This window comes from Neoarius graeffei, chromosome 7, assembly GCF_027579695.1.
Source record: "Neoarius graeffei isolate fNeoGra1 chromosome 7, fNeoGra1.pri, whole genome shotgun sequence".
Taxonomy (NCBI): Eukaryota; Metazoa; Chordata; class Actinopteri; order Siluriformes; family Ariidae; genus Neoarius; species Neoarius graeffei.
In genome coordinates, this window is record NC_083575.1 from 70850391 (window position 1) to 70994569 (window position 144179).

At 42.2% G+C, this 144179-nt stretch overlaps 2 protein-coding genes across 2 annotated transcripts; both read left to right on the forward strand.

The window, feature by feature from the left end:
• The first annotated feature begins 34426 nt into the window (after positions 1–34426).
• Positions 34427–90679, forward strand: oprm1 (opioid receptor, mu 1). Its single transcript, XM_060924832.1, has 3 exons — positions 34427–34680; positions 88012–88376; positions 90147–90679. Exons 1-3 carry the CDS (start codon positions 34427–34429, stop codon positions 90677–90679), a joined length of 1152 nt encoding a protein of 383 aa, XP_060780815.1.
• Positions 74666–87408, forward strand: LOC132888514 (myosin light polypeptide 6-like). Its single transcript, XM_060924537.1, has 4 exons — positions 74666–74779; positions 82100–82433; positions 82522–82690; positions 87336–87408. The coding sequence occupies exons 1-4, from the start codon at positions 74666–74668 to the stop codon at positions 87406–87408; spliced, it is 690 nt and encodes a 229-aa protein (XP_060780520.1).
• Positions 90680–144179: the final 53500 nt, after the last annotated feature.

Here is a 144179-nt window from a genome sequence, read left to right on the forward strand (position 1 = left end):
TAACAAATGTATTAAATGAGATTTACGACATTTACTATACTTCATTTTATCATCAGTAATTTGCTTTATGTTTGTAGCTCTCTGAGTACTAGTATATAATCCAACCCTCATGTTCAAGCTATACAATAGCTGCCTTTGTTCTTTCTACAACTATGCTGCAAAAGTTCCTGATCCATTTTTTAACACATATAGTATAATCACATCATATTCTACCTTGCTTGCACTTTGCGACCCTGTAGAAGGATAAAGCGGCTAGAGATAATGAGATGAGATGAGATATTTAAAATGTCTTTAGGCATCTTTTGAAAACTTTACCTTGAAAATGGCACAAATGCAGTAAAAGAATTTGTGTCATGTTAATTTTAGACTGAAAGTGACCTGTAGTTGTAAATATACAGTCTCATCAAGGCTGAGTTATTTCAAAAAAAGAGCTGCGATGAAGAGAGAAGAATGAAGATCGGCTTCCATGGCAACAAATCTCTAGTCATTAAATAGGATATTTTGCTCTCTGGAATTTGGTCATCTTGCTCTAAAAGATATTACTGAAGAAAAAAACATTCTTTCATTATATTGAAAAACTGACTGCAATTAGGAGTAGAGCAGGAAGATTCACATTTTATTCTCAACCACGCAATCCATTAGTACAATGTGTTCTGACCGGTTGTGCCATTCTGTTGACAATCTGGAAAACATGTAACTTTAAAGTAAATACTTTCCATTCATTCCGTGATGAAGGTTGGGAGTCTTATTATGTCTTATTTTAAGATTTTTTTTCATAAGTAATCTTACAGCATATTACTGATGCACAGCTGCAACATGAAAAAAAAAACAGTGCACATCTTGAAATTACTAGGAACAAGTGGAGGTAAAATGTCTCAAACATTCCTTGTTTTAACTGTCTTGTTTAAGATTAGTTTCTAAAGTTGGATTTTGGTCACAAAATCCAAGAGCATGAAATCAGTCACATTCTTAGTTGGCCATCATTAGAATCTCACAGGAAATATCAGATTTGCTTACAAATTTTCAAGTGCCTAAATAGCCTTGCGCTTGCTTATCTTTTATATGACTTTTGCTACTTGTGTGATTTTCACACATATAATACTCAAAATAAAGATCTTCTCTGCTTGCCCCATGCTAAAACTGCTAAGTATCATAGTTCTTTTCGCTTAAATGGGGCTAAAGTGTGGAACACACTTCTGAGTAGTTTGAGAAAGGAAGCATCATTCCCTAAATTCAAGAAGAGTCTCAGACTGTATTTGTGTAGTTAGTTTGCATATACATGTATTCATAGACTACAGTTTTTTGTTCATATCTTCTTCTTCTTCTTTTGGCTGCTCCCGATTAGAGGTCGCCACAGCGGATCCTCTGTCTCCATTGCTTCTTGTCTTCAATATCCTTCTCTACCACACCTGCCACTTTCATGTCCTCTCTCACTACATCCATGTATCTCCTCTTTAGCCTTCCTCATTTTCGTGAGCCTGGCAGCTCCATCCTCAACATTCTCCTTCCAACATGCTCTGCATCTCTTCTCAGGATGTGCCCATACCATCTCAGTCTCATCCCTCTTAGCTTAATTCCCAAGTTCTTCACATGTGGTGTCCCTCTGATGTGCTCGTTCCTTATCCTGTCCAACCTCGTCACTCCCATCGCAAACCTTAATATCCTCAACTCCGCCACCTCCAACTTTGCCTCCTGTCTCTTCGTTAAGGGTACGGTCTCCAATCCATACATCATAGCTGGTCTCACTACTGTCTTATACATCTTACCTTTCACTTTTGCTGGGACTTTCCTATCACAAATGACTCCCGAAATCCTTCTCCAACTGCTCCACCCTGCCTGCACTCTCTTTCTCACCTCACTATCACAGCCCCCATTTTCCTGCACAGTTGACCCCAGATACTTGAATTCATTAACTTTCTTTACGACTACTCCTTGCATCTTCACTACACTCTCATCCCCATTCTCATTGATGCACATGTATTCTGTTTTGCTACTGCTCACCTTCATTCCTCTTCGTTCCAATGCATACCTCCATTATTCCAAACCAAGCTCAACCTCCTTTCTACTTTCACCACATATCACAATATCATCCGCAAACATCATGTTCCATGGTGACTCTTGCCTCACTTTGTCCGTCAAGCTATCCATCACTATGGCAAACAAGAAAGGACTCAAAGCAGATCCTTGATGGAGTCCCATCAAGGAACCATTCAGTCATTCCAACTGCATACATCACTGCTGTTTCACTGTTCTCATACATGTCTTGCACCACTCTGATATACTTCTCATTCATGCCACACTTTCTCATACAATACTATAACTCATCTCTCGGCACTCTATCGTATGCCTTCTCCAGGTCTACAAACACACAATGTAGTTTTCTCTGGCCTTCCCTGTACTTCTCCGTTAACATTCTTAAAGCAAAAATTGCATCCGACGTGCTCTTCCTTGGCATAAACCCGTACTGCTGCTCACAGATTGCTACCTCTCTTCTCAATCTCGCCTCCAATACCCTTTCCCATAACTTCATGGTGTGGCTCATCAATTTTATCCCCCTGTAATTACTGCAGCTCTGTACATCTCCCTTATTCTTGTATATTGGGACTAGCACACTCTCCATTCATTCGGCATTTTCTCATTCTCTAAGATCTTATTAAACAATCTCGCTATGAACTCAACAGCCGTCTCACCCAAACATCTCCAAGCCTCAATCAGGATACCATCTGATCCGACTGCTTTCCCAGTCTTCATTCTTTTCATGGCTGCCCTCACCTCATCCTTACTAACCAACTCTGCTTCCTGATTTGCTGTCTCCAATGAATCTGACCTTTTCTCTCTTGGATTCTCTTCATTTAATAAATCCTCAAAGTACTCTTTCCACCTTCTTAATACACTTTTACTTATACTTAAACTCTCTTTGTTTGTCAGCACATTTCCATTTACATCTTTCATCACGCTTACCTGCTGTACAGTACATCCCTCACATCCCTGTTTCTTTGCCTAGCTAGTCTGTACAGGTCTTTCTCTCCTTCTTTGGTCTCCAGTCTTTCGTACAACTCCTGGTATGCATCTGCTTTCACCTTCACTACTGCTCTATTTGCCTTCTGTCTCGTCTCTCTGTATAACCACCTGCTTTCCTCATCTCTCTGATCGTCCCAATTCTTCTTTGCTAGCCTCTTCTCTTTTATAATTTCCTGCACTTCTTTGTTCCACCACTATGTCTCCTTGTCTTCCTTCCTCCTTCCTGATGACCACCCTAGCACCTTCCTTGCTGCCTCTCTTAGGTGGGGTTTACATTAGACCGTATCAGCGGATCATCAGATTAACGTTTTTAAAACGATTAGCGTGCACACAGCAACACCAATACACGATTCGCGTGCACACAGCAACGCCAATACACGGATACGCTCGGCTCCGCAGGCATCCTGCGCTCCAAATCACTCCGCCCTGAACAGCGAGTGCCCTCTGGAGGATGCGCACTCCGGCCCTGCGCAGCTCACAGGGCGCGCGAGTATAGCGCACGAGCAGTGATTCGGGACTGAGCCGCTGTGTGTGTGATCTCAGTGCATATCACTTACCACTTGCAAGTGGAAGGATGGCAAGCCTAAAGACAATCATAACTACACAATGGGCAGTATTTGCATCAGTATTTGCAGTATTTTCATACTTTTATACTCTTTAATGAAAGGTGATACAAGGCGGAAGTCCGCGCCGTTTTTCAGCAGTCGCGTCACATGACCAACGCCAGCGAATCAGGAAGGTGGATGTCACAGTGACGTTGTCCAATGACGACGCCAGCTAGAGCTCAGCACAGCGTATCCGCGTATTCTCAATGTTTACACAGCACCGGACCAGACACGATCTGGATTGAATACGTGGACGCTGGCGGATTCCCGTTTCCCGGTGTTTCTAGGCGTTTTAATGTAAACGGACAGTGCATCTGCGAAGAAAACGAGACAGATACGGTCTAATGTAAACTTGGCCTTACTAGTATAGCAGTAGTATCCTAATCTTCTGGCAGACTTCCATTACCACTTAATTCTCGTCTCATTTCTTCCCTAAACTCCTTCTGATGTTCAACCTCTTTTAGTTTCCACCACTTAATCTTCGGCTCCACTATTTCATGCTTCCTCTTTTTCACTTTCAAGCTCATCCTGCACACGACCACTCGATGTTCTCTACAGTAGCTACACTCTCCCCTGCCATCACTTTACAGTCTCCAATCTCCTTCAGGTTATCCCGTCTGCAGAGTCCACCTGTGTAGATCTTCCTCCACTCTTAAATGTCATCCTGTGCTGCTCTTTCTTCTCGAAGTATGTATTGACTATTGCCAAATTCATCTTCTTTGAAAAATCAACCACCATTTGCCCTTTCACATTTCTCTCACGGGCGCAGATAGAGGGTGGGACGGGTGGGATTCGTCCCACCCAGATTTAAATTCACCTCGTTCGGTCCCCCCCACTTATAGGGAGGAAAAAACGTCTATGCTGTCTTTCTTTGCATAAGGCAAACCTCACGGAAAATCAAAAGACTAATTACCATTCGGTTTATTGAGGTGCACAGCAGTACATACATAGTTGCAACAACTCACATAAAACAAAACAAAGACTGATATTCGGTTGGTTGAGCTGCGCAGACTGCACAGGTTGCGAGCTTGAGCTTGGTTGCTATGGTTACCCACAACAAGTTTGACAGGCATATCAGGGACAGCTCCTAGTTCAGGACCCCAAGACAGCATGATGAAGGGTGCCAAATTGAAAAGGCAGAAAACGATTGCATCGTTTTTTCAAAAAACAAAGACTGTAAGTAAACTGTGCCTTACTTTATCATATCACCTTGCAATATTTTGATAGTCTGTTCAAAGGAATGTGGTGAAAGTAAAATCGTACGGAGTAGAGATGCCTTTCTGGTAGCCTCCTTCTTTCGGTGGTAAGCTAACGGTTGCAGGGATGAAGGAGTGATGGTTTTTTTGTCTTAGCTGAGTAATGTCGCCGCCCTGAGGGCATCAGAGTATATTCCTCGCACAACACATGGTGGGGGTGGGGTTGGTTTGCTGGCAGCTTTGTCCCCCCCAGTTCAAAAAACGTATCTGCGCCCCTGATTTCTCTCTCTTACACCATATCTGGGGGCGGCACGGTGGTGTAGTGGTTAGCGCTGTCGCCTCACAGCAAGAAGGTCTGGGTTCGAGCCCCGTGGCCAGCGAGGGCCTTTCTGTGCGGAGTTTGCATGTTCTCCCCGTGTCCGTGTGGGTTTCCTCCGGGTGCTCCGGTTTCCCCCACAGTCCAAAGACATGCAGGTTAGGTTAACTGGTGACTCTAAATTGACTGTAGGTGTGAATGTGAGTGTGAATGGTTGTCTGTGTCTATGTGTGAGCCCTGTGATGACCTGGTGACTTGTCCAGGGTGTACCCTGCCTTTTGCCCGTAGTCAGCTGGGATAGGCTCCAGCTTGCCTGCGACCCTGTAGTACAGGATAAAGCGGCTAGAGATAATGAGATGAGAGATGAGACACCATATCTGCCCATCACATCCTCATCTCCTCTGTTTCCCTTGCCAACATATCCGTTGAAATCTGCTCCTATCAGCACGTGCTCCTCCCTCGGTATACTTTCTACCACTTCATCCATCTTTTCCCAGAAAAACTCTTTGAAAACCACTCCTTGAATCTCCAACTTCATGCCTATCATGCTATCTGATACCTTCTTCACATCAATCACACTGTTGACCAACTCTCCCCTCAAAACAATACCAACATCATTTCTCTTTCCATCGACTCCATAATAAAACAGCTTGCATCCACCTCCAATGTTTTTGGCCTTGCTTCCCTTCCACCTCATCTCCTGCACACACAAAATGTCCAACTTCCTTCTTTCCATCATACCTGCTAACTCTCTCGCTCTGCCAGTTAATGTTCCCACATTCAGTGTGCCTACCCTCAATTCTAAGCTCCTTCCCTTCCATCTTTCATGCTCTCTCCTTACACTCCTCCCCCCCTCTCTTTCTCCTTCTCCATTTTGGCACAACAGTAGCATACTTTCCACTGGCACTCTGTTTACCAACAGTACTGGAGGCGGCCATTATTGTTAACCCGGGCCCCAACCGATCCAGTATGGTATTTCTCTTTTCAATCCGCATGTTAGATTTGGCACAGTTTTTTGTTCATATATACATATTTATATACCTTTTTTAGGTGTTTGTACATGTTATTTAGTTATATTATAGGCCTCCATTTAAACCAGCCTTAGCTGAATTTGACTGCCTGTTTAAATATTGTTGATAGAAAGAAAGAAAGTTTTAAACTTTCATTAGCATTACTGTTTATTATTCAGAATTAATTATTGATTAGTAACTAATTATTATTTAGAAGTAATTAACTGATATGGAAACTCATGACTTTTTTTTTTTACTAAATTAGTAAGTACTTAAGTATTAATTAAGGAGTCTGAAACAATCCATTCTCACAATAATTTAATCAGTAATTAAAGCTTCTGTAATGACATTTACATTTATGGCATTTGGCAGACACACTTTTCCAGAGTGACTTACAGAAGTCCTTTGAAGTCTCTGTCAATTAGTACATCTTCATACTGGCTCATTATGTCAGAGATTAAAACTGCTTTTACACAGGCAGCGGGAACAAGTTGTGCCCACTTTCCTTTGTGTTTACAGTGGTGCTTGAAAGTTTGTGAACCCTTTAAAATTTTCTATATTTCTGCATAAATATGACCTAAAACATCATCAGATTTTCACACAAGTCCTAAAAGTAGATAAAGAGAACCCAGTTAAACAAATGAGACAAAAATATTATACTTGGTAATTTATTTATTGAGAAAAATGATCCAATATTACATATCTATGAGTGGCAAAAGTATGTGAACCTTTGCTTTCAGTATCTGGTGTGACCCCCTTGTGCAGCAATAACTGCAACTAAACATTTCCGGTAACTGTTGATCAGTCCTGCACACCGGCTTGGAGGAATCTTAGCCCATTGCTCCATACAGAACAGCTTCAACTCTGGGATGTTGGTGGGTTTCCTCACATGAACTGCTCACTTCAGGTCCTTCTGCAAGATTCCGATTGGATAAGGTCAGGACTTTGACTTGGCCATTCCAAAACATTAACATGTGCATCAATGAGAATGGGGATGAGAGTGTAGTGAAGATGCAAGGAGTAGATGTAAAGAACGTTGGTGAATTCAAGTACCTGGGGTCAACTGTGCAGGAAAATGGGGGCTGCGATAGTGAGGTGAGAAAGAGAGTGCAGGCAGGGTGGAGCAGTTGGAGAAGGATTTCGGGAGTCATTTGTGATAGGAAAGTCCCAGCAAAAGTGGAAGGTAAGATGTATAAGACAGTAGTGAGACCAGCTATGATGTATGGATTGGAGACAGTACCCTTAACGAAGAGACAGGAAGCAAAGTTGGAGGTGGCGGAGTTGAGGATGTTAAGGTTTGCGATGGGAGTGACAAGGTTGGACAGGATAAGGAATGAGCACATCAGAGGGACAGCACATGTGGAGAGTTTGGGAATTAAGCTAAGAGAGATGAGACTGAGATGGTATGGGCACATCCTGAGAAGAGATGCAGAGCATGTTGGAAGGAGACTGTTGAGGATGGAGCTGCCAGGCACACGAAAACGAGGAAGGCCAAAGAGGAGATACATGTATGTGGTGAGAGAGGACATGAAAGTGGCAGGTGTGGTAGAGAAGGATGCAGAAGACAGGGAGCAATGGAGACGAAAGATCCGCTGTGGCGACCCTTAATCAGGAGCAGCCAAAAGAAGAAGAAGATTCCAAAGCATTAACTTTATAATTCTTTAACCATTCTTTGGTAGAATGACTTGTGTGCTTAGAGTCATTGTCTTGCTGCATGACCCACCTTCTCTTGAGATTCAGTTCATGGACAGATGTCCTGACATTTTCCTTTAGAATTCGCTGGTATAATTCAGAATTCATTGTTCCAACAATGATAGCTAGCAAGCCGTTCTGGCCCAGATGCAGCAAAACAGGCCCAAACCATGATACTACCACCACCATGTTTCATAGATGGGATAAGGTTCTTATGCTGGAATGCAGTGTTTTCCTTTCTCCAAACATGCCGCTTCTCATTTAAACCAAAAAGTTCTATTTTGGTCTCATCTGTCCACAAAACATTTTTCCAATCGCCTTCTGGCTTGTCCACAGGATCTTTAGCAAATTGCAAATGAGCAGCAATGATTTTTGGGGAGAGCAGTGGCTTTCTCCTTGCAACTCTGCCATGCACACCATTGTTGTTCAGTGTTCTCCTGATGGTGGACTCATGAACATTAACCAATGTGAGAGATGCCTTCAGTTGTTTAGAAGTTACCCTGGGGTCCTTTGTGACCTCGCCGACTATTACACGCCTTGCTCTTGGAGTGATCTTTGTTGGTCGACCACTCCTGGGGAGGGTAACAATGGTCTTGAATTTCCTCCATTTGTACACAATCTGTCTGACTGTGGATTGGTGGAGTCCAAACTCTTTAGAGATGGTTTTGTAACCTTTTCCAGCCTGATGACCATCAACAACGCTTTTTCTGAAGTCCTCAGAAATCTCCTTTGTTCGTGCCATGATACGCTTCCACAAATGTGTTGTGAAAATCAGACTTTGATAGATCCCTGTTCTTTAAATAAAACAGGGTACCCACTCACACCTGACTGTCATTTCATTGATTGAAAACACCTCACTCTAATTTCACCTTCAAATTAACTGCTAATCCTAGAGGTTCACATACTTTTGGCACTCACAGATATGTAATATTGGATCATTTTCCTCAATAAATAAATGACCAAGTGTAATATTTTTGTCTCATTTGTTTAACTTGGTTCTCTTTATCTACTTTTAGGACTTGTGTGAAAATCTGATGATGTTTTAGGTCATTTATGCAGAAATATAGAAAATTTTAAAGGATTCACAAACTTTCAAGCACATGCTAACTGTCTATCAGTGGCAAACCGGAGGTTAGACAGGTAAACACAAAAGTGTGCATTTGCAAATCAGTGATCAGAAGCTTGTTTTCAACTGGATTTATTGTCCTCTCACTGCTGATTTCTGTTTAAACACTCGGTGATTTGATGGTAAAATGGCTCATTGCGGCCCGATTTCTCCATACCCAACTGGGTATCTGCATCTCCCTACAACTGGATTAGGGTAAGAACTTCTTAGTCCAGTTATCACTGCGATTGGCTTGTGAATCATTCAACTCCACTGTTTAAAGGCAGAGAACTTCGTCAAGGAAAAGTACTCGAGAAGAACTGACCATTGAATTTGCCGTGAAGTGGACTTGTCCGGACGATAAATGACCTGGATGAATGCTACTTGCACATGCATAAGCCCTCCTACTTGCCACTGATTATGTTTAGGTACTAAGTGGGAACAAGTTGCTCCTGGAACAAGATGTTCTGGAACAAGTTGCACTACCTCATAAAGTGGAGCAAGTTGCATCCATTGGTGTCAAATTTTTCTAGAACAAATTGTGTTTAGATGGGCAGTTGTGCCAGGGCAACTTGTTCTGGGAACAACTTGTTCCAGCGCAAGTGCCCATGCAGCTTGAAAACCCTGCTGGGGAGGTTAGTATAGTATGAAAAGTCAGACAAGGCATGAATGTTTTTTTAAGTACAAATTTACTACACGTACTTCATAAAAAGGTACCGTAGGTCTTTAGTCATTATTTGTAGACGGACAGTAACTCAGCTGTTTGGGCATCTAATGATAAAGTAATGTTGGCAAGGTACAACACTGATACATGCAGATAGCACAGTGGTTCAATACTGGATAACACGCCATCATCAGAATACATATTTTTTTCTTCAGAGGTTTTGACATCCATTAATGTTTACCAACATCATAGGATTTATTGTGCAGCCTTTGAAAGTATAAAATTCCTCAAAAATAAATATTTAAGACAAATTTGGGCTTGTTCAACATTTTAGCAAAACATTTCTAATTGATGAGGTTGTAATGTATGAGCTCTGCTGGAGCAGGCTCTACAGGAAAGGCTTGTTACCATGGAAACAGGCCAACTCTTGTGTCGTGGAAAGAACATAGAGGATCGTTAGTGTTTCCATTCATGTCCCTATAACCCAGTACTACACAACTCTTCTACACACAATGGAGATGTGAAAATGGTTCCCTTACAGTACTATCAATGTAATTCTTAGAAGTGGTGATGTACTCATTCAGCAAATTCAAATTAGACTAGTTACAATGATAACTTGACTCAAAATGAATTCTGGGATGAAAACAATATTAACCAGGTCGGTTGGTTTATTTACAGTAACTGAACTATTTTGCTGGATTATTACAACAACTCATCTGTGGGGTTCTATTTATGTTCAGTGTACTGTATATATGTCTAATATAGTTGTACACAGGCTCCATTTATCAAAAATACCCCAAAAGGGCCAACTTCCAACATTGTGATTTATCACATGAAGAAGTTTAGCAAATGCACAAATTAAATGAGATCAAAGTTTTTTTGACCATCATAAATCAGGGGATGCCTGTAGAAAGAGTTACATACCTAATTATGCCAATATCCACTGTTATGGCAATAACTGAGAGGTTTAAAACAACCATAGTAATGAACCTGCCGAGAAAAGGACCCAAGTGGATTTTAGACGGCCAAACCTACACAAGTAAGTTTTGATGACCACAGAATCAAACTTTTGACATGGCCATCCCAGGTGTATGTGTCAGTTCCAGAATTACTGGCACCCTGGAAAAAAAAAAAAAAAAAATATATATATATATATATATATATATATATATATATATATATATATATATATATATATATATATATATATATATTTCAGCAAATATATTTCCATGTATTTTAAGTAGTCTATAAATTAGCATATACATTTAATATTTAGTATTAAGATAAAATTAAGATGTTTAGAAAAGTCTCCCATGTTTGTTCCCATGTCTGTAGTTAGTCATTTTAAAAGTCAAATTGACTCTTTCCATGAAAGAACATAATTCTTGGCCATATTTAGTGACGGGGGGGCAGATTTACTGAAAGCTAGAAGAAAAAGTGGTACACACATAATGACCTAAAAGGACTGAATAGCACTTTCCTGCAATATCCCTTTATCCATGGCTATTATTGGTGAACATAATAAATTTCAATACATTTTCATTGCTGTACATTCCAACATAAATTTATGTGATAACCAAGTAAAGAAACCTAAGTGTGGCATAAAAAAACAACAACCTAGCACTTGCTTCACATTGCCAGCCCAGATGCTGACCAATGTCAATTTGGAAAGATGGAAATACACCCAGCAGGTATTTGAGTAGAAACTATTACTAAGCATTTTTTTTTTTAGAGTGGGATATTTTAAGGAAAAGGTAAGATTAAGCTAAAATCCTGATTTTTACTGAATCATAAATGCATGTATAACACTTTTTGAGGCTTATGGGAAATGAGGAAATGGGAGACAGACATGACAACTCAAGGTGTGCTTTGTTTTTCTTTAATTTCACTTTACAGTGACCACTTTGCTCTACACACACACACACACACACACACACACACACACACACACACACACACACACACACACACACACACACAGCACTGAATTGCTCAGATATCTCTCTCTCTCTCTTTGGTTACTGGCTTCTTTGGGAGTACACGAAATACACACAGAAGTAAAATGCCAGTAATTACACAGCTGAAACTCATCACGTTTCCTGCTGATTCTACCTGACTCCTTGCCACCCACAGCTCAAAAATGCCCCCACTACCACATAAGCCCACCACCTGACTCAGGCCAGGGAGCCATCTGGCCATCTCAACTTAAAGAGCTGAAGAGCCAGATACCAATGATTGATCTGTGCTTTGGCATCCTTCATGCAGTGGAGCCACTGGAGTAAGGCATGAACGGAACTGAGAGAAAAAGGATGTCCCACCAGGTAGTACCAGAGAGTGAGGACCACCCATTTGATGGCCAGACACTACTTCTCTATTGTGCTGTACCTACTCTCTCTCACCAAGAGCTTGTGGCTGATATACAGCATGCCTCCCCCATGACCTGGGACAAAATGGCTCCCAGCCCTCTCTCTGACATGTCAGTCTGCAAGACAAAAGAGAGAGAAAAGTCAGTAGAATATATCAGCAGGCTTCCACCCCAAAAAAATGCTTTAACCTGGGCAAAAGCCCATTCACATGTCTCCATCCACTGGACCTGACCTGGTGCCCCATTTTTAGTGAGGTCAGTCAGTGGGCTAGTGACATCTGAAAAATTAGATACAAACTTTGTGTAATAGCCAGCCAGTCCCAGGAACTGCCTCAGCCCCTTATTTTTTCTTGGGTCTTGGGCAGGTCACAGTCACTGCAGTCTTATCAATTTGGGGACATACCTGTCCACGACCCAAGTAGAAGCCCAGATATCATACTTCCACCTGCCCACTTGCACACTTCTTTGGGTTTGCTGCGAGTCCCTCACATCTCAAGGATCTCAGGACAGACTTCAGATGTTGTAAATGCCGTTGCCAATCATTAATGGAAATGTTATCTACAACCCCGATTCCAAAAAAGTTGGGACAAAGTACAAATTGTAAATAAAAATGGAATGCAATAATTTACAAATCTCAAAAACTGATATTGTATTCACAATAGAACATAGACAACATATTAAATGTCGAAAGTGAGACATTTTGAAATTTCATGCCAAATATTGGCTCATTTGAAATTTCATGACAGCAACACATCTCAATAAAGTTGGGACAGGGGCAATAAGAGGCTGGAAAAGTTAAAGGTACAAAAAAGGAACAGCTGGAGGACCAAATTGCAACTTATTAGGTCAATTGGCAATAGGTCATTAACATGACTGGGTATAAAAAGAGCATCTTGGAGTGGCAGCGACTCTCAGAAGTAAAGATGGGAAGAGGATCACCAATCCCCCTAATTCTGCACCGACAAATAGTGGAGCAATATCAGAAAGGAGTTCGACAGTGTAAAATTGCAAAGAGTTTGAGCATATCATCATCTACAGTGCATAATATCATCAAAAGATTCAGAGAAGGCGGCACGGTGGTGTAGTGGTTAGCGCTGTCGCCTCACAGCAAGAAGGTCCGGGTTCGAGCCCCGTGGCCGGCGAGGGCCTTTCTGTGCAGAGTTTGCATGTTCTCCCCGTGTCCGCGTGGGTTTCCTCCGGGTGCTCCGGTTTCCCCCACAGTCCAAAGACATGCAGGTTAGGTTAACTGGTGACTCTAAATTGACCGTAGGTGTGAATGTGAGTGTGAATGGTTGTCTGTGTCTATGTGTCAGCCCTGTGATGACCTGGCGACTTGTCCAGGGTGTACCCCGCCTTTCGCCCGTAGTCAGCTGGGATAGGCTCCAGCTTGCCTGCAACCCTGTAGAAGGATAAAGCGGCTAGAGATAATGAGATGAGAATGAGATGAGATTCAGAGAATCTGGAAGAATCTCTGTGCGTAAGGGTCAAGGCCGGAAAACCATACTGGGTGCCCGTGATCTTCAGGCCCTTAGACGGCACTGCATCACATACAGGCATGCTTCTGTATTGGAAATCACAAAATGGGCTCAGGAATATTTCCAGAGAACATTATCTGTGAACACAATTCACCGTGCCATCCGCCGTTGCCAGCTAAAACTCTATAGTTCAAAGAAGAAGCTGTATTTAAACATGATCCAGAAGCACAGACGTCTTCTCTGGGCCAAGGCTCATTTAAAATAGACTGTGGCAAAGTGGAAAACTGTTCTGTGGTCAGATGAATCAAAATTTGAAGTTCTTTATGGAAATCAGGGACGCCGTGTCATTCGGACTAAAGAGGAGAAGGACGACCCAAATTGTTATCAGCGCTCAGTTCAGAAGCCTGCATCCCTGATGGTATGGGGTTGCATTAGCGCATGTGGCATGAGCAGCTTACACATCTGGAAAGACACCATCAATGCTGAAAGGTATATCCAGGTTCTAGAGCAACATATGCTCCCATCCAGATGATGTCTCTTTCAGGGAAGACCTTGCATTTTCCAACATGACAATGCCAAACCACATACTGCATCAATTACAGCATCATGGCTGCGTAGAAGAAGGGTCCGGGTACTGAACTGGCCAGCCTGCAGTCCAAATCTTTCACCCATAGAAAACATTTGGCGCATCATAAAACAGAAGATACGACAAAAAAGACCTAAGACAGTTGAGCAACTAGAATCCTACATTAGACAAGAATGGGTTAACATTCCTAACCCTAAACTTGAGCAACTTGTCTCCTCAGTCCCCAGACGCTTACAGACTATTGTAAAGAGAAAAGGGGATGTCTCACAGTGGTAAACATGGCCTTGTCCCAACTTTTTTGAGATGTGTTGTTGTCATGAAATTTAAAATCACCTAATTTTTCTCTTTAAATGATACATTTTCTCAGTTTAAACATTTGATATGTCATCTACGTTCTATTCTGAATAAAATATGGAATTTTGAAACTTCCACATCATTGCATTCCGTTTTTATTTACAATTTGTACTTTGTCCCAACTTTTTTGGAATCGGGGTTGTAAATAGGCAGAGGCATACACACTGTGTGGGCAGAGGATTCTGTCCGTGAGATGCTGAAATATTGGTGGGGCCCCAAGCAATACAAACGGAAGGGAGACAAATTGGTGTAAACAAAATGGAGTGGAAACGATAGTTTTTTCATGGGATAATGGGGCCAAGGCAATCTGCCAATATCCCTTCGTCAAATCCAGTGTCAAATAAAAGCAAGCCACACCTAACCGATTGAGCGGTTCATCAATGCAAGGCATTGGATATGTTTCAAATTTTGACGCTGTTGATTTTTCTAAAGTCTATACATAACCAGACTGACCCATCATTTTGGGGACCAAAACCACTGGGCTGCTCCAATCACTATGTGATTCCTCAATTACCCCCATGTTGAGTATAGCCTTGAATTCATCCCGAACCACAATTTTTTGTGTCTGCAGAGCTGATACTGGTGGCTGCATACCATTACCCCTGGGGGAGTCTCAGTGTGGTTCTCTATCAGGTTAGTACCAATCAGCAGAGATGAAAGCACATTGGAGAATTCCTCCTGAAACCTGCCAACCTGTGCTCTCTGGGACAGTGAGAGGTGGTCTCCACAGGGGACTGGGGTGAATTGGGTCACACTTTTTTGACTTACTTCTGGTCCCAGCTCCTCCCTCTCAGAAACCACCATCGCCAGAGCCACAGAAACCTCCTCTCTGCATGGTTTCAGGAGATTGAGGTAGTAAATTTGAAGTGCATCGCTTCTATCCATTCACCTGACCTCATAGTCAACTCCTCTAACTTGTTGTGTGACCTCAAAGGGCCCTTGCCACTTTTCGAGTAATTTAGAGCTCAATGTGCATCACAAATTGAGAACTTTATCACCCAGTACAAATTCACATAGCTGAGCCCCCCTATTATATGGCCAGAACTGCCGTTCTTGTGCATGGAGCAAATTCTCTAAAGTTAGATGACTCAGCATATGGAATTTTGCTCTCAGGCCAAGAATATACTGAATTTCATTTTTACTTGTTGAAGATCCTGCCTCCCAATTTTCCCTAATGATGTCCAATATGCCAGGACGCTTGCGACCATACAATAATTCAAATGGGCAGACCCCCATGGAGGCTTATGGGACCTCTTGCACTGCAAATAACAGGGGTTCAAACCACCTGTCCCAATTTCTGGCATCATTGTGAACAAACTTACGAAGCATGTTTTTAAGTGTTTAATTAAATTGTTCGACCAGCCCGTCCGCAAATGGTAAACACTGGTACTAGTTGATTTAATCCCCAGTAATTCATCCATTTCGCAAACTGTGTGTCACATTAATGTTGTGCCTTGATCAGTCAGGATCTCTTTGGAATCCCAGCTCAGGAGATCATGCGAAAGAGTGCTTCTGCAACACTACATGCAGAAATGTTCCATATAGGAACTGCTTCTGGGTATCGCATTGCATAAGCCACTAAAACTAACAAAAAGCAATACCTTCATGCAGATTGATCTAATGGCCCAATGAGATCCATGCCAATTCTTTCAAAGGGGATCTCGATCAATAGTAGAGGGCGCAATTGTTCTTTTGGGGTGGCTGGCGGATTCACCAGGTGAAATTGTGAGGTTGGCCATGAGCACGTTTCAGCGACATGCTCAAACAGCTCCATGAAGGCCATGGAATCATCCTACAGACCCATTCGGTGCAACAGAACTTGTGTTTGTCCATAGCATCCAGGGGAGTAGCTGCTGGTGTACCCACTAGTTGGACCAGCCTCCGGATCACCTGCCGGTCCTCTGCCTGGGCCTGGAGCAGAGTCTGGAAGCACTGCTCCAGCTCTGGGCACAGCAGGACAAGGGCCTGATGTTGTGTCTGGTGCCTGCTGATGAAGGTGTGGAGATTCTCAGCGACTGGCATGGACTCCATGATAGCGTTTCTTCCTCAATACTGTGGTTTCGGCACCGGTGTAACACTTTTTGAGGCTCGTGGGAAATGAGGAAATGGGAGACAGGCTTGACAATTCAAGGTTCATTTTAATTTTTCTTTAATTTCACTTTTCAGTGATTTCACTCTGCTGTACACACGGTGCTAGATTGCCCAGCTCTCTCAGGCTCTCTCTCTCTCTCTCTCTCTCTCTCTCTGGTTACTGGCTTCTCAGGAAGAACACAAAAGACACACATAAGTAAAATGCTAGTAACCATACATAGGTGAAACTCATCATGTGTTACTTGCCGGTTCTATCTAACTCCTTGCTACCCACATCTCAATCCATGCTCGATCACCCCCCTGCTACCACAGTATGATAAAACACTTGTGTAGTATACTTACACTGTAATTTATTCATGCTCAGTAATCACTTTATCCTGGTTAGGATCAAGTGAGCCTATCTCAGAACACAGAGAACCTGAAAGAACAGGATAAACTCTGAAAAGTAATTAACCCGAACCTTAGACTCTAGGGCTGTGAAATGGCAACGCTACCTGCTGTGCCATCCTGCCACCTTACACTGTAATTATTTTTTGCAGTATAACTTGAATGTAATTATATTCCCAAATTACTGCAAAACATCCTATTATGCACAAATATTCTGAATAATAGAGTATTTTTTTATTTTAAAAATTCTGGTGTGTACTGAGACACTAAAATGAAGTGAAAAGGTCAGACAGGTGGTATTATTTCTGACTAGGCACTGCCCTTTGCAAAAACACCTGAATTAGACAAACCTCAAGTTCTCACTGTATTGCACTCTGTAATGCTTGAGAAGTCACTTCTAACCTTTACGGAAGGTTGCCTTTTAAATCATGAAATGGTCAGGATTTATATGTATCAGTGTGTGAATTTTAACAAAACTCTATATTATGTAAATTTTTTCATGCCAAAAATGGTACAACTAACTGCAGCATTTCAAGGTACTGCATGAAAATACTCCAGAGCAGGACATCCAATCCTACTCCTAATACCACCTTGCAGAATTTAATACTGGCCCACTCTTCAGTTTATACTTTATTTATTCATTTGTCAGGCACTCTATCAAGAGATCCCTCCAAAATATTAAAGGCACAGCAATAAAAGGTTCCTAAATAATCTACAAGGATTCATAGGTTCAAGTCAAGGTCAAGAAGACAAATAGATTCAGAAAACAAAGACGTAATGAAAGAGACAATCAATGCAAAGTATGTGTGTGGAAAATTATCAAAGCATCATCCTTGACAATAGCTATGTTTACATGGGCCCTAATTAAGAATCAGATTCAAGCTTGGTTGGAATGATACTTCTTCATGTAAACAGCTCGATCAGAATGAAATACCTCTTTCTTCACAACAAATTGAGAATTTAAGCAGATTGAATGAGGCGCTTTAGACCTCTGACAATCCACCTGATTGGAAAATATTAGCCATGTAAACACTCGATCAGATTGCCTTCTGCACCGGAAACCTTCTGTGCATGTTCAGTACACCTTTGCATAATGATGACATTGTGATGTTTTATGGATGGAAGAAACATGGCAGCATGTGGTAATAAAACTCCTTATCTTTACCGATTGTATGCTTGGGATATAAATGCACACATCTGATTGCTTTCATGTAAGCAGTATGTTTGCAGTCACAGATCAGAAAGAATTAATTCCGAATATAAAAAATGTGTGCATGTAAATGTAGTGTCTGAGGAGAAAAGTCCTTAGGTCTTTGTCAAAAGAATAGAGGTGTGCAGACTTATTTGCTTCTTGTTTCCCTCAGCTTTGCTACTGCCTAACCACACACCTGATCTTTGGTTACATCTATTCTTGTAATTATTTCATGTTTGAGCTCATTAACTTGTGTATGTATGCACCATGTTTCCTCTCACATACCTGTGAAGTACTTTGAACATTGCATTTCAAAGCCAAAATACAAATTTCATGCTTTATTAAGGGCCCTATTTTCATACTCTCCAGTCTCCTACCTGCCTGTTTTCTAGTTCTCCAGCTCTTAACCCTTGCCTAATCCTTTGTCTTTTTGGTATTTTCCATATTTTCTGGTCTTTACCATATCGTATCTGTGAATTGATCTCTGTGATATGATCTTTGATCTCATTGATTGAAAATGGCAGTATAAAGAGACCATACACCTACTGATCCAGGCTCTAACATTCAGTTATCTAAATTGGGTGTGAGAATAGAACTGAACATTGTTTGAGGTCGATTTAAAGTGGCAGAGTTGTTTTAGGTTCTGTCTGTCTGCTATCATCCTCATAGTTGAGGGTCAGCAATCCAGGAAGCCATCAACTAGTTTCCATGAATTCTCTTGGATGTTCATAGCACACCAGAGGGACCCAAACCCTGAAGCCACATACACACCTGAAGCCAACTGACCTAATCTGCATGTCTTTGGACCTTGGAGGAAGCCAGAGCGCATGGAGGAGTCCCACACAGGCATGAGGAGAACATGCAAACTCCACACAGAAAGGCCTCCATCAACCACTGGGCTCAAACCCAGAAACTACTTGCTGTGAAGCAACAATGCTAACCACTACACCACCCTGTTTATTTATTTATTTATTTATTTATTTATTAAAATACTCTGCTGGATATCTTACAAGCAAGACAATGTCCATGACATTAAACTGTTTTTGGAAAATTTAGTGACTGTGACTCATAGTGTAAGGCTTTAAGCTGAAATGCCTCATTGGGAGGGTTAGTAAAGGGGACATGCCATACACTGTTCAATTATTTTATATTATTCCCTGAGATGCTGTTGTCAAGTTTGTGAGTTTTTTTTTTTTAATAAAAAAAGCCGGGGCGGCATGGTGGTGCAGTGGTTAGCGCTGTCGCCTCACAGCAAGAAGGTCCGGGTTTGAGCCCCGTGGCCGGCGAGGGCCTTTCTGTGTGGAGTTTGCATGTTCTCCCCGTGTCCGCGTGGGTTTCCTCCGGGTGCTCCAGTTTCCCCCACAGTCCAAAGACATGCAGGTTAGGTTAACTGGTGACTCTAAATTGACCGTAGGTGTGAGTGTGAATGGTTGTCTGTGTCTATGTGTCAGCCCTGTGATGACCTGGCGACTTGTCCAGGGTGTACCCCGCCTTTCGCCTGTAGTCAGCTGGGATAGGCTCCAGCTTGCCTGCGACCCTGTAGAACAGGATAAAGCGGCTACAGATAATGAGATGAGATAAAAAAGCCTTACTACTTTTTTCTCATGCCATTTTAGCATGGTATGAAAATCCTATAGAGGACTTTCACTGATGTCACAGATTTTTGTTTGTCAAGTAGCATCCGCCATATTGCCGGGCAAACAAAGAAACAGCCGCGGTAGTTAATAATGAAAATTGAGATGACTGCAGTCAGTACATCTCATCTCATTATCTCTAGCCGCTTTATCCTTCTACAGGGTCGCAGGCAAGCTGGAGCCTATCCCAGCTGACTACGGGCGAAAGGCGGGGTACACCCTGGACAAGTCGCCAGGTCATCACAGGGCCGACACATAGACACAGACAACCATTCACACTCACATTCACACCTACGGTCAATTTAGAGTCACCAGTTAACCTAACCTGCATGTCTTTGGACTGTGGGGGAAACTGGAGCACCCGGAGGAAACCCACGCGGACACGGGGAGAACATGCAAACTCCACACAGAAAGGCCCTTGCCGGCCCCGGGGCTCGAACCCAGGACCTTCTTGCTGTGAGGCGACAGCGCTAACCACTACACCACCGTGCCGCCCTGCAGTCAGTACAATCTCTCTGAAATTATTAAAAATTTATATTCTACCAGCAGATTGCACTACATCAAAAAGCTGAAATATGCAGGCATCACAGATCCATATAATTTACTCATAAATGTATTTAATTATTATTTATTCTGCACACTGCTCTCTCTCTCTCACTCACTCTCTCTCTCTCTCTCGCTCTCTGTGTGTGCGTGTGTGTGTGTGTGTTCACCGCTTGAGATGATTTCAATGCAGAGGAGGAATTTTGCTGTGCTTGAGTGTACATTTGACAAAAATAAAGGCTGCTGCTTCTTCTTAATTTCCCCACAAATGTATTGATTTGACTTGAAAAGTGTTCGGCAAACCAGCTACCGGATTTGGGACACCACGACATCCTGAACTATTTAGTATTTGGGACTTCTAAATATACCGGAGATGCTAAAGGCCCACAAAAGTACAGATGCCTACTGATATTTTGAGGCAGGCTTTGTGCCGGAATGTTATGGGAAATTCACGATAAAGAAAAATACCTTTTTATGACAAAGGTAAACTCAAACGTGGATTTCAAATAGTAAAAAACAAACCAGGGCTGAGATCTAGCATATTTTATGGTGTTGAGCCTAGTCTATATTATCAGTACATAACAAACATGCTGCTTGTCTCACCAAGCATCAGGTCTAATAAAATATATCGCATCCAAAGCCCACATTCAGATCTACATTTTGACATTGCACAGAGCTTTCACACTAACCTGAAATAAAATGTTCTCCACACACACAGGAATGTTTTTGTTAACTGCAGCTCGCCATTTTTCTTGACTTTCTGGGTTCACTGGGGAAGCGGTGAAAAGTTAAACCAGTCTTATCTCCACATCTGTTATTACATCCAAAAGCACACTCCAGGTCTCTGGCATTGTTCTTTTAGATACAACTTCTACAAGTTTTTCTGTAGATGTCCTGAATTGGGCTTACAATCACTCGTATACACGTGTGCCGGTCGTTGTCAAAGACAAAGCTTGCCAGGCAACATGGCTGCATAAACAAATCCACAGTTGCAATGTTGTCACGTAAAAATCCTCCATAGGATACAACAGGCTGATTTTGTGACTGTGCTTTTAAATATTAAATATGTAAATACTGTAGCTCTGATTGGCTAATATCTTAAAATGAGAACTCTGTCATCCACAGCCACAGAATGGTTTTACTTACCATCTTCACATTTGCTATTTTTATGATGACGTACATATGAAACAAATATTCCTGAAACTATATAGATATAATATTTACAGAGCTTGTGTGCCCCATCACATCCCTAACACTGGGTAAGCCACCTTGCCAAACTAACCTGAAATAGCAACAATAACTGCCTGAGGTGGTGAAAAAGAACCCTCAGTAATGTTAGTGCTTCCAAGAGATCACCTCAGTGCATGGTGGCTGTGGCAGCGGGGGCATGGCTGAGCATCAGTCTGTGAATGGAGGGCGGAGTCGGGGAAGGTGAGTGGTCGTATCGCTACACCTGTTGTCAATTGACATGTGTTTGTGTGTCTCTTACAGTGATGGCACCCTATATTCCATATTCCAGGCCACTCACTTTAATCCCATGGCCGGACACTTAGGGCAGGATAAAACACTAGCCCGAATAATGGCCCAGTTCTATTGGCCAGGGATTTGCGGGGGTGTCCGTCGGTGGTGTGCAGTGTGCTGCGAATGCCAATTAGTAAATCCCGTGGCCACTCCAAAAGTGCCTTTGCACCCTCTTCGTCTAATCGAGACCCCTTTTGAAAGAATTGGAATGGATCTCGTCGGGCCATTAGATCAGTCAGCACGGGGATATCACTTTATTTTAGTTCTGGTGGACTATGCAATGCAATATCCGGAAGCAGTGCCTCTCTGCAATATCTCAGCACGCAGTATTGCGGAAGCACTCTTCCGCTTTATCTCCCGGGTCAGGATTCCAAAAGAAATCCTGACAGACCAAGGCACTACCTTTATGTCACGCACACTGCACGAACTGTATGGGTTACTGGGGATTAAGCCTATCCGCACCAGTGTCTATCACTCACAAACTGATGGCTTAGTGGAACGTTTTAATCGAACTTTCAAAAACATAATTCAGAAGTTTGTAAGTGAAGATGCATGTAATTGGGATAAGTGGCTCGAGCCCCTGTTATTTGCAGTATGAGAGGTCCCGCAAGCTTCCACAGGTTTTTCACCATTTGAACTATTATATGGGCATAAGCCGTGTGGCATTTTGGACGTGCTACGTGAAAATTGGGAGGAGGGACCTTCATCTAGTAAGAACGAAATTCAATACTTTCTCGACCTGCGCGCCAAACTCCACACACTCACGCACTTAACCCAGGAGAATTTGCAGCAGGCGCAAGAACGTCAAATCCGACAGTATGACAGGGGCACGTGCCTTAGAGAGTTCACGCCGGGAGACAAAGTACTCATATTATTGCCCACGTCGAGCTCCAAATTGATCACCAAGTGTCAAGGGCCCTTTGAGGTCACACGGCGAGTTGGGGATGTTGACTATGAGGTGAGGCGAATGGACAGGGGTGGGGCATTGCAAATTTACCACCTCAATCTGTTAAAATGTTGGAATGAGGAGGTCCCCGTGGCGTTGGTGTCAGTAATTCTGGAGAAGGCGGAGCTGGGGCCAGAGGTTCAAAAAAGAAAATTGACATCACCAACCACTCTGGTCCCTTGTGGAAACCACCTCTCCCCAGCCCAACTCATGTAACCCAGTTGCAGAAGGAATTTTCCGATGTGTTTTCGCCCCTGCCCGACCGCACCCACCTCATAGAACACCACATTGAAACGCCCCCAGGGGTGGTAGTGCGCAGCTGCCCTTACTGCCTGCCCAAACACAAAAAAAGGTGGTCCAGGATGAATTCGAGGCCATGCTTGAAATGGGCATAATCGAGGAATCCCACAGTGACTGGAGCAGCCCAGTGGTCCTAGTCCCCAAGACCGATGGGTCGGTCCAGTTCTGTGTGGACTATAGAAGAATCAACGCGGTGTCTAAATTTGACACTTACCCAATGCCTCGCATTGACGAGCTGCTCGATCAATTAGGCACTGCTCATTTTTATTCGACACTGGATTTAACGAAGGGATATTGGCAGATCCCCTTGACTCCTCTATCCCGAGAGAAAACAGCCTTTTCCACACCGTTTGGCTTACACCAATTCATCACACTTCCTTTTGGGTTATTTAGGGCTCCCGCGACATTCCAGCAGCTCATGGACAGGGTTCTCCGCCCCCACACCACCTACACAGCTGCGTATCTCGATGATATTATCATCTATAGCAATGACTGGCCGCGGCACCTCAAATACCTTAGGGTCATCCTAAAGTCGCTGAGGTGTGCGGGTCTCACAGCTAACTAAAAGAAGTGTGCAATTGGGCAGTTGGAAGTATGGTACCTGGGTTTCCACTTGGGCCATGGGCAGGTGCGTCCCCAAATTAATAAGACTGCAGCAATTGCGGCCTGCCCAAGGCCCAAGACCAAAAAGGGGTGAGTCAGTTCCTGGGGCTGGCTGGCTACTATCGTAGGTTCATACCTAATTATTTGGACGTGACCAGCCCACTGACTGATCTCACTAAAAAGGGAGCACCAGATCCGGTCCAGTGGACGGAGCAATGCCAACAGGCTTTCTCTAGGGTAAAGGCTGCACTGTGTGGGGGGCCACTGTTACACTCCCCTGTCTTTGCTCTCCCCTTTATTTTACAGACGGACGCATCGGACAGAGGACTGGGGGCCGTTCTGTCCCAGAAGGTGGAGGGGGAGGAACATCCTGCGCTGTACATTAGCCGGAGGCTGTCAATGTGGGAAGGCAGGTACAGCACAATAGAGAAAGAGTGCTTAGCCATCGAGTGGGCGGTCCTCGCCCTCCAGTACTACCTACTGGGACGCCCTTTCACCCTCTGTTCAGACCACGTGCCCCTCCAGTGGCTCCACCGCATGAAGGATGCTAACGTGCGGATCACCCTTTGGTATCTTGCCCTCCAGCTATTCAAATTTGAGGTGGTCCACAGGCCGGGGGCGCAGATGGTGGTGGTGGACTTCTTGTCCCGTCAAAGGGGGGGGGGGGGAGTCCGCTGCAGGCCGGACGGCTCCCCGGCCTGAGTTGGGCGGTGGGGGTATGTGGCAGCGAAGGTGTGGCCGAGTGGCAGTCTGTGAATGGAGGGCGGAGTTGGGGAAGGTGAGTGGTCATATCGCTACACCTGTTGTCAATTAACATGCGTTTGTGTCTCTTACAGTGACGGCACCCTATAAAAGGAGTGAGAGGACTAGAGGAAGAGAGATCGGGGACCAGAACACGATAATTGTGTGTATATGAGTGTGTGTATGAGTGTGTCCCCAAGGGACAGAGTTGTGCTGAAAAGCAGAAATAAAGAAAACTCAGACACAAATAACAGCCTGCCATACTTCTGTGCTCCACCCACATCCAGAACATTTCTACAGTGGCTAACAAATTTATCAAAATCACACAACAAATGAGTTGCTTATTACTCCAACACTATGGTCAATTCAGATAATGTAGCTTAGCAAACTATGTAAGTCAAAGTACATGTTTTATCTAAATTTGGTGTCATGGAAAGAATGGTAATGTTACCTGAGGGCTTTGATGACTGGGCATGCAAGTAAACTAAGGTTCAGTCCAAAAGGGGAAATCTGTTACAATATCCAATACAAAATGATTTAAAAAAAAAATTTGCTTGTGGATTGTGGGCAACTTTTAATTACAGTTTTTACACAAAATATTCTTCCAAGTATGACCCTTAACTATTCAAAGAACTCAAGTAGTTTCAGTATACAGAGAATTATGCTGGTTTTTTTTTCTTTTTTAAAAGTATGTATGGCTGGTAAGTATACTACAACCCTGATTCCAAAAAAGTTGGGACAAAGTACAAATTGTAAATAAAAACGGAATGCAATGATGTGGAAGTTTCAAAATTCCATATTTTATTCAGAATAGAACATAGGTGACATATCAAATGTTTAAACTGAGAAAATGTATCATTTAAAGAGAAAAATTAGGTGATTTTAAATTTCATGACAACAACACATCTCAAAAAAGTTGGGACAAGGCCATGTTTACCACTGTGAGACATCCCCTTTTCTCTTTACAACAGTCTGTAAACGTCTGGGGACTGAGGAGACAAGTTGCTCAAGTTTAGGGTTAGGAATGTTAACCCATTCTTGTCTAATGTAGGATTCTAGTTGCTCAACTGTCTTAGGTCGTTTTGTCGTATGTTCCGTTTTATGATGCGCCAAATGTTTTCTATGGGTGAAAGATCTGGACTGCAGGCTGGCCAGTTCAGTACCCGGACCCTTCTTCTACGCAGCCATGATGCTGTAATTGATGCAGTATGTGGTTTGGCATTGTCATGTTGGAAAATGCAAGGTCTTCCCTGAAAGAGATGTCGTCTGGATGGGAGCATATGTTGCTCTAGAACCTGGATATACCTTTCAGCATTGATGGTGTCTTTCCAGATGTGTAAGCTGCCCATGCCACACGCACTAATGCAACCCCATATCATCAGAGATGCAGGCTTCTGAACTGAGCGCTGATAACAACTTGGGTCGTCCTTCTCCTCTTTAGTCCGAATGACACGGCATCCCTGATTTCCATAAAGAACTTCAAATTTTGATTCGTCTGACCACAGAACAGTTTTCCACTTTGCCACAGCCCATTTTAAATGAGCCTTGGCCCAGAGAAGACGTCTGTGCTTCTGGATCATGTTTAGATACGGCTTCTTCTTTGAACTATAGAGTTTTAGCTGGCAACGGCGGATGGCACGGTGAACTGTGTTCACAGATAATGTTCTCTGGAAATATTCCTGAGCCCATTTTGTGACTTCCAATACAGAAGCATGCCTGTATGTGATGCAGTGCCGTCTAAGGGCCCGAAGATCATGGGCACCCAGTATGGTTTTCCGGCCTTGACCCTTACGGACAGAGATTCTTCCAGATTCTCTGAATCTTTTGATGATATTATGCACTGTAGATGATGATATGTTCAAACTCTTTGCAATTTTACACTGTCGAACTCCTTTCTGATATTGCTCCACTATTTGTCGGCGCAGAATTAGGGGGATTGGTGATCCTCTTCCCATCTTTACTTCTGAGAGCCGCTGCCACTCCAAGATGCTCTTTTTATACCCAGTCATGTTAATGACCTATTGCCAATTGACCTACTGAGTTGCAATTTGGTCCTCCAGCTGTTCCTTTTCTGTACCTTTAACTTTTCCAGCCTCTTATTGCCCCTGTCCCAACTTTATTGAGATGTGTTGCTGTCATGAAATTTCAAATGAGCCAATATTTGGCATGAAATTTCAAAATGTCTCACTTTCGACATTTGATATGTTGTCTATGTTCTATTGTGAATACAATATCAGTTTTTGAGATTTGTAAATTTTTGCATTCCATTTTTATTTACAATTTGTACTTTGTCCCAACTTTTTTGGAATCGGGGTTGTATTACCCCTATGGAGAAAAATCCGAGGACCGTGACGTCGCCCGGGATGACGCAGCCGGGGCCCCACCCTGGAGCCAGGCCCGGGGTTGGGGCTCGTATGCGAGCGCTTGGTGGCCGGGCCTTTGCCCATGGGGCCCGGCCAGGCTCAGCCCGAAGAGCTGACGTGGGCCCGACCTCCTGTGGGTTCACCACCCACAGAGGTAGCAGTAGGGGACTGGTGCAATGTGGATTGGGTGGCAGTCGAAGGCAGGGGCCTCGACGACCTGATCCCCGGACACAGCGGCTGGCTGTTGGGACATGGAATGTCACTTCGCTGGGGGGGAAAGAGCCTGAGCTTGTGCGGGAGGTTGAGAGGTACCGGCTAGAGATAGTCGGGCTCACCTCCACGCACAGCTTGGGCTCTGGAACCCAGTTCCTCGAGAGGGGCTGGACTCTCCACTTCTCTGGAGTCGCCCGTGGTGAGCGGCGGCGGGCTGGTGTGGGCTTGCTTATAGCTCCCCAGCTCAGCCGCCATGTGTTGGAGTTTACCCCAGTGAACGAGAGGGTCGCCTCGCTGCGCCTTCGGATTGGGGAGACGGCTCTTGCTGTTGTTTGTGCCTATGGCCCAAATAGCAGTATAGAGTATCCGGCCTTCTTGGAGTCCCTGGGAGAGGTACTGAGGAGTGCTCAGACTGGGGACTCCATTGTGTTACTGGGGGACTTCAATGCTCACGTGGGAGATGACAGTGACACCTGGAGGGGCGTGGTTGGGAGGAACGGCCTCCCCGATCTGAACCCGAGTGGTGTTTTGTTATTGGACTTCTGTGCTAGTCACGGTTTGTCCATAACGAACACCATGTTCGAGCATAGGGGTGTCCATAAGTGCACGTGGCACCAGGACACCTTAGGTCGGAGGTCAATGATAGACTTTGTAGTCGTTTCATCTGATCTCCGGCCCTATGTCTTGGACACTCGGGTGAAGAGAGGGGCTGAGCTGTCAACTGATCACCACCTGGTGGTGAGTTGGATCCGCTGGCGGAGGAGGAAGCTGGACAGACCTGGCAGGCCCAAACGTATGGTGAGGGTCTGCTGGGAACGTCTGGCCGAGCACTCTGTCGGGGAGGTCTTTAACTCCCACCTCCGGGAGAGCTTTTCCCAGCTTCCGAGGGAGGCGGGGGACATTGAGTCTGAGTGGACCATGTTCTCTACCTCCATTGTGGACGCAGCTGTTCAGAGCTGTGGCCGCAAGGTCTCCGGTGCCTGTCGTGGCGGCAATCCCCGAACCCGGTGGTGGACACCGGAAGTAAGGGATGCCGTCAAGCTGAAGAAGGAGTCCTATCGGGCCATGTTAACCTCCAGGACTCCCGAGGCAGCTGACGGGTATCGGCAGGCCAGGCGTGCTGCAGCTCGGGCAGTTGCGGAGGCAAAAACTCGGAACTGGGAGGAGTTCGGGGAGGCCATGGAGAAGGACTATCGGTCGGCCTCGAAGAAATTCTGGCAAACCGTCCGGCGCCTCAGGAGGGGGAAGCAGTACTCTGCCAACACTGTTTACAGTGCGGGTGGGGAGCTGTTGACCTCGACTGGGGACATTGTCGGGCGGTGGAAGGAATACTTTGAGGATCTCCTCAATCCCACCATCATGTCTTCCACTGAGGAGACTGAGGCTGATGACTCAGAGGTGGACTCGTCCATTACCCAAGCCGAAGTCACTGAGGTGGTTTGCAAGCTCCTCGGTGGCAAGGCACCGGGGGTGGATGAGATCCGCCCTGAGTATTTCAAGTCTCTGGATGTTGTGGGGCTGTCTTGGTTGACACGCCTCTGCAACATCGCGTGGCGGTCAGGGACAGTGCCTCTGGAGTGGCAGACTGGGGTGGTGGTCCCTCTTTTTAAGAAAGGGGACCGGAGAGTGTGCCCCAATTATAGGGGAATCACACTTCTCAGCCTCCCAGGGAAGGTTTACTCCAGGGTACTGGAGAGGAGAATTCGACCAATAGTCGAACCTCGGATCCAGGAGGAACAATGCGGTTTTCGTCCTGGTCGCGGAACACTGGACCAGCTCTATACCCTTCATAGGGTGCTCGAGGGTTCATGGGAGTTTGCCCAACCAGTCCACATGTGCTTTGTGGATCTGGAGAAGGCATTCGACCGTGTCCCCCGTAGTATTCTGTGGGGGGTGCTTCGGGAGTATGGGGTTCGGGGCTCTTTGCTAAGGGCTGTCCGGTCCCTGTACGAACGGAGCAGGAGTCTGGTTCGCATTGCCGGCAGTAAGTCAGACCTGTTCCCAGTGCATGTTGGACTCCGGCAGGGCTGCCCTTTGTCACCGGTTCTGTTCATAATTTTTATGGACAGAATTTCTAGGCGCAGCCAGGGGCCAGAAGGAATCCTGTTTGGGAACCACAGGATTTCATCTCTGCTTTTTGCGGATGATGTTGTCCTGTTGGCTTCTTCAAACCAGGACCTTCAGCATGCACTGGGGCGGTTTGCAGTCGAGTGTGAAGCGGCTGGGATGAGAATCAGCACCTCCAAGTCCGAGGCCATGGTTCTCGACCGGAAAAGGGTGGCTTGCCCTCTCCAGGTTGGTGGAGAAGTTCTGCCTCAAGTGGAGGAGTTTAAGTATCTCGGGATCTTGTTCACGAGTGAGGGAAGGATGGAGCGTGAGATCGACAGGCGGATCGGTGCAGCCTCCGCAGTGATGCGGTCGCTTTACCGGTCCGTTGTGGTGAAGAAGGAGCTGAGCCAAAAGGCGAAGCTCTCAATTTACCGGTCGATCTACGTTCCGACTCTCACCTATGGTCATGAGCTTTGGGTAATGACCGAAAGGACAAGATCGCGGATACAAGCGGCCGAAATGAGTTTCCTTCGCAGGGTGGCTGGGCGCTCCCTTAGAGATAGGGTGAGAAGCACAGTCACTCGGGAGGAGCTCGGAGTAGAGCCGCTGCTGCTCCACATCGAGAGGAATCAGCTGAGGTGGCTCGGGCATCTTTTTCGGATGCCTCCTGGACGCCTCCCTGGGGAGGTGTTCCAGGCATGTCCCCCCGGGAGGAGGCCCCGGGGAAGACCCAGGACACGCTGGAGGGACTATGTCTCTCGGCTGGCCTGGGAACGCCTCGGTGTTCTTCCCGAGGAGCTGGCCGAGGTGTCTGGGGAAAGGGAAGTTTGGGCTTCCCTGCTTAGACTGCTGCCTCCGCGACCCGGTCCCGGATAAAGCGGAAGAAGACGAGACGAGAGACGAGGGGTTGTATTAAAATGATTTAAGCTACATAATTGGACTGTAATTATGCTTTGGGTCAAGCTTTAAACGTACTCATGCACATTCCTGGAAAAAAAAAACATACTACAGGTGCTCATGAGGATACCACCCACCACAGCAACAAAGAAAGGTGCAGTTTAATACTCTTTTTCTGAGAGGGAAGTGGTTCTGAGAGTGAAGTAATGAAGCAGCTTTGGGACCAAAAGATTGCTGGTATGATTCCCTGGACCAGCAGTAATGTGCCCTTCCTGCTGGTCCATGGCCCTTCCTGCTGGCCCTTGAGAAAGGCACCTAACCTTAGGCTGCTCTGGGTATGTTGCATGTTGCTCTGGATAAGAGTGTCTGCTAAATACCATTAATGTAATGTAATGTTAACATTTATTGTCTGATTTAGGTCTCGTTGGATTTAAATAAACATTGCAGATTTTCATTTGCCTCTAGGAATTTGTTGTGTAAAAAAATGCAACAATTCACGTGACTTAATCTATGATAAATATATTTACATATTCACAGTAATGTTCTTTCTATTTAGTTACCCAGCTGAATCGTACTCCAGTTATTTCAGTACTAGGGCACTGTCACACCATTTGCAGAATGACAGACTTCACAACCTGCAAATGGCTTTACCCTAAGGACTGGAAGGCTGGGAAATTACTTAACATACAGTATTTTCAGACCATAATACAATACTCAACTTAATCTTTCCAAGGAAAATGTCGTGGAGCCTTGCATTAGGCTACCATTATCAAAATAAATTACTGGCAGAGTAGCATGTCATAGGACACTGTTAATTATATTATGAAATTACATTAAAATTGAAGCAAGCTATATCCTAATAGCAGAAACTATATTGGTGTATGTTTACCTATTATAAAGGAATGAGTCTCATTTGCTTTATGTGTACAGATTTGAGCTATTTTATAGGAGCTGTGGACCCTGCTGTGTAGGTCTTCTAAAAGAATGTAGCCAGATTAATTAGTAATAAGCACCAGCACAAGACAAGCAATTTCATGCATTAGAAATCTGATGGCATTTGGTCTGTTTTGTGGAGTCATATAAACACTTAGATATCACCATGAGCACTAATTCGCCATCCTTGAAATGAGCACTGGTGCCACAGTTTTGACCTCAAATGAAGTCTCTGGAAAGTACTATTAACCCTGTGAATGATTGGTGGTTCATAGCATTTATAGCTGGTGTTTATCTGGGTGTCTTTTGATTATAGTGTAAAAAATTACATAATGTATAAAATATGTAAAAAATGGAAAGAAACAATGTAATTTAAAAAATAATGTTATGTAAAAAATGTGATGTAAACAATAATGTAATGTTAAAGATATAATGTAAAAAATAATGCAATGTAAAAATAATATGATGACAAAAATAATGCAATGTAAAAAATAATGTAATGTTAAAATATTGTAATGTAAAAATTATGTAATGTAAAATACCTAATGTGATGTTAAAATAATGTGATGTAAAAATTATGTAATGTAAAAAAACTAATGTAATGTTAAACTGATATAAAAAATGTGATGTAAAAACAATCTAATGTTAAAAAAACAATGTAATGTAAAAAGAAACTAGAGTAATGTTAAAATAATGTGATATAAAATTAATTTCATGTAAAAAATGTAAAAATTATGTATTGTAAAAAGTAATGCCAAAACAATGTTATGTAAAAATAATGCAATGTAAAAATAATGTAATGTTAAAAATAATGCAATGTAACAAATATGTAAAAATTATGTAATGTCAAAAACTAATGTAATGTTAAACTGATGTAAAAAATACGTGATGTAAAAACAATGTAAGATAAAAATAATGTATTGTAAAAAAAGTATGCTATGTTAAAATAATGTAATAATAAACTGTCGTAAAAATGCTATGTTAAATAATGTAATGTATAAAATATGATGTAAAAATGATGTAATGTAAAAAACTAATGTAATGTTAAACTGATGTAAAAAGTGATGTAAACAATGTAATGTAAAAATGTAATGCAAAAAATATGCTATGTTAAATTATGTGATGTAAAAAACTAATGTCATGTTAAACTGATGTAAAAACAATGTCATGTAAAAATAATGTTATGAAAAAAACTAACGTAATGTTAAAATAATGTGATGTCAAAATTATGTAATGTAAAAAACTAATGTAATGTTAAATTGATGTAAAAAACAATGTCATGTAAAAAATAATGTAATGTAAAAATAAAGTAATGTTAAACATTGTGCTATGTTAAAATAGTCATCAAAGCTAATGTCATGTAAAAAATAATGTTATTAAAAAAACTAACGTAATGTTAAAATAATGTGATGTAAAAATGATGTAATGTAACAAACTAATGTAATGTTAAACTGATGTAAAACAATGTAATGTAAAAAATAATGCAATGTAAAAATAATGTAATGTAAAAATGATGTAATGTAAAAAACTAATGAAATGTTAAACTGATGTAAAAAAGTGATGTAAAAACAATGCAATGTAAAAAATGTAATGTAGAAATATGCTATGTTAAAATAATGTAATGTAAAAATGATGTTATGTAAAAAACTAACATAATGTTAAAATAATGTGATGTAAAAAACTAATGTAATGTTAAACTGATGTAAAAAAAACAATGTAATGTAAAAAATAATGCAATGTAAAAATAATGTAATGTTAAAATAATGTAATGTAAAAATTATGCTATGTTAAAATAGTCATCAAAACTAATGTCATGTAAAAAATAATGTTATGTAAAAAAACAAACATAATATTAAAATATTGTGATGTAAAAATGATATAAATTCATAAACTAATGTAATGTTAAAATGATGTAAAAACAATGTAATGTAAAAAATAATGCAATGTAAAACTAATGTAATGTAAAAAATTATGATGTAAAAATGATGTAATGTAAAAATTATGATGTAAAAATGATGTAATGTAAAAGACTTATGTTAAACTGATGTAAAAAAGTGATGTAAAACAATGTCATGTAAAAAATGTAATGTAAAAATTATGCTATGTTAAAATAATGTAATAGAAAAACTGTCATAAAAAATAATGTGATGTAGAAATTGTTATGTAAAAAAACTAACAATGTTAAAATAATGGCATTTAAAAATGATGTAATGTAAAAACCTAATGTAATGTTACACTGATGTAAAAAACAATGTAATGTAAAAAAAATAATGCAATGTAAAAATAATGTAACGTAAAATTATTATGTAAAAATGATGTAATGTAAAAAACTAATGTTAAACTGATGTAAAAAAAGTGCTGTAAAACAATGTAATGTAAAAAATGTAATGTAAAAATATGCTATAAAAAATGTAATAGAAAAACTAATGTCGTAAAAAATAATGTGATGTAGAAATGATGTTATGTAAAAAAACTAACAATCTTAAAATAATGTGATGTAAAAATGATGTAATGTAAAAACCTAATGTAATGTTAAACTGATGTAAAAACAATGTAATGTGAAAAAAAATGCAACGTAAAAATAATGTATAATGTAAAAAATTATGCTATGTTAAAATAGTCATCAAAACTAATGTAATGTAAGAAATAATGTTATGTAAAAAAACAAACGTAATGTTAAAATAATGTGATGTAAAAATGATGCAACAAACTAATATAATGTTAAACTGATGTAAAAACAATGTAATGTAAAAAATAACGCAATGTAAAAATAATGTCATGTAAAAAAAATTATGCTGTTAAAATAATGTAATAAAAGCTAATGTCATGTAAAAATAATGTAATAAAAAACTAATGTTAAAATAGTGTGATGTGAAAATGATGTAAAAAACTAATGTAATGTTAAACTTATGTAAAAAAAATGTGATGTATTAAAAATGTAATGTAAAAATTATGCTATGTTAAAATAATGTAATAAAAAACTGTCATGTGAAAAATAATTCAATGTAAAAATAATGTTGTGTACAAAAACTAACGTAATGTTAATATAATGTGATGCAAAAATGATGTAATGTAAAAAAAACTAATGTAATGTTAAACTGATGTAAAAACCCAATGCAATGTAAAGCAAAGCATTTCCACTGTGTGATTATTCCTGTTCCAACCTCAACACGCCACGGACCGGAGGGCTTTGAGTCGGTCCGCGCTCGCGCTCCGGTCTCAGGCGCACTTCTCAGTTCTCACACGCGCTTCAAAAGCCGAAGCCTTGGGTCACGTGCCTTCGCGCGTGACGTCATTTTGTCGAATAAAAATGAGAAGCCCTCCTATCCGTTTGCATGTAGTGTTACGCCGACAGGACAGGACAGGACAGGACAGGACAGGACAGGACAGGACAGGACAGGGCGGATTGGCGAAGTGATCAGATAAAGTGGATGCGCCACGGTGTGCGCACGGGGCTCTCGCGCGGTCGGTTCGTCGAAGCAGCTCGGAAGTCGGCGCGCGCTCTGAACAGAACGCTAAACAGGTGTCAACTGGAGAGAGAGAGAGAGAGAGAGAGAGAGACACACACACACACACACACACAGATACACAACGCAACTCGAACCCAATCCACCGAGAGCCATGGTGAGCATGGTGAACATCTCAGCGCCTCTCTATCACCTCTCCCAGCTGCCCAACATCAGCACCTTGTGCCCCAACCTGAGCTCCGTCGGTGATGGGAACACGACTCCTATGGCGAAGAGCACTTGCGAGCAGCCCACCGACGCCGAGAAAGACTCGACCCCCGTCATCATCGCCATCATCACCGCGCTTTACTCCATCGTGTGTGTGGTGGGGCTGGTGGGGAACGTGCTCGTCATGTATGTGATCATCAGGTAAGACCTGCCGGGATGGAGCCTCTGGCACTTTCCTCATCATGACACCCTACCCTCCAACAAACAAATTTCTACTTATTTATTACCAGTGATATTTAATGATCTACATTACCAAAACACTAGGCTGTACACACTAAGGTACCAAACTGTACTTTTTATTGCTGCCATCAAGAATGCATGCCTTCTGTGCATCTTTTATCTGCATGTGGGGCTTTTATTGTAAAGGTACTTAAGTGGTCCTTAAGGTAGCTATAATTGTCTACATGCATTTTTTTTTTTTTGCAAATACAAAGATGCATACTAAAGGAGCAAATGATGCATCCATGATGGTACCGGTACCACAGCAGCAACAAGGACAAATACAGTTTGTTGCTATTATTTCTGTCTGTGTACTTTTCAGTATAAACAGCACTTGGAAAATAGAATAAATATTTAAATCTTACATAACATTCCTTATTTGGGTGTGTTAATTGGACACACTAGTCATTTTATTGATTGTTCTTTTGGGAATGAAAAGGTGCAGTTTAATCAGTGATTCAGTACTGTGCATAATGTCACAGTAAGTGCTTCATGGTGCTCTGACTTTTTTTAGTGGTTATTGCCTGTGCCTGTTTATATATACATGTGTACATACACACGCATACATTTTATATGTGTGTGTGTGTGTGTGTGTGTGTGTGTAAAAACTATTGAGTGACTTTTGAGGGCTAAATGGTCAGTAATGTTTAATGCTGTTCATTGATCGTTAATAATTCAACATGGCAGTTTGTTATCTGTGAGTAAATATATATGTTAAAATTGCAGGCATTTTCCTTATGGAGTGACAAAGCACATGCAAGATTTACACAAACAGTTTGAGATGTTTAGTGATATTCAGTGATGTAGAGTGCACTCAGGAAAAAAGGCACCAACACTAGTCTGACGGTTCGCTGTTTAAAAAAAAAAGGCCAGTCTTTGAAGTTGTATCTTCAAAGGTATGTCTTTGGTACATAGCATGCCTCCAGAAAGTATTCACTTCCACCCCACCAATGATTATTTCTTTGGATTGCAGCATCAGATTTATTTATATTAGAATGGATTTTTCCCCTGCTTATTTTGAAGTGATTCTCTCCAGAAATCTCATCTCATCTCATTATCTCTAGCCGCTTTATCCTGTTCTACAGGGTCGCAGGCAAGCTGGAGCCTATCCCAGCTGACTACGGGCGAAAGGCGGGATACACCCTGGACAAGTCGCCAGGTCATCACAGGGCTGACACATAGACACAGACAACCATTCACACTCACATTCACACCTACGGTCAATTTAGAGTCACTAGTTAACCTAACCTGTATGTCTTTGGACTGTGGGGGAAACCAGAGCACCCGGAGGAAACCCATGCGGACACGGGGAGAACATGCAAACTCCGCACAGAAAGGCCCTTGCTGGCCACGGGGCTTGAACCTGGACCTTCTTGCTGTGAGGCGACAGCGCTAACCACTACACCACCCTGCCGCTCCCGTGTTCAATTGTATTCACTCATAATAAATATCTTTGACTTTGGAAGGTGTCACAGGTAAAATGGAAGATATGATCAGTCCTGCTTTCATGAAAACAGAGTAACTGCCTGTAAAGCTAAGAGATGAGGTTGTTAGAAGGAAATAAGATGGAGAAGGTTATTACAGAATTGGCAATTTGAGCCTTCTAAGTAGTAATGCAGAATCCATTAGCAAAGTGGAAAAAAAAAACATGGCAGAAAGCAAACATTACCAAGATCAGGCCAAACTGAGCAGTCAGGCTGGATTGGCAATTGTCTGAGAATTGTTCACAAGTGTAGCTACAACACTGGTGTTACAGAGCTCACTGACTGAAGGAGAACATGTGCAGACCTTGACAATATGATCAGCTTTTCACAAATCTAGCTTCGATGGAAGAGTAGCCAGAAAGAATTCACTTTCATGTTAGAAAATCTGAGACCTTTTGGAAAAAGATTTTGTGGTTTGATGAGACCAGATTCTTGGAAGAATTTACCCTGCACCAAAACTTCAAGAATCCGGAGATATCTTTGTAAATTCTTGCAAGAATCTGGATCATATCATATCCAGATATGGAGCATATCTGGATTTTTTTTGACAATGCCTTGAGTAGAGACAACCAAAAATGGATTACATCATAGATGGGTCATAGTTTGAAACATCCAGGCAAATCATCTCCAGACTCTAAGGTATTTTGTGCAGTGTGAAGTTGAGCCATTTTGTCTAAAGCCAAACCATAATGTTTGGCGCAAACCAAATAGTAGCATCATGTGTCATATATAATGGTAACCAAATAGTAGCATCCTCTTCAGCAGGAGCAACTGGAAAACTTGTAAAATGTGGATGTTGAGGAGAACCTATTCCAGTCAGACAGACATCTGCATTTAGACTGAAAATATATGTTTCAGGCGGCACAGTGGTGTAGTGGTTAGCACTATCGCCTTACAGCAAAAAGGTTCTGGGTTCGAGCCCAGAGGCTGATGGGGGTCTTTCTGTGTGGAGTTTTCATGTTCTCACCATGTCTGTGTGGGTTTCCTCTGGTTTCCCCCATAGTCCAAAGACATGCAGTTTAGGCTAATTAGTGGCTCTAAATTGACTGTAGATGTGAGCGTAAATGGTTGTTTGTCTCTATGTGCCAGCCCTGTGATGACCTGGCGACTTGTCCAGGGTGTACCCTGCCTCTTGCCCATAGTCAGCTAGGATAGGCTCCAGCTTGTCCGCGACCCTGCACAGGATAAGCGGTTATGGATAATGAATGGATGGATGGAATATATGTTCCAACAGGACAATGAGCCAAATTAGAAGGCAAAAACTACAAAAGAATAGTCTGGCTAACGCGACTTCAAAGCTCTGCGAGCATTTGGTCTGGCAAAGATATTAAGCCCAACCGTTTCCCAAAGGCGTGGTTGACCCACCTCCCTGAAATGCTTCAGTTTGCTACTGGTCGAAGCCAGAAAAGGCTGTGACGAAGCTTAAACCAATCACATCACTCTTTCCTCTGACGTATGTGACGCGACGGAAACTGCTTGAGTAACAGGAAGAAGATAAATACCTCCAGGGCTGCTCTTTGCTCCGTTTTCAATGAGAACTTCCCGTTGAATGCTTTCAATACAGCATCTACCGCTGTGTCAAAGGCTTGCCGCTGCTCCATGTTTGTAATGTTTCTAGTGAATGAAGCGCTTCCGGCATAGATTCTGTAAACAATCTATGGCTTCCGGTCGCAGTTCTGCTACGTCACTGCCTTGAACACGCCTCTACCCAGGGCCATTGGAGATGCTCAAAGTTGATTGGCTGCCGATTTTTCGGGAGCTTGGAAGAGCTGGAGATAGCTTGACTTGCCAGACTAAGCTTGCAACAGGCCCTCGTGTTGTGTCACACTTAGGATGGGTGGGCCCAGGCTAACAAAAGAATGGCTTGAAAAACAGAAGGCTTGTGTTTTGGAATGGCTGAGTCAAAGCCCAGACTTAAATCCAATTGAAAATCTGTTGCATTACCTGAAAATCATTGGCCACGAACATTTTACACCTAATTTGGCAAAATTTGCTTTGTGAAATGAGATAAAATGGCAAAATCAAAATGTGCAAAGATCATAGAGACTCATCTCAGTCAACTCTGTAACTGATGCAAAAGGACAATTCATATTGAAGGGGTCAATACTTATGAATTACCAGTTATTCATTTTTGGACAGCTGCTACAAGCAAAAGTACATCAGCGAGAGAGTAGACATACATGTGTTGTTAGAAAAACAAGCTAGGAACAGCTCCAATAAACTGAAAGTGATGAAAACTCTGTTTCCACAAATTAAGAAGGCTACATACAATTTAAGAAACAACCAGCCAAACACCCTAAAGTTAATACAGATGGATTTAAGAACTCATTTTTGAATAGAATCATATTTAAATATGAATTAGCTGTTTAATTACCAGCATAATAGAATTTGCTAAGCATGTTTTTTTTTTTTTTTTAATTCTTGGTGTCTATGAATTTTTAGTGTGTTTATTATTTTTTTTTGTTTTCTGCTTTATGTAAAATAAGATATGTATATTTGTCTTATTTAATTAAAGACCATTGATTGATTTTGGGATTGGGATTGGGCTGATGACTCTGTATCACAATCCACATTCACAGGCACCAGTAATCCTTTGGGTCCACAAGCAGGCATGTAATTCTAATAATTTTGGAAATGTATCCAGGCATACAAAGTTGTTGTGGTTACAGATTTGCATTTCAGAGAAGAGTCAGCTGTTGTCCTTGGCTCCAGGTGCTCTTTTTCATTTTATTCTGTAGAGTCATTTCAAAAGGAGCAGAAAAAAATCCCTTTCTGATATGCTTACATTTGATGGTGCAATACAGCAAAAAGAGAGATAATTGGGAGGGGTTTGAAGATTTTCTGGAGGCACTGTTGATCTTTTACCTGGAAAGCCTTATTTGCTTTATGTAACTGGACCTCTGGTATATTTGAGGGTAAATTTACGTTTGAATCTAATGGAATAAAAAAAAGTTGATTTTCAGTACTTCTTAGAAAAAAACCTAAATCTTAACAGCATAAAGGGATCACTGATTTGTCCTTCTGCACTGTAAAACATTTCAAATTGGTTTAACTTAGAAATGCCAGTTCACCTGCTGCCTTGAAAATGCAAGTTAACTCATCTCATCTCATTATCTCTAGCCGCTTTATCCTGTTCTACAGGGTCGCAGGCAAGCTGGAGCCTGTCACAGCTGACTACGGGCGAAAGGCGGGGTACACCCTGGACAAGTCGCCAGGTCATCACAGGGCTGACACATAGACACAGACAACCATTCACACTCACATTCACACCTACGGTCAATTTAGAGTCACCAGTTAACCTAACCTGCATGTCTTTGGACTGTGGGGGAAACCGGAGCACCCGGAGGAAACCCACGCGGACACGGGGAGAACATGCAAACTCCGCACAGAAAGGCCCTCGCCGGCAACGGGGCTCGAACCCAGACCTTCTTGCTGTGAGGCGACAGCGCTAACCACTACACCACCGTGCCGCCCGCAAGTTAACTCAATTTGACGATTATTTTTGTTTCAACTCAGAAAAAGTCGCAGTTAGTCAATACAACTAAGTAATTCAAGTCTAACCTTTGAAAACTTGCACAGATTAGTTCAAATTACAACTTTTCAGAGCTCATTGAGTTAAAGAGAAAAAGTAAGTGGACATAACTAAACAAGGCTGAAATGTTTTACAATGTGGGAGAACCAAAGGTTCTTTGTAGAACCTTTGCTTTTGCTTTGCTTTTTCAAAAACCATTTCAGTTCGATCCCCGTTAAAAAGAGTGCACCTTGCATGAGGTTTAGTAACTGTAATGCTGTTATTTTCAGTGCTGTTCTGGATTGATATTCACACAACTGTTCAGAGGTATTAGGTGATGGCCTTTTATACTCTGAACCTTTCAGTACAGATCAATGAATTTTAATGCTGTTTACTGACTTTCACTAATGTTCTGCGCTAATTACCAGTGAGCAGTGACGTGTGTAAATACATCACGGCTGATTGCTTTTGGTAAGGCATTTGTGTAGTGAGTCTTAAACAAAAGAGACACAGAGCAACTTGTTTTTGCAGTATTGCAAATATGACTTTATGATGAATGTGTGAGAGCATGTGGTGTAAGAAAGAGGCTTTACCAGCCAGTATCTAATCACAGAATTAAATGATGCATGGTAGAGAAGCAGGTATTGTTTCCACCTCACAGCTACAGGGTCCCCAGTTCGATCCTGAACTTGGGTTACTGCATGGAGTTTTGTGTGTTTTCTGGATTCCCAGGTTTCCTCCCACCTCTCAAAAACAGGCCCATTGACTGGCCACGCTAAATTGCCCCAAGGTATGAATGAGTACATAAATGGGTATGTGCATGACTTGTGATGGACTGACTTCGAATTCAGAGCATATTCCCACCTCCTACCAAGTATTCCTAGGATACTCTCCAGTCCCTAGATTCATAATGAATAAAAAAGAATGAATGATTATGTTGTGTTATCTCTAATTTATCATGGGATCACCACATTGATTTAAAGTTGATGAAAGTGCTTCACTTGACGCACCCTGTGAGGATGTTGTACTCAGTAGCACAGAAAACTAATTAGTTTCAGATTTTTACAGATGTTTAGGATTTCATCGTCTTGTTTTTGCTGCTGATACAGATTCACATACATAATTACAGTGACATATTACAACATCCATACCACAATCAGGGTTTCCCAAAACCATACTTGTTAAGGTACAGATCAAAGTCTGCACCTATACAGTGGACATCTTAAACACTGATTTTAGGAGCAACTGCATTTGTTTTCCCTAAGGATGTGTTTCTATTAATTCCTTGCTCTTTACAACTATTCCTGTTTGGGGCACCACAACTGGTTTTGGCCAAGAAAACTACCCATGCTGTGTAAATATCAAAAATTATTATGCATACAGCTGGCATGGATTTAATGGGGGGGGGCACCCGGCGCCTACTTACACATTCATAAAAGACCGTTCCCATGGCATGATAATCACTTTCACTCTTTCGGTTTCGAATGGTTTCTCTTTTTCTTGGTGTTTTCTTCTATTTTCTAAGTTGTAGTCCAGCAGATTTTCATCTGAACGCCAAATGATATTACCATGTCTAGTTTTGAGTCATTTTAAAAATAATTTTGTAACACAGGTACTTGGCATCTCATACTCAAAATTTTAACTCAATTATTTAAGAATAGTTGTGTTAATTACTAAATTTCTTATAGACTTATTATAAACATGTCATCATTGACATAATATTTCATGAATGTTATTATAGTACCTATATATGAATACCAGTAAGTTGTAATCAACTGGAACATCCTTGCCCCCCATACTTTTTTCTAGACATGGAACTGAGCTGTGTGTGCTACTGGGTATAACTTTAAGCATGTTTTTCTTGAATCTTCTGACATGTTCTTGTAAATTATATTCAATTTGTAGTGTAATTAGCAACTCATGTTTAGTGTAATTTGGCCTTTGAAGATGACAAAAATGTGCCTGGAAATAGTTGAGAAGCCATCTCCAGGCATCTAAAGCTCTTCAGCTTCCCCCGACCACATTGTTCCGGGCCTTTGGCTCGTCATTCAGACAGGCTAAAATTTGAATGGACAGACAACATTTCAGACTTGTCTGTCCTGTGACAGTTTGCTTAAAATTCCCCAGTGAGCTCAGATTGCAGTTGCTAAAATAATAATTTATTGATTTAAGGTGTTTTGTGGTCAGTGTACTACACTGTAGTGTCATGTGGTAATGCATTATATGACAATGCAACTTTCATAAATATTACCATATATCAGTTGTAATTATGTTGTACGCATATGCCTGCAACTCTGACAATATCATTTTCAGTGACCTAATAAAATGGTTTTGAAAGTTCCTAGTTTTAAAACATTTTTGATATGGTTATTTTCTTTCAGAAATTTCATTTACAACGTCTCTGACAGCTCAAAATGCATCTCCAGGCATTTCAAAACTGCAGAGTTTCCGGGGAATTCTGGCGACCCCCCCAGACCCCTGGCCTTACTGGGTTGAGGGCCCCCCATTTTCCTGGATCTGCCCCTGTACAGGACACTTTTTCCACAAATGTGTTCTTTTCCCTTCTACCGGGTTCCATTCATTTAGTTCGATAGCATGCAATACTGTTAGCATATCGCTTATTCTATGTGTATTAGGTCACTCTACCCAATGGAGAAGGAATGCTGAATATGGGTTACGATATTGCATGGTTGTCAAGACAACATGTCACATGTCGACACTGATGCGAATATTCAGTGAGCGAGTTTTCTGCTGCGCATGCACAGAAACATTTCTTTGTTCGCTGGCCACGCCCACATTAAACTGTTGCAGTGAATTGAAAATGCTATAAGATACGTATTACACATAAAACTTCCGTGCTAGCGAGCAACTGTGACAATTTGTAAACAAGCATGGCCATCAGGTTTGTTCCATCGAATGTGTTTGTATAATAATAATAATAATAATATTAGCTGGCATTTTTCATGCTATATCAGATATATTCCATTCAGCTAGCATGATACTGAACTCGTCTTCGACTCGTTCAATATCATACTAGCTGAATGGACTATATCTGATATGCCACTCAATGTCAGCCAATATATATATATATAATCTCTAATGAGATGAGAGATTATATATATATATATATATATATATATATAGGCTGACATTGAGTGGCATATCAGATATAGTCCATTCAGCTAGTATGATATCTCATCTCATTATCTCTAGCCGCTTTATCCTTCTACAGGGTCGCAGGCAAGCTGGAGCCTATCCCAGCTGACTACGGGCGAAAGGCGGGGTACACCCTGGACAAGTCGCCAGGTCATCACAGGGCTGACACATAGACAAAGACAACCATTCACACTCACATTCACACCTACGGTCAATTTAGAGTCACCAGTTAACCTAACCTGCATGTCTTTGGACTGTGGGGGAAACCGGAGCACCCGGAGGAAACCCACGCGGACACGGGGAGAACATGCAAACTCCACACAGAAAGGCCCTCGCCGGCCCCAGGGCTCGAACCCAGGACCTTCTTGCTGTGAGGCGACAGCGCTAACCACTACACCACCGTGCCGCTGCTAGTATGATATATAATATGTTATTTACCAGCTGGGAGGTCCGTATCGTGAAATACCGTGACCGAGGTCTTGAAAGTACTGACCGAGGCCCTCTGGGCCGAGGTCAGTATTCAAGGCCAAGGTCACGGTATTTCATCATACGGATCGACCTTAAGCTGGTAAATAATCTCATCTCATCTCATTATCTCTAGCCGCTTTATCCTTCTACAGGGTCGCAGGCAAGCTGGAGCCTATCCCAGCTGACTACGGGCGAAAGGCGGGGTACACCCTGGACAAGTCGCCAGGTCATCACAGGGCTGACACATAGACACAGACAACCATTCACACTCACATTCACACCTACGGTCAATTTAGAGTCACCAGTTAACCTAACCTGTATGTCTTTGGACTGTGGGGGAAACCGGAGCACCCAGAGGAAACCCACACGGACACGGGGAGAACATGCAAACTCCACACAGAAAGGCCCTCGCCGGCCCCGGGGCTTGAACCCAGGACCTTCTTGCTGTGAGGCGACAGCGCTATCCACTACACCACCGTGCCGCCCTGGTAAATAATATATTTATTTTTTTCTTTACCAAATTCTAACAGAAAACGAGAGCACTCGAAAGGGAAAACCGAGCCGAGCCGCCATTTTGAATCCTCCTTCACGGCTGTAATGCAAATTGCTTCCTCCTCAGTCTACAAGTGCACTTCCATGGCAGGAAAAAAACTACATTTTGCCACCTATGTAGTCCCCTATTTATACAAAATTGAGTCATTCAAGATTCAGCCATGCTTTTGCTCGGCATTAGCAAGTTACAGGTTTTTAGCTTTCTCCTGAAATATTTTCTTTTATTTTGTCTTCCTCAGGGTAGTAAAACTCGCTTTCGCTGTCGTTATCACTATCCATGCTGTAAAATTAATGCTATTTTGAATCCTCATTCACGGCTGTCATGCAAATGGCTTCCTCCTCGGTATACAAGTGCACTTCCATGGCAAGAAAAAAACTACATTTTGCCGCCTATGTAGTCCCCTATTTATACAAAATTGAGTCATTCAGGATTCAGCCATGTTTTTGCTCGGTGTTAGCAACAGTTACAGGTTTTTAGCTTTCTCCTGAAATGTTTAATTTATTTCTTCCTCAGGGTAGTAAAACTTGCTTTCGCTGTGAACACTCGTTATCGCTATCCATGATGCAAAATTAATGCTATTCTCCTGGGAAATGTGAAAATAAATGTTGACAAAAAATTGCTACTATGTTTGTTGTTGTGAACGAGCGAGTCGCCAGAGGTTTTTATTTATTTATTTAGCTTTTGCCATGGGAAGATCTATATTATATATGTGTGTGTACATACATCATGGCATGGGAAACCACAACAGCTTGCGCCAATTACAGTGGCCCCATTGTACCAAATCTGCATGTCTTTAAACTGTGGGGGAAACCGGAGCACCCAGAGGAAACCCACACATACACGGGGAGAACATGCAAACTCCACACAGAAAGGCCCCCGCCGGCCGTGAGGTTCGAACCCGGAACATTCTTGCTGCGAGGCGACAGTGCTAACCACTACACCACCATGCCACCCAAAAGGTCTGTATTCGGGGTCCATAACTGGGGTCTGTACCATAGGATACGGACCCACTCGCCAGCCAATCGGAGCACAGGATTTGATGGAAACTGGACCGCGAAAAAAATAATATTCAATTATCAAGGCTTTATTTATGTAGTCATCTTTTCCGTAGGTCGATCTTGATATTTACTATGACACACTAATATGATAAATGACAGTAGCCTACACTGAGGCAGTCAGTAAGATTTTTTTTTCTTTTTTAAATCATATGTCAGAATTTTATGGGCTGCTATGATGGGATACTTTCACAGTTCCCAAGAGCTGCTGATTCAGTTGTCTGAATCATTCACTGTGATTTACTAGTTTACTGAATGCTGAGGGCAAGTTTTATCTTGCAGTATTTTTTCCATGTTATAAACATGGTTATTTGATGTGAACTATTATTCTACAGTAAACTGATTCTTGCTCTGTGAAGCCACTTCAAGCAAATTCACAATTTTAAGAGGAAACGCATCTCATTCTGTGCAGCAGCAACTTGGCTTGCAGGTACAACCTGCCTGTAATTATTAATGATTTCATTGCAGGTCAATACAAGTTTACTGGCCTGTTTTATATATAATTAAAATAGACCTTAGGGGCTAAATAAAACAGGACCATTTTAAGGCAATGTTTTTGCTCACTGGTGCAGGAGTTGTGGTGGAATGCTGCTGTCTTAAATCGTGACCTTTACCTTCTCAACAAGCTATTTTTCTCAGTGGTAACCTGTCCTGTTGTAATAATCCAAACATTCAGCAAGGAGATTAAAAAAACAAATAGTACAATGTTTCCAAAAAAAAAAAAAAAGGTTTGTAGTCAAAGCATATTCAGTAGTATCAACCCAAATCTCAACATCTGAGACAACTCGCTTCTGAAAATGAAGCTGAAGCATTATCAACAGGATTATTATTACTTCGTATAAATATGGAGGTGATTATAGGAAATCGCATGCTGATTATCGAGAAGTAGTCCGAATCTCTCGACCAGTCACCTCAAGCAACTCAACAAAATGGCGGCCAATCGCTTCGTTACCATAAGTGAGGAAGAATTCCAAATTATGAAAGAAAATGCTGTTCCTAAAATCACTAAAGATGCTACAATTTTGGGTGTAAATCTATTCAAAGGTAAAGTGGAATTGTGACTTATTTTATCTATTTCAGAACAAAGTATTTTATGTGACTCGGCATAGATAAGTGACACAACAGCCTGAGCCTCAGGCTCAGTGAATATCGGTGAATAATAACTTCGACTTTGTCTCAGTTATTATTCACTTGACCTTTGGCGAATAATTGTTAAATAAGAAGATGGGAAATGTGAACTTTGGAAACAAGGAGCAAGAATTGTTTGATTACTGATGGGTTACATCTTGAAGAAAGAAATTGATTTTGTTTGACTAGAGAGCAATTTGTGTCCCACTGATATTACATTTACATATACAGTACTGTGCAAAAGTCTTAGGCACATGTAAACAAAAGTTGTAGACCAAAAATGGCTTAAAAATAATGAAATAAAAAGTTTCAACATTAAAAAATACTGTAAACAGTAAGCCATAATAAATTAAACAAAGTCAGTATTTGGTGTGAGATGACCCTTTGCTTAAAAAAAAAAAAAAAAAAAAATAGTAGTCTCCGGTACAGTGAGTGCAGTTTTATAAGGAAATGAGCTGTAGGTTTTACTGAGCATCTTACAGAACCAGCCACAGTTCTTCTGGACACTTTGACTGTCACACTCTCTTCTTAATTTTGCACTAAAACCCAGCAGCCTTCATTATGTTTTCTTTTTGAATCTGAAAAGTGCTCTCTTATGTAATATGCTGCTCAGATACAAACATTTTTTTTTCTGTAACATTTAATTTTGTGCTGTAAAATGAACGTTTGGAACTCTAAAATGTTTTTCTACTGACTTGATAATGTAGAAGTCTCATCTCATCTCATCTCATCTCATTATCTCTAGCCGCTTTATCCTTCTACAGGGTCGCAGGCAAGCTGGAACCTATCCCAGCTGACTACGGGCGAAAGGCGGGGTACACCCTGGACAAGTCGCCAGGTCATCACAGGGCTAATGTAGAAGTCATAATATAGAAATCTAACAGTTTGTATGAAAAAAAAAAACCAGGGTGCCTAAGACTTTTGCAGAGTATTGTATCTTTTGTAATGTGAAAGGTAAGACATTTTAAATATGAGTAAAATATGCTACACAGCACAGATAATGTGCAGATAATTAGTATGATATTAATAAAAACCTGTACAGCATTTAGAAAATGCCCAGTTCACTATAACTACACTTTAAGTTCATGTGTAATCATTAAAAAACTTCAGAAATCCATGAGCCATCGATTATAGGTTATGAAAACAACATTTTAGTGTCCCACAACAATGACTTTACATTCCCTGTGTCCGAAATCACTCACTATTCACTGTGTAGTGGACTATATAGTGAGTTCACCATTTTGTAGTGCTGTCCGAATGTATAGTGAGAATTATTACACCCTATAGTGGACTCAAAGTATCCCACAATGCACCGTGAAAAGTAGTGTACAATCGATGGTCACTAACCAAGCAATATATACCATCATGCATTGTGGTCGTGCTGGAAAAAATAGTGTGTTGGGGGTGAATAGACAGAGGAAGAAACACATTATAAACGGACATTCAAGTACAATTAAAAATAGTAAGAGAATAGAAAATAATCTAAAATAGAATAAGACAGAGAAAATACAAAAATGAAAGTTACAGCGCAGAACGAGGAATTAATGAAAAGCCTCAAATTTGATTTAATAAAAGGCAAGGGCAAAGAAGAAAGTATTCAGCCTTGATTTAAAAGAGCTGAAAGATGCAGCAGACACAAAGTACTTTGCATGTATTAATGTGGGAAATACGCTCAGTATAATATGTATGTATTTATCACAAAAATACATGCATGTATTTATTTTGAAAACCCACCAGCCAACTGATCTGGCAACAGAAATTACATAAATAACGGCGCGGCGGACTAGTGTCCGGAAGTGTTTTTTCATTTTACCAATGAGCTCACTATATAGTCCTCTATATAGAATTCCCTGGATAGTGAGTAGAGAGTAGTGAATGAGTGAGTGATTTCAAACACAGGGATTGTTACATGGACACATTCACCCCTATGAAATACTGTATATGGAACATTCCACAAGTCCAATGTTCAAAAGGAAGTTTCATCATCTGAATTTCCTGAAGCTGAAAAAAGAAAGTAAACTTCTCTCATTCTTTTTTCTTTATTATCAGTGCTATATTGACTGACGCTGTCACTTTGAAAGTGCAACCCTGTGACCTAAATTATAGATCAAACGTAAATAACTGGTTAAACATGATTATTTTTAAGTAAATCATGCAATTGTCTTGATGACAATAGCATGGATGCTAGCTAGCCTACAAAAAATGTGTTTCCATTTCAATTTTGCAAAATATTGCTTTATCAAATTGTCTGAAAAACTACCTCATGTGAGCGTAAAAACAATTTTGTGATATGAGGGTTTTTTCTGAAATGTACGCATTTCCATTACTTGTTTTTTATTTCACAATTTCAAATTTCACATTGTAGTAAACCCCGGTGTGGGTGGAGCACAGAAGCACGGCAGGCGAGAGTTTGTGTTTACACACACGCACTTTATTCAGCTTTTCAGCTTTTTCTTTCTTTCTTACTCACTCACTCACTCACTCACTCACTCACTCACACATACACAAATGTTGTGGTCGGGGAGAGCCTTTTCTCTCCTCTCCCCCTCCCTTTATACTCCATCCCTGCAACAAAACACACACACACACAAATTGACATCAGGTGTAATGACCTAGCCACTTACCTTCCCTGACCCCGCCCTCCATTCACAGACTGCTGCTTGGCCACGCCCCCGCTGCCACATACCCCCACTGCCCGACTCAGGCTGGGGAGCCGTCCGGCCTGAAGCTGACTCCCCCCCCGATGGGACAGGAAGTCCGCCACCACCATCTGCGCCCCCGGCCTGTGGATCACCTCGAACTTAAATGGCTGGAGCGCGAGATACCAACGGGTGATCTGCGCATTGGCATCCTTCATGCGGTGGAGCCACTGGAGGGGCGCGTGGTCTGAACAGAGAGTGAAAGGGCGCTCCAGCAGGTAGTATCGGAGGGCAAGGACCGCCCACTTGATGGCGAGACACTCCTTTTCAATTGTGCTGTACTTGCTCTTGCGCATCGGCAGCTTCCGGCTGATGTACAGCACCGGGCGCTCCTCACCCTCCACCTCCTGGGACAAAACAGCCCCCAGCCCCATGTCCAATGCATCAGTCTGCAAAATAAAGGGGAGGGAGAAGTCAGGGGAGTGTAAAAGTGGCCCCCCACACAGTGCAGTTTTTACCTCCGAGAAGGCCTGTTGGCATTGCTCCATCCACTGGACCGGATCTGGAGCCCCCTTTTTAGTGAGGTTGGTTAACGGGCTGGTGACATCCGAATAGTTAGGTATAAACCTACGATAATAGCCAGCCCCACGAACCGCCTCACCTCCTTTTTGGTCTTGGGCCTCGGGCAGGCCACAATCGCTGCAGTCTTGTTAATTTGGGGACGCACCTGCCCATGACCCAAGTGGAACCCCAGATACCGTACTTCCACCTGCCCAATCGCACACTTTTTCAGGTTAGCTGTGAGGCCCACTTGCCTCAGCGACTTTAGAACAGCCCTCAGGTGTTCCAAGTGCCGCGGCCAATCATGACTGTAGATTATTATGTTGTCTAGATAGGCGGCCACGTAAGCAGCATGAGGGCGGAGGACCCTGTCCATAAGCCGCTGGAACGTAGCGGGCGCCCCAAATAACCCAAAGGGGAGCGTGACGAATTGGTGTAAACCAAACGGTGTGGAAAAGGCCGTTTTCTCTCGGGATAGAAAGGGGATCTGCCAATATCCCTTGGTTAGATCCAGTGTCGAATAAAAGCGAGCAGCGCCTAACCGATCAAGCAACTCATCAATGCGAGGCATTGGGTACGCGTCAAATTTAGACACCGCGTTGACCTTTCTATAGTCCACACAGAACCGGACCGACCCATCAGTCTTGGGAACCAGGACCACTGGGCTGCTCCAGTCACTGTGGGACTCCTCGATTATGCCCATTTCGAGCATGGCCTTGAGTTCATCCCGAACCACCTTTTTCTTGTGTTCGGGCAAGTGGTAAGGGCAGCTACGCACTACCACCCCTGGGGGCGTTTCAATGTGGTGTTCTATGAGGTGGGTATGACCCGGAAGGGGCGAGAACACGTCGGAAAATTCCTTCTGCCACCTGGCTACCTCCGTGAGTTGGGTCGGTGAGAGGTGGTATCCACAAGGGACCGGAGTGGTCTGCGATGTTATCTTTTTTACCTCCGGCCCCAGCTCCGCCTTCTCTGGGACGACCGACGCCAACGCCACGGGGACCCCCTCATTCCAGCGTTTTAAAAGGTTGAGGTGGTATACTTGCAGTGCCCCACCCCTATCCGTTCACTTTACCTCATAGTCGACGTCCCCGACTCGCCGTGTGACCTCAAAGGGCCCTTGCCACTTGGCGACTAATTTAGAACTCGACGTGGGCAATAATACGAGTACTTTTTCTCCCGGCGTGAATTCTCTAAGGCGCGTGCTCCTGTCGTACAGCCGGCTTTGACGTTCTTGCGCCTGCCGTAAATTCTCCTGTGTTAATTGCGTGAGGGTGTGGAGTTTTGCGTGCAGGTCAAGAACGTACTGGATTTCATTTTTACTCGGTGAAGGTCCCTCCTCCCAATTTTCCCACAGCACTTCCAGAATGCCACGCGGCTTACGCCCATATAATAATCCGAAGGGAGAAAACCCTGTGGAGGCTTGCGGGACCTCTTGCACTGCAAACAACAGGGGTTCGAGCCACTTATCCCAATTACGCGCATCTTCACTAACGAATTTCCAGATTATGTTTTTAAGTGTCTGGTTGAATCGCTCTACTAATCCATCCATTTGTGGGTGATATACACTGGTGCGGATGGACTTAATCCCCAGTAACCCATACAGCTCGCGCAGTGTGCGTGACATAAACGAGGTGCCTTGGTCTGTCAGGATTTCTTTCGGAATCCCGGCCCGGGAGATAACACGGAAGAGCGCTTCCGCAATACTGCGTGCTGAGATATTGCGGAGAGACACTGCCTCCGGATATCGCGTTGCATAGTCCACCAGAACTAAAATAAAGCGATATCCCCGTGCTGACCAATCTAATGGCCCGACGAGATCCATCCCAATTCGCTCAAACAGGGTCTCGATTAGAGGAAGAGGGCGCAACGGCGCTTTTGGAGTGGCCGCGGGATTTACTAATTGGCATTCACGGCATGCCGCACACCACCGACGGACATCCCCGCGAATCCCAGGCCAATAGAACCGGGCCATTATTCAGGCTAGTGTTTTGTCTTGCCCCAAGTGTCCAGCCATGGGATTAAAGTGAGCCGCATGGAATACGAGTTCCCTACGGCTCTTTGGGATTAACAACTGGGTTACTCGTTCCTTGGTTTGAGTGTCCTGCGTCACTCAGTACAATCTATCTTTAATAATGGCAAAATAGGGGAAGGTTGGCACCGCGCTTGGCTGAAGAGTTTGACCATCGATTACTCTCACTTGGTCAAACGCATGCCGCAGAGTCTCATCTCGCGACTGCTCTAACGGGAAATCCCCAAGAGAATCCCCGAGAGAGGGAGGAGGAGTGGAGTGCTCCTCACTCTGACGCGGTGGTGACGCAGACGGCTCTGTGACAGCTTCTCCAGCCAATGCCACACCAGGATCTTCCCGTGACCTACTAGGGCAGGACCCACTGCGTGTTAAATACTCCATTAATTCTTTAAATCCCAGCCAATCAGTACCCAAGATCAACGAGTGGGTAAGGCGAGGATTAACCGCCGCCTTCATTTTATGCGTTTGGCCCCGGAATAGAATATGGACAGACACTAGAGGGTAATGGTGAACATCCCCGTGCACACACAACACTTTCACCGCTTGTGCTTCCCCCAGTGCCTCACCTTGCACCAGGCGTTGGTGAATTGAGGTCTGATTGCAACCGGAATCCACCAAAACGTGATATGTATCCCCTTGAATACTCACCGGTATGCAATACATTCCGGCCCAATTGGGGGCGGTTTCCGGCGCGTCGGGGATCCGGATGACAGCCCCCACCTCCCTTGCGGGACTCTGATTCAGGAGACGCTCCGATTCCCCGCCGCGCCAGCACACCGGCCCAGGCTTTCCCTCTGCACTGGTGTTATGGGTATCACTCACCTGAGGGGGAGACAACACAGACACAGAAGAGGGAGACAGGAGGGCACCACAGGTGCGACAGGCTGGCTGGGGAGGAGCCAGCCGCCGCCTTCATAGCAGGGGAACGGGGTGGGGAGGGGGACAAGAGACAGGAGAGAGGGAGAGAGAGAGGGGGAAGAGAAGCGAGGGGAGGCGCCTCATCTGCCTGCCGTCAGAGCTGCCTCCAGATGGTCCTCCGCCAGCTCGATGGCTCGTTCCAGCGACGCCGGGCGGTGACACTGGACCCATTCCACCGTTCCTTCCGGAAGTTGAGAGATAAACTGCTCCAGTGCCACCAGATCGATGATCTCCTTGGCGTCGCGGTCTTCCGCCCTCAGCCACCGCCGGCAGGCGTCCCGGAGTTGCTGCCCGAATGCAAACGGCCGGCCGACCTCCTCCAGTGTCAGCGTCCGGAAGCGCCGACGGTGTTGCTCCGGGGAGCGGCCGAGCCGCTGCAGGATGGCTTTCCTCAGGTCTGCAAAGACCAGCCGGCTGTCAGCAGGGAGCTGCTGTGCTGCGAGCTGCGCCTCGCCAGTTAAGAGCGGGAGGAGGCGTGCCGCGCGCTGCTCCAGCGGCCACCCCCACGCCTCAGCTGTTTGCTCAAAGAGAGCGAGGAACGCTTCCGGATCGTCCTGCGGTCCCATCTTCGTGAGGGTGGTGGCAGCGGTGGCCGGCGGCCCTGCTGACGTGAGCCGGTGCCGGAACACCTGGCGAGCTTCCTGCTGGGCCAGCATCAAGGCTGCGAAGCGCTGCTGCTGCTCCTTCTGGAGGGTGATCAGCTCTTGATGCTGGTTCTGTTGGGTGGTAGCGAGGGCAAGGATGAGCTCGTTTAATGGGGAGGACTCCATGGGGCGGTTCCCTTCTATGCGTCCCGGGTTTCGGCACCACTGTAGTAAACCCCGGTGTGGGTGGAGCACAGAAGCACGGCAGGCGAGAGTTTGTGTTTACACACGCACTTTATTCGGCTTTTCAGCTTTTTCTTTCTTTCTCTCTCACTCACTCACTCACTCACTCACACATACACAAGTGTTGTGGTCGAGGAGAGCCTCTTCTCTCCTCTCCCCCTCCCTTTATACTCCATCCCTGCAACAAAACACACACACACACACACAAATTGACATCAGGTGTAATGACCTAGCCACTTACCTTCCCTGACCCCGCCCTCCATTCACAGACTGCTGCTTGGCCACGCCCCCGCTGCCACACACATAAAGCAGGTTAATGGAAGCATGGCTACTGTGACTTATTTAAAATGCAGCCATTTTCAGCAGAGAAACCTTGTAAAAAAAAGAGAGAGAGAGAGAGATAGAGAGAGAGAGAGATTGTTGCCTGACCTGACATGTGTTAATACATTTTGGAATGCATATTTTTTAGATTTAATGTTGAAAAATAAATGAAGAAAAAATAAAGTTTAAATGGAAGAACAATCATGGAATCGTCATTAAGATTACTGTTAATTTCTCAAAACGGTGTACACTGACGTACAGTATTGTATAAAAGTACTTAGGCACTCTATTTTTTAGCACCAGTTTTTTTTCCACAGATTTTTATTTTATGACTTCTACATTATCAAGTCAGTAAAAAATATTTCCAAACATTAGTTTCTTAGCACAAATTTAACTGTTACAGAAAAACGTTTGTCAGTAAAGTAAGCAGCATATTGCTTAAGAGACCACATAATGGGGGGGGGGGGGGGGGGGGGGGGAGCATAATGAAGGCTGCAGGGTTTTGATGTAAAACATAAGAAGCAAGTGTGAGAGTCCCAGTCCCAGAAGAACTATGGCTGATTCTGCAGAAAGCTTAAAACTTAAAACTCATTTCCTTATCAAACTGCACACACTGTACCTAAGACTGCTATTATTTTAAAGCAAAGGGTCTCACACCAAATATTCAATTTGTTTCATTTATTATGGCTTACTGCTGTTTATAGTATTTTTTTAAATGTATGAACATTTAATTTCATTATTTCTGAAGGCATCTTTCCTCTCCAGCATTTCTTTGTATGTGCCTAAGATTTCTTCATGGTATTATACATCAGTCAAATGAATCACAGGAAGCTATGTTTTATGCCTATTACACATCATTAATTATTCATACAGTAATTATACCTCTCAGCTCACTACTCTGAAAATCAAAAGTTACCACAGGAACTTTCAGAAATTCATCTCAGATGTCATTACCACCCTTTGAAATGGATAAATGTATTTAGCTCATACTTGCCAACCCTCCCGATTTTGGCGGGAGGCTCCCGATTTCGGCCTCCGTCTCCCACCTCCCAATCGGGCTGGTGACGTCCGAATAATTAGGTATAAACCTACGATAATAGCCAGCCAGCCCCAGGAACTGTCTCACCCCCTTTTTGGTCTTGGGCCTCGGGCAGGCCGCAATTGCTGCGGTCTTGTTAATTTGGGGACGCACCTGCCCGTTGCCCAAGTGGAAGCCCAGGTACTTCCACCTGCCCAATCGCACACTTCTTCGGGTTGGCTGTGAGACCCACTCGCCTCAGCGACCTAAGGACGGCCCTCAGATGTTCGAGGTGCCTCGGCCAGTCATTACTATAGACGATGATGTCATCGAGGTAGGCGGCCGCATAGGTGGCGTGGGGGCGGAGGACCCTGTCCATCAGCCGCTGAAACGTAGCGGGCGCCCCAAACAGCCCAAAAGGAAGTGTGACGAATTGGTGTAAACTAAACGGTGTGGAAAAGGCCGTTTTTTCTCGGGATAGTGGAGTCAAGGGGATCTGCCAATATCCCTTCGTCAAATCCAGTGTCGAAAAAAAGCGAGCAGTGCCTAGTTGATCGAGCAACTCATCAATATGAGGCATTGGGTACGCGTCGAATTTAGACACCGCGTTGACTTTTCTATAGTCCACACAGAACCGGACCGACCCGTCAGCCTTGGGTACCAAGACCACCGGGCTGCTCCAGTCACTGTGGGACTCCTCGACGATGCCCATTTCGAGCATGGCCTCGAGTTCTTCCCGAACCACTTTTTTTTTGTGTTCGGGTAGCCTGTAAGGGCGGCTACGCATTACCACCCCAGGGGCGTCTCAATGTGGTGCTCTATGAGGTTGGTGCGGCCAGGCAGGGGCAAGAACATGTCCAAAAACTCGGTCTGCAACTGGGCAACCTCTGCGTGTTGGGTCGGGGAGAGGTGGTCTCCACAGGGGACCGGAGAGGTATGCGATGTCAATGCGCCTCTTTGAACCTCCGGCCCCAGCTTCGCCTTCTCCGGAACCACCGACACCAATGCTACGGGGACCTCGTTCCAGAGTTTGAGTAGATTGAGGTGGTAAATCTGTAGCACCTCACCCCTGTCCGTTCGCCTCACCTCATAGTCGATGTCCCCGACTCGCCGTGTGACCTCAAAGGGTCCTTGCCACTTGGCGACTAATTTAGAGCTCGATGTGGGCAACAGTACGAGTACTTTATCTCCCGGTGCGAACTCTCTAAGGCGCGTACCCTTGTCGTACAGGTGGGTTTGCCGTTCTTGGGCCTGCCGCAAATTGTCCTGGGTTAGGTGCGAGAGGGTGTGGAGTTTTGCGCACAGGTCAATAACGTATTGAATTTTTACTTGATGAAGGTCCCTCCTCCCAATTTTCTCGCAGCACATCTAGAATGCCACGCGGCTTACGCCCATATAATAATTCAAACGGCGAGAACCCCATGGAGGCTTGGGGGACCTCTCGCACTACAAATAACAAGGGTTCGAGCCATTTATCCCAATTACGTGCGTCCTCACTTACGATTTTTTTAATTATGTTCTTGAGGGTGCGATTAAACCGTTCAACTAAACCGTCCGTTTGTGGGTGATACACGCTGGTGCGGATCGGCTTAATACCTAATAACCCATACAGTTCTTTCAGTGTTCGTGACATAAACGAGGTGCCTTGATCAGTCAGAATCTCTTTCGGGATTCCAACTCGGGAAATGACGCGGAAGAGTGCCTCCGCAATACTGCGTGCTGAGATATTGCGAAGAGGCACGGCTTCCGGGTATCGCGTTGCATAGTCCACCAGAACTAATATAAAGCGGTATCCTCGTGTTGACCGATCTAATGGCCCGACGAGATCCATCCCAATTCTTTTGAATGGGGTCTCAATTAATGGTAGAGGGCGCAAAGGCGCTTTTGGAATGGCCGCTGGATTTACTAACTGGCATTCGCGGCACACCGTACACCACCTACGGACATCGCCGCGAATCCCCGGCCAATAGAATCGGGCCATTATTCGGGCTAGTGTCTTATCCTGCCCTAGGTGTCCAGCCATGGGATTAAAGTGAGCCGCCTGGAATACCAATTCCCGGCGGCTCTTCGGAATTAAAAGCTGTGTGACTCACTCTTTAGTTTGAGTGTCCTGCATCACTCGGTATAATCTATCCTTCATAATCGCGAAGTAGGGGAAGGACGGGGTGGCGTTCGGCTGGAGCGTTTGACCATCGATTACTCTCACTTGGTCAAACTCATGCCGCAGAGTTTCGTCTCGCGACTGCTCTAATGGGAAATCCGCGAGGGATTCCCCAACAGAGAGAGGAGGGGCCGGCGGCTCCTCATTCTGACGCCGAGATGACGTAGACGGCTCTGCGACAGCTGCTCCCACCAAAGCGACACCAGGACCTCCCCCTATTAAATGGCAGGACCCACTCTTCACTAAATGTGTCATTAACTCCCAAAATCCCAGCTAATCAGTCCCCAAAATCATAGCGTGGGTAAGGCGAGGATTAACCGCCGCCTTCAGTATAAATTTTTCCCCTTGGAAAAAAATGTGGACCGACACCAAAGGGTAGCTGTGAACGTCCCTGTGCACACACAACACTTTCACCCCCTGTGCTCCCCCTAATGCCTCGTTTTGCACCAGGCTTTGGTGAATTGAGGTCTGATTACAACCAGAATCCACCAAGCCTGATATGTATCCCCTTGTATACTCACCGGTATGCGATACGCTCCGGCCCGATCGAGGGCAGCTCCTGGTGCGTCGGGGATCCGAACCACCGCGCCCACCTCCATTACCGTGCACTGTTGTTAGAGGTGGCCCGGCTCCCCGCAGCGCCAGCAAACCGGCCCGGGCTTCCTCTCCGCACCGGTGCTCTGGGGCTCACTCACCTGAGGGGGGGGGAGAGACAGACACAGAAGGGAGAAACGGGAGGGTACTGCGGGTGCGGCGTGCCGGCACAGGTGGCGCCGGCCCCCGCCTCCGCGGTGGGGGAATGGGGCGAGGTCGAGACACAAGAGGAGAGAGAGAGAGAGAGAGAGAAGAGGCTGTCTGCTGTCCTGCCGCCGGGACAGCCGCCATATGGTCCTCCGCCAGCTCGATTGCCTGATCCAGCGATGCCGGGCAGTGGCACTGGACCCACTCCACGGTTCCTGCTGGCAAGCAAGCGACGAATTGCTCCAGTACCACCTGGTCGATGATCCCCTCAGCGTCGCGGTTGTCGGCCCTCAACCACCGCCAGCAGGCGTCCCGGAGTTGCTGGCCAAACACGAATGGCCGGCCGACTTCCTCCAAGCGCAAAGCGTGGAAGCACTGACGCTGCTGCTCAGGGGTGCACCCCACATGCTGGAGGACAGCCCGGCGGAGGTCCGCGTAGGCCAGCTGGTGGTCGGCGGGGAGCTGTAGCGCGGCCAGCTGCACCTCTCCCGTTAGCAGGGGGAGGAGGCGCACCGCGCGCTGCTCCATCGGCCACCCCGAGGTCTCCGCGACTTGCTCGAAGAGTGTGATAAATGCCTCAGGGTCGTCCTGCGGGCCCATCTTGGTTAGGGTGAGGGGGGACGGGCCCGCGGTGGGAGCGCTGGTGGACCCCACCAACGCGAGGAGGTGCCAGAACGCCTCACGATCTTCTTGCTGGGCCAGCACCAGGGCCTCGAACCGCTGTTCCTGTTCCTTTCGGAAGGTGACTAGCGCCTGGTGCTGGCTTTGCTGAGCCGTGGCGAGGGTGTGGACCAGTTCGGCGAACGGGGAGGACTTCATGGGGCTGATCGGCTGCTGCGCTCCAGATCTGGGTCATGGCACCACTGTAACGGTTTGTATGGGTGGGTGGAGCACAGAGGACGGCAGGACAGAGATCAGGTTCGGAAATAGGGCTTTTATTGCCACACTTTTCAGTGAACAACTTTTAAACCAAACAGACACACACACACGACCGGCATCTGGTTCGGGGATGAGCTCCTCTGCTCTCGCTCTCCCTCCTTAAGTAGGGCGCGGTCACTGGGAAGACACACACAAACACAGGTTAATTGACATCAAGTGTAGTGATTCTGCCACTTACCTTCCCTGACTCCGCCCTCCTGTCACAGACCGGCGCTTGACCACGCCCCCGCTGCCACAACTGGATAATCTCCCTGTTTGGGGAAATCCCTACCGCCAAGTTAAAAATACTTCCGATTATGTCCAATCAGAATCGTATGAGAAACACTGCTGACGTCAACTGATTTTTAACCAATCATTGAACAGAACGACAGTCACTTCCGTAATGTAGGATTCACCCAGGCTGTCCGACATTTTTTACAAGCAGTCATTCATCATGGCCACTAAACCACCAAATGGCAAAAATATGAATGCAAATACCAGGTTGCATGGGAGAATAAATTTCCATGGATAAGCAAATGTTCGACCAGCCAGACCAACGCATTTTGCAAGGTAAAACTACAAAGCGATTCATTTATCCCAATTATTAAATTGCAATTCAATTATCCCAATCTTATGGTGGGGTAAAAGCAGGTAAATTACATATTCTTCCAAACTTCAGTAGGTCATTCACACCCTTTTATGTAAATTCTTAATGTTATTTTTTAATTAAAAATAGTTGATCATTTGTACGTGTATGTAACAAGTACTTATGAGACATTGAAATTAACTTAAGATTTATATTATGTTTTGTATTTTTTTGTAATAAGAAGTATAATTAAATTGCATATACAGTAGGATCTGCACCTCTGTATAAACGAAATATATTTATCATATCGAAATGTTTTTAACTCTTGAGAATTTCTTTTTGCAGTTGTGTCGCAGAAATTTTATTCTTAGTGCTATTTTGAATTTATATTTGAAAGTTTTAAGCGAAAGTTTACAAGTGAAATTATAAACATTCTTCTATCTAAAGCATCACTTGTGTTATTTTCTGTGTATGTATACAATATTCAGGCATGAGAATTTTCAGCTAAAAATCTGATTTAAGACTTCCCTTTCATTGTTGTTATATTAAAATTCAAGATAAGTATTATTTCAGATTTTTCACTCTGAGCTCTCTCATGCCTGATACATGAATCCCATAACCTATAGTAATTGATAGAACAATATCAACAATTCAAAAACTCTAACTGTATAAATTTCAAATGGTTTGCAATTAATTGGGATCCACTGTTTTTATCGTTTCAACCACGCATCATACCCTCGTCCAATTGAAAATATTGTTCATGCACTTTTCTCCCCCATGAGAATTTTGAAAAGTTGGCAAGTATGTTAGCTTTTAGCCCCCACAAATCAACATCTGGTGTTTAGGGGGACTCTTCCACATCACAGATTGGAGTGGCTCTGCACAATCATTTGGAAAATCAATTATTAGTGTGCAGAAAGGGAAACCGAAGAGTATTCTAATAGTGCCTGAGCTCTTTGTTGTCATGGAGAAGCTGGAAGAGCCGAGTTTTTGCACCCGATGTCCCCTCCTACATTAGACCATGCTTCCTACAGTAATGAAGGGATGAAGAGAAATCATGCTGCAATGAATAGAGCACTAGTGTTCATGTTCGATCACTTTTCTACTGTGTTTTCAGTAGAACAATACAGTATGATGGTTAATGTGAGTTTTATGAGATTTCTTTTTAAATGGGGCTTTGAAAGAGAGGTCAATAACAGATGAGAGTAGAAGGGTTCTAGGACTATCTCCGTGTTTCTTTTTGGTTTTCTCACAGATTTATATGCTGACTAACTGTTTCATCCTTGAAGGATATTTGTGTTCGGACAGTGGATTTAATATTCCTGTCCTTTAGTTTATATCAATTTATGTTTGTCCTGTCAACTGGAGTGTCTACATTCTAGCTATAAATATTAGTCTCTTAACAGTTTGCATGGTGCTTTTTTTTTAATGCCAGAAAGCCAGTGACTAACATGAGCCGCAGCTCACTTGTATACACAGAGAAACTCCTGGTGTTTTTCCAAATCCAGGCTTTGGAATCCTGATTGCCAAGCGACCTTATGAATCAGAAAAAAGCACATAAGGCAGAGAGTTGTTGTCACTGCCAAACCATGTTTGGTTGATTTGGCCAGTTCCTTTCTGCCTTTTTCTATGATGCAATTGTGATTTCTTGAACAATTGTTTGAAACACTATTTCGGTTCGGTAGGGTCCTTCTTCTTTGCCTGAATCAATTTCCCAAATATCAACTATGTAACCAATTTCTCCATCCTTCCACTGAGTATATTTGCTGCTGTAGCTGCTTTCCATTGCTGTTTTGCTGCACTGCTGGCACAGGATAATAATGACGATGATATTCTTGTGTTTTCTAATATGACCAATCTCTTTCATTTTGCAAGGCCACTTATCAGCCCAGTCTGGGACCACATAGGAAATTGGCTCAGGTCTGATTAAAAAAGATTTGAAAAGAGTCCTGAAAAAAAAAAATCAGATCTCTCATATTAGGGCAGAAAATCAGATTTGTGCCATTTCAACCTGGTAATATGAATGTAGCCTTGGATTCCATTTCCATTTCTTTATTTGGTAGGCATTTTTATCCGAAGCAACTTCCAAGCCCGGCTGGTAGTGTAGTTGGCAGAGACTCTGGCAGTTAAGCATTTAAGTCATCCAATCACCAGCTCAATACCTTAATAATAATCACTGAGCTTAATAAAATGTAGATTCCATTAACACCTGGAAGAGTTCACATTTAGGATGGGTGTTTTGTTAACATATGATTGAAAATAAAAGAGCTAGGTGGGGTTATAATAATGGGTGGCACAGATGAAGTGAAGACACCACATATTTTGAGGAAGGACTATGCATAATTTTTGGTAATTATAGGGTAACGCAGTAGCCTATACATGAACAGACTTGCAACATTAATTTTTCAATAGTACCTGTAATGTTCATATAATTTGGGTAGTTTATAATTATTTTAACATGCATACAACAACAGTACAACTTGAGAAAGTACTGGAGAGGATTTTTGGACAGGACCCAGTCAGTATTAACAGCAAGTGCCTTTAATACCTATTAATTCTCTCTAATAATCTTTCAAAAACTGCAGCAGTATATTAGCTTTCCAATGCCCCAGTTCTGCATCAGCGCTTTTGAATGTGATCAGAGTGGTTTGTCATCTGCCGCTACAAACACTGGAGCATAAGGTTTTAGATTTGCTGCCAAAGTACTCTATATAGCTTGAACAAAGTTGAAGAAAAAATCAGATAGATGGAAAATTTGGAATGGTGACAGCATGTAAAATCTATTTTGAGGACACTGACTTGTAAATGTTTTATGGCTGCTGTGAAAATACCAGTGACCTGACACTGTAATGCATACAGTACTAGTACATCTCAAACAATTAGAACATTGTGAAAAAGTTCTTTTTTTCATAATTTAATTAAAAAAGGTAAACTTTCATATATTCTATATTCATTACACGTAAAGTGAAATATGTTGAGCCTTTTTAGTTTTAATTTTGAAGATTATGGCTTATAGCTGATGAAAATCAGAAATCCAGTATCTCAAATTATTAGTATATTTCCTAAGATCGATCAAAAAAGGATTTACAATGCAGAAATGTCCAACTTCTGAGAAATATGTTCATTTATACACTCAATACTTGGTTGGGGTTCCTTTACCATGAATTACTGCATCAGCCTGTGACACTACACTGAGGTGTTATTGAAGCCCAGGTTGCTTTGATAGTGGCCTTCAGCTAATCTGTATTTTTGGGTCAGGTATTTCTCATCTTCTTGACAACAAACTATAGATTCTCTATGGGCTTTAGGTCAGGTGAATTGGCTGTCCAGTCAAGCAAAGTGATATCATGGTCAGCAAACCATTTGGTGGTAGTTTTAGCATTATGGGCAAGTGCTAAGTCCTGCTGGAAAAGGAAATCAGCATCTCCATAAAGCTTGTCAGTGGATGGAAGCATGAAGTGCTCTAAAATCTCCTGGTTGGCTATGGCTGTTTTGACTTTGGACTTGATAAAACACAGTGGACCAACACCAGCAGATGACATGGCACCCCCAAATCATCACAGACTGTGGAAACTTCAAACACTTTGGATTCCATGCCTCTCCACTTCCTCCAGACTCTAGGACCTTGATTTCCAAATGGAATGAAAAATTTACCTTCATCTGAAAAGCAGACTTTGGACCACTGAGCAACAGTCCAGTTCTTTCTCCCCTTAGCCCAGGCGAGACACTTCTGATGTTGTCTCTGGTTCAAGAGTGGCTTGATATTAGGAATGTGACAGTTGTAGCCCCTTTCCTGAAGATGTCTGTGTGTGGTGGCTCTTGATGCACTGACACCAGCCTCAGTCCACTCCTTGTGAAGCTCTCCCAAGTTCTTGAATAAACTTTTCTTGACAAACCTTTCAAGGCTGTGATCATCCCTGTTGCTTGTGCACCTTTTCCAACCAGCTTTTTCAGCAATGACCATCTGTGGCTTACCCTTCTTGTGGAGGGTGTCAGTGATCGTCTTCTGGAAAACTGTCAAGTCAGCAGTCTTCCCTATGATTGTGGTTGTGTGTACTGAACTAGACTGAGAGATACACGGTATTTATACTCTTTTTACTCAAACTCAAAATTAAACATTCTCAGAGTTTGCGATTATTTTTTTGTGATGTAGGCCATAATCAGCAATATTAAAATAGAAAAATGCTTGAAACATTTTAGTTTGTGTAATGAGTCTAGAATATATTACATTTTCATTTTCTTAAATAGCTAATGGAAAATATTGAACTTTTTCATGCTATTCTAATTGTTTGAGATGCACTAGTATACTGTATGTACTTACTGTATATGAAAGTAATATTACGTGTTGTTGTTTTTTTGAAGATTAATGATTTCTGTTAATAATAAGTCAGAGTATAAGAATAAGATTGAGATGCAATGGTGCTTTGGTCCAGAACACATCAAAGGCAGGAAGGTGAAAAGAGAACTTTTTTTTGACAAATTAAACTATTTCCTTTGAGGATTTGTTTATGATTATAAAAATGTTGCCTGACTATATTTTTGCTGATGACCTATAGTGTTTAGCAAGAGTCAGTTTGCAGCCTGCTCAGCAAGAGTGAAGTTATAAAGCTCCAAGCCCTGGGGGTCTAATGAATTGTTCAAGGGCAGTGTTTCTTAGCTTAAGCCTGTTTTTCATCATTTTTCCATAATTCCTTGATGAACATGGAGTTCCATTGTCATGGAAATTATACAAAGTTATTTAATGACACTATCAGACCTTTCTGAAATACGGGTGTACCTCATACCCCATCACCTTACCTTGTGTGTGTGTGTGTGTGTGTGTGTGTGTGTGTGTGTGTGTGTGTGTGTGTGTGTATTGTATATATATCTTGAGCCTCTGGATCTACAGTGAGACTCTACAGTATTTCTATTTGGCTTGGCATTTTTTGGAGTATAGAACATAAAACAGGGGAAAACTATAGGAAAAGTACAGATGAAAATATCTGTGGTACATGAATTATTAACCAGGTAGACAGCTCAGACAGTTCTTAACTGAAATTTCTAATATGGCCAATTTTAAATTTAAACTAGATACTGTACTTTGAATGTGTTATAAAGGAAATGCTGTGCTTGCAAGAAGTGACAATCTATAATGTGGATGCATTGGTTTATACTGTACATCTAATTCATAGCATATCCACCATGCTAATGTCCCATTCCCCAAACTTCTGTTTTGCTTTTTCCACTTCCTTATATGGTCATTTCTTCCCGTTCTTGTTAATGTTCACTTGTGATTGATTAGTTGCATCTGTTCCTCATTTCTTCTGCATTATTTAATCTCTGTCTTGGCCAAGTACATTGTGAAATTTTTTCACTGTATGTCCATGTGCTATTTATTGTTTTGGCTACATGATGACAGCTTGCCATTATGTAAAATGGGAAGGGTAAAGTCTATTCTCTGTCAGTTGCTTGACAGTGAAAGTATTAGTGTTGAGCAATGCATTATATTACAAGGTCTCAATGACATAATAAGAATGATGTGGGCCACATTACACACACTCAGTCCACTTTTTTTAGTGTTTCAGATCTATAATGCTCTACTTTGTGCATGCTGTATTTCTTTTGAATACTAACGACTGAAAATAGAAAATTATTAACCTTTTTGCTTAAACCATTCCCCACCACCACCATCACCAAACTTATGGTCCTGTCCTTTTGTATAATCTATACATTGCTCAGACGATGCGCTTGGATTGTCTGTCTACTTTTACTTTCTCCTGCAAAGGCGTTTGGTTGGGGGGGAAAAATCCATCTAATGGCCCTTTTCCACTACCTTTTTTCAGCTCACTTCAGCTCGCTTCAGCTCACTTCAGCCCGACACGGCTCGCGTTTCGACTACCTCAGAACAGCACGACTCAGCTCGCTTCAGCCCTACTCTGCACCCAAAACTCACACGGTTTTGGAGTGAGGCTGAAGCGAGCCAAACCGAGCCGAATGGGGCTAGGGGCGTGAGGAGACACTCCCCTGTGCACTGATTGGTGAGGAGGAGTGTCCTCACACGCCCCGCGAGTACGCTGGGATCTGTAAACACCGTAAACCCGGAAGAAGAAGAATGACGAATTACGAGAATTTCTGAAGCCTTATGCGCCTCGCCTCATCTATACGCTCTTGCCAGTATCTGTTGGCGTTGTCGGTGACAACAAGCCACAGCACCAAGACCAGCAACACTAACGACTCCATGTCCTCCATGTTTATTGTTTACTATCCGGGTCGTGAGACTACTGCTTAAAAGGTCACTGATGTCACTGTTTGCGCCGCCTAACGACATCACGTGACGTCCACCCACTTTCGCTAACTCCACCCAATGTGTCCACCCACTTCCAGCCAGCACGGTTCAGCACGGTTGTAGTCGAAATGCAACTCCAACAGCCCCACTCAGCTCGACTCAGCCCAACTCAGCACGGCATGGCTCAGCCCAACTCAGCCGCGTTGGTAGTGGAAAAGCGGCATAATATTTCACCTGCACCTTCAAAATCACTTCTCATGACCTGATATGGATGAGTTAGTGAAGCAGGTTTAAATAGATTTGTCCCAATGCACATGAAATCTTGGGGGTTTTCACTTTGTGTAATCAGTTGAAACTGATGAGCTTCGCGTCTGGGTTAGAAATAAATCAGCCCCAGCCTTGCTTCTTCATACCATTCTACAAACCCGAATTCAAAACAGTTGGGACGCTGTGTAAAACATGAATAAAAATAGAATGAAATGATTTGCAAATCATGGAAACCTTATATTTCATTGAAAATAGTACAAAGAGAACATCTCAGATGTTGAAAATGAGAAATTTTATTGCGTTTTGAAAAACTTGCGCTCATTTTGAATTTAGTGCCAGCAACATGTTTCATAAAAGTAGGGACAGGGGCAACAAAAGACTGGAAAAGTTGTGTAATGTTAAAATAAAACTAAGTTGGTTAATTGGCAACAGGTCGGTAATATGACTAAGTATAAAAAGAGCATCCCAGAGAGGCTGAGTCTCTCAGAAGTAAGGATGGGGAGGTGTTCACTGCTCTGTGAAAGACTGTGGGGGCAAACAGTGCAACAGTTTAAGAATGACATTTTTCACTGTAAAATTGCAAAGAATTTGGGGATCACATCATCTACGAAAGATTCAGAGAATCTGGAGAAATCTCTGTACGCAAGGGACTGTGCTGAAAACATTGGATGCCCCATGATCTTTGGGCCCTCAGGTGACACTGCATTAAAAACAGACATGATTCTGAAGTAGGAATCATTGCATGGGGTCAGAAACACTTCTGAAAACCATTGTCTGTGAACACAGTTCATCACTACATCAATAAGTAAAAATTAAAACCATATATAAACAATATCCAGACACACTACCACCTTCTCTGGGCCTGAACTCATTTATGATGGACTGAGGCAAAGTGGAAAACTGTCTTGCGGTCTGACGAATCGAAATTTGAAATTCTTTTTATAAATCATGGCCACCACATCCTCCAGGCTAAAGTGGAGAGGGGACCATCTGGCTTGTTATCAGTGCACAGTTCAAAAGCCAGCATCTATGATGATATGAGGGTGTATGAGTGCACATGACATGGGTAGTTTGCACATCTGGGAAGGCATCATTAATGCTGAATGATATATACAGGTTTTGGAGCAACATGCTGCCATGTAGATGGCATCTTTTTTCAGGGAAAGCCTTCCTTCTTTCAGCAAGACAATGCCAAATTGTATTCTGTACACCTTACAACTGCATGGCTCCAGAGTAAAAGAGTCCGGGTGCTAAACTGGCCTACCTGCAGTCCAGACCTGTCACCCATTTAAAACATTTGGCACAATACGACAAAGGAGACCCAGAACTGTTAAGCAAATGGAACTGTATATCAGGCAAGAAAGGGACAATATTTCTCTGTCAAAACTACAGCAATTAGCCCTACGATGACCTGGCGACTTGTGCAGGGTGTACCCCGCCTCTCGCCCGTGGTTAGCTGGGATGGGCTCCAGCCTGCCTGCGACCCTGTAGGACAGGATAAGTGGCTACAGATAATGGATGGAACTACAGCAATTGTTCTCCTCAATTCCCAAACATTTACAGAGTGTTGTTAAAAGTAGAGGTGATGCAACACAGTAATAAACATGCCCCTGTCCCAACTTTTTTGAAAAATGTTCTTGGTATCAAATTCAAAATGAGCATACAGTGGTGCTTGAAAGTTTGTGAACCCTTTAGAATTTTCTACATTTCTGCATACATATAACCTAAAACATCATCAGATTTTCACACAAGTCCTAAAAGTAGATAAAGAGAACCCAGTTAAACAAATGAAACAAAAATATTATACTTGGTCATTTATTTATTGAGGAAAATGATCCAATATTACATATCTGGGGCGGCACGGTGGTGTAGTGGTTAGCGCTGTCGCCTCACAGCAAGAAGGTCCTGGGTTCGAGCCCCGGGGCCGGCGAGGGCCTTTCTGTGTGGAGTTTGCATGTTCTCCCCGTGTCCGCGTGGGTTTCCTCCGGGTGCTCCGGTTTCCCCCACAGTCCAAAGACATGCAGGTTAGGTTAACTGGTGACTCTAAATTGACCGTAGATGTGAGTGTGAATGGTTGTCTGTGTCTATGTGTCAGCCCTGTGATGACCTGGCGACTTGTCCAGGGTGTACCCCGCCTTTCGCCCGTAGTCAGCTGGGATAGGCTCCAGCTTGCCTGCGACCCTGTAGAAGGATAAAGCGGCTAGAGATAATGAGATGAGATTACATATCTGTGAGTGGCAAAAGTATGTGAACCTTTGCTTTCAGTATCTGATATGACCCCCTTGTGCAGCAATAACTGCAACTAAACGTTTCCGGTTACTGTTGACCAGTCCTGCACACCGGCTTGGAGGAATTTTAGCCCATTCCTCCGTATACAGAACAGCTTCAACTCTGGGATGTTGGTGGGATTCCTCACATGAACTGCTCGCTTCAGGTCCTTCCACAACATTTCGATTGGATTAAGGTCAGGACTTTGACTTGGCCATTCCAAAACATTAACTTTATTCTTCTTTAACCATTCTTTGGTAAAAAAGACTTGTGTGCTTAGGGCCGTTGTCTTGCTGCATGACCCACCTTCTCTTGAGATTCAGTTCATGGACAGATGTCCTGACATTTTCCTTTAGAATTCACTGGTATAATTGTTCCATCAATGATGGCAAGCCATCCTGGCCCAGATGCTGCAAAACAGGCCCAAACCATGATACTACCACCACCATGTTTCACAGATGGGATAAGGTTCTTATGTTGGAATGCAGTGCTTTCCTTTCTCCAAACATAACACTTCTCATTTAAACCAAAAAGTTCTATTTTGGTCTCATCCGTCCACAAAACATTTTTCCAATAACCTTCTGGCTTGTCCACGTGATCTTTAGCAAACTGCAGACGAGCAGCAATGTTCTTTTTGGAGAGCAGTGGCTTTCTCCTTGCAACCCTGCCATGCACACCATTGTTGTTCAGTGTTCTCCTGATGGTGGACTCATGAACATTCACATTAGCCAATGTGAGAGAGGCCTTCAGTTGCTTAGACGTTATCCTGGGGTGACCTGGGTTATCCTGGGGTAATCCTTTGTGACCTTGCCGACTATTACACGCCTTGCTCTTGGAGTGATCTTTGTTGGTCAACCACTCCTGGGGAGGGTAACAGTAGTCTTGAATTTCCTCCATTTGTACACAATCTGTCTGACTGTGGATTGGTGGAGTCCAAACTCTTTAGAGATGGTTTTGTAACCTTTTCCACCCTGATGAGCATCAACAACGCTTTTTCTGAGGTCCTCAGAAATCTCCTTTGTTCGTGCCATGATACACTTCCACAAACATGTGTTGTGAAGATCAGACTTTGATAGATCCCTGTTCTTTAAATAAAACAAGGTGCCCACTCACACCTGATTGTCATCCTATTGATTGAAAACACCTGAGACTAATTTTACCTTCAAATTAACTGCTAATCCTAGAGGTTCACATACTTTTGCCACTCACAGATGATATGTAATTTTGGATAATTTTCCTCAATAAATAAATTACCAAGTATAATATTTTTGTCTCATTTGTTTAACTGGGTTCTCTTTATCTACTTTTAGGACTTGTGTGAAAATCTGATGATGTTTTAGGTCATATTTATGCAGAAATATAGAAAATTCTAAAGGGTTCACAAACTTTCAAGCACCACTGTATATTTTTCAAAAAAAAAAATTTCAGTTTTAACATCTGATATGTTGTCTTTGTACTATTTTCAATGAAGTATAGGGTTTCCATGATTTGTAAGTCATTGCATTCTGTTTTTATTTGTTTTACAGTGTCCCAACTTTTTTGGAATTGGGTTTGTATGCTGTTGTACTTTGTTTGACAAAACTAAAATAAATCCACATTATGACATTTGCTAAAAGTAAATTGATTTGGATGCCAACAAATAAAACCTTATATTTATGTATTTATATTTTTATCTTTGAAAGACAAAGGTCACTTAGCCTTGCTTTCCATGTTGTGCTCTGACTGACTCTGGTTTTGATGCCTGCATTTGTGTCCAAATTTTTTGGATGGTGGATTTTACCTATGCTAAATGTTCCATGAATCTGGACATGTGGTCACAATGCTTCCTGGAAAACCTGTTATGAAACCCTGTAATTACAGGATGAAACGTTCACCCTGATTTTCATATTATTGTTTCATTCATTAGGTGTGACGGCTGTTGTCATTGTGCACATGTATGTTGAGACTAAATATCATCATCATCATCATCATACATCAGTCATACATATAAAACTCAGCAGTTACAGAAATAAAAGATGACCCTTGACATTTTCATTTTGTTTTGCTTGATTAGATATGATAGCCATTTCACATGCACTTCTACAATTATAACAACTATTTCAGCACCAGGTAGTGAAACTGGCCTCCATTCTAAATGGCCAAAACCACGTCATTTTTCTCCTCTAGAATCATCTGTAAAACATCAAAGCCTAAATAATGATAATTCACTCTAAATCCAGGCATTTATTCTAAGTGCAATCATCCATTTTCATGTAATTAAAGACAACCTTATGTTGTACTCAGACCATTGTTATAGTTTCTACTTCTCAAACTCCAGTTCACATGAAGTTCGGGTCTGTGGGACCCGTTTTCATTTTTTATCAAAGGAACAATGATACGATTAATTATTTGTTCAAGCTCAGACTCATTGGCCTTGGCTCATTTTCTGTGGAGAACATATATCAGAACACATTTTCGATGGCCACACACTGACACCCCCCCCCCCCCCCCCCCCCCCCCACACACACACACACATCTATATTACATACAGGATGTTCAGGTCCACTGGACCTGGGGCTAATAAAAGTGTGTACCTTCACTCTGTCCTCCTCCTGTCTGGGCCTGCTGTTAGTGTGTGTGTGTGTGTGTGTGTGTGTGTGTGTGTGTGTGTGTGTGTGTGTGTGTGTGTGTGTGAGTTTTGTGTTTCTGACCCTGCCATTCAAGCACCGACACCTGCCTGCTCTCACATTCCTACACATTTTACCCTCTGTCTTGTAGGAACCAAGACAGAAATTCCCATAAACTGGGGGCAGGACACAATAAATATAGCTTTTCCAATGTGGCTCCTTATCACAACTGATCAAGATGACCAAAAGATTCTCTGCTCAGATGGACTTGCAAATGATTTTGGAAGAGAGAAAAGCTTTTGATGATGATGTAGAGGAAGACGTTTCAGAACGTGAGAATCACCAGACATCCCAAGTCTCCCGGAAGTTCCAGGAGTCTCCCGCATATTGATAGCGGCTCCCTGATGCCCGCAAATTACATACAATCTCACGGAATCTAGAGCAAGCGAGCAATCTTTATCCTTAGTGGGGCTGTTAAGCTCTTATTATCAGAAGAATTGTGCACAAAATGAAAAAAGCATGAAACTTTCAGAGTTTGTTCTTGAAGGCATAAGCTTTAATTTGAGACGTGGAGGCATTCTCAGTTTGACCTCTGGGGTCAGCTAGAGGTCATTGACCTCCATGATGGCACATTTCTATGCATGAAATTAGAAAAGGCTGTATTTTAACACCTAAATGTGATGTAAATATAAAATAAATGTGTTTTTCCATGTTACTGGGCATGAAAAAATCATATATAATACTGATATTCCTCTTAGGGGAAACTTCAGGGGTCAGGTAGAGGTCATTGACCTTTGAAATTTGAAGTTTCTATGCATGACATTCTAGACGGGTGTATCTTAGGATCTAAATGTGATAGAAATGTGAAATTAATGTGTATTTCCTTGTTTCTGACCATGAGAAACCCATTTTTAATACTGGTATTACTCTTACAGGTCATCTCTGGGGTCAGCTAGAGGTCACTGACCTCCAGCATAATGCATATCTATGCACGAAATTAGAAACGGGTGTATCTTAGGTTCTAAATGTGATAGAAATGTAAACTAAATGTGTATTTCCATGTTTCTGGCCATGATAAACTAATTTCTAATACTGATATCATTTTTATAAGTCACCTCTGAGGTCAGCTAGAGGTCACTGACCTCCACGATAATGCATTTCTAAGCATGAAATTAGAAACAATCTATCTTTGGATTAAAATGTGAAATACTGTAAATGTAAAGTAAATATATGATTCCATGTTTCTGGACATGACACAACTCATTTCTGATAAATAAAACATCTCCAGTGGTCACAAACTATGTCAGAAGCTGAACACAGTTGCCCCATTTCCATTGATAATTTCAAAGTGAGTAATGTTTTGGAGCATTTGCTCTCATTTGCACTAGAGTTGAAGAATACAGTATATTGTAGTTTAATTTTCAGTCATTTTAATGTTGGACATTGATAGGGCAATTCTAAATTCACAGGAATAACTATATGTCAGTCTAGCAGAGGTAGAGATTCAACGGAATTTTCATGTTCATGTTTTGTGTGTAGCCCATTATTTTCCCGCGGTTCAGAGTGGGGCAAGGGGTGTGGTTTTCCCGCGCTTGGAACCTTCAAAACCTGTGTGCTGCTCTCCCTTTCTTACTCTCTCCCAACACTGTTCAGCAGCACGGGAAAATAAACAGTAGACTCAGTAGTACAAGTGCACCCTTGTGTGTTTTCTTTCCTTTCTTTTAGATAATAAGAAGACAGAGAATTAGTAAATAGCCCTATAGTAATAGTTATATTTTAAATACCACCATATCATTTAAACTTATGTATGACAGAACAAGTGCGTGCTTAGATGTGAATGAGGCAAGGAAGCATCTTTTCACCCAGAGGTCAAGATCACTGGAAAACATCCCCCCTACACAAGATGCTTTGAGGCAACACATAAAAAGAGCAATGTACCAGGCTAATATATGGAACCTTGCTTTGGTTTCTCAACCATGTTTGCCCAGTCCATCAGACTGGGGATGGATTGACACCGATGCTGGATGGCAGCCACTTTGGACAACACTCCCTGAAGCTTCACAGGCTTGCTATGAACTTGTGCACTGTGGTTGCAAAAAGGGTTGTACTGGGCACTGTAGATGTAAAAAGGCAGCCTTAAAGTGCACAGCACTGTGCACATGCTCTGGTGACTGCAGCGACTAAATCAGTGTTCTGTAGTTACAATTTGTAGGCCAACATTGTAATCCCCAAAGGTCAAGGCCCTTAGAATAAATGTAGATACTATAGTGATTTTAAAATGTTCTTTATGGAACCTGTTCAACTGTTTACACTGCATTTAGAGTTTTGATTGTAGTTCAAGTTTTTGATTAGTTAAAGTTTATAATTTCTGACAAGTTGAAGTATATTTCTGTCATGTTCATATTCATATGGAATTGTTTCTTACAATCCAAAACACATGAGATTTTTATATAGATTTATCAAAATGTGGGATGTTTCCCAACCTTGCCTGTTCTCCATGATGTTGACCTCTCAGAATGATATCAGTATCAAAAATGGGTTTCTCACGTACAGAATCATAGAAATACAAATTTAGTTTACATTTCTATCACATTTAGAACCTGAGGTACACCCGTTTCTAATTTTATGCATAGAAGTGCATTATGCTGGAGGTCAGTGACCTCTAGCTGACCCCAGAGATGACCTGTAAGAGTAATATCAGTATCAAAAATGGGTTTCTCATGGTCAGAAACAAGGAAATACACATTAACTTCACATTTCTATCACATTTAGATCCTAAGATACACCCATCTAGAATTTCATGCATAGAAACTTCAAATTTCAAAGGTCAATGACCTCTACCTGACCCCTGAAGTTACACCTAAGAAGAATATCAGTATTATATGTGATTTTTTCATGTCCAGGCACATGGAAAAACACATTTATTTTACATTTACATCACATTTAGATGTTAAGATACAGCCTTTTCTAATTTCATGCATAGAAATGTGATATCATGGAGGTCAATGACCTCTAGCTGACCCCAGAGGTCAAACTGAGAATGCCTCCACGTCTCAAATTAAAGCTTATGCCTTCAAGAACAAACCCTGAAAGTTTCATGCTTTTTTCATTTTGTGCACAATTGTTATGCTTAACAGGCCCACTACCTGAACCTATCGACCAGTCAGTGAGTGCATAGAGCATGAAGAAGAGCAGCAGCTGCTCCAGCTGTTTTCTGGAACCCAGGAAATTAATGTATGGTACAAATCATTGGGTTTTTTTTTTTTGTTTGTTTGGTTGTTGTTTTTTTTTAACTGATTCACGGTTATGATAAAGCAGTGTCTCTTTGTAACTGTCATCTTTGTAAGCTCACTTGCTCGGCGGAAGGCTCAATAATGGCAATAAATTACTTTCCCTTCAGTGCTGGAGCTGCAGGAGCAGGTGTCGCGCAACTGCCAGGAATTTGTTCGGATTCACCTCCAAAATTAAGTCGTTCATAAAACTACAACTTTTTCTGGTTCAAACAGAACCAATTAGGACCATGTACACCCTTTCTATTTTGTGCTACAACGTTAAGTAGAGGTGTGTGTGTGTGGGGGGGGGGTCAATGTGTAATTACCATTACTTATTTATTTATTAATTTATTTATTTTTACTAAAATCATCGTATCTCTGCAACCATACAAGATTTTTTTTTTTTTCAAAATTCCAAACCCTATGATCTTCTTGCGGTGTCCCTTTATAGAGAGCTGATTTTAAGGTGAATTAACTGTTTGAAATTTTAAGGTAAGTCCCTACAATAATCACGGAACTGGAGTGAAGGAAAAAGCCACTGCAAGATTAATTTATAATTTATAAATTTCCCTGTGTATTTCTGAATCTTGTCGTTGCCTTTTTGTCCACTGAAACAGGTGTGATGTTATATTGCATCTAAAAACATGATTTCAATATCAAATGAATGGACACACCATCCTGTTATCTCTCTCAACTAACTCATCGGGGTTTTCTGTGTTTATAGGCTCTGAAAGAGATTCTCTCACAGCATGAGCAAAATTTACGCTGTTCAATTAATACTGTATCTTCAGGTACTATTAACACATCCATCTTCCGTCAAATATATGATTTTCCGATGTGAAAATCAGCACTCTCCAGTCACAAGACAAAGCAATTCTACAGAGATGCGAGAGCATTCTACATCAGAAGCTTTCTAAAAAAAAAAAATGGAAAAATTCTCATTATGTCTCATCTAACCTGGATTATGCCTCATCTAACCTGGAAGCGCTGGTGCCAAATTATAAGAATTTACCAGTTGATGAGTTCTGGGGGAAGCTGTCCAAAGTCACATCTGTGAGCTCAGAGCAGTTGAGATTCAGGGAGCTCTCTCAGCTGATGAAGCTGCTATTGGTGCTGCCAAATTCTAACTGTGATGTGGAAAGGGCATTCAGCATGGTGCGTCACATCAAGACAGAATTTAGGAGTCAGACGTCTCACCAAACACGTGTGAATCTGATGTCTTGCAAGATTAACAAGTTTATTGACACAGAGTACTACGAGGTGGAGGTGTCTGGAAAATTGCTCAAATCTGCAAAGCAAGCAGCCTCTAAATACAATGAAAGCTTGCAAAAGGAACAGGCATAGAACAGAGGAAAGGAAAGAGCCCTTTAGGCCTATGCCTACATGTACAGTTGCATTCATGGTCATTCATGCAATTCATTCATTTTTCTGTTATATTCATCTGTGTTTCGGTATCTAAGTAAAGCAATGTTCTGTGGTGAACATTTCTATCTATCCTGGTCATCCTTCCTTATTAATGGGGGGGGGGGGGTCCTAGATTCAATCAGTAAAGAGCTTAATATATGGCACATTGTAGTTATCATAGTTTATGGGTTGGGGGCAGCTAAGTCCCCAAGCCAGGGTGTCAGCTATGAATCTGAGTGAATTCAGGTATTGTTCATCTCCAAAAGGCCACCCCAGAATCCACCAGAATGCAGGAACTCACATCAACCATCAACCAAATTCAGATTTTCTGGGGGAGTACCCCCATACCCCCCGGCAATGTATTCCCCCCCCAAAAAAAAAAAAAAATCCTTCCCCAAAGATGTGGACCTCCCTGAAATGAATTTTATCAGGTTGGGATGTCTGGGATCACATTTCTGAAAATTCAGAGTCTGACAGTGACTTTGAAGAGGATGAGATGGAGCATCAGCCAGTCCCAAAACAAAGACGAGTATGGGGATGATGTGTTGTACAGACTGACAATGGTTATTATATGTGTTCAGCTTGTGTTGTGTAAACTGAACTGAATGGGTTAAATTTCTAATGAAATTCAAAGAAATAAAAATGAGTTGTTATGAAAAACTTTGCTTCATTTGTAAATTTGAAGATAAACATCTTTTTTTCCACTCATATCTTGACTGTAATTGATTTTCTTTTTGTAAAATTACATTTTATTAAAAAACAAACAAAAAACGAGTTGCACTTTTTTAAATAAATGCAATCTAACAAAGGTAAAGGGCAATTATTAACCATATATGCTGTTTATGTTGCTTGTAATTGGTGTGAAGTAAACATCTGTTAAGTATTTAATGTAAAATTATTTGATTGTGTTGAATTTAAAGCACCAAAATGCAGCGGGTCCACCAGACCCACGAACACTGGCTGAATAACAAAAATACAAACACCACACAAGGGTTAAGATATATAACTAGCGTTTTTGGTCTCCGCTTTTAAATGTTGCAGGGAAATCAATTATGGAGTAGGTCTACCCTTGCAATAAACAGATCTGAAAGGTTAGAGTATATATTTAGAACCATTAATCTTCATGGCATGAGGCTATGATGCTGAATTAATGTGCCTTAATGGTGCAGCCATAAATGTTAATCCATCTTCACGTGTGTTTAGTGTGCAATAAAGTATACAGTAGATAAATAAAGACAATCAGTGTTGCTTAACCTTGACGATGGGGAGAAGAGGTTTTATTACTAATCAATGTTCCGTCCGTGACGTGAACTGAAATTTCAGGGAAAGATGGCTTATCTCGAGAGATAACAAACATCAATGGATGATCACTGATTTGAATATATTGACATGGTGATGTGGGAACTGAAGTATATGTGGTGTGTGGCCTTTACTGCACTGACTGTGTCATAATACAAAATATATTACAAATGGGTTCCATCAACTGGTTTTTAACAACAGATTTTGTAGGAATGATGCATAAATCCATATAAAAAGCTATAACCACTTATCACACACTACACCCTGACCTTTTTATACAACTCTTAAATTTTCATACTACTTTGCTTGCAAGGATTCTTACAAACTTGCATTTGTGAGATCATGTTAGTTCGAATGTATGGAGATGGAGAGAGGTGGGTACATCCTGGACAGGTCACCAGTCTATCACAGGGCCAACACAGAGAGACAAACAGCCATTCACATTTGGATTCACACCTACAGGCAATTTAGAGTAGCCAGTTGACCTAACATGCATGTCTTTGGATTGTGGGAGGAAACCAGAGCACCCAGAGGAAACCCATGCAGGCACAAGGAAAACATGCAAACACCACAAAGAAAAGCCAACCAGCAGAGAAGGGTCTATTTGCAGTCTTGCAGACCACAGGACACGCCCACTTCAGGGCATGACACACCCCATGTGTTAACAACCAGAAGTACTGTTGGAAATTCCTAACCCTAACTGTAACCCAAGGTCTAATAAGGCTGGCATAATGTGCAAAATGGCAACTCTGTGAAATGGGCATATCATATAGTCGGCATATTGTATAAGTACTGTGCATCCACAGTTAGAACTACTTGGACCAGCAGGTGAATTTAAATTTTTATTGACCAGTTCTGCACAATATTAATGAAATGTTAAATTTATGACTCCGGTATGCTGCAGAATCATGACTTATCCTCACACTGGTGCCCCAGGGTATTGACTGTGGCCTAGAATTTATTCATTAGTGTTTGTATTGTAAATCGTGGTGCCCCAAGCACTTCACTGATTTTATTCATGCTAAGCAGGAACTGTAATTATCGTTTCCCAAAGTTCATTAATTTCAACAGTCTGCTTACTGTTTTTAAACAATGTGCCAGAAAAAACTAGATTAATTGACTGTGGCGCTCAAATCCCTGCTCATTGTGATAATGGGAAAACATCCACCCTGAAAGACGGAATCCTCATGAAATAACAAAAATAATCCAAATGAGTCATGAGCACAAACCTTTGAGTTGTTTCTGTCCGAGTCCTTCACATCAGCAATGCCTCGCTCTTTTTCCCTATTGTATGTAAGAGATGTATGATTCAAGGTTGCTCACAAAAGTTCAAGTTATCAAACCTCTGTTTTGAATGTTCACAACTCTTGGGGAGAAAATGTGAAAAAACCAAGAACAGACAAAGGAAAAACAAACAAACAATCTCTATACAGTGCCTTGAAAAAGTATTCATACCCCTTGAACTTTTTCACATTTTTCCACCTTACAACCACGAACTTAAAAGTTTTTTATTGAGATTTTATGTGATAGACCAACACAGAGTAGCACATAATTGTGAAGTGAAACGAAAATGATAAATGGTCTTCAAAATTTTAAACACATAAAAATCTGAAAAATGTGATGTGCATTAGTATTCAGCCCCCTGTACTCTGATACCTCTAAATACAATCCAGTGCAATCAATTGCCTTCAGAAGTCATCTAATTAGTTAATAGAGTCCTACTGTGTGTAGTTTACTCTCAGCATAAATACACTTGTTCTGTGAAGGCCTCAGTGGTTTGTTAGAGAACACTGAAGAACAAACAGCATCATGAAGACCAAAGAACTCACCAGACAGGTCAGGGATAAAGTTCTGGAGAAGTTTAAAGCAGGGTTAGGTTATAAAAAAAAATATCCCAAGCTCTGAACATCTCAAGAAGCACTGTCCAATCCATCATTCAAAAATGGAAAAAGTATGGCATAACTGCAAACCTACCAAGACATGGCCGTCCACCTAAACTGACAGAGCAAGCAAGGAGAGCACTGGTCAGAGAAGCAGCCAAGAGGCCCATGATCACTCTGGAGGAGCTGCAGAAATCCACAGCTCAGGTGGGAGAATCTGTGCACAGGACAACTATAAGTCGTACACTCCACAAATCTGGCCTTTTTGGAAGAGTGGCAAGAAGAAAGCCATTGTTGAAAGACAGGCATAAGAAGTCCCATTTGCAGTTTGCCAGAAGCCATGTAGGGGACACAGCAAAAATGTGGAAGAAGGTGCTTTGGTCAGATGAGACCAAAGTTAAACTTTTTGGCCTAAATGCAAAGCGCTATGTGTGGCAGAAAACTAACACTGCTCATCACCCTGCACACACCATCCCCACTGTGAAACATGGTGGTGGCAGCATCATGCTATGGGGATGCTTTCCTTCAGCAGGGACAGGGAAGCTGGTCAGAGTTGATGGGAAGATGGATGGAGCTAAATACAGGGCAATCCTGGAAGAAAACCTGTTGGAGGCTGCAAAAGACTTGAGACTGGGAAGGAGATTCACCTTCCAGCAAGACAATGACCCTAAACATACAGCCAGAGCTACAATGGAATGGTTTAGATCAAAGAATATTCATGTGTTAGAATGGCCCAGTCGAAGTCCAGACCTAAATCCCATTGAGCATCTGTGGCAAGACTTGAAAATTGCTATTCACAGACGCTCTCCATCCAATCTGGCTGAGCTTGAGCTATTTTGCAAAGAAGAATGGGCAAAAATTTCAGTGTCTAGATGTGCAAAGCTGGTAGAGACATACCACAAAAGACTTGCGGCTGTAATTGCAGCAAAAGGTGGCTCTACAAAGTATTGACGCAGGGGGGCTGAATACTAATGCACATCACATTTTTCAGATTTTTATTTGTTTAAAATTTTGAAGACCATTTATCATTTTCGTTTCACTTCACAATTATGTGCTACTGTGTTGGTCTATCACATAAAATCTCAATAAAAAACTTTTAAGTTCGTGGTTGTAAGGTGGAAAAATGTGAAAAAGTTCAAGGGGTATGAATACTTTTGCAAGGCACTGTATGTAGACTGCAGCAAACTCAATTTACAAGACTGACTATTCCTCAAAGTGCCGTAGAGGAGCCTAATTATTATAAATCACCAGTGTTATTCTCACACACTGGCACTGTTCTGAATAGTGACAAGCTCTGCCATGGACACAGAGTGTCTGGATAAGCTTTAGCATGAATTGGTACTTGGCTAATATTGGCTAGAACTTCCTTTAGTAAAAAAAAAATTGCTGGTGACAGATTTCACGTCAGATTGTTTTACCACATACTGTTTCACTGATTTATCAAACTTTTTGAAACCAGATAGTCCTTTAACTGTAAATAACCCCATAAACTTGAGTACAGATTTATTTTATGAACATAATTAAATTATTTAGGTATCACACTCATTATTCAAATGTAAACAGTAATGTCCTGGCTGTTTATTAGCACTGTAAAGCTTTTTTTTTTTTTATTACTGACCTTTTCACTTTACAGAACGCATTAGGCCCAAGTCTACATCATTTATCAGCCTACTTGTTTTTGAGTTATTGAGGTTGGAATAAAAGTTGTTCAATTTAAGCGACCAGTCAAACTGGCTAACAATTACAAAACCTGAAATAATAATAAGCCTTTATTTGTCATATGCACACTCAAGCACAGTGAAATTTGTCTTCTGCATTTAACCCATCTGAAGCAGTGAACACACACATGTGAGCAATGACCACACACACATACCCCGAGCAGTGGGCAGCTATGCTTCAGCACCCGGGGAGCAGTTGGGGGGTAGGTGCCTTGCTCAAGGGCACGTCAGCCCAAGGCCGCCCAATGTTAACCTAACCACATGCCTTTGGACTGTGGGGGAAACTGGAGCACCCAGAGGAAACCCACGCAGACATGGGGAGAACATGCAAACTGCATACAGAAAGGCCCCCGTCAGCCACTGGGCTCACACCCAGAACCTTCTTGCTGTGAGGCGATAGTGCTAACCACTACACCACCATCGGGGAACTGAACCCCGGGCTTCTATGTGCTAGGCAGAGATACTGTCCACTATACTAACAATGACAAGTGAAATAGATAAAATAATTTTGAAAGTGATGGATTGTGATTTCCATCAAGGTAGCAATAAAATAAATTAAATCTTCTTGTAACCTCTGGAGGTCCCCAGATCCCACCTTGACATTGTTCTGAATATTCCCCAAGCTCTGGCATGGAAAGACTGAAGCAGATGGAGTGCCTGGATAAGCTTAATGTATTGTCTCCAGGTGCTGGGATGCAATTGAGCTCTGGATGATTCAGCCACAGGCAGACAGATCACCACCATCTTCATCCTACATGTAAATGTCGATTATGTAAGATTTAATTAGCCATTTTAATGCTCGACTCCTCCAGATTACATTGTCTTAATCCATTGTAACAGCCTCATCTTTTTCCTCCAGTCAGTGTAATGACTTTTGAGTCAATGGAGCAACTGTCATGTTAGAGAAAAGAGGCTTTTGACTACATTGTAGTGGCATGTCTTCTTCACTCTCGTTTCTTCTTTGTTAGAATCCAACAGCGGTTTGTAATGACTTTGAGTGCGTCATGTTGACTAAGTACTTGCCTTAGTGTTGTTGTTTTGTTAAACATTGCTGCTTTTTTCATACAGTAGATGCATGAAACAAAAGCATTTCTGATGTGTGTGTCAAAGCTGTTCACTTGAACAATACCCAGCTGTTGTTGTGTGGAAGGGATGTGCCACTCAAGGGTGCTCACAGGTGTTCAACATCTCTAGTGACCTTGGTTAATGTATTTAGTTTAACATATTTGAAATTTGGACACTCAGTTTGGAAAAGCAAAACATGAGAAAAGGATGCATCAATGAGCAGGCTCCAAAGAGACAGAGGCTGTTCTGGTGTTCCCTAGCAACCAGCTAATCCTTAGGTTTTGTTATAGAATTGAAATCCAGTTTGTCTCTGATAACAATAAACCCTGCTCTACCAGATCACTAAGTTTGGCTTGTGCTTCATCTTTCTTCAGAATGGTCTCCAATTTCAAGTTCCACCTAATCCAATAATCCAGTTGTTGTATCTGGAAAAGAAGGAAGTGAAAATGAAATAACCTTATGATATCAGTCAAGCTTTCACTACATGCCTGGGCTTGAGGGCTGTCCGTTATTAACCAGTATGGGAAATCTACTTCAGTGTCATTTCAGTGCTTTTTGCTAGAATTCCCTTTAGAAAAATTGATTTGTGGCAAATCTATACATTTGACCAATTTCTTGCTTGATTATTTTATGACATAAGAAATGTGCATGCAAATTAATAGGGTTTTTTTTTTCTTGTCAGGACACATTGTCTGTGCTGAGAGTTCTACTGTAGTGAACCCACTGGTTTTAATTCTCTGATACAGTAAAGGTACTAGAGAAACACCATCTGTTTGCAGCTGTTTGAGAGAAAGACAGATGCTGCAGTTTCCAAATGAGAACGCTCTGAGCTAATATGACGTTCATGAGGGATCAGTTTTAATGGGTTTCCAGCAAGTATCTAAAACCATGAAGACTGACACTGTGTTATTGGTGATTAGAAGCAGAGTTCAGTTTCTCCCAAGACTGAAATGCTCAACTGCAAGTGAAATAATTTGTCCTTGGGACATTCGCACAATTAGACATGAACCCTGGTGAGAAAAATAAATGGGGTGATCATTTACCTGGTGTAAAGAGCCTTTGGATGACTCCATAATCATCAGTAATGGCTGACAGCCTGCGGTGTCACAAAGTTTTGCTACATTAGGTTATTGAATAAACAGGTACTTTAACAAAGGTACTTGTGGCATTTACTTCTGAATCCTTTTGCGCCTTTTATGAAGGCGTCTCTCTGTGTTCAGGTCGGTTCTCTTCCCGCTGTCCCACTTCACCTCTCCTCATCTGTCACAATGTCTGACTTCTTGGAGGATCAGATTCTTGAGTTTAAGGAGGCCTTCCTGCTGTTTGACTGGACAGGAGATGGGAAGCTCAGCTACAGTCAGTGTGGAGACGTGATGCGAGCTCTGGGTCAGAACCCTGTCAATGCTGAAGTGCTCAGAAATGCCAAAGCTGAAGAAATTAATGTTAAAATACTGGATTTTGAGCAGTTCCTGCCCATGCCCCAGGCCATCGCCAAGAACAAAGACCAGAGCTCGTATGAAGACTTTGTGGAGGGTCTGAGGGTGTTTGATAAAGAGGGAAATGAGACAGTGATGGGTGCAGAGCTATGCCACATCCTCACCACGCTGGGTGAGAAGATGACAGAAGAGAAAGTAGAGACTCTGGGGAAATGGGACAGTGATGGGTGCAGAGCTACGCCACATCCTCACCATGCTGGGTGAGAAGATGACAGAAGAGAAAGTAGAGACTCTGTTGGCAGGACATGAGGATGCAAACAGCTGCATTAATTATGAAGCCTTTGTGCGCTACATCATGCTGATGGGGGCCTTTCTGTGTGGAGTTTGCATGTTCTCCCTGTGTGGGTTTCCTCCGGGTGCTCCGATTTCCCCCACAGTCCAAAGACATGCGGTTAGGTTGACATGGGGCGGCCATGAGCTGAAGTGCCCTTGAGCAAGGCACCTAACCCCCTACTGCTTCCCGGGCGCTGTAGTATAGCTGCCCACTGCTCTGGGTATGTGTGTGCATGTGCATGTTCATTGCTTCAGATGAGTTAAATTCAGAGGATGAATTTCACTGTGCTTGAGTGTGCATGTGACAAATAAAGGCTTCTTCTATTTGCAATATTTGCCATTCAGAGTGTTTCAAACTTCAAAACATCTACAGTGCATATTGTTGTAATCCAGTCTGTGTACACATGCAGTGCAGAGATGGAACCAGATCCGAATATATTATTCAGAATGAACAGAATGCCAGATAGCTTCACAGGGTATTTTTTGGAAAAGATTAGACGTGTGTATTGGGACTGGGATTCTTTAGGATACAACAAAGACAAAAGCTCGAGTGAGAGGTTTTCACTTTCATGCAGATATGAAGCTTGTAAAAGACCACACTGGACAATGTGTTTGCAGCGTTCAGTCATTTATCTTTACTAACTTCCTGGTCAAGGTTGCTGTGGTGTAAAATTCTTTTATACTGCATACCGTCAGATTTTTTCCCCTAAATTATTTTTTACTAACAATTAAATTATACGTATTCAATTCAGGATATATCAGTCAGACACGCCTGATTTCCCATAAGCATGATAAATTCACAAAATCAATCCTATATTCATAAAATCAGTCAAGACTCAAAGACTTTCCAGAAGGTCAGCCTATTAGCACGTGCTTTATCTTCATAAATTCCAGGTTCTTTGGCAGAAAGTGGTTAATGTCAAAACATCAACATATTTAAGTGGAGTATATGTCTAATCATGTCTTTTGCCTGACATTTACTATAATTAACAATTATTCCACGAAACTGAGTCGGCTATAAGCCTTGTACGATGAGATTGAGTGGAATGATTGTTTTATTATATCCATGTTCACTGGATTTTGAGAAGCAGAGCATTTTAATTTTTATGTTTTGTGGATTTGATAAATAAAAACTTTATACAAAACATCTGACAAAATCATTTCTGCTTAGGCAGACTTCTTAAAAACCTATCGATGGCTGCACAAATTGACTTTAGTGGGGTTTTTTTTGTTTGTTTGTTTTTTTTGTAGAAAGTGCCGTCTTGCTGTCATGCTGAGGTATAAAATAGCTTTAGGCATTTATTTAATTTTTCCTTAGACATTTGTTATGTAATTTTCAAACTTCTTTGAGCTTTTGAACCAGTCTAAAAAAAAAATCAACAAATTTTAATGCTTAAAGATGAAGAATGTCAACAAACTGGTGAAATGACAGTAGCAATTTGTGAAAAATACTATAATGATAATTCTTGAAAAATAAAAAAAGATATGTTCTTACTTAAAATACTTTCTTTCCATGTTTTGTTGCTTTTTTTGTATTTTTGGGGGTTTTGTTTTCGAGTAGAGTTTTTATTTCGTCCTCGTTTGGCTCAGCAACACGCGCCGCCATTTTGTTTTTCTCTATTTACAATATATGAGCTGATAGCCTAGTAGTAGAGTAGTCAATCCGAGCACACAATTGCTCATATCCAGAGAATGTGGATAGAATAATAATAGTTTGTCATCATCCCTCTATGACTATTAGGTACCCCACAGTGAATCATAAAAAAACATAAAACATTGTACATTTATGTATCATATCAGTGCAAATGTGAGGATTAGTCAGGAGCTTTAGTGCCACAGGTAGCAATCTATCTTTGTCTTTTAATAGTTGTATCAGGGAGAGATTTCATCCGATTTATTTTCTGAATTTGATGAGTTAGCACACTTGGGACTTTGATGGCCCACTGGGATTCAAGTGCTAGTGAGAGAGATTCAAGTGCTATGTGGATTAGATCTTACCCAGTTAATTTAGAAGATTACGTCAGGTCTGAAGCACCTTGAGGTCAATAACCTTGATGCATTTACTAAATCCTGCATGTGCATCACATATCATTGTGTCTTTCTGTGCTATTTCATCCGTGACAGTCACCTAAACAACGCAGCTCTAGTCATCAGTTATGCCTACATCTGCAGACATTGTTATTTTGGAAGCACACAACAGCCAGAATTGTGTTTACATCCAGCTGGTGTGTCTGGAATGAAGTAGAGGTTATATTTTATTTCTACTGAGCAAGAGTCAAATATCAGTCTTTCAGATTGGGAACCCTTATTTTTTTGTTTGTTTTTTTCACCATAATAATTAAATCTGTCATAATCTCCACTGGAATTGGAGTAAATTAGCTTGACTGGGTGCCTAAGCACCAAGATGGCTTATTATAACTTCATTAACTGCTCTGCTAAAAACAAACAAACAAACAAACAAACAAAAAGCAGAAATAAATACACTCATTTACCATGAGCTTTTTGTATATTTTGCAGAAGGCTGTAAAATCCTTTTCACAAATTCTCCTGACATAACCAAGTCCATAAAAAGCGTAAATGCACCTTCTCCACTGAGTAATTCACTGTCTGAGCTCATTAGCATAAAATGCTTTCAGATTGACAATATAGAAAGAGAGCAAATTATTTTCCTGCATAGAAGCCAGACACTATGCTTATGAATTATTCATTATTTTCATTAAGTAGCTATTTTCATAGACACTGGAGAGCACTTAAAATCTTGTTTTAATAGTCCAGACACAACTGTCCCTTCAAAGCAGCCACTAACTTTCCTGATTAGAAAGTCTTTCAGATGAGAATTTATACATAAGCCTTTTCCTTCCTTTGAAATGAAAAAGGAAATGCAGTACAAATGCCACTTCTTATAAATGAAGGCTTTAATATAAGACGATGAAAATCACATGCAACTTTGTAGACTTTGTGTCCTTTGGTATATGCATTAGTGTTAAATTTGGGTAATTATTATGTGAGATGGGGCGGCACGGTGGTGTAGTGGTTAGCACTGTCGCCTCACAGCAAGAAGGTCCTGGGTTCGAGCCCCGGGGCCGGCAAGGGCCTTTCTGTGTGGAGTTTGCATGTTGTGTCCGCGTGGGTTTCCTCCAGGTGCTCCGGTTTCCCCCACAGTCCAAAGACATGCAGGTTAGGTTAACTGGTGACTCTAAATTGACCGTAGGTGTGAATGTGAGTGTGAATGGTTGTCTGTGTCTATGTGTCAGCCCTGTGATGACCTGGCGACTTGTCCAGGGTGTACCCCGCCTTTCGCCCGTAGTCAGCTGGGATAGGCTCCAGCTTGCCTGCGACCCTGTAGAAGGATAAAGCAGCTAGAGATAATGAGATGAGATGAGATTATGTGAGATGAGATGAGTTTTTTTAGGGCACACTAAATTGAATCTACTGAAATGGCCATTTCTATGCACAGTAGAACGTCTCCTATTAAAATGCATGCTCATCCTCAGCTCTATTTCTAACTCTGTCATTTCAGTACTTCCAGATTAAATTAAAGACCTCAGTCATTATTTGCATTGATATCAAGGTGGGCCAGTGCTCAGCTGTTCATATGTGAAAATTCTGAGAAATGAGGTGATTTGCTGATTACATTACATTACAGGCATTTAGCAGACGCTCTTATCCAGAGCGACATACAACAGACCCAGAGCAGCCTGGGGTTAGGTGCCTTGCTCAAGGGCACTTCAGCCATTCCTGCTGGTACAGGGAATTGAACTGGCAACCTTTTTGGTCGCAAAGCTGCTTCTCTACCTTTAAGCCATGGCTTCCTCTAATGCCTAATTATGATGGAAACTGATACTTAATTATAATAAGTCAAGGAGAAGAATGAATCACGAGTTGGGTTTTATGTATATAAGTACTAAATATAAGTATTGAATATGAGTCAAGGTTTCAAATTAATATCTTTTGCAGAAGACGACCAGACTAAGATGAAGGTGTAACATTAACATAAATCATATACTGTATAAGAGGTATAATGCAATGTTACTATCTGTATCTGCATAGTGCTTCAATTATTCATATCTGCATCAGTATTTTGATTTAACCTTGAAGTAAGCAGAAGGGTTTTTGTTTGTTTGTTTGTTTGTTTGTTTTTGTTTAAGTAGGGATGTGCGTAAGATAGCATCTTATTATTAATCCTGCTTACACAGTTATAGAATACTGTATTTGTTCGTACCTGCCAGTGACATTTCTAATGAATTTAAAATGTCTCTATTTCTATAATATCTATCTGTCTATCTAAAAAATACATGAAAGTAAAAATGGCCTCAATGAGAGATCACTTAAAATCTTAGCTCATACTGGCCACTGTTGTGCGTGAGTTTGAAATCCAATCAATCCTGTGGGAGAAGTAGTGATTTTTGTGAAATTGCGTATGATCCCTGTATAGCCGCATCAATAGCAGGCGGCGCCACCTGGTGAACAATTCTTGTTGAAATATGTCTTTAGAGTCTTCTGGGTGAGTTTCAATGAAAACATCCTAGCAGTTTATGAACAGTAGTGTTTGGTGTGACAAATCACCCAAAAATTTCAGATGCCCATAAAATTGTAAATGACAGGTGGCACCACCATCTTGACAACTTTTATGCACACCCACCTGGGGAACATTGTATGTGAATTTAAAATGTGATCACTCCTTTAGGAGTAAAGATTTTTGTGAAATTGCACATGACCCCTCTGTCGCTTTATCCATGGGAGGTGATACCACCTGGTGAACAACTGTTGTTAGAATATGTCTTTAGAGTCTTCTGGGTGAGTTTCAGTGAAAACGTCCCAGACGTTTACGAAGAATAGCATTTAATGTGACGAGTCACCCAAAAATTTTAGACACCCATAAAATCATAAATATGACAGATGGCACCACCATCTTGACAACTTTTATACACACCCACCTGGGAAACATTGTATGTGAGTTTGATCGAAATCCAATCAATCCTGTAGGAGGAGTAGCAATTTTTGTAAATTGTGGACAGACGATGTGTGATTGCATAAGGTCAGCCGGCCTGGCCTGCGGCCAGATGAGCTAATTAAAAAAAACCCCTCCTGTTCATATGAAAAAAAAAAAAGAATAGTGCACCTCCCTTTTGTTTCTGTATTTCAATCTGTTCAGTCTGAATAACATATATTACATATACATGTATCTGTATATGTAATATTACCATCCAGTTGTTCTCATGTTATCTTCAGTGGCGTTTTTCCATAATTTTCGACCATGAATTCAATTTTATTTACCATATTATTTAAAATGGTCAAGTCTATCCTACTTGAAAATTATTTGCAAAATGAATTTCGTTACCATCTGCTTCTATTCACCACAGATACACCAAAATGAAGACTGCGACAAACATCTACATCTTTAACCTGGCCCTGGCAGATGCCTTGGCTACCAGTACCCTCCCCTTCCAAAGTGTGAACTATCTCATGGGCACCTGGCCTTTTGGGAACCTCTTGTGCAAGATTGTCATGTCGATTGACTATTACAACATGTTTACAAGCATCTTCACGTTGACCACTATGAGTGTAGATCGCTACATTGCCGTGTGCCACCCCGTGAAAGCTTTGGACTTCAGGACTCCCCGCAATGCCAAGATTGTCAACGTCTGCAACTGGATCCTGTCGTCTGCTATTGGTCTGCCAGTTATGATCATGGCTTCGATTACTACAAACGACTACCATGCCAATGGTATGTGTGTTGAATTATTACATAATTCAAATACCTTATGTAAATGTATTAACATTTTCCATAAGGGAATAGTGAGAGTTTTAAATATTAGCAAAATAATGGATTGAGTGTAGTGGATAAAGTAAATCTAATTTTAAAAAAAAACCTTTTATTTAGGATCATGTTCATAAGTGATAAGAGTATAATGGAGGTGTTTTGTCCTTTTAGGTGACAGCTTTATACTGTCTGATAAATGACACACCTACTGCTGAGCTGCAGATCTGTATTTATGTGTCAAAAAAGTCAAGTGTATAATTTAACTTGTTCATCCCTGTCACAGTTCTGAATTATGAGCATAGATGGAATCTTTTTTTGAGTCATCTTTCAATGACACTAACAGTACAGTTCCTTGCATAAGTACTCAAGAAAAAGAAGCCTTTATTTAATCAAGCACAGACTTCAAGAAGTCTTATTCAAGCATAGACTTAAGCACAGTGAAATTCCTCCTCTGCATTTAACCCATCTGAAGCAGTGACACACACATGCACACACAAGTGACCAGTCAGCGCACGCACATACCCAGAGCAGTGGGCAACTATGCTACAGTGCCCAGGGAGCAGTTGGGGGTTAGGTGCATTGCTCAAGGGCACTTCAGCCCAACCTTCAGGCCATGGCTTCCCAATGTTAACCTAACCGCATGTCTTGAGACTGTGAGGGAAACCAGAGCACCCAGAGGAAACCCACGCAGGCACAGGAAGAACATGTAAACTCCACACAGAAAGGCCCCTGTCAGCCCCTGGGCACAAACCCAGAACCTTCTTGCTGTGAGACAACAGTGCTAACCACTACACCACCATGCCGCCCCTTGAATCCTTCCACATTTTGTAGTGTTACAACCTAGACCTGAAAATTACTTAATTGAAATTACAAGTCATGAATCTATACAAAATAGTCCAGAATACTGAAGTAGGGGTAAAATTCAATATATTTTGCAAAATACATTACAAATAGGGCAGCACGGTGGTGTAGTGGTTAGCGCTGTCGCCTCACAGCAAGAAGGTCCGGGTTCGAGCCCCGTGGCCGGCGAGGGCCTTTCTGTGCGGAGTTTGCATGTTCTCCCTGTGTCCGCGTGGGTTTCCTCCGGGTGCTCCGGTTTCCCCCACAGTCCAAAGACATGCAGGTTAGGTTAACTGGTAACTCTAAATTGACCGTGAGTGTGAATGGTTGTCTGTGTCTATGTGTCAGCCCTGTGATGACCTGGCGACTTGTCCAGGGTGTACCCCGCCTTTCGCCCGTAGTCAGCTGGGATAGGCTCCAGCTTGCCTGCGACCCTGTAGAGCAGGATAAAGCGGCTGGAGATAATGAGATGAGAATTACAAATAAAAAGGCCCTAGACTTTCAACAACAAGCACAGCAAGCACATATAGATCTGATGATTGGATGTCCATATACTTTTGGTCATGTAGTGTACAAAAACAGTGAGCTTTGTATGTTGAAATGGTGTCTGAAAGCATTTAATTCATGACATACTAAACTAAAAATGCAAGCCCAATTAAGGGAAAAAAGTAGAACCAGTCCATGCCAGCAAAATGCTTTCATAGCATAATAGAGAAGCGTTGAGCAAAAACTGTGATGGAGCCAGTGTTTTTCATAATTTGTCACAGATCTGATGAAAGATAAAGCACTGCTGTTTTTAATCTTGCTCCATTGTGCCATTTTGTGTGCTTTCTTTCTTTCTTTCTTTCTTTCTTTCTTTCTTTCTTTCTTTCTTTCTTTCTTTCACAGCAACAGGCATTATTGACTGCACTCTTGTGTTCCCTCACCCATCCTGGTACTGGAAGAACCTGCTAAAGATCTGTGTTTTTATCTTTGCCTTCATAATGCCTGTGTTGATTATTACGGTGTGTTATGGCCTGATGATCCTGCGCCTGAAGAGTGTCCGCATGCTGTCTGGTTCCAAGGAAAAGGACCGCAACCTGCGACGCATCACACGCATGGTGCTGGTAGTGGTGGCCGTCTTCATCGTGTGCTGGACCCCCATCCACATCTTTGTGATCATCAAGGCCCTTGTGACCATCCCCGACTCTCAATTGCAGACCATCACTTGGCACTTCTGCATCGCCTTGGGTTACACCAACAGCTGTCTCAATCCAGTGCTCTATGCCTTCCTGGATGAGAACTTCAAGCGCTGCTTCCGCGAGTTCTGCATACCCAGTCCGTCAGTGCTGGACCTGCAGAACTCAATGCGTTCAACACGCATCCGCAACCCACAGCGCGAGGCTCAGTCCAGTCCCACAGTAGACCGACCCAACAGGCAGGTATGACTAGCAGTGGAGATGTCATCACTGGATTTGCGCTGCCAGCCTAGTGTTGACATCAACTCAGAACTCACACAAGTCACCACAGGTCTCTGAGCTCTGTCAGGGTGGCACTACCGGTCAGCTGTGATGGTCATGCCAGTTTAGATTAATTCTAAAAAGTACATTTCATATGCTAGCAAAGTAGTGTGATGCTCAAGTTTGAATATGTACCACACCACTTTAGCTGAATTTAGTGTATAACCACTTCGGACATAATGCGTACAATTGTACACATGAAGTTCCATAGCACTTTTCCTTGTGTCCGAAGGGGATAATGTACCAAGAGGAAACCTTACATGAACACAAAGGGTTCCATGAAGTCAGATGAAAAATAGCCCAGAATTGCTTATGCAAACTATTTGGCATGTTGTACTTTTGACCCATTATGTTTATATATACAGTATATATATATATATATATATATATATATATATATATATATATATATATATATATATACACACAATATGCTGTATAATAAACATTGATATTATTTGTGCTTTCCTTTTTCTCTGACTGTTTATTCATCACTGTGCAATCAGAAAATGACTGAAAAGAATTGGTCTGTCTTCATCTTCACTTTCTTTAATGCTGTAAATATATTGTAAATAATATCTTCCTAAACAGTGCTTTATATTTGTCAAAATGTGCCAATGGATTTAATTAAATATGGATATTTATTAATACATATCTATTGTATATCAAAGATCTAAATGGCATGTTACAGCCACACGTTACCACATGTTACCAAGCAGTATAATATTTAAGGTGTTGTTGTTGTTGTTTTTTCAGCTGGTCCTCTTGCACTGCAATATGATGATGTTGTTGTTTGTTTGTTTGTTTTTAAATCTATACAGCTATTTATTGTTAGACTAGGTTTGTATTTCTTTTAATCAAATGCACACTGTGAACAATTTGTTCTTTAAAATGGCACATATGCAGCTGTCATGCTTCAGTGGTGATAAATTATGTATGTGATTATGCAAATGTTACTGGTCAAATCTGATTTGTAAACTATTAATCAAAATATATAAATAAGAGATCTAGAGCTAAAATATTTTGAACTTTCTTTCCTTGCATGATGACATTTTGTTCTGACAAGATATGAACTTAATGTGTTATTGAACTTTTATTTTAATCAAAATAAATAATTTACTGTGAATTGTATGTTTCTCTTCATATCGATGAACTGAAATATGCAGCAAAGGCGGCAGCCGAGGTCTGAGTCCTGTTGTTTAAACAGATGAGAGTCATGCATTGCTTGGGTTTGGAAATGCAAAGGTCTGTTCATGCTGATAATTCCCATGACGCATTCTTTGACTTGCTCTGCTTTGCATGTAGCAACATAGAACTGTGAAGTTTTGTTTCAAAAGCAAGTCCACAGTTTCTTCCAGTAATGAATCAAATACAAAGAGGTGATGAGGTAAGATTTGTTGTTGTTTTTCTCATGCAGTGCACAGCATATTTGTGATGAGATGGGATTTGTCTTATTTTCATGCAGTGTGCATGGCACATCAGCCACATTTTATCAGCTTCAGACACCAGTGTGAACAATGCAAAAGCCTACATTTCTATTGAGATGTATTAAATCAAAGTATAATAACGTCATAATCCCGATACAAACTTGACAGTTTAGTAATAATTATATTCTTATTTTTATATTTACCTTAATGCTTTGCTTATTTCACAAAGGAATTTTTCCAATTGCTTTCAGTTGAGCAGTAGAATAAATTCAGTAGCCCAAATTCAGTGGACGGCACGGTGGTGTAGTGGTTAGCACGGTCGCCTCACAGCAAGAAGGTTCTGGGTTCGAACCCAGGGGCTGGCAAGGGCCTTTCTGTGTGGAGTTTGCATGTTCTCCCCGTGTCTGCGTGGGTTTCCTCCGGGTGCTCCGGTTTCCCCCACAATCCAAAGACATGCAGGTTAGGTTAATATGGGACGGCTTTGGGCTGGGGTGCCCTTGAGCGAGGCACCTAACTCCCGGGTGCTGTTAGCATGGCTGCCCACTGCTCTGGATGTGTGTGCTCACGTGCATGTGTGTGTTCACTGCTTCAGATGGGTTAAATGCAGAGGGGAAATTTCACAAGTGTGTGATGAATAAAGTTGTGCTTTCTTTCTTTCTTTCAAAGCCTTAAACACTGAACCACATATTCAAAAATTTCAACATTACTTATACCTGAAGATTTAGAAAAACAAAGTGTACTAAAATTAAAGAAAAAAGTACGACGTTTCGGTGCCACTCGGACACCATTAATCAAGCGAGTGTTCGTAAGCTAAGTCAGTGTCAAAACATATAAAAATAGATTAGCATAATGCTAAACAAAAAGTTTGGCCTGTAAGGAGTCCGATTGCATGTTGAAAGTTGGTCTTCGTTCTCTAATGTGTCACTAAGTGTCAGAGTAAATTTGACTGCTTTTTGTACATTAGAGAAAGAAGACCAATTCTTAGCATGCAATCGGACTCCTTACAGGCCAAACATTTTGTTTAGCATTATGCTAATCTATTTTTATATGTTTTGACATTGACTTACTGTAGCTTACGAATACTCGCTTGATAATGGTGTCCGAGTGGCACCAAAACGTCGTGCTTTTTTTCTTAATTTTTTTCTTAATTACTTCTACTATTCAAACAAAACTGAAGGTCAATAACCTGAATGATCGCAGCTTCTACATTTCTTTAATGCTATTACTTCAGACATATGAATAATACTGTATTTGAATAATAATGGAAAAAATCCTGTTCTTAAAACATGCAATATTCTAAACGGTTTTACGAAAATGTGCCATTTTGTATAATTGCAGACATGGGCAACAGCTCTGAGCATAAATGCAGGTGGTGTACAATTTTCATATTCGCACACGCACAATATAATTTGTAGGTGCTTATATAGTGTTATAGTGTATAAGGGGACAAGTGGACCTACGCCATGCCAGAGAAATGTGCCCTGCAGCATAACAGAGCTACTGAACCTCTTTACTGTAGGGGTTAAGCAATCAGGACTTTACAGTTTTGCTGGTGAATTCCATACATATGCTCACTCTCTTGTCCAATATACTGTCTAAGATGACTCATCTGGTAATATTACTTTTTCCATATCTTTATTGGCCAGTGCCTGCGCTTTTTGCAACACTGAACTCTTAAATGTGCATTCATCTTTGTAATGAGGGTTTTTGCCCTGCAACCCAACAATAATATCCCTCTCTGTTTATGATCCTGTCCTGTATTAACATTCTCAGTCATCTGAAGAACAGTTGCTCTTCTGCTTTCTGAACACGTCACACAAATAAACAAGCATCACTGTGATTGAATACAGTACAGTATGTACTTTCCACTACAATGTTCAACCCTATTTGCTGGTGTCTTTCCTATGGATCTAAATGATGTCTAATTTGTCACTTTAGTGATTGTTTCTATTTAAATCCTTATAACTGAAGCTCCTGCTGTCCTCTGTTCCAATAAGGATCTATCTTTCAATGTCATTTAGATTTTTTCCTCCTGCCATTTTAATTCAGTCACACAGCATTTTTATACAAAAACAGAAATGTCCAGAAGAACTGTGGCAGGTTCTCCATGATGCTTAGAAAAACTTACAGTGGGGCAAAAAAGTATTTAGTCAGCCATCAATTGTGCAAGTTCTCCCACTTAAAAAGATGAGAGAGGCCTGTAATTTAGGTACACTTCAACTATGAGAGACAGAATGGGGGGAAAGAATCCAGGAAATCACATTGTAGGATTTTTAATGAATTAATTGGTAAATTCATCGGTAAAATAAGTATTTGGTCACCTACAAACAAGCAAGATTTCTGGCTCTCACAGACCTGTAACTTCTTCTTTAAGAGGCTCCTCTGTCCTCCACTCGTTACCTGTATTAATGGCACCTGTTTGAACTTGTTATCAGCATAAAAGACACCTGTCCACAACCTCAAACAGTCACACTCCAAACTCCACTATGGCCAAGACCAAAGAGCTGTCAAAGGACACCAGAAACAAAATTGTAGACCTGCATCAGGCTGGGAAGACTGAATCTGCAATAGGTAAGCAGCTTGGTGTGAAGAAATCAACTGTGGGAGCAATTATTAGAAAATGGAAGACATACAAGACCACTGATAATCTCCCTCGATCTGGGGCTCCATGCAAGATCTCACCCTGTGGGGTCAAAATGATCACAAGAATGGTGAGCAAAAATCCCAGAACCACACGGGGGGACCTAGTGAATGACCTGCAGAGAGCTGGGACCAAAGTAACAAAGGCTACCATCAGTAACACACTATGCCGCCAGGGACTCAAATCCTGCAGTGCCAGACGTGTCCCCCTGCTTAAGCCAGTACATGTCCAGGCCCGTCTGAAGTTTGCTAGAGAGCATTTGGATGATCCAGAAGAGGATTGAGGAATGTCATACGGTCAGATGAAACCAAAATAGAATTTTTTGGTAAAAACTCAACTTGTCATGTTTGGAGGAGAAAGAATGCTGAGTTGCATCCAAAGAACACCATACCTACTGTGAAGCATGGGGGTGGAAACATCATGCTTTGGGGCTGTTTTTCTGCAAAGGGACCAGGACGACTGATCCGTGTAAAGGAAGGAATGAATGGGGCCATGTATCGTGAGATTTTGAGTGAAAACCTCCTTCCATCAGCAAGGGCATTGAAGATGAAATGTGGCTGGGTCTTTCAGCATGACAATGATCCCAAACACACCGCCCGGGCAACGAAGGACTGGCTTCGTAAGAAGCATTTCAAGGTCCTGGAGTGGCCTAGCCAGTCTCCAGATCTCAACCCCATAGAAAATCTTTGGAGGGAGTTGAAAGTCCGTGTTGCCCAGCAACAGCCCCAAAACATCACTGCTCTAGAGGAGATCTGCATGGAGGAATGGGCCAAAATACCAGCAACAGTGTGTGAAAACCTTGTGAAGACTTACAGAAAACGTTTGACCTCTGTCATTGCCAACAAAGGGTATATAACAAAGTATTGAGATGAACTTTTTTTATTGACCAAATACTTATTTTCTACCATAATTTGCAAATAAATTCTTTAAAAATCAGACAATGTGATTTTCTGGATTTTTTTTTCTCATTTTGTCTCTCATAGTTGAGATATACCTATGATGAAAATTACAGGCCTCTCATCTTTTTAAGTGGGAGAACTTGCACAATTGGTGACTGACTAAATACTTTTTTTGCCCCACTGTATCAGCCAATTTCTTTATAAAACTGCACAAAGTCTACCTGGGGCTGCTGATGTATTTTAAAAAGCACAGGGCTGTCACATCAACTATCGACTGTTCTTGGCTGACAGATGTGGAGCTCAATGCGGTCTTCTGCTGTTACAGCATATGTACCTCAATGTTCAAAGTGTTGTGTAGTTTTGAGATGCTTTCCTGCTCACCATGGTTGTAAAACCTGGTTATTTGAGTTACTAGAGCCTCCCTGTCAATTTGAACCAATCTGTCCATTCTCCTCTGACCTCTCTCATCAACAAGGCCCACAGAACTGCTGATCACTGGATTTTTTTTTTTGTTTGTTTTTCACATCATGCTGTGTAAATTCTATAATCTCTCTATGTCTATAACTTGTGTGCAAAAATTCCAGGAAATCAGCAGTCTCTGAACTATTCAAACCAGTCCATCTGTCACCAACTACAAAGTCACTGAGATCACTTTTTCTGCTTTCTGATAATTGATGTGAACATTAATTGAAGCTCTTGACCTGTATCGTTGATATGATTTTATAAACTGCACTGCTGCCATGTGAGATGGATGTATCAGCTTATACAACCCCGATTCCAAAAAAGTTGGGGCAAAGTACAAATTGTAAATGAAAACGGAATGCAATGATGTGGAAGTTTCAAAATTCCATATTTTATTCAGAATAGAACATAGATGACATATCAAATGTTTAAACTGAGAAAATGTATCATTTAAAGAGATAAATTAGGTGATTTTAAATTTCATGACAGCAACACATCTCAAAAAAGTTGGGACAAGGGCATGTTTACCACTGAGACATCCCCTTTATTCTTTACAACAGTCTGTAAATGTCTGGGGACTGAGGAGACAAGTTGCTCAAGTTTAGGGATAGGAACGTTAACCCATTCTTGTCTAATGTAGGATTCTAGTTGCTCAACTGTCTTAGGTATCTTCCGTTTTATGATGCGCCAAATGTTTTCTATGGGTGAAAGATCTGGACTGCAGGCTGGCCAGTTCAGTACCTGGACCCTTCTTCTACACAGCCATGATGCTGTAATTGATGCAGTATGTGGTTTGGCATTGTCATGTTGGAAAATGCAAGGTCTTCCCTGAAAGAGACGTCGTCTGGATGGGAGCATATGTTGCTCTAGAACCTGGATATACCTTTCAGCATTGATGGTGTCTTTCCAGATGTGTAAGCTGCTCATGCCACACTCACTAATGCAACCCCATACCATCAGAGATGCAGGCTTCTGAACTGAGCGCTGATAACAACTTGGGTCGTCCTTCTCCTCTTTAGTCCTCTTTAGTGTGTAAACTCCATTTTGTGATTTCCAATACAGAAGTATGCCTGTATGTGATGCAGTGCCGTCTAATGGCCCTTTTCCACTACCCTTTTTCAGCTCACTTCAGCTCGCTTCAGCTCACTTCAGCCCGACACGGCTCGCGTTTCGACTACCAAAAACCAGCACGACTCAGCTCGCTTCAGCCCTGCTTAGCCCCTAAAACTTGCACCGTTTTGGAGTGGGGCTGAAGCGAGCCAAACCGAGCCGAGTGAGGCTGGGGGCGTGAGCAGACACTCCCCTGTGCACTGATTGGTGAGGAGACGTGTCCTCACATGCCCACACACGCCCCGCGAGCGCGCTGGGATCTGTAAACACCGCAAACCCGGAAGAAGAATAATTACGAATTACGAGAATTTCTGAAGCCTTATGCGCCTCGCCTCATCTATACGCTCTTGCCAGTATCTGTCCGCGTTGTCGATGACAACAAGCCACAGCACCAAGACCAGCAACACTAACGACTCCATGTCCTCCGTGTTTATTGTTTACTATTCGGGTCGTGAGACTACCGCTTAAAAGCTCACTGATGTCACTGTTTGCGCTGCTTAACGACATCACGTGACGTCCACCCACTTTCGCTAACTCCACCCAATGTGTCCACCCACTTCCAGCCAGCACGGTTCAGCGTGGTTGTAGTCGAAATGCAACTCCAGCAGCCCCGCTCAGCCAGACTCGGCACGGCACGGCTCAGCCCGACTCAGCCGCGTTTGTAGTGGAAAAGCGGCATAAGGGCCCAAAGATCATGGGCACCCAGTATGGTTTTCTGGCCTTGACCCTTACGCACAAAGATTCTTCCAGATTCTCTGAATCTTTTGATGATATTATGCACTGTAGATGATGATATGTTCAAACTCTTTGCAATTTTACACTGTCGAACTCCTTTCTGATATTGCTCCACTATTTGTTGGCACAGAATTAGGGGGATTGGTGATCCTCCCATCTTTACTTCTGAGTCGCTGCCACTCCAAGATGCTCTTTTTATACCCAGTCATGTTAATGACCTATTGCCAATTGACCTAATGAGTTGCAATTTGGTCCTCCAGCTGTTCCTTTTTTGTACCTTTAACTTTTCCAGCCTCTTATTGCCCCTGTCCCAACTTTTTTGAGATGTGTTGCTGTCATGAAATTTCAAATGAGCCAATATTTGGCATGAAATTTCAAAATGTCTCACTTTCAACATTTGATATGTTGTCTATGTTCTATTGTGAATACAATATCAGTTTTTGAGATTTGTAAATTATTGCATTCCGTTTTTATTTACAATTTGTACTTTGTCCCAACTTTTTTGGAATCGAGTCAGTACAAAAACATCTTAGAGTCCAAACGTTCGTTTTCCAACACAAAATTAAATATTACAGAAAAAATTGTTTGTATCTGAGCAGCATATTACATAAGAGACTACTTTTCAGATTAAAAAAGAAAACATAACAAAGGCTACTGGGTTTTGGTGTAAAATTAAGATGCAAGTGTGACAGTCAAACTGTCCAGAAGAACTGTGGCTGGTTCTGTAAGATGCTCAGTAAAACCTACAGCTCACTTTCTTATAAAACTGCACTCACTGTACCTGAGACTACTACTATTATTTTTTTTTTTAAGCAAAGCGTCGTCTCACGCCCTGTGATGACCTGGCGACTTGTCCAGGGTGTACCCCGCCTTTCGCCCGTAGTCAGCTGGGATAGGCTCCGGCTTGCCTGCGACCCTGTAGAACAGGATAAAGCGGCTAGAGATAATGAGATGAGAGAGATGAGCGTCGTCTCACACCAAACATTGACTTTGTTTCATTTATTATGGCTTTCTGATTACTATTTATAGTATTTTTTTTAAATGTTGAAACATTTCATTATTTTTTAAGCCATTTCTGTTCTACAGCGTTTCTTTACATGTGCCTACAGTCATATATACAGTGGTATGCAAAAGTTTGGGCACCCCTGGTCAAAATTGCTGTTACTGTGAACGGTTAAGCAAGTTGAAGATGAAATGATTTCCAAAAGGCATAAAGTTAGAGATGACTCGTTCCCTTTATATTTTAAGCAAAAACAATTTTTTATTTTCATCTATTACATTTTCAAAATGACAAAAAAGGAAAAGGGCCCAAAGCAAAAGTTTGAGCACTCTGCATAGTTAATACCTAGTAACACCCCCTTTGGCAAGTATCACAGCTTGTAAACACTTTTTGTAGCCAGCTAATAATCTTTCAGTTTTTACCTAGGAGGATTTTCACATGTTCGTCCTTGCAAAAGGCTTCCAGTTCTACAAGTTTCTTGGGCTGTCTTGCATGCACTGCTCTTTTGAGATCTATCCACAGATTTTCAATTATGTTTAGGTCAGGGGACTGTGGACTGTGAAGACCATGGCACAACCTTCAGCTTGTGTCTCTTGAGGTATTCCATTGTAGATTTTGAGGTGTGTTTTGGATCATCGTCTTATTGTACGACCATCCTCTTTTTTACTTCAACTTTTTTACAGATGGTGTGATGTTTGCTTCCAGAATTTGCTGGTATTTATTCAAATCCATGATTCCCTCGACCAATGAAATGTGCCCTGTGCCACTGGCTGCAACACAACCCCAAAGCATGATCGATCCACACCCATGCTTCAGAGTTGGAGAAGTGTTCTTTTCCTGGAATTTGGCAACCTTTTTTTCTCCAAACATACCTTTGCACATTGTGGCCAAAACGTTCTATTTTGATTTCAATAGTCTACAGGACTGGTTTCCAAAATGCATCAGGCTTATTTAGATGTTCATTTGCAAACTTCAGGTGCTGAATTTTGTGGCTAGGATGCAGGAAAAGTTTTCTTCAGACAGACAGGACAGAACAACAGGCAGGAGTTAGGGAACAGGCTGGAACACAGAGTCACAGATCAGGTAGCAAGATTAGGGACAGAAATGCAGGGTCAGGTTACCAGGACTGAAGAGTTGATGGAGTCGATGCCTTGAAGACGATCTGACACTGAAGCTTGGGAGGACTGCAGTTTAAATACCCACAGAGGAGGAGCAGGTGATAGGCAACAGCCAATGACAGCTACTGAAAGTTAATAAGAGGAGGAGTATGCGGGCGTGGCAGGTAATACTGAGTGGAGAGGAGTGGAATAGTTACCTGAAGAGAGGAAAACCACAGGTAGGACCATGACAGAAACCTCCCCCCCCTCAAGGGATGGCTCCAAAAGTCCCTAGGTGCAGACCCACCAAGACGGGCGGGAGGAGGGGGAATACCGGTGGAGGGTCAGAATTCCTCTGACCGGTCAGTGTCCATAGCCTCCACACCATCTTCACTGTCGGAAGACTCAGACGCTGGAGCAGGGGTGGCGGCAGGGTCCGGAAGTGGCTCCGTATGGTGGGAACTCCTACGTCAACCCCGTCGGATGGAGGGCTGGTCAGGGTGTAGGCGATGGAAGTCAGAGATGAGGGCCGAGTCCAAAATCTTTCCAGCGGGGACCCATGCCCTCTCCTCAGGACCATAACCCTCCCAGTCTACCAAGTATTGGATGCCCCTACCCCTTCGTCGAGAGCGGAGCAGTCGCCGGACCGTGTAGACTGGTCCACCATCAATGAAGCATGGAGGAGGAGGCAGCGGTGTTGCCGGGACCAGGGGGCTCTCGTGCACCGGTTTGAGTTTGGAGACGTGGAAGGTGGGATGTATCCTCATGGTCTTGGGCAGCAGCAGCCGAACTGCCATGGGACTGACGACCTTCTGTATGGGAAAGGGTCCGATGTAGCGAGGCGCCAATTTGCATGACTCCACCCGTAGTGGTAGGTCTTGAGCAGACAACCATACCTTCTGGCCGACATGGTAAACGGGTGCAGGGGTCCTCCGCTGGTTAGCCCCAATAGCATAGCTGGTACTGGACTTCAGGAGTGCGGTGCGGGCCTGGGCCCACGTGCGGCGGCAGCGGCGGGCGTAGGCGAGAGCAGACGGGCAGGTGGCTTCTCCCTCCTGGCTGGCAAACAGAGGTGGTTGATAGCCATACACACACTGGAAGGGGGAGAGTCCGGTGGCAGAGCTGGTGAGGGAGTTGTGGGCATATTCCACCCAGAGCAGATGTTGAGCCCAGGCATGGGGGTTGCGTGAAGCCACACACCTAAGTGCCTTCTCCAGTTCCTGATTCATGCGCTCCGTTTGGCCATTTGACTGTGGGTGAAACCCAGACGACAGACTGGCAGTGGCCCCGAGGAGGTGGCAGAATTCCCTCCAGAAACTGGCGGAGAACTGCGGTCCCCGGTCAGAAACGATATCCCTGGGCAGGCCGTGGACCCGAAAGACGTGTTCTAAGATGACCCGGGCAGTCTCCTTCGCAGTTGGCAGTTTTGGGAGAGGCACAAAGTGGGTCATCTTACTGAAGCGGTCCACAATGGTGAGGATGACCGTATTACCTTCCGATGGAGGAAGACCAGTAACAAAGTCCAGGGAGACATGGGTACTGGCAGGGGCTGGAGTAACCCGGCTGGGGGCTGACTGGGGGACTTATGCTGGTTGCAAGTGGGGCAGGCTCTCACAAAGTCCTGGATGTCCTTCCTCATTGAAGGTCACCAGAATCGCTGAGACAGCAGATGGAGGGAGCGTGTGACCCTGGGGTGACAGGCCAGGCGGGAGTCATGTCCCCATTGAATCACCTGAGACCTCAGGTCGGCTGGGACATAGAGACGGTTGGAGGGGCAAGCGCTGGGGCCTGGCTGGTCCCTGATGGCCTCTCAAACCTGCTCCTCGATGTCCCAGGTCAGGGCAGCAACGACACAGGGGCTTGGGAGGATGGGTGTTAATTCCTCCTTGGATGCCTCATCCCTCTGAAACATCCGGGAGAGTGCATCGGGCTTGATGTTGCGGGAGCCAGGACAGTAGGAAAGGACAAAGTTGAATCGGGTGAAGAATAGTGACCACCGGCGCTGGCGGGAGTTTAGCCTCCTGGCTGTCCGGATATATTCCAGGTTTTTGTGGTCTGTCCAGACCACAAACAGAACCTTGGACCCCTCTAACCAGTGGCGCCACTCCTCGAGGGCAAGCTTGACAGCCAGTAGCTCGCGATTGCCGATGTCGTAGTTGCTTTCTGCTGGGGTCAGTCTTCGGGAGTAGAAGGCACAGGGGTGCATTTTTCCATCCTTTGCTGCTCGTTGGGAAAGCACTGCCCCGACTCCCACATCTGAAGCATCTGCCTCCACCACAAACTGCCGCTCGGCGTCAGACATCCGGAGGATGGGAGCTGAAGTGAAACGGGCCTTGAGGGTTTTGAAGGCTTTGTCAGCTGCTGCAGTCCATTGGAAGGGCTGTTTGATGCTGGTCAGTGCGGTGAGTGGGGCTGCCATGGTGCTGTAGCCCCGGATGAACCTCCTATAGAAGTTGGCGAACCCCAGGAACTGCTGCAGTTTCTTACGGCTCTCTGGAACCAGCCACGACGTCACTGCCAACACCTTCGCAGGGTCCATTTGAATTCTGCTCTCAGTCACCACATATCCCAGGAACGAGACAGACTGGGCGTGGAACTCACACTTCTCTGCTTTCACAAACAACGAATTTTCAAGCAGGCGGTGCAGGACCAACTGGACGTGGTGGGTGTGTTCAGACAGGGTTTTTGAGAAGATCAAAATATCATCCAAGTAAATGAACTTATTGAGCATGTCTCTAAGGATGTCGTTTACCAGCGCCTGAAACACTGCTGGGGCATTGGTGCAATGTCGCCGGACATCCGGTTTATGTCTCCCTCTGTACGTTCCAGTCGCTGCAGGGCAGTCATTTCGGGCTCAATCACCATGCTGGTCGGGGAGGGCGCTGGGTCCATGATGGTCAGATCCTTCTATCAGGATAGACAGACGAGGACCCAAGAGCACAAGTTAAATGTTGAGTTTTATTGATAGCAGGGGAAAGGGAGGATGTGCATGTGTGAAGTTCAGTGGCTGGAGGACTGAGAGGCAGGTGGGAGCATGGTGGTGATGTCTGCAGTCTCCCATCCAAGTACTAACCAGGCTCAACCCTGCTTAGCAGCTGAGCTCAGACAGGATCAGGCATTGTCAGAGTAGCATGGCTGTAAGCTGACAGCACTTGGGTTTCAGGCAGTCTCCCAGCAAGAAGTCCCTCAGCAGACAGACAGGACAGAACAACAGGCAGGAGTTAGGGAACAGGCTGGAACACAGAGTCACAGATCAGGTAGCAAGATTAGGGACAGAAACGCAGGGTCAGGTTACCAGGACTGAAGAGTTGACGGAGTCGATGCCTTGAAGACGATCTGACACTGAAGCTTCTTCTTCTTCTTCTTTTGATTAATGGCGTTTCACAATATTTAATTGTATATCGCCACTTACTGTATAGGAGTGTGTGAGTTGGTCAGGTCAAGTCTTCGGCATGATAGAGGAAAAAAAAAATTTTATATAAGGGGATTAGGAAAATGTATGGAACTAAATTCTTCCCATTAGTCTAGTGTCTGTCAGATACGTCATAAGGGCTTTAATACTCTTTCCCTGCATTCCCTCCTCTTTCAGAATGTTATGAATGTCTCCTTCTTTACTTACTTGTTCTAACCATTTTTCCCTATGATTGTTATATTTCTTACAGCAGAAAAGAATGTGTTCTACGTCTTCCTTAATCTGACACTCAGCGCAAAGTCCATCAGTTTTCCCCAAGACATGTAGTGTGGTATTGAGGCCAGTGTGTCCTAGTCTCAGCCTTGTGTATGTAACTTCTACCTTCCTTCCCAGCCCCATTGAAGTGATTCTTTTCCCACCAATCTGTTGTTGCACATTAAAGTATTGCCTGCCCTTTGGGTCTGTCTCCCATTCATCCTGCCATCTACTCATAGTTATTGATTTAATAAGAGATTTAGCTTCCCCTTTTCCTAATGGTACGTGAATTGCAATACAGTGATGACCTAAAGCTTCCTTGGCAGTTTTATCTGCAACTTCATTACCCTTGAGGCCTGTATGAGCTGGCACCCAGCAAAATTGAACAGTGAGTCCAAGATTTCTGAGTTGAGCCAATAGCTGTTTCATTTCAAGAACTAGATCATCTCTTATTGCATTTCCAGAGACAAAGCTTTGCAAAACAGAGAGCGAGTCTGTGCATATGACTGACCTTAAAGGTTTAACTTCTTCAATCCATCTCAAAGCAGTAATTATAGCAGTTAGTTCTACTGAGTATATTGACAAGAGGTTATTCAGTCAATATCCATAGGTCTTCTTGAGTTCTGGTATGCAGATTCCTATGCCACACTGACCATTTTGAGGGTCTTTTGAACCATCTGTGAATATCTGTAGGTAATCATAGAAGGTAGAAATTAAATAATTTTTGCAATGTATTGCAAGGCTTTGTTCGTTGGAGTGGTCTTTCTTTGCTGTAAGTAATACTGTATTAACATCTGGAGCAGGGAGGATCCATGGGGAGACACTACTCATGGCCAATGCAAAGTTGAACTTAAGATTAAGACCATACTGTCTAGCAGACTCATCAATATTCCATCCAAAGCCCGTAGCTTTTTTGGAGTATTCCCTACAGTCTGTAAGCACTGATATGGCTGGATTGTGAACGCTGCACTGTAATCTGACCCAGTACGTCAATGACAGTTTTGTAAATCGTAACTGAAGTGGGGTTTCCTCTGATTCCACTTGTAATGCACTAATGGGAGTTGTCTTAATAGCTCCCAGTGCTGTTCTCAGGGCCCTTGACTGTACTTTCCAGTTTCAGGAGGGATGTTTTACAGGCGGAGCCATACACTATACAACCATAATCAATATTTGATCTTATCAATGCTTTATAAATATTGAGTAACGATTGTCTATCTGCTCCCCAACAGAGAACAGAGACCATTCGCATCAAGTTTAGAACCTTTTTGCATTTTGTTTCGACATATTCAATATGGTGTTTCCAAGAGAGTTTGTTGTCTAACCATAAACCCAAATACTTGAAGCCCTCTCCTCTTTTGAGTGGATGGTTGTACAGCAGGACTTTATGTCTCTCTGGAACTTTCTTCCGTGTAAAGTATGTCACTTGCGATTTTTGTACAGAAAACTTAAAACCCCACTCCACTCCCCATTGTTCTAGGATATATAAGTCCTTCTGTATTGTTTTAGTAATATATGGAATATTATTTCCCCTTCTCCAAATGACAGCGTCATCAGCATACAGTAGCCCATCATTGATTCTGCTCAAGTTCTCAAAAATGTCATTAATCATAATATTGAATAAAACTGGGCTAATAACACTGCCCTGCGGAATTCCACCTTCCACTAAGAACTCTTCTGACACAGCTTCTCCAACTCTAACCCTCATGGTACGTTTTGATAGGAAATTTAAAATGTAGTTATACATCCTCCCTTCAGTGCTCATTTTCTGTAGTTTGATTAATAGTCCTTCTCTCCACATTGTGTCATATGCCTTTTCATTATCCAGAAAGATTGCTACCATTGCTTCTTTCATAGTCAGTGCCTTCTCTATTTCATTTGTGAGTTTGATCAGTGCATCTGTAGTTGACCTTTGCTTTCTAAAACCTGTTTGATAACCATGGAGTAAGTTATTATATTCCAAGTAATAGTTAAGTCTAGTTACAACCATCTTCTCCATTAGTTTGCCCAGATGTGAGGTGAGGGCTATTGGTCTATAGTTGCCTGGCTCACTTTTATCTTTACCAGGTTTATAAAATGGGAGAATTGTTGATCTTTTCCAAGTAGATGGTAATATGCCCTCCTTCCATACTTTATTAAATAACTTAAGAATAATTTCTAAAACTTCATCGGGGAGTTGTCTAAACATGGCATAGCATAAACAATCACTACCAGGGGCAGAGTAAGCAGTATTATTTAGAGCCATTTTCAATTCTGTCATGCTAAAATCAAGATCTACACTAGACATGTTTGATTCCCTTTTGGTAAAAAGGTTCTCATTCATACTCAAGATTTCCTCTTTTCTTTTCTTAAAACAGTCTTCTAAATGATTACCTTTGTGAACATCTGCAAAAGTTTTAGCTAATATATTAGCCTTATCAACATCCATAATATATTGGTTATCCTTGTTAGTTAAGACAGGAATATGAGGAGGTGCATATCTACCAGTCATCTTTTTGATCATCATCCATACTTGGTTGAGTGAGGTTTCTCTGCCTATTGATGAGCAGAAGCTTCTCCAAGATTCTCTTTTTGCCTCTTTAATAATTCTTCTAGCTAATGCTTTCTTCGTTTGATAATCCAATAAGTTGTCATATGTTAAAGTACAACCCCGATTCCAAAAAAGTTGGGACAAAGTACAAATTGTAAATAAAAATAGAATGCAATAATTTACAAATCTCAAAAACTGATATTATATTCACAATAGAACATAGACAACATATCAAATGTCGAAAGTGAGACATTTTGAAATTTCATGCCAAATATCAGCTCATTTGAAATTTCATGACAGCAACACATCTCAAAAAAGTTGGGACAGGGGCAATAAGAGGCTGGAAAAGTTAAAGGTACAAAAAAGGAACAGCTGGAGGACCAAATTGCAACTCATTAGGTCAATTGGCAATAGGTCATTAACATGACTGGGTATAAAAAGAGTATCTTGGAGTGGCAGCGGCTCTCAGAAGTAAAGATGGGAAGAGGATCACCAATCCCCCTAATTCTGCGCCGACAAATAGTGGAGCAATATCAGAAAGGAGTTCGACAGTGTAAAATTGCAAAGAGTTTAAACATATCATCATCTACAGTGCATAATATCATCAAAAGATTCAGAGAATCTGGAAGAATCTCTGTGCGTAAGGGTCAAGACCGGAAAACCATACTGGGTACCCGTGATCTTCAGGCCCCTAAACAGCACTGCATCACATACAGGCATGCTTCTGTATTGGAAATCACAAAATGGGCTCAGGAATATTTCCAGAGAACATTATCTGTGAACACAATTCACCGTGCCATCCGCTGTTGCCAGCTAAAACTCTATAGTTCAAAGAAGAAGGCGTATCTAAACATGATCCAGAAGCGCAGATGTCTTCTCTGGGCCAAGGCTCAATTAAAATGAACTATGGCAAAGTGGAAAACTGTTCTGTGGCCAGATGAATCAAAATTTGAAGTTCTTTATGGAAATCAGGGACACCGTGTCATTCGGACTAAAGAGGAGAAGGACGACCCAAGTTGTTATCAGAGCTCAGTTCAGCAGCCTGCATCTCTGATGGTATGGGGTTGCATTAGTGCGTGTGGCATGGGCAGCTTACACATCTGGAAAGACACCATCAATGCTGAAAGGTATATCCAGGTTCTAGAGCAACATATGCTCCCATCCAGATGACGCCTCTTTCAGGGAAGACCTTGCATTTTCCAACATGACAATGCCAAACCACATACTGCATCAATTACAGCATCATGGCTGCGTAGAAGAAGGGTCCGGGTACTGAACTGGCCAGCCTGCAGTCCAGATCTTTCACCCATAGAAAACATTTGGCGCATCATAAAACGGAAGATACGACAAAAAAGACCTAAGACAGTTGAGCAACTAGAATCCTACATTAGACAAGAATGAGTTAACATTCCTATCCCTAAACTTGAGCAACTTGTCTCCTCAGTCCCCAGACGTTTACAGACTGTTGTAAAGAGAAAAGGGGATGTCTCACAGTGGTAAACATGGCCTTGTCCCAACTTTTTTGAGATGTGTTGTTGTCATGAAATTTAAAATCACCTAATTTTTCTCTTTAAATGATACATTTTCTCAGTTTAAACATTTGATATGTCTTCTATGTTCTATTCTGAATAAAATATGGAATTTTGAAACTTCCACATCATTGCATTCCGTTTTCATTTACAATTTGTACTTTGTCCCAACTTTTTTGGAATCGGGGTTGTATTACGTAATAGCTTAAAAGCTTTATTTCGGTCCTTAATTGCTCGGGTACATTTATCATTCCACCAGGGGACATTCCTTGGGTTATTCTGACCCTCACTCATTGGTATAAATTGTCTTGCTGTAGAATAAATAAAAGAGCTTATACTGTCATTCATGTCATTCACACTCTGATCAGATGGTATCAGTTTAGCCAGGTCTGCAGACATGTTCTGGAATTCCTCCCAGTTAGCTTTCCGAAAAAGCCATTTATGATATATATAGTTAGGTTCAGTCCTGATTTCCATATCCACTTTACACCAGATAGGAAAATGATCACTGCCAATATTAGTTGTTTGGTCAGTTTTCCATTCACATCTGTAAGGTAATCTTCTGTCAACTAAGGTTAGGTCGATACATGAAGTCTCATTCTTAAGGATATTGAATCTAGTACCGGAGCCATCATTCATACACACTAACATCCTGTCATTGATGACTTCTTCAACCACCATACCATTCAGGTCAGTGTGTTTGCTACCCCATAAGCTATTGTGGGCATTAAAGTCACCACACCAGATCTCTGCATTATTCCTCCTAGTAACATTATTTAAAAGATCAATAGTTAGAGCTTTACATGGGTTATAATAGTTATAGTATATGTCTTCTTAGGCCCGTTAAATATTTCTGTTACAATACATTCATGTTCATTACTTGTTTTAAGAATTTTATATGGAATCCCTTCTTTAATGAATGTTATACATCCACCACCTCTCTCATTACATCTGTCATGTCTAACGGCACTGTAGCCCTTAATGACAAATTGTAAGTGGGCTTTCAACCAGGTCTCCTGGATACAAATGACCTCTGGTTTATCAGTTAACTTTTGAATATATCTTTTAAGTTCTTGTCTATTGGCTATTAAACTTCTTGCATTCCATTGTAAAATGAAAAGCATCATATACCATTCATATATCTTGAGTCTGGCCATATTTTAGAGTTAGCATTTCATGTATCTCATCTGCTTTAGCAGTAGCCCCTAAGAAGTCATTGGCAATTTTCACAATAGACTTAATCCTGTCGCTTTTACTTGAATATTTCAATGTTTTATTCATTACTGTACAAAGGAATGCAATAAAATCATTTTTCTTCACTAGCAGTGTTTCCTTTGTAATTTTGGTGCTGCATTCACACTTTTCCAAGGCTGGCGTAGGCCTAGGACCAGGCCTAACCTGGTAATGATTTCCAGCCAATACCTGCTCATTCAAGTTAGTAGTTCTGTCATATTGGCTCCATGTAGGTCTTGTCAATGTGGTAGGAACACTAGATACTCTTTTGTCATTCTGCACCGTCTTAAGGGCGTTCGCATAAGACATATTACGTGTGACTCTGCATTTCTGTACCTCCTTTGCCTCCTTCTGTTTTTCACAACCACCATATGCAGCACTGTGTGGGCCTCCACAGTTGCAACACTTCAACACTAAAGTCTCACATTTATCATATTCATGGTCCCCACCACATTTAGTGCATCTTAATTTCCCTCTGCATTGGCTTGCAACGTGTCCAAATCTTTGGCATTTAAAACACCTTAAAGGAGGAGGGATGTATTCACGAACTGTGTAAGACATAAAGCCCATTTGGACTCTAGCTGGCAGGTCTTTACTGAAACTTAACAGAATTGATGTGCTGTCTATTTTCTCCTTACCTTTAGTTAATCGCTTAGCATCTAGTACTGCATATTTGGATAGATTCTCTTTTATCTCTTCAATAGAGACAGTCATAGGAATTCCATATATGACCCCTCTTGCTCTGGACCCTGTTCCTGGAATGTGCGAGGATATCTTAAGCTTATTAAGAGTGTTTTTCTTTAGAATGTTATTACGTTGCTCTTCTGAGCTAGCATAGATTAACAGTCTACCATTCCCCAAGAATGCAGCATGATGAATCTTCCCTATTTCTTTCTGAATGGCATTAGTGATGTGAATTGGGTGTAAATCTGGTCCACCTTTTGCTTCAAAGGCAATAATTACTTTCCATGTTCTAGCCTCTACTTCTTCCTTAGACTGTCTTCTAGTCACTCTTGATTTCTTAACCACTGAGGCCACCGATTCTCCACTGCTATCTCTGTCTGACAGCTTCCTCACTCGGCTAATTTCATCCCAAAACATATCATTACACAAATTATGACTTCCCAAGTGCCCACCAGACTTCTCTGCCATGACCACTCACATTCACTATACAGTTTCTAGTAAGATATCAATGTTATCGTGTATTGAAGAAAGATTTAAATTCGCCGCCTCACAAACGCAAGTTCCCTTGGGTGTGTCCAGCCGGCTCCAGCCAACAATTCTCCGTCTACGTCTGACACTGAAGCTTGGGAGGACTGCAGTTTAAATACCCACAGAGGAGGAGCAGGTGATAGGCAACAGCCAATGACAGCTACTGAAAGTTAATAAGAGGAGGAGTATGCGGGCGTGGCAGGTAATAGTGAGTGGAGAGGAGTGGAATTGTTACCTGAAGAGAGGAAAACCACAGGTAGGACCATGACAGAATTTGAACAAGCCACAGCTCAATAAGCTAATTAAGGTCTGGAACCTTAGTAAAAGTTACCTGAGAACGCAAACGTATTGGGGTGCACAAACTTTCGCATGGTGTTCCTTTTCTGTTTTCACTCTCCAATTGTACAAAACAAAAATAATACACAAATCTTGCAGAAAACGCTGAAAAGAAATGTGTCGTCTTTACCGTTATGCCTTTTGGTGATCAGTTCATCTTCTGCTCACTTAACTATTCACAGTAACACACATTTTCAGTAAGGGTGCCCAAACTTTTGCATGCCACTATATATATATATATATATATATATATATATATATATATATATATATATATATATATATGTGTGTATATATATATATATATATATATATATATGTATATATATGTATATGTTGGCTAAAACAGAAACATGTCAGCATTAACTTTTTTAGCAGTTAGTGCTACAGTAGCTCTTCTGTGGGATTGGAACATATGGGTTAGTCTTCATACCCCATGTGAACCAGTGAGCCTTCTGCACCCATGACCCTGTCGCCAGTTCACCGGTTGTCCTTCCTTGGACCACTTTTGGTAGGTACTAATCACTGCATAACAGGAACACCCCACAAGATGTGCCATTTTGGAGATACTCAGACCCAGTCATCTAGCCATTACAATTTGGCACTTGTCAAAGCCACTCAGATCCTTACTCTTACCCATTTTTCCTGCTTCCAACACCCTAACTTCAAGAACTGACTCTTCTCTTGGTGCCTAATATACCCCACCCCTTGACAGGTGCCACTGTAATAAGATAATGTGGAGGAGTTGGATAAGTATCCAACATCGAGGACTTGGATAAGTATCAGTGACCATCATGAGCGGGACCATAAGCCACACATCTCAGAGGATTACAGAACAGGATTTACTGGAACTAAAATCATTTGAGTACACTGATTACAAATCACAGGATTTGGAATATGACATAGACCCGGACAATAATTTCTTCTCTACCATTAACAACAACTGCTGTTATTACACTGATGAACAGTTCAATCGGAGCATTAAAACAGATGGCAAACTCTCAATTACCCACTTCAATAGCAGAAGCATGTATGCAAATTTCAATCTCATCAAGGAATACCTACATCAGTTTTCGCATCCGTTCAGCATCATAGCAATATCTGAAGCTTGGATACATAACGTCAAAGGCACGGACTTTGAGCTGGAGGGCTATGAATTTAACTACATAAATAGACAAAACAAGAGTGGAAGGGGAGTGACCATATTTGTGGATAGGGACTTGAAATTCAATGTGATGGAAAGTATATCAACAGTACTTGACAACACACTGGAATGCATAACAGTTGAAATTTGCAGAGAGAAACATAAAAATATAATTGTTAGTTGTATATATAGAGCTCCAGATTCTAGTATTGAGGTCTTCAATAACTGGATAGAGGAAATGTACTCAAAAGTGAGTCACAAAACAGTCTTCATATGCGGAGACTTCAATATTGACCTGCTCAATCCAAATAAACACAAAATGACAGACAATTTTAACAATACAATGTACAGTATGGCCTTTTTCCTGAAAATTACTAGACCCAGCAGAATCACCTCACACGGAGCCACCCTCATAGACAATATATTCACTAACAGTTTTAATGACAGTTTAGTAAGAGCCAGAATTCTCCCTTCCATCTGTAGTGGGCCTCCCGTCAGTGTTACCATCTGGGTTTGAGTCCACCACATCATCCTCTGTCCTCAGGTGGATACCAACAGCACCTCCCTCTTCTCCAGTAGCCATTCGGGCGGGATACAATCTCCTGGAGGGACCAAGACTCCCGTCCATCACTCTCTGCTGATACTGTTGTGCTTCCATAGTACTCATGGGAAAGTTACGCCAGTGGGTTCCCAATCCTCTTCTGGCTGTGACACCATGTAATGGTATCACCCCCTCACGTGGTTTAGCCCGCCTGCTGAAGCGGTGTACCGGGGTGTGGCACTTGGAGCCAACATGTGAGAGTTTAGGGGATGAGTGAGGTCCAGTGGTGCCTTTCCACCCTACTGTTGGTCAGTCGGGTGCAGCAGACAGGCAGCCAAAGGTGCAGACCAAGGTACGATGTGCAAGCCCATGGTGTGAACCATGGTACGGTGTGCAAACCCGAGGTACCAAGGTACAAACCCCTACCCAGAGCCCCCTACACCCCTATCAGTGGCGTGCACAGATAGACACGAGGTGGTGCTCAAGCACCTGCCCTTCTGCCCTCTGTCCAAAAAAGTGCCCTTTTGAATTTTTTTTTTTACAGTTTACTGAGGCCAATGTCGACATGATCTTTTAGAAAAGCCGCGGCATTAAAAGCGTGTGTGAAAATAATGTCCCGATGTGTGCCCCCTCCGTGCACACACCGGACCTCTGTCTCTCTTGCTCTGTCACGTGAACAAGCGTGCAGTGCATTCAATGTGAGGTTGCAGCAGCATAGCGTCCTGGAAGCCACGGCCTTGTCGTAGCGCAGACAACACATCGGGCAGTCAGTCAGCTCTTCCCCTGCCCCACCAGCCAGGTAACACATGAATCGAGTGAAAATGTATTGTTTGCCCTCTAAGCCCAAGCTGTAATTATTTTGTCGTGAAGTAGCCCGTTGCATACAGAAACAACTGCACATGGCAGCCTTTGCCAGCTTATTTGCTCCTTTTCCATATGGAGAAACAAACTGAACAACATTTTAAATGTAGCCTAAACCATTGAGGCAACCCCACTCTCCATCAATTCCGACCTGTTTTTATAACATGATTAAGAATATCACGTTATGCTAGTATGCACACCGTTATGCAAATAAAGGAGAGCTCCGTTGAGCCCATTGAGTGTGTATATTTCGTTACAAATTTTAAGATGATCTCACGGAAATCTGTGAATAAACACAGTCTTGAGACTCAAGTCAGTGACGGGAAAATCAGACTTTCAGACTTTATCAGACTTTTTAAAGATGGAACTACAGAAAAATACCCAAAACTTTGATATGATTATGAACACAAGAGGAGGATTAAATCTCAGACTTTTATAATAAGGTGTTCCACGTGCGCAAAAAAGTGCCCTTTTTCCCCCCAGAGCACTTGCCCCCCAAAATGTCTGTGCACGCCACTGACCCCTATTCTCCAAAATTCTCGAAAAACTTTTCAATAACCGATTGGATAAATTTATTGACAAACATAAACTACTTAGTGACAGTCAATATGGATTTAGAGCACATAGATCAACATCACTGGCTTTAATAGAATTAGTTGAAGAAATCACCAATTCCATAGAGCAGAAAAAACATGCAGTTGGACTATTCATTGATTTAAAGAAAGCATTTGATACAATAAATCATGACATATTAATAAAAAAACTGGAACAATATGGCATCACGGGTATAGTTTTAAACTGGGTTAAAAGCTATTTAAGTAACAGGAGACAGTTTGTGAAGCTGGGAGATTGCTCTTCCTCATGTTTGGACATAACTTGTGGTGTTCCCCAGGGGACAGTGTTAGGACCAAAGTTTTTTATACTATATATCAACGACATATGTAGTGTATCTAAAGTAATGAAGCTTGTCTTGTTTGCGGACGATACACATATCCTCTTTTCTGGTGATAATTTAATGGAACTTTGCAGGAGATTACAACAGAAATAAGTAAATTAATAACATGGTTCAACAGTAACAAATTATCATTAAACTTGAATAAATCCAAAGTAATATTATTCGGTAACAACAAAACAAACACACAAATAAATATTCAAATAGATGGGGTTATTATAGAAATAGTTAAGGAAATCAAATTTCTTGGAACAACTATTGATGAAAAACTCAACTGGAAACCACATATAAAAAACATACAATCTAAAGTATCAAGAAGTATTGCAATATTAAACAAAGTTAAACAGTTTCTAGATCACAATTCACTCCGGATTCTTTACTGTTCCCTGGTTTCACCTTATTTAAGTTACTGTGCCGAGGTATGGGGCAATAATTACAAAAATACAATACATTCATTATTCATTCTCCAAAAAAGAGCAATAAGGATTATACACAAGGCTGGTTATCGGGATCATACACATAGATTATTCTTACAGTCAGAAATGCTGAAATTTGCAGATCTGGTGGACTATCAAACAGCACACATATTATTCAAAGCAAACAATAATCAACTACCACATAATATTCAAAAACTGTTCACTGAAAGAGAAGGGAGTTATAATTTAAGGGGTTTATTTAAATTTAAAAATTATAGGGTGTGCACAACCAAGAAAAGTTTTTGTATTTCTGTGTGTGGGGTGAAGCGGTGGAACAGTTTAAATGAGGACCTCAAGGGATGTCCAGACATGAAGCTGTTTAAAAAGATGTACAAAATTTTTATTTTCACAAGGTATAAGGATGAAGGGGATTAATCATAACTGGCTGTTTATTGTGTAAATTTTATTTTTTTTTCTTTTTTGAGTCTTTGTCTATTTGTTTTGTTTTTATTTTGTTCTCCATTGTGAGCGTGGTACTTGTAGTAAACTTGTGTGTAGACATATGGATATACACATATAATTAATTAATTATATGATATAGTCAGGGCGGCACGGTGGTGTAGTGGTTAGCACCGTCGCCTCACAGCAAGAAGGTCCGGGTTCAAGCCCCGTGGCCGGCGAGGGCCTTTCTGTGCGGAGTTTGCATGTTCTCCCCGTGTCCGCGTGGGTTTCCTCTGGGTGCTCCGGTTTCCCCCACAGTCCAAAGACATGCAGGTTAGGTTAACTGGTGACTCTAAATTGAGCGTAGGTGTGAATGTGAGTGTGAATGGTTGTCTGTGTCTATGTGTCAGCCCTGTGATGACCTGGCAACTTGTCCAGGGTGTACCCCGCCTTTCGCCCGTAGTCAGCTGGGATAGGCTCCAGCTTGCCTGCGACCCTGTAGAACAGGATAAAGCGGCTAGAGATAATGAGATGAGATGTACCGGTGTGTGTGTGTGTATATATTATTTATATATATATATATATATATATATATATATATATATATATATATATATAAAAGGAAGCTCAATAATTTATAATGACTAAAGTAGAGGGGTGGGATTAAGTAAGTTTTTACTTCAGCCCACTCCTTTTCGGACATGTAAACTCAAAACTGCTTAGTGCGTCCTTGTTTGTATTTTTGTCTTGTTTTCTTTTGTTTTGATATATTATTATTACCTATATTATTTAAGGTTTATTTTTCTAATTTAGTGGCTTTTTTATGTGTTCTTGTTGCAAATGCTGTTTTGCTTTTCTTGTTATCTGCTTATTTATTCATTATTTGTTTACATGTTTGAAATAAACTATCATCATCATCATCATCATCATCATAATGTTATTCACTTCACCTGTCAGTGGTTTTAATGTTATGGCTGATCTGTGTATATTTATTTAGATAGGTAGGTGGGTTGATAACAAAAAGTTCCATTTTACCTTGAAAGTTTTCAGAAATTTCTGTTCACTCTGTAGTGATGTATAATTTTTCTAGTACATTTGTAGAAAATTGCCAATTTCACTGTATCTGACACAGCAACTCGCACTCTGACTCATCCAAGGACACGCTTTTCTTCTTTTGCCTCCTTTTATACATGTAGTGTTGTTTAAAGAATCCTTTCTTTTCAGGTTTCTAGAAATATTTCAAATTATAATGAATTTACTTGCATTCAATTTCTAACCAAAGCCTCTTACATACTCTTAGAGTATATACAGAGTATAAAGCACAGATTTGTTAAATAAGCTGACAATGATACAAATGCAACAGCATTATTTTTCCACCAGCTGACCAGAAACAAGTGCAAGACATTTGTCAAGCAAAGAGAGAGAGGGAGTCATGGAAAAACACAGAGGCTGGGAAAAGTGCTGGTCGTCAGAAGGGCTATAAGCATACTGTAAAGCGGTGAATGAAAATTTGCAATTATTGTAGTGATACACAATAATGATGAATGATAAGGTTAATAGTAACCTTGAGCAACACGGGCCATCGAATACTACAAAAGTATGACAAAATACACACATACACATTTAAAGACAGAGAAATGTTCCTGCAGTTACATTTAAATGTTCTCAGAAAATGATTCAAGAGTAGGTAATTAAATGGACAATTCAGCACCAATGCAAATATAAACTCGTTTAGGTTAAAGGGATTTGATTAAAACACACACACACACATTGCTATTTTTCCATGAATACTGATGTGCATGATTTATAATTTATTATACAGTTCATATGTAACCGATTCATCCAACCACAGCAAATGTATGTCAAATATTTGTTATGTATTAGGGACTAGTGGTGAATTGGTTAGCACTGTCACCTCACAAGAAGGTTCTGGGTTCGAGCCCAGCAGCTGACAAGGGCCTTTCTGTGTGGAGTTTGCATGTTCTCCCTGTGTCTACGTGGGTTTCCTCTGGGTGCTCTGGTTTCCTCCCACAGTCCAAAGACATGCAGGTTAGGCTAATTGGTGGCTCTAAATTGACCGTAGGTGTGAATGGTTGTTTGTCTCTAAGTGTTAGTCCTGCGATGATTTAGTGACTTGTCCAGGGTGTACCCCGCCTCTCACCCATAGTCAGCTGGGATAGGCTCCAGCTTGCCCACGACCATGCACAGAATAAGCGGTCATGGATAATGGATGGATATTAGTGACTAAATACTAGTAATAAAAAAGTATTTAGCAATGATTCACTGAGTACATCGTTAACAGATAATTACTTTTATCACTACAGTGCAAATGAATTGATAAATAGGCTTGCTCATATAAAGACATAACAGGAACTGAACAACACAATCCCCTTTTATGATGCTAATTATTCTGTTAATTAAGCTAATGATCTATAGCTCACATAATCAAATAGCTCACTGAATGTAGTAAGACAACTGGGCTGTATTTCCTGCAGGGCTGCACAGTGAAACAAAAATGTAGCTACAGATCAGAGGTGGGTAGAGTAGCCAAAAATTGTACTCAAGTAAGAGTATTGTTACTTTAGAATAATATTACTCAAGTAAAAGTAAAAAGTAGTCGTCCAATTAATTACTTGAGTAAGAGTAAAAAGTATTAAGTGAAAAAACTACTCAAGTACTGAGTAACTGCTGAGTAACTTTTGTTTATTGATCAGGATGTCATAACAGGCAGAGATTTCATATATATTTCACACATATAAACTGTGTGTGTGTAGTTCTGTGTATTAACAATAACAACAAGAAGCTCAAGGCAGTGTGTGCGCGCGCGTGTGCATGTTCACTCCGTGAAGTGACTGTTCAGCTTTAACAGCAGCTGAACATCGCATGTAATATCTCCTCGTACGAAAAAGACTGGAAATAATCCTGTAAGATGCGATCAACGATGTTAATCCTTTCATCTCCCAAAAAGTTGTTTACTGGCTCCATCTCGCAGAGGAGTTAGCAAGTGGAAGTAACCAGCAAAAAGGTTGCTAACTAGCTGCCAGTGCCCAGCTTGGCTGGGTGGTGGTGGGGATTGCTAGCAAGCGGTGAAGCTAACAAGCTAATGCCCTTCCTTTTGTGTACAAGCACTTGTAGACAAATAATAAAACAAGTCTCACAGAAAAAAAAAACACCTAAAGTCTTCACAAATCCCTCTAATCCACAACAAATACAGTAGCTTGAAAAATGGAGATTTCACATACGACATGTTACGCGTTTTGTTATTTAGTAAGTTTTCACCAGTCTTCCATTCCCAGTTTTTGACCAGAGCCGTGTACAACTGTAACGCTATTGAGGAGCTGACATTAGGCGAGCAACCTTATTTTCATGAGCATTTTTTGGTTTCACATCAATAAAAAGTGATTGTTAGGAAGATTTTTTGTAGTTTTATTAATTGGTTCTCTGGTGTGTGTGTGTGTGTGTGTGTTATCTTGCCGTCTGAGGCCGCAGTGCGTCAATACATTTCCACAAAGCAATGTATTTTACAATTATTTATGATGTTACAACAGGGCTAACGTCTGCCTACGAAGACAGCCAAAAGCACACAGCCTACTTACCATAATGTGCTTCCTCAAATTCGACGTTGAGTTTTTATAAGCTGAAACGTCCACTGGTTTGGGGAGACACATGTGACACTGCATAACATAACTATTATTTTTTGTTGTTTGTAGAGTGAACATGGTTTGTATGTGTGGCCAGGGGTGTGTCTCTTCAGCTTGATGAGAAACGCTGGCCGTTGTCTCTGCCATTTTTCTTCTGCTTCCATGCTCTTTTCCACCTGGACTGCTCTTGCCGTGGGAATTTTGTGTGCAGGCGCGCGCGGCGGCTTGGCTCTGTTTGATTGGCGAAACGGAGTTAAACCATAGCTCCTCCCACTATGGCTCTGGCTGCTACATTTGATCGGTGAGATGCTGTCATGTGACAGAGCCTCTGCTGGAAGTCTCGACAAAACATAAACAAACAGACCACGCATTGCACGGATCAATAAAAATAAAGTAGCAAGTAATGAGCAGAATATAGCCCAATGTAACGGAGTAAAAGTATCGTTTCTTCTTCACAAATATACTCAAGTAAAAGTAAAAAGTATGCTGCATTAAAACTACTCTTACAAGTACAATTCATCCAAAAAGTTACTCAAGTAAATGTAACGGAGTAAATGTAGCGCATTACTACCCACCTCTGCTACAGATCATTTGTGTAATGAACAGATCTGTGAAGATGAACCTGCACCACATTCAGGGTGTATTCCAGCCTTGGATCCAGGGTTCCCGGGATAGACTCCTGATCCACTGCCATCATAACAGGATAAAGGGAATAATTGATTGAACTGGGCATGAATTTTACTTATTGGGATTAATACACAAGCACTGTGAGGTTTCTGTGTTATGTACAGAAACGTACTTATCAGGTACTAGTTCTTTGGTTCTATAATTACCATTATTACAGATTATTGCAGGTTATGTACCCACAAACAACTATCATGTTCAAATATACTCAGTTACTCATCGTTAAATCATTACTCTATCATAAAGCCTAATGCTTAATCAATAGTTGAAATAATATATCAATTACATGAGTAATCATGGTTTTATGAACACCTGATTAAAATACGAATATGTGACCCTAAATGTAAGGTGTTACCAAAATCTCTAAAAAAAAAAAAAAAATCACTGAAAGTGTATTTTTTGTAAGATTTAGCAGGATATAATAACAAGTTGACCTTGTATAGTAATATAATATTGGACTATTATCTGAGATTTTACTGTTGGTTTAAACTACTGCCTTTTTTTAAGGAGAGATCAGTGCTGGACAAGTTCCCTGTCTTTAGTTTGTTTGTTTTTTTCCACTTTTTTTAAGTTGAAGTTTATTGCGTTATTGTTTGGGAAACTTAAATTTTCAGACAGCACCAGTCAAAAGTTTGGATCCAGTTTCTCATTCAATGTCTTAAAGTAATGATGGATGTAATTTCTCTTTACTCAGTTGAAGAGTTTTCGGCATAATATGAATTGCTACAGTTGTGGAATGGGGTGTTTACTGTATTTTTTATTATTTACTATTTACTGTTTGAGCTCAAACACATTAAGAAGACAAGAAATTGCACCAATTAACTTTTGATGAGGCACACCTGTTAACTGAAAAGCATTCCAGGTGACTATCTCATGAAGGTGACTAAGATAATGCCAATAGAGAGCAAAGCGTCAAGGTAAATGCTGGCTACATTGAAGAGTCAAAAATATGAAACTTTTTTTGTTTTTTAGCACTATTTTGTTTACCACATGAATCAATATATGGTCTATATGTTATTTCCTAGTTCTGATGTCTTTAGTGTTGTTCTACAATGTAGAAAATAGTCACAATACAGAAAAACCTATGAATTAGTAGGGGTGTACAAACTTTTGACTGGTACTGTACCTCACTGTTATCATGGTTATACATTGCATTTTGGTCCATTTTTTTCTTTTTTTCTTTTTTTTAGTTCTAGTTTAAGCTTCTATATATTGTGGGTTTAGAATTGTAGACTAATTTAAAATAAAGACAGAATGGAAGCTAGGACATATTTAGAAAGTAGTTGGAAATATTTGGGTGATAAGTATTCACCACTTGTAAGTTGCTTTGGATGAAAAAGTTTGACAAATGAATAAACATAAATGGATAAGCGCAAAGCGTTTGACTTTAGCATACAACTGGAGTCACATTAAAGGTATGCTGCCTTTCAGATTTTTCAAGTGTAGGTCATAAAAAGAATTTTCCCCAGCACCCAATTATTTTTGTTTAGTGGACTGAAAGCTACTGAATTTGAATCACAGACTTCCAATTTTATGATTATTATTATTTTTTAAATAGAACAATTAATGAATTTAGGGCCACGTGGCCTGAAATTCTCCACTATTTTTTCTTGCTTCACCATGACCCAATTCAAGATACTACATCATGCATCACATGGTGGGCTTTCCCCATTCGCACAAGGCATTGTGGGATACAAATTTGAAACAGGAGAGAAAAATGGAGGATGCGAATGAAACATGAAAGACAGACTACAGTAACGGAAAGTGAGAAGAAAAGATGTTATGTTGCGAAGGAAAGGAAATGCAGGACCAAACTAATAAATATTGGTGGTCAGCGAGAACCTCGGTGTGATCAGCTGTTTGTTTCGACAGAATGATGGAACTGTCAGTGCATGATCAAGGTAAACCTGTAGATGGCAGTAATGCAACACTGGATGCCAGCTGCCATACAACCCAAAAGAAGAAGGAAAAGAAAGGAAGAAAGTTAACCTGCACATGCACACATGGACTTCCTCTTGCTTGACTGCATGAAGCGAGCGATTTCATGCACATTATTTGCTAGGGAATCCCCTCAAATTAAATAACTTCCCAGCCACAGAATGACCTTTTTGTTTGTTTGTTTTTTGAGATATTGCAAAAATAAACATATATCACAATGACCAAATTTCAGAGGAAACTAAATTTCACCGATTTTATGAAATCGAAAGGCCGTCTATCTTTAAGCTTTGTAAAATGTGTTTTGATATTTAAATACTTTTGAGTTAATATATATATAAATGAATATGAGTTAGTATTGAACAAAGGATGAGTCAGCATTTCTAATTTACTTATTCATACATATCTTCTAAATTCTGAAAATAATTGATGAGGGTAAAACTATAGCTATTTCTGAGCCTTTTGTTGTTGTCTAGTAATTTTAAATTTGTGTAACCACCTTCCTGGCTCTAAATTGACCGTAGGTGTGAATGTGCGCATGAATGGTTGTTTGTCTCTATGTATCAGCCCTGCAATGACCTGGCAACTTGTCCAGGGTGTACCCCGCCTCTCGCCCATAGTCAGCTGGGATAGGCTCCAGTTTGCCTGCTACCCTGTACAGGATAAGCGGCTACAGATAATGGATGGATGGATGGATGGATGGATAACTTGCACTTAATTTATTTAATGTAGAAAAATTTGGACTTTAATACAAGATTGTGGTGATTTCTACATGGTTACCTTGTTATACAGGTTCAAAATGCACATTTTCCTTTAACACAACTATAAGGTCCACAAAAATGCATATTCAGTATTAATACTTAATTAATGCTTTCATAATGATGAATTAATACAACCCCAATTCCAAAAAAGTTGGGACACTGTGTAAAGCATAAACAAAAACGGAATGTGAAGATTTGCAAATCATGGAAACCCTATATTTCATTGAAAATAGCACAAAGACAGCATATCAAATGTTGATACTGAGAATTTTTGTTTTTTTGAAAAATATATGCTCATTTTGAATTTGCTGTCAGCAACACATTTCAGAAAAGTTGGGATGGGGCAACAAAAGACTGAAAAAGTTGTGTAATGCTAAAAAAAATCAACAACAAAAAACCTAATTTGGTTAACTGGAAACAGGTTAGTAACATGATTGGGTCTAAAAAGAGCATCCCAGAGAGAGTCGTCTCTCAGAAGTAAAGATGGGGAGGGCTTCACTGCTCTGTGAAAGACTGCAGGGGCAAACAGTGCAACAATTTAAGAATAATGTTCCTCAATGTAAAATTCCAAAGAATTTGGGGATCACATCGTTTATGGTACATAATATCATTAAAAGATTCAGAGAATCTGGAGAAATCTCTGTATGCAAGAGGCAAGGCTGAAAACTGACATTGGATGCCTGTGATCTCCAGGTCTTCAGGAGACACTGCATTAAAAGCAGACACGTGTCTGTAGTGGAAATCACTGTATGGGCTCAGGAACACTTCAGAAAACCATTGTCTGTGAAAACAGTTCATTACTGCATCCACAAATGCAAGTTAAAACCAAATATAAACAATATCTAGAAACACCACTACCTTCTCTGGACCTGAGCTCTTTTACAATGTACTGAGGTGAAATGGCAAATTGTCCCAAGGTCTGTCGAATCAAAAGTAGAAATTCTTTTTAGAAATCATGGACACCATGTCCTCCAGACTAAAGAGGAGAGGAGACCATCTGGCTTGTTATCAGTGCACAGTTCAAAAGATTCAAGATTCCTTTATTGTCACTGCACCATACAGGACAGTGAAACTGAAGCACACAATCCAGTCGGTGTATTCATACAAACACTTAGTATTAAGGGGAAAAAAGTCAGATCTATACAAGATAAACGTTCAAGCAAAAAGATAAACAAATCTATACAAGATAGATAAGTCAATTTTAAAAAAGATAAACATATCTATACAAGAACTGCTTAAAAATATGTAGTTCTATGTACCGTACATAGGGTGTGACCTATGATGCAGCATGATGATCAGTCAGTGGGTTATTGCACAGTGATAAATGAATGTACTACACAATTAGGTGTGATAATTGCACATTTGCCCATGTTGACCGAGTGCAGTTGAACAGGAGCAATATAAATAAATAAATATATGTTATTGAGAATAAGGTGCATGTGGTTGTAAAAACATATACTCTTTAGGTAAGAGGTAGGCATGTAGAGGTGTAGACAGTTTGTGTTACAGTTCAGTCCTGTTTCTGTCCATACCACTGGCATCTGTGTAGGTGACTGACTTTGTTCAGTTTACGTATGACAATCGGGTAAAAGCTGTTCTTTAGTCTATTTGTCTGTGATGCAATGGACCTGAACCATCTACCAGAGGGCAGTGGTTCAAGAAGCTGATGTCCAGGGTGGGAAGGGTCTTTTAAGATGTTGGTGACTCTGCTGAGGCAACGGGTGGTGTAAAGTTGTTCTAGAGAGGGCAGTGGTCAGCCAATGATCTTCTGTGCAGAGTTGATTACTCTTTGAAGGGTTTTATTGTTTGCCACAGAGCTGCTGGTGTACCACGTAGAAGGTCACTAGCAGCTGCTCGTGGAGGTTGTTCTTCTTGAGGATCCTCAGGAAGTACAGTCACTGCTGTGCCTTTTTCACTGCCACTGTGGAGTTTGTGGTCCAGGTGAGGTCCCCTGCAATGTGTGTGCCCAGGAACTTGAAAGTGGGCACTCTTTCCACTCTGACCCCACTGATTAGCAATGGAGTGTAGTCCTTGTTGTGTTTTTGGAAGTCTATTATGAGTTCTTTTGTTTTTAATGGGTTCAGGGCTAGGTTGTTTTCTTCACACCACCTTGTCAATTTCTGGATGTCTTCCCTGTAGGCTATCTCATCATCTCTTGAGATAAGTCCAACCACAGTTGTGTCATCTGCAAACTTGATGATGATGTTGGTAGGGTGGGTGGGAGTGCAGTTGTGGGTGTAAAGGGCATACAGGAGGGGGCTCAGCACACAGCTCTGTGGGGTTCCAGTGCTGAGTATGAGGGTGGATGAGGTGTGGGGGCCTAGTCTTACCATCTGGGAGTGGTTGGTGAGGAAGTCCTTGATCCAGTGGCAGATGGTTTGATAGACTCCTAGGTTAGACAGTTTGGGAATCAGTCCATCTGGGGTGACTGTATTGAATGCAGAGCTGTAGTCTACGAAGAGCATCCTCACGTAGCTGTCCTGCTGTTTGAGGTGGCAAAGTGCAGTGTGTAGGGCAGTGGTTATCACGTCCTCAGTAGACCTGTTTGATCTGTAGGCGAACTGGTGTGGGTCAAAGGTGGCTGGGAGGTTGGTTTTGATGTGCTTCTGGACCAGCTTCTCAAAGCACTTCATGATGATCGGGGTGAGTGCCACTGGGCAGTAGTCATTGAGGGCACTGATGACTGGTTTCTTTGGTACTGGAATAATCATTGCTGATTTTAGGCAGGCCAGGATGGTGGCCTTGGACAGGGATAGGTTGAAGATGTTTGTGAAGACTGCTGAGAGCTGGTCTGCGCATTCTCTCAGTACTCTTCCTGTCACTCCATCTGGTCCTGCAGCCTTCCTGGGTTTGACAGCCCTGAGCACATGCCTCACTTTGTGCTCCTGTACACAGAGCATGTGGCTGCTGTAGGTGGGAGTGGTTGTAATGTCTACTGCCTCTGCCGTTCTTACTTCAAAGCGGGCAAAGAAGCAGTTAAGCTCCTCTGCTAATATGGCATTCACCTCAACAGTCCTGTGATTGCTGTTTTTGTAATTGGTGATGTGCTGGATCCCCTGCCATAGTCTCCGTGGGTCGTGGGCAAAATGGTCCTTAGTTTTTTTTTTTCCATACTCAGCTTTTGCACCTTTGATGGTTCTCTTGAGGTTGGCTCTGGCTGTGCTGTATAGGGCTTTGCCTATGATTTAAATTCAGCATTGCGAGCCTTCAGGAGCGTTCTGACCTCCTTTGTCACCCAGGGTTTCTGGTTAGAGTGTATCCAGATACGTTTGTCAACAGTGACACAGTTGTTGATGTAACAGAGCACTGCTGATGTGTACTCTTCTAGGTCCTGATCCTCAAAAATGTCCCAGTTCGTTCTTTCAAAGTAGTCCTGGAGCTGTGAGATTGCTCCTTCAAGCCATGTTTTGACAATTTTGGTGGTGGGGGGAGCTCTCTTCCTGGGGGGTGTGTGTGCAGGGGTTAGGAGTATGGATAGGTGGTCTGACTGTCTTAAGTGAGGTAGTGATATGGTCTTGTATCCATTCTTGATGTCTGAGTAGGCTTTGTCCAAAGTGTTTTCTCCCCGGTTGCACACCTGATGTGTTGATGGAATTTCGGGAGAACTGCTTTTAAATCCATGTGGTTGAAGTCCCCTGCTATGATGTGTACAGCCTCGGGGTTGGTATCCAGTTGGGAGTTGATGGCATTTAGCAGGTAACCTTGTGCTGTGCTAGCATCCGGTGGAATGTAAACAGCTGTGACGTTTACAGCGGTAAACTCTCTTGGAAGGTAGAAGGGCCTGCACTTAATCATCAGGAACTCCAGATCGGGAGAATAGTACCTTCCTACGATGATGTTGTTGGTGCACCAGTTGCTGTATACGTAAATGCAGAGCCCGCCACCTTTGTTTTTACCGGAGTCTTTGTTTCTGTCTCAGCGAAACATTGTGCATTCTGCTAGCTCTGTAGCAGCATCGAGAATGTGCAGGTTTAGCCATGTCTCTGTTTCTGTTATTAGTAGAATGCAGCAGTCTTTTATGAGGTTGTTTGTGGAACTTTGTAGATGTAACTCGTCCATTTTGTTGGTGATGGAAGAGGTGGTTTGTGTGGTTGTTTCTTTAGCCTAGCAAGTAGACCCAGCCGGCATCCATGCTTCTGTTTCCTGTGTCTGTGCTGCCTTCGACACTTGCCGGAGCCAATAACAATCCACGTAGAGCCCGGTGTTCTGGCTATCTCCTCCGGTATGTTGTGTGTCCGCAGAAAATCATTTGTAACTGTTTGATTGCATCGATGTCCAATGTTCAAAATATCCAGTTGACTATAGATGGGATTTGCTTGACTAAACTTTACATTAACAAGCAGACAAACAAACAAAAACATACAAAAGAAGCACCGGACCGGAGAGTGAAGAGCTGCTGCATATGTGCGCACCGCCATCTTGAAAAGGAAGCCAGCATCTGTGATGGTATGAGGGTGCATTAGTGCACATGACGTGATTAGCTTGTACATCTGGGAAGGCATCATTAATGCTGAATGATATATACACGTTTCAGAGCAATATGCTGCCATCCAGACAAAATCTTTTTCAGAAAGGCCTTCTTTCTTTCAGCAAGACAATGCCAAACTGCTTTTTGCACATATTAAAACTGCATGGCTCTGTAGTAAAAGAGTCTGGGTGCTAAACTGGCCTGCCTGCCATCCAGACCTGTCTCCCATTTAAAACATTTGGCACATTATGAAGCACAAAATACAACAAAGGAGACTCTGAACTGTTGAGCAAATTAAATTGTACATCAGGCAAGAATGGGACAACATTTCTCTTTCAAAATTACAGCAACTGGTCTCTTCAGTTCCCAAATGTTTACAGAGTGTTGTTAAAAGAAGAGGCGAAGCAACACAATGGTAAACATACCCCTGTCCCAACTTTTTTGAAATGTGTTGCTGACATCAAATTCAAAATGAGTATATACTGTATTTTAAAAAAATAAATAAAATTTCCCAGTTTCAATATTTGATATGTTGTCTCTGTACTATTTTCAATGAAATATAGGGTTTCCATGATTTGCAAATTATCACATTCTGTTTTTATTTACAATCTGTTTTTATTTATTTTATTTACCCAGGATCCCAACTTGTTTTGGAATTGGGGTTCTACATGCACTAAGCCACTAACCACATCAGGAAATACTGAAACATATACAGCCTCTGAGTTCTGTACAAACAGCAATAAATAATGGTCATGGTTAAGTATTAACATCTTTTTTCCCAGAATGTGCCCCATTATAATTTAGGAATGTGTCAAAATGACATCACTAGGATTTGCTTACTTTTGTTCCAAAATAATTGTTGGAAGAGTCACAGAAATAGGAATTGAGAGACAGTTCTGCACTGTGAGAGAAACACAACTTGCTTGCAAAGTGCAAAGTAGGAGCATAACAAATGTGACTCAGCAGACAGTGGCCTATTCACTCTGTAAATGAGTTAATTCAACATTCATTCATACATATAAAATCTTGAACAGGCATCTGCAGTCGGATGATTTATGAAAGAACAACTTCTCTGGCTTTTTCATAGAATGCTTTGTGAGCAAAAATGCAGTTTACAAACGGAATGAAGCCTTTTCATTTATCTCTGAGCCGCTACTATTGAGCCACTAGAAACCATGTTTGCAGTTCTCTCATTGTAAGCAGAATTCACAGCCACAGCAGCTGTGAGGCATTACGTACTACCAGCCTGTACATTTCTTGATTTCAGACTCCAGCTCAAAGTAGAGAAGGCGATTGTGGCAGCAGGGCCGTGGTCAAGCGTCGGCTGTGAACGGCAAGGGGGCAGGTTGAACCAGCAGGTAACATGTGATGAGGTGTGCCTGTGTCAAATTACTGGCTGTCTATTAATCTGTGTCTCTGTGTGTCTTGCAGACAGTCAGGAACGAAAGAGAGAGAGCTGTGACACCCCGTTGCATGTGTATTTGCTTTGTGTATAGTCACTGAAAAGTGTGCAAAAATAAAAGACCTCACCTGTTCTGAAGCCTACTTCCCGTTCCTCGGTTTCCCAAAGTCTGAGAACTGTTAGACTGGTGCCGAAACCTGGGACTGAGGAATGAACGATGCCCTGGGATCTGAACCAGCCCAAGAACTCCTCCAAACGCTTGCCGACAACCTCCAGTGCCAACAGTACGCCCTCATCGCGCTGTCCGTCGACCTGGGCCAGCGCTTCTGGGCTCTGCTTGAAGCCCAGGCAGAGGATCAACAGGTGATCCAGAGCTGAATCCAGTCTGCAGGTGCTCCAGCCGTCATTCCTGCAGCCAGCATGGCCGTCCAGCTGGTGAAGATGGGGCCGCAGGACAACCCCAGTGCCTTCATCGAGCTGTCTGAGCATGTCGCAGAGGCGAGCTTGTGGCTAACTTCACAGTGGGTGGCTCACCTACTGCTGCTCCTGTTGGGGGATGCCCAGCTTGCGGGATCATTGAGCAAATGACACTGGAGCAGTTCGTTGCTCAGCTGGTGAGCAGGACGTCAGTGTGGGCCCGGTGTCACCAAACAATGTCACTGGAGGAGGCAATCCAACTGGCTGAGGATCATCTGATGGTGTATCCGGAAGCAGGCTCTGTTACAACTCCCTCTGCCTCTCAACCAATTTCACTTTCTCCTTCCCCCTCTCTCTGCCCCTCGCCTATCCCAACCCCGCAGAAATGGGGGCCAACTCCCCTGAAACCCACTCCCCCCACCCATGTTTATCCTCATGTTTCCACTCTCCCTTCTCCTTCTGTGACTGTGCCACCATTAACCCCTTCTCTCTCTCCACAGATGAACTCATCCATGCCCACCAGAACCATGAATGAGCCCGGACAGGTCTATAGATGAGGAGGGAAGGCAGGGAATCAGCGCTTCTGCAAAGAGGCAGGGCTACTGATTCACATTCCCGATGCACCTCAGGCTTCCCCTGATCAAGCAGGGGGCGTACAGGATAACTGTGAGTATTCAAGGGGGTACACTTCAGGCTTTGGTGGATTCAGGTTGTAAGCAGACTTCCATACATCAAAGCCTGACTCAATGCAGGGCACTGGGAAATGCATGTTTAATGAAGGTTAAGTGTGTGCACAGTGATATACACAAATATCCGCTGATGCCCATCACGATCCACTTCTGGGGAGAAAACCACAGCGTAGAGACCGCGGTTAGTTCAAGTCTTACTCACCCACTGATCCTGGGAACCGATTAGCTAGGGTTTAAAACATTAATGAAACAAATAGTAGTGGGTGAGTCCTGCAGTAGTACATCATGAGGAGATCCCCCCACAACATTGGCTTGGGAGGTGGTCTCAGGCACATACACATCAGCTCCACGTCATGATGACACAGAAAGTGGGGAGAGCTCTTCTCCCTCTCTGGGGAATCCCTTAGGGGACTTCCCATTGGAGCAGGTGTGTGATGAGTCTCTGAGACATGCCTTTGACCAAGTGGAAGTAACTGATGGCCAAATCCTCCAGTCTAACATTGCGCTTTCCTGCCTGTACTTTTCTATTATTAAGGATAGGCTGTATCGAGTGATGCAGGACACTCAAACTAAAGAAGAGATAACACAGTTGTTGGTCCCAAAGTGCCGCAGGGAACTTTTATTCCATGTGGCTCATCATAATCCTATGGCTGGGCATTTGGGGCAGGATAAAACACTAAATCATCTCATGGGCCGTTTCTATTGGCCAGGGATTCGTGCCAATGTCCACAGATGGTGTGCAGCATGTCACGAATGCCAGCTGGTAAATCCAGCAGCCACACCAAAAGTGCCATTGCACCCATTGCCACTGATGGAGATCCCCTTCGAAAGAATTGGCATGGATCTCATCGGCCCATTAGATCGATCTGCATGTGGGTATTGCTTTGTATTAGTTGTTGTGGATTATGCAATGCGATACCCGAAAGCAGTGCCTCTCCGCAATATCTCAGCATGCAGTGTTGCAGAGGCGCTCTTCTGCATTATCTCCCAAGTTGGGATTCTGAAAGAAATCCTGACTGATCAAGGCACTACGTTTATGTCACACACACTGTGCGAATTATATGAATTATTGGGGATTATATCAATTCATACTAATGTTTATCATCTGCAAACGGATGGGCTAGTCGAATGATTTAACCAAACACTTAAAAACATGATTCGTAAGTTCGTTCATGGGGATGCTAAAAATTGAGACAGGTGGCTCGACCCTCTGTTGTTTGCAGTGCACGAGATCCCACAAGCCTCCACCGGGTTTTCCCTGTTTGAATTGCTGTATGGGTGCAAGCCCCGTGGTGTCTTAGACATCATTAAAGAAAATTGGGAGGAGGAGCCTTCTCAAAGTAAAAATGAAATTCAGTACATTCTTGACCTGACAGCAAAACTCCATGCACTGAGTCACATAACCCAGGAGAATTTGCTACAGGCCCAAGAATGTCAATCTCGCCTGTACAACAGACTGGCATGGCTAAGGGAATTTGCACTGGGAGATAAAGTCCTCATTTTACTGCCCATCTCAAGTTCAAAGTTGCTCGCCAAGTGGCAAGGGCCCTTTAGGTCACATGGTGAATTGGGGAGATCGACTATGAGGTCAAACGGCCAGATAGGGGTGACACGTCAAATTTACCACCTCAATCTCCTGAAATCATGGAGAAAGGAGGTTCCTGTGGCTCTGGCGATGGTAGTTCCAGAGAGGGTGGAGCTGGGACTGGAGGTAAGTCCAAAAAGTGCGGCCCAATTCACCCCGGTGCCCTGTGGGGACCACCTCTCACCATCCCAGAGAGCACAGGTAATTAGGTTGCAGGAGGAGTTCTCCAATGTGTTCTTGCCCCTCTCTGGTCGCACTAACCTTATAGAACATCACATTGAGGCTCCCCCAGGGGTGGTGGTGCACAGCTGCCCATATCAGCTCCCTGAACACAAGAAAAATGTGGTTCAGGATGAACTTCAAGTTATGCTTAAGATAGGAGTAATTGAGGAGTTGCACAGTGACTAGAACAGCCCGGTGGGCTTGGTTCCCAAGACTGACGGGTCGGTCCGGTTCTGTGTAGACTATAGAAAAGTCAACACAGTGTCTAAATTTGATGCATATCCAATGCCCTGCATTGATTAACTGCTTGATCAGTTAGGCATGGCTCGCTTTTACTCAACACTGGATTTGACAAAGGGATATTGGCAGATCCCCTTGACTCCATTATCCCATGAGAAAACGGCCTTTTCCACTCCATTTGGCTTGCACCAATTTGTCACCCTTCTTTTCAGGTTGTTTGGGGTCCAGCAATGTTTCAGTGTCTCATGGACCAAATTCTCTGTCCCCACAATGCTTATGTGGCAGCCTACTTTGATGATATAATCATTTATAGCAATGATTGGGAGCAGCACCTACAAAATCTGAGGGCAGTTCTGAGGTCACTGAGGCATGCTGGACTCACAGTGAACTGAAAGAAGTGTGCAGTTGGATGGGTGGAAGTATGGTATCTGGGCTTCCACTTGGGTCATGGGCAGATGCGTCCCCAAATTGATAAGACTGCAGCAATTGCGACCTGCCTGCGACCTAAGACCAAAAAGGGGGTGAGGCAGTTCCTGGGGATGGCTGGCTATTGTAGGTGGTTCGTGACTAACTTTTTGGATGTCACCAGCCTGCTGACTTACCTCACTAAAAAGGGGGTGCCAGATCCGGTCCAGTGGATGGAGTCGTGCGAACGGGCTTTTGCTGAGGTAAAGGCAGTTTTGTGTGGGGGCCCATTGCTGCATTCTCCTGACTTTTCTCTCCCTTTTGTTTTACAGATCAACGCATCGTACAGAGGGCTGGGGGCCATTTTGTCCCAGGTGGTGGAGGGGGAGGAGCGTCCAGTGCTGTACATCAGCCGCAAGCTCTCCATGCGAGGGTTGAAGTACAGCACAAGAGAGAAGGAGTGTCTGGCCATCAAGTGTGTGGTCCTCACTCTCCGCTACTACCTGCTAGGACGCCCATTCACCCTCTGTTCTGACCATGCCCTGCGCCAGTGGCTCCACCACATGAAGGATGCCAACAGGAAGATCACTCGTTGGTATCTGGCCCTTCAGCCCTTTAAATTTGAGGTGGTCCACGGGCTGGGGGCACAGATGGTGGTGATGGATTACCTCTCCTACCAGGGGGGTGTCAGCTGCAGGCTGGACAGCTCCCCAGCCTGAGTCGGGCAGTGGGGGTATGTGGCAGCAGGGGCATGGTCAAGCGTTGGCTGTGAATGGTGAGGGGGCAGGTTGAGCCAGCAGGTAACATGTGATGAGGTGCACCTCTGTCAAATTACTGGCTGTCTATTAATCTGTGTCTCTGTGTGTCTTGCAGACAGTCAGGAACGAGAGAGAGAGAGAGAGAGAGAGAGAGAGAGAGAGAGAGAACAAGCTGTGACACCCCGTCATGTGTGTATTTGTTTTGTGTATGGTCACTGAAAAGCAAGTCCAGTTGCATTCTTTTAGCACCTAAGGGTCACTGAAAAGTGTGCAAAAATAAAAGAGCTCACCTGTTCTGAAGCCTGCTTCCCGTTCCTCTGTTTCCCAAAGTCTGAAAACTGCTACAGCGATCATTTGATTTTTACTACTTGAAAATCTAATCATTCCAGCCATTTGATGCCATCTAATGCCATTTCAGCTATTGTTTTATTGCAATGCTTCTTGAATGCAACCCTTTTTTAGATACAAAGCAAATAAAAAAGGAGGGAAGGTTTGGGCTCATAACCTGAGGCCACAATAAGGAGACACTTCAGATTATCTTAATGTTGGCTTGCATGAGTCTAATCTCTCTTACAGAAAAGTCACATGAATAATAATGTGATTATTCATATATATATATATATATATATATATATATATATATATATATATATATATATATATATATATACACACACAGTGGTGCTTAAAAGTTTGTGAACCCTTTAGAATTTTCTATATTTCTGCATAAATATGACCTAAAAAATCATCAGATTTTCACAAAAGTCCTAAAAGTAGATAAAGAGAACCCAGTTAAACTAATGAGACAAAAATATTATACTTGGTCATTTATTTAATGAGGAAAATGATCCAATATTACATATCTGTGAGTGGCAAAAGTATGTGAACCTCTAGGATTAGCAGTTCATTTGAAGGGGAAATTAGAGTCAGGAGTTTTCAATCAATGGGATGACAATCAAGTGTGAGTGGGCACCCTGTTTTATTTAAAGAACAGGGATCTATCAAAGTCTGATCTTCACGACACATGTCTGTGGAAGTGTATCATGGCATGAACAAAAGAGATTTCTGAGGACCTCAGAAAAAGCATCGTTGATGCTCATCAGGCTGGAAAAGGTTACAAAACCACCTCTAAAGAGTTTGCACTCCACCAATCCACAGTCAGACAGATTGTGTACAAATGGAGAAAATTCAAGACCATTGTTACCCTCCCCAGGAGTGGCCAGTCAACAAAGATCACTCCAAGAGCAAGGCGTGTAATAGTCGGCGAGGTCACAAAGGACCCCAGGTAATTTCTAAGCAACTGAAGGCCTCTCTCACATTGGCTAATGTTAATGTTCATGAGTCCACCATCAGGAGAACACTGAACAACAATGGTGTGCATGGCAGAGTTGCAAGAAGAAAGCCAATGCTCTCCAAAAAGAACATTGCTGCTCGGCTGCAGTTTGCTAAAGATCACGTGGACAAGCCAGAAGGCTACTGGAAAAAATGTTTTGTGGACGGATGAGACCAAAATAGAACTTTTTGGTTTAAATGAGAAGCATTATGTTTGGAGAAAGGAAAACAATGCATTCCAGCATAAGAACCTTATCCCATCTGTGAAACATGGTGGTGGTAGTATCATGGTTTGGGCCTGTTTTGCTGCATCTGGGCCAGGACGGCTTGCCATCATTGATGGAACAATGAATTCTGAATTATACCAGCGAATTCTAAAGGAAAATGTCAGGACATCTGTCCATGAACTGAATCTCAAGAGAAGGTGGGTCATGCAGCAAGACAACGACCCTAAACACATAAGTCGTTCTACCAAAGAATGGTTAAAGAAGAATAAAGTTAATGTTTTGGAATGGCCAAGTCAAAGTCCTGACCTTAACCCAATCGAAATGTTGTGGAAGGACCTGAAGCCAGCAGTTCGTGTGAGGAAACCCACCAACATCCCAGAGTTGAAGCTGTTCTGTACGGAGGAATGGGCTAAAATTCCTCCAAGCCAGTGTGCAGGACTGATCAACAGTTACCGGAAACGTTTAGATGCAGTTATTGCTGCACAAGGGGGTCACACCAGATACTGAAAGCAAAGGTTCACATACTTTTGCCACTCACAGATATGTAATATTGGATCATTTTCCTCAATAAATAAATGACCAAGTACAATATATCTGGGTTCTCTTTATCTACTTTTAGGACTTGTGTGAAAATCTGATGATGTTTTAGGTCATATTTATGCAGAAATATAGAAAATTCTAAAGGGTTCACAAACTTTCAAACACCACTGTATGTGTATATATATATATATATATATATATATATATATATATATATATATATATATATATATATGGTTGTCTGTGTCTATGTTTCAGCCCTGTGATGACCTGGCGACTTGTCCAGGGTGTACCCCGCCTTTTGCCCGTAGTCAGCTTGGATAGTCTCCAGCTGGGATAGGCTCCAGCTTGCCTGCGACCCTGTAGAACAGGATAAAGCGGCTAGAGATAATGAGATGAGATGAGAAATATATAAAATTTATTTATTTATTTATTTATTTTACAAATGTGTGGCTTTTTATGTTTCACACAAATTTTCATATGTATTTACTAAATAGAATTTCCTTTGTTGTTTTATTTTTTTTCACTTGCTTTTCTGATATGACATTAATTTTTCACAAGTTGGGCATGTGGTTTTACTTTTGATGTACTGTTTTATTCCCATGATGGCTTCACAGTTTCCTGGCATCACATAATGAAATGCATCTTCAAATGTTTTCCGCATGTACTCACATATTACTCGTGAAAAATACATGATCACATGTGAAATGTATGTGATTTTTCTATAAGAACTAAAGATATTTTTACAGCTGAACTGCAATGTTATCAAAAGAAGACTGTTAAAAGCATGATGTCCAATAATACTAATATACATGCTTTACATTAATGTTTCCTTGAGTAACATTATTTGTTGCCATTCCCAAACCAGAATTATTAAGACATAAGAAAGCAAATTAACACATGTATTAATTGATTTTGGTTTAAATGTTTAAAAAAAAAAAAAAACCCACACACACCTGGACTGACTAATGTTATTCATTACTTGACTAAATGTAAGTCCATGTAAATGAGTAAAAATGATATTACAGCATGTTTAGTAAATGTTGATAATTTCCAGAACTCTGGTTTCCAGGTGCAAATGTTGGGACTGGATTCTGCTTCAGTTCCGCACTTTGCCAATTAACAACTGCTAACACATTATTAACATATTGTTTGTATTGATTATTGTAGGCTTTCTTTTAATCGCTGATGAAATGAGCATTGGATAATGCTGGTATATGATATTGAAAAAAATAAATTCAGGTAAAATGGTAATTATGGTGTATTAAAGTTCATGAAGTTCATGCATGGCTTGGCCATGTTAATAATTAAATAATATTGGCTGGCATTGAGCGGTATGTCAGATATACTCCATTCATCTAGCATGATATTAAATGAGTCGAAGATGAGTTAAATATCATGCTAGCTGAATGGAATATATCTAATATACCATGAAAAAACCCAGCCAATATAATTATTATTATTATTATTATTATTATTATTATTATTATTATTATTATTATTATTATCATCTCATCTCATCTCATCTCATTTTCTTCCGCTTATCCAGGGCCGGGTCGCAGAGGCAGCAGTCTGAGCATGGAAGCCCAAACTTCCCTCTCCCCAGACACCTCGGCCAGCTCCTTGGGAAGAACACCGAGGCGTTCCCAGGCCTGCTGAGAGACATAGTCCCTCCAGCGTATTATTATTATTATTATTATTATTAGTAGTAGTAGTAGTAGTATTATACCTACACACTCTCTTTTCCAGTTTTTTTATGTTCATTGGTATGTTTTTCTCTTGCAAGAATGTGTGAAGAATATCTAATGAAGTTTTGGTAGCCTTTCGGGTGTTCAGTGTCTCTCTTTCCTGGTGAAGAAAGAAATGCTTCTGCGTATGCACAGCAGAAAACTCTCTCATTGAATATTTGCATCAGCTCCAACGTGTGATGTCATTTTGTCTTGACAACCATGCAATATGGTAAACCATATTCAACGCTCATTCTTCATCAGGTAGAGTGATGTAGTACACGTAGGATAAGCGATATGCTAACAATATTGCATGCTATCAAATTAAATGAATGAAACCTGCAAGAAGGGAATAGAATACATTTTTATTCCATCAAAAACATGTCCTTTATGTATAATAATATTAGCTAAATCATTACCAATTACAGTAATATTGTTATGTATTTCTGCAAATTTGCCTTTTCTATAAAAATTGGTGGATTGATGGTATATATTTGTATATATTTTTAACTAGCTTAAGGTTTATTTCTTACTTCAGATCTACAGTAAGGAAGCCTGATAAGCACATGATGTATTATGTCTGTGAAGGTTCTCAGTCATCCAGGTCATCGTAAATCATACATGCTAAAGAAGGCAACTGGACTTGCTTGAAATTCTTGAAGACGTTTCACCTCTCATCCGATAGACTTCTTCAGTTCTGTCTGACTAGTGAGAAGATCCAGGTATTTATCCTCTAGTGGATCAAAAGCAACCCTAAGGAGAGTCGTTAAGGTCACATAGGTCATTGACACTCTCAGGCTACGTTTACACTAGACCGTATCTGTCTCGTTTTCTTCGCGGACGCACTGTCCGTTTACATTAACCCCCCTGAAAAAGCGGGGAAACGGGAATCCGCCAGCGTCCACGTATTCAATCTAGATCGTATCAGCTCCGGTGCTGTGTAAACATTGAGAATACGCGAATACGCTGTGCTGAGCTCTAGCTGGCGTCTCATTGGACAACGTCACTGTGACATCCACCTTCCTGATTCGCTGGCGTTGGTCATGTGACGCGACTGCTGAAAAACGGCGCAGACTTCCGCCTTGTATCACCTTTCATTAAAGAGTATAAAAGTATGAAAATACTGCAAATACTGATGCAAATACTGCCCATTGTGTAGTTATGATTGTCTTTAGGCTTGCCATCCTTCCACTTGCAAGTAATAAGTGATCTGCGCTGGGATCTCACACACAGCGGCTCAGTCCCGAATCGTGGCTTGTTCACTTCACTCGCGCGCTCTGTGAGCTGCGCAGGGCCGGAGTGCGCACCCTCCAGAGGGCACTCGCTGTTCAGGGCGGAGTGATTTGGAGCGCAGGATGCCTGCGGAGCCGAGCGTATCCGCGTATTGGTGTTGCTGTGTGCACGGCTAACGGTTTTAGTGTCAACGCGAATCGTTTTAAGAACGTTAATCTGATGATCCGCTGATTCGACGTAATGTAAACGTAGCCTGAGTGTGAATGGTGTTAGCAGCCTAGAGGGTCATTAGGGTGATCTGTGGGTCATTGGCTCTCTCTGCCATCATGTGAGTCATTGAAGTCAGCTGAGTCTTGATTTCATCTCATCTCATCTCATTATCTCTAGCCGCTTTATCCTGTTCTACAGGGTCGCAGGCAAGCTGGAGCCTATCCCAGCTGACTACGGGCGAAAGGCGGGGTACACCCTGGACAAGTCGCCAGGTCATCACAGGGCTGACACATAGACAGAGACCTATTCACACCTACGGTCAATTTAGAGTCACCAGTTAACCTAACCTGCATGTCTTTGGACTGTGGGGGAAACCGGAGCACCTGGAGGAAACCCACGCGGACATGGGGAGAACATGCAAACTCCGCACAGAAAGGCCCTCACCGGCCACAGGGCTCGAACCCGGACCTTCTTGCTGTGAGGCGACAGCGCTAACCACTACACCACTGTGCCGCCCAGGTACAATCCATGTAGGGATTTATAGATCACACATACATGCTTAAAAAGCTTAAAATTATCAAAACTAAAAAAGTTATATTTTTCCAGGATGTTGCAATAATGGTGCGAATATGTTCTTTTATCAAATACCTTTAGGGCTCTCTTGTAAAGTTGTTCAATTGGTCTGAGAGTCGTGACACCTGTGAAGGACCAATTTGAGAATCAGTAGTTGATGTGAGACAAGATCGTACAATGCAGGTACGCCTTGGCAGCACCGGCTGTTAAGAAAGGTCTAATTTGTTTAAAATTCTGCAGATTAAACTTGATGGTATTTGAGACCTTCTTGATGTGAGTTTTAAATGTTAGGGTTGGGTCCAATGTCACCCCGAGGTACTTAAACTGTTTTACTAGTTCAAGCTCCTCACTCCCTAAAAACACATTGGATCTGACTGCTTCTAATGATTTCTTGGAAAAAAACATACACACGGTCTTTTTGGTGTTCACGAGCAAACATGAGTCAAGTAGCCAGTCTTGAATCCTGGTCAACACAGATGTCAGGACTAATGAAGCCTCTTTGGTGGTTTTACCATGACATACAATAACCACATCATCTGTATACATCTGGGAATATACAGTACGACACACATCCGGCAGATCATTTATGTACAGTGAGAACAGTAGTGGCCCTAAAATAGAACCCTGTGGTATTCTGACTGGACAGTTACGGTAGGCAGATTTAACACCAGGAACACTCACACACTGTTTCCTATCTTGCAGATATGATTTAAACCACTGCAAAGCTGCAGGTGAGAAGTTAAAATGACTTAGTTTGGACAGAAGAATTTGGTGACTAACCATGTCAAATGCCTTTTTAAGATCTAGGAAGACAGCAGCAACACAAGAACTCCTATCTAACAGCCTTTTTATCCTCTCAATAAAAAAACAGTTTGCTGACTCTGTTGAGTGGCAAGCACGAAACCCAAACTGCATAGGATGCAGGCAGGTGTGGCCTTTGTCAAGATATTTAATAATTAAGTCAGCTATCCATGTTTCTGCTACTTTTGAGATCACAGAGAGAATGCTGATGGGCCCATAATTTGTCATATCAAATCTAGAGCCGGATTTAAAAATTGGTGTCACTGTTGCCATTTTCCAAGCTGATGGTACTGTACTTTGTACAATTGACATGTTTACCAGATGTGTGATTGGTTTTAACATAGATTGTAAATTTGTTTTTAAGAAATTTGTGTCCAGCCCGTACACATCCTTAGCTTTGGAGCATTTCAGAGCTCTGATGATTTTTACTACTTCAGCCTCTGGGATCTTTTCTAAATTAAAAATGGGCTGTGCATTATTAGTGGAATTACATAAAAACTTGGGTTTAAAAGATTTTGTTAGTTCATGGACTGAGTTCAAGAAGAAATCATTCAGCTTACTGGCTAGGGTATAGGGGTCCTTTACCAGTATTCCATCAATCTTTAGTTCCAGCTCTTTATGATTTTGGTTGCTCTGCCTACCCATTAATTTATTTATGTCCTGCCAAACGGGGTGGCCTCACAGCAAGAAGGTCTGGGTTCGAGCCCCGTGGCCGGTGTGGGCCTTTCTGTGCGGAGTTTGCATGTTCTCCCCGTGTCCGCGTGGGTTTCCTCCGGGTGCTCTGGTTTCCCCCACAGTCCAAAGACATGCAGGTTAGGTTAACTGGTGACTCTAAATTGACCGTAGGTGTGAATGTGAGTGTGAATGGTTGTCTGTGTCTATGTGTCAGCCCTGTGATGACCTGGTGACTTGTCCAGGGTGTACCCTGCCTTTCGCCCGTAGTCAGCTGGGATAGGCTCCAGCTTGCCTGCGACCCTGTAGAACAGGATAAAGCGGCTAGAGATAATGAGATGAGATGAGATGAGATGTACTGTCAAACTTTCTTGCCATTTCCTTTTGCACTTTCAATGATTTTAATAAAAAAGTTTGCTTTGGCCTTCCTTAAGTGATGTGTTACCTTATTTCTTACATGAGTGAATTTCTGTTGATCTATTGTTAGACCAGAGTTTAGTGATTGTTTCAATAGCTGATCTCTCTGTTTCATTAGGTTTCTGCAGTTATTGTCAATCCAGGGCAGTGAGACGCCTTTCCTTTTCCTATAAGTCCCTCTAGTAGCAAAGGAGTTAACTACCTCTTTTATTTTAGTTAGAAATAAGTTACAGCTAGTCTCAATGTCCTTGTATTGGGTGATGTTACTCCAGTCGACCCTTTTCAGCAGGGCTGCCAACTTTTTGAAATTCCTTGGAGTGAGATTTTTTTTTTGGGGGGGGGTCAACGGCAAAATTTTTCCGCACACCATGCAGTAAGTGGGAATTTTGTATTCAGTTTGATATTCACTTGTCCCCCTGCATTCTGGTGTTTTGTTTGTGGGTCGTCCAGCTGGAGATGGACAATGGGGGGGGGGGGGGATTTTGGACTTAGTAGATGTTCCTGCATTCTGGTGGATTTTTGGAGTGGCCTGCTGTGCCATATCTACATTCTTACACACCCTGACTTGCCAGGCCTTCAGCTTGTGGCCAACAAAAGCACCAAGTTTTGGCTTAAAAGCCCCCACACTAGAAAACTACAGATGACTGCCAATGTTCCTGTAGCCCTATAGACCTGTATTTCAGATTTAAAGGCAAGTTCATGTTTGAAAATATTTCATCAGCTAAGCCTAAACACCTTCTGAATTGAAACTAAATGATAAGTTTTTAATAACTGTTGCAAAAAATAAGATTGTCCCTCACTGACTATTCATTATGCATTTAAGGGCTTTCCCCACCCAGTGTTGCCAGATATTGACGTTTTCCACTCCAAAATATGTTCAAAACCAGCCAAAAAGCACCTATACCTGCCCAATCTGGCAACACTGTCCCCACCACTGGGTTCAGCAGAAGATTGGCATGGGGAAAAATATCAACAGCAAAAGAACAAATAAAATGCTTAAACAGTAAGCAAAATGTGCATGTGCTACAAGAAACATTAAAATGATTAAGTTTGAACAGTATTGAAACACAAAAAGCTGAACCTTGGCCATAGGTGGGAATGTGCACACAAAGTTGGGCTTAAAAATTTTGGTCATACTTAAATAAGCTATATTAATATATTTCTTATTAATTTATTTCTTATCTGTGTTTATTAGTAATAGAGCACTCGTCAGGGCCTGTTATCTGACAAATATTCTCTACCTGTCTTGCCCTCTTTGAAACCCTGTCTCGTCAGTATATTGTTCTCTGTCTTTTTTTTTTTAATTATTCACAAGTTCAAGTTCTTTGATATTACAGGTGACCATGCTTTATTTACTTTAACTGAGCAATTACATACATCATAAATAATTAAAAATAAATACCCTGTAAATAAACAATAGGTATGGTGGCTAATGGCTCTTCTTGCATTTGTAATATTATCTCTTACTTGCTTTATTTTACAACATTTCCAGTATGGCTTCAAATAAAGTCATAAAGCATGATAACGTACAGTAAACAAACTAAAAATGCGCCTTAATAAACGTGTGCTAAGGAGGTGCTCTCCCGTGCTGCTTGTTGGGGAAGATAGAGGCTGTGGCACGGCAGTAGACCTATAATGATTTAGCATGCCTAGTACACAGCTCTCGATATGGCATTAAATATTCTCATAACACTTATAGGCTAAAACGATTCAGAAACTTTATATAAGTTCATAATTACGCCAGTAACGCCACACATTGGCGTGCATATGTACAAACCTGTCTGAGACACCCGTCTTCAACTCGGATACCTTCTTCTCTCTCCTATTCCTCTAAATTGACGGTAGGCAATTATCCAACTTCTGGCGAGTGCAGCATCATTAGATGCGCCACCTACCATAGGGGAATGTGTACAGAAGGGAACACCTCTCTGCCTGTTTAGCCGTGCGTAAGGCATAATTGATCGATTGCAAGTGGTTGGCGCGACGCAATGGGTAGCCTAGATCAGATAGATAAACTAGATTTTTTTCTAGCGTGAGAAATCGGAGGTATGGCGTGTGAGCATGTGAAGACAATCAAATGCATGTGTCTCACGCTCATTGCGTGATAGTTGGCAGCCCAGTTTTCAGGGCTTTGACAAAATTCTGCTGCTGGTTTTTCGGTATGCTAATTAAACATGTTTTGGGCCTAAGAGGTTTACCGAAGCACTTTTTTGTTAGTTTTCTGGCAAAAAATATCATGTTATGGTCTGATATGCCAGTCAGAAAGTTATGTGTTTTGCTGATTCTTTCAGCTTTGTTTGTAAACAGCAGATCTATTCTAGTTTTAGAATGATTTGTGATTCTAGTAGCCTCTTGTACAATATGAGAGAGGTTATACTGTTCTGTTAACTGTTTGAGATTTTTCCTACATTTTTTATCATCCCAATTAATATTCAGATTGCCAAAAACAATGACTTCTTTGTTAAAATTACAAACGTTAAAAATCAACTTTAGCTGATCATAGAAATCTACCTTAGCTGATGGATGGCGATACAGACAAATCAAAACAAAGGACATCTCAGATGATAGTGTAACCTCCACCCCCACACATTCCAGCTGAACTTCCTCTGGCCATTTAATCTGTTTACATTGCAAGGTGTCTCTGATATACAGCAGAGCCCCCCCACCCTTCCCTTTAACTCTGTCCTTTCTGAAGACATTATAGCCTGACATGTTTACCAGAGCTTCTGGGGAGGAGTGTTTGAGCCAAGTCTCTGTCAGTCCCAAGCAGTCAATGTTTGAGTTAATCAGTAGATCTTTTAACTGTTCACGTTTATTGGCCATGCTTCTAATATTTAAATGACCACAGAAAAGCCCTCTTACTTTATGCCAAGGATCCCACACTATTTTAGCTTGATTAAGTGTCTGAAAGCATTTGGTGGAACGATGTCTTTTGAACACAGAGTTTCTAGCTTTTACCTCTGTTGAGAACCGGGGTAACACCCGGCCAAGAACTGACGAACCTGCAACTAGGGTCGGGTTGCCTTGCCTGGAAGCGATCGGGCCAGCAGTACAGGTGGAAGCCGCCGTGACACCGCCGCATCGGGGCAGCAGCCGGCCACAAGTTGCCGAGCACTGTGCCGTCAGTGCGGCACCGCTGACAGCCGGGGTCGGGTTGCCTGGCCTGAAGGCAATCGAGCCAGCAGTACAGCTGGAAGCTGCCGTGAGGATGCCACATTGGAGTGACAACCGGCTATGAGCTGCCAGACAATGCGCCGCCAGTGCGGCACCGCCGACAGCCGAGGCCGGGCCGCCCTGCCTGAAGGCGATCGGGCCAGCAGTACAGGTAGAAGCCGCCGTGATGATGTCGCATCAGGGTGACAACCGGCGATGAGCTGCTGGGCACTGTGCCGTCAGTGCGGCATCATTGATAGCCGGGGTCAAGTAGCCTTGCCTGGAGGTGATCGGGCCAGCAGTGCAGGTGGAAGCCACCGTGATGATGCCGCATCGGGGTGACAGCCGGCTATGAGCTGCTAGGCTGATAGCCAGAGTCGAGTAGCCTTGCTTGGAAGCGACGTTGCTGGTCCCCAAGCCCTCACCACCACACTCCACCCCAGCACGACGGACAGCAGCAGCGACAGCAGGGAGACACCGCCGGAACACCAGAGGAGCTAGGTGGAGCAGAGCTAGCAGATTGCTAGCCCAGGTGGTTGTTAGCTCCGTTGGGTAAGCTGCTGCAGTGGTGCTGGTAGCCAGGTGTAGAAAGCTGTTGTTAGCCTCTAGCCGCTGTATTGGGCCTAGCATTTGTGGGCCAGGGTTTACCTCCACATCACCAGCTAGAAGTGTCATGATTGTCAAATAAAGCAGCCTTCAGAATACATTAGCTGGGGGAGTTGCCTCATCTTTCGTAGGGGTGGAGGGTGCCCTGGCTCGTCCGTTATGTAGAATTACTGAGTACAGGAGGTGCTGACTCCCGAGTGCTGGGGAAAAAGAGTTGTCTTTGTTATTGTCTGTTGTTAATCGCTGCTGCGTTGATAATAGGAGCAAGCATATTGCAAAAACAACACTAGATATCCAACTGTAAGACGGAGTTGACGTTTTTAACACAAACGCAGTACCTGCCGCCCTGTGTGTCTGCTCAGCAGCCATCTTGAATTTTGAATTGATTAAGTGGATATATATTCAGTTTTCTGGGAAATGTGCCAAGGACTGTATTGTAGGTGGCTGATGAGTGGTTTCTCACACCACCTCCTCTGTTCAGTGATGGTCATTGCAGGTTG

What these genes read in the sequence shown, in the direction of transcription:
- oprm1 (XM_060924832.1), top strand. Translation starts at nt 34,427, where the DNA reads ATGGTGAGCATGGTGAACATCTCAGCGCCTCTCTATCACCTCTCCCAG. An exon ending in GTCATGTATGTGATCATCAG is followed by an intron (nt 34,681 to 88,011) that starts GTAAGACCTGCC and finishes TATTCACCACAG; the next exon opens with ATACACCAAAATGAAGACTG. An exon ending in AAACGACTACCATGCCAATG is followed by an intron (nt 88,377 to 90,146) that starts GTATGTGTGTTG and finishes TCACAGCAACAG; the next exon opens with GCATTATTGACTGCACTCTT.
- LOC132888514 (XM_060924537.1), top strand. Translation starts at nt 74,666, where the DNA reads ATGGTGCGTCACATCAAGACAGAATTTAGGAGTCAGACGTCTCACCAA. An exon ending in CAGAGTACTACGAGGTGGAG is followed by an intron (nt 74,780 to 82,099) that starts GTGTCTGGAAAA and finishes CTCTGTGTTCAG; the next exon opens with GTCGGTTCTCTTCCCGCTGT. An exon ending in TCTGAGGGTGTTTGATAAAG is followed by an intron (nt 82,434 to 82,521) that starts AGGGAAATGAGA and finishes AGTAGAGACTCT; the next exon opens with GGGGAAATGGGACAGTGATG.